Source organism: Leucoraja erinacea, chromosome 22 (genome assembly GCF_028641065.1).
Source record: "Leucoraja erinacea ecotype New England chromosome 22, Leri_hhj_1, whole genome shotgun sequence".
NCBI classification, from domain to species: Eukaryota; Metazoa; Chordata; class Chondrichthyes; order Rajiformes; family Rajidae; genus Leucoraja; species Leucoraja erinaceus.
In genome coordinates, this window is record NC_073398.1 from 18,935,880 (window position 1) to 19,080,058 (window position 144,179).

General features: G+C 41.6%; 3 protein-coding genes across 7 annotated transcripts; 1 reads left to right on the plus strand and 2 right to left on the minus strand.

Annotated features, from left to right (window-relative positions):
• Window positions 1-25,483: 25,483 nt before the first annotated feature.
• On the minus strand, window positions 25,484-66,247 carry brd1a (bromodomain containing 1a). Of its 5 annotated transcripts, none has more exons than XM_055653046.1 (13): window positions 65,860-66,247; window positions 56,761-58,142; window positions 53,771-53,927; window positions 51,783-51,914; window positions 51,536-51,664; window positions 50,959-51,271; window positions 43,662-43,907; window positions 39,889-40,392; window positions 35,639-35,771; window positions 34,161-34,291; window positions 31,849-31,979; window positions 28,431-28,585; window positions 25,484-27,238 (listed from the first exon to the last, which is right to left on the minus strand). In XM_055653046.1, exons 1-13 carry the CDS (start codon window positions 65,956-65,958, stop codon window positions 27,055-27,057), a joined length of 3,696 nt encoding a protein of 1,231 aa, XP_055509021.1. In that variant the 5' UTR covers window positions 65,959-66,247; the 3' UTR covers window positions 25,484-27,054. The 5 variants fall into 5 exon arrangements, with proteins under 5 accessions (XP_055509021.1, XP_055509025.1, XP_055509023.1 ...); XM_055653050.1 differs by having other exon boundaries at window positions 31,873-31,976; window positions 56,761-58,145; XM_055653048.1 differs by having other exon boundaries at window positions 31,849-31,976; window positions 56,761-58,145.
• A 3,867-nt stretch (window positions 66,248-70,114) lies between these two features.
• On the minus strand, window positions 70,115-84,702 carry alg12 (ALG12 alpha-1,6-mannosyltransferase). Its single transcript, XM_055653051.1, has 10 exons — window positions 84,592-84,702; window positions 83,543-83,899; window positions 83,284-83,416; window positions 81,838-82,011; window positions 80,048-80,242; window positions 79,840-79,943; window positions 78,344-78,567; window positions 75,286-75,455; window positions 73,552-73,627; window positions 70,115-71,019 (listed from the first exon to the last, which is right to left on the minus strand). Exons 2-10 carry the CDS (start codon window positions 83,696-83,698, stop codon window positions 70,752-70,754), a joined length of 1,500 nt encoding a protein of 499 aa, XP_055509026.1. The 5' UTR covers window positions 83,699-83,899; window positions 84,592-84,702; the 3' UTR covers window positions 70,115-70,751.
• Window positions 84,703-84,770: 68 nt separating this feature from the next.
• On the plus strand, window positions 84,771-111,611 carry creld2 (cysteine-rich with EGF-like domains 2). The gene is made up of 9 exons (XM_055653593.1): window positions 84,771-85,414; window positions 87,013-87,095; window positions 90,148-90,257; window positions 93,595-93,771; window positions 100,379-100,489; window positions 105,235-105,318; window positions 106,188-106,283; window positions 109,032-109,172; window positions 111,034-111,611. Exons 1-9 carry the CDS (start codon window positions 85,295-85,297, stop codon window positions 111,108-111,110), a joined length of 999 nt encoding a protein of 332 aa, XP_055509568.1. The 5' UTR covers window positions 84,771-85,294; the 3' UTR covers window positions 111,111-111,611.
• The last annotated feature ends 32,568 nt before the right edge of the window (window positions 111,612-144,179 follow it).

Below are 144,179 nucleotides of genomic sequence, written 5' to 3' on the forward strand. Positions count from 1 at the left end.
AAATTTTTGCCCATTCTTCTTTGCAAAATAGCTCAAGCTCAGTCAGATTGGATGGAGAGCGTCTGTGAACAGCAATTTTCAAATCTTGCCAGAGACTGTAAACGTTGTTTTTTGCTGCACTGAATACAATATTAGTTTTCTTAGGTCATGGCTGACCATGGGTGTCTCCAGGGTTGGAGGACACCAGTGCGTGACTTTGTTTAACGTGGGGAGACTGGTGCACAGACAGCCACTACACGGTCCTTGACAGATCTGGGTCAGGATCCAGTGGCATGGAGTCCAAGACAACCGGAGACCCTTTTCTGCTGCAGCCGTCATCCCCTTCCCAGCCGTTGTGACCCTCCACTAAGGTCAGCCATCAACCTCCGCCTGTTCCACCGTTGGGGTCTTGTTTGGATTGCTCTTTGTCAGAGTCCTCCCCTTGACCTTACCGCCATGGGTGGCCCTACCAGGAGCATCGCTTACAAAACCATTGGAACATTAGTTAAAAGGGCTAGTTCTGCAATATGTCTAAGTTGCTCTTTGCTGATGCTTCCAAAATATTCCTCCTCTTCTGCTCCTTTTGCAAAGCACTTCAGGGTACGAGTCTGGTTTTTCAGCCAGAGACCCTTGTCATTCAGTAGATCTCTGCACAATATTTCAATTTCTCCACAGGTCCACTTTAATTTCATGTTTCATGTATTTTGTATTTTTATGACTGTTGGCAGATCTATTTCCTTCCTAGAATAAATAAAGTTCTATCTTATTGTATTATATTGTACATCCATCAATGCCTAGCAATGAAGGACCATTTCATAGAAACATAGAAACATAGAAATTAGGTGCAGGAGTAGGCCATTCGGCCCTCCGAGCCTGCACCGCCATTCAATATGATCATGGTTGATCATCCAACTCAGTATCCCGTACCTGCCTTCTCTCCATACCCCCTGATCCCCTTAGCCACAAGGGCCACATCTAACTCCCTCTTAAATATAGCCAATGAACTGGCCTCAACTACCCTCTGTGGCAGAGAGTTCCAGAGATTCACCACTCTCTGTGTGAAAAAAGTTCTTCTCATCTCGGTTTTAAAGGATTTCCCCCTTATCCTTAAGCTGTGACCCCTTGTCCTGGACTTCCCTAACATCGGGAACAATCTTCCTGCATCTAGCCTGTCCAACCCCTTAAGAATTTTGTAAGTTTCTATAAGATCCCCTCTCAATCTCCTAAATTCTAGAGAGTATAAACCAAGTCTATCCAGTCTTTCTTCATAAGACAGTCCTGACATCCCAGGAATCAGTCTGGTGAACCGTCTCTGCACTCCCTCTATGGCAATAATGTCCTTCCTCAGATTTGGAGACCAAAACTGTACGCAATACTCCAGGTGTGGTCTCACCAAGACCCTGTACAACTGCAGTAGAACCTCCCTGCTCCTATACTCAAATCCTTTTGCAATGAAAGCTAACATACCATTCGCTTTCTTTACTGCCTGCTGCACCTGCCCTACCTTCAATGGATAACTTGACACCCAGGTTTCGCATTTTCCCATCGGCACACCATTTAGATAATAGTCTGCATCTGCCCAACATTTGGATAACCTCACTCACCCATTATACTGCATCTGCCATTCATTTTCCCACTCACCCAGCCTATCCAAGTCACCTTGCAGTCTTCTAGCATCCTCCTCACAGCTAACACTGCCCCCCAGCTTAGTGTCATCCTCAAACTTGGAGATATTGCCTTCAATTCCCTCATCCAGATCATTAATATATATTGTAAATAGCTGGGGTCCCAGTACTGAGCCTTGCGGTACCCCACTAGTCACTGCCTGCCATTGTGAAAAGGACCCGTTTACTCCTACTCTTTGCTTCCTGTTTGCCAGCCAGTTCTCTATCCACATCATTACTGAACCCCCAATGCCGTGTGCTTTAAGTTTGTATACTAATCTCTTATGTGGGACCTTGTCGAAAGCCTTCTGGAAGTCCAGATACACCACATCCACTGGTTCTCCCCCTATCCACGCTACTAGTCACATCCTCGAAAAATTCTATAAGATTCGTCAGACATGATTTACCTTTCGTAAATCCATGCTGACTGTCCAATGATTTCACCACTTTCCAAATGTGCTGCTATCCCATCTTTAATAACTGACTCCAGCAGTTTCCCCACTACCGATGTTAGACTAACTGGTCTGTAATTCCCCATTTTCTCTCTCCCTCCCTTCTTAAATAGTGGGGTTACGTTTGCTACCCGCCAATCTTCAGGAACTACTCCAGAATCTAAAGAGTTTTGAAAGATTATTACTAATGCATCCACTATTTCTGGAGCTACTTCCTTAAGTATTTTCACTCAACAAGGTATTTTCTTTTTGAAAATTGCCATCTGCAGCGACTGAGGAGGCCTCAATAGGCCCGACTTTGGGTGGACAAGGTGGTGGGGACTGGACTTTGTGCCTTCCCACACAGTGGGAACCATTGTGGGGGGATGTTTTTATGTTTTATGTTAAATTCTCCTTAATGTTGTGTTGTATTCTTATTAGTGTGCTGCATTGGCAACTTGAATTTCACTACACCAATTGGTGTATATGACAATAAATGAACCTTTGAACCTTTGAGCCTTTGAAAATTATTGTGAGTAACGTAGCCATGAAGTTCAGGAAAGCTTTGCCTGTCCACTGCTGTTGACCATTGAAGAGTAAATAATTTAGTCGTGGCACAGTGACACAGCTTGTAGAGCCGCTGCCTCAAAGCACCAGGGACCAGCGTTCAATCCTGACATCAGGTGCTGTCTGTATGATGTTTAAACGTTCTCTCTGTGACTGCGTGAGTTTCTTCGGGTGTTCTGGATTCCACCCACATCCCATAAAGTGTTGGCTTGTAAGTTAATGGGCTTCTGTAAAATTGCCCCAAGTGTGTAGGGAGTAGATGGGAAACTGTGGTAACAGAACTAGCGTGAATGGCTGATCGATGGTCAGCATGGGCACGGTGGGCTGAAGGGCACGTTTCCTTGCTGTATCTTTAAACTAAACTGAAGGAACGGCAAGGTGAAAATGAGCAGCAGCGACTTCTCAGCTAGACAGCGTTCTGATTGATGCCAGTGAGGTCTCCAAGCATCTTGTACTGGAGATCTTGTGTAATCATATATCAGATTTTTCATGAAGATTTTAATACTTTGTCATCGTATAATTGAAATGATTTACCGATGTTGCAATTAAATACTGATATGTAGAGTGTCAAATATAGTCATGCTCCAAGGAAAATATATGTGAGTTAGGAATGACCTGATGCAAACTTTTCTTTAACAATTATGAATTTAGTAATTATACAGTTGACATTGTCCAGTTCTTGGAAGGAGTTAAAAAAAAAACCCATCAATGTGTTGTTGGGACTTTGCTGCAGTACAGCATCTGCAGGTGGTGCTCCTCACAGGGGTCATGGACACTGTGCTGTACATGTAGCCTCTGCTGCATTGCATGCTCATACATCTCCAAAACTTCCTGGGCATAATCTCCCATTGTTTCTCCTCTGAAATGTCTAGCATGAGATTGATACTGTTGCCTGGCGCTTAAGCTTGCTGTTACCAGTAATTATAATTTATGTGTGGCTCACCAAACAAAATCTGTCTGTTCTCTCAGCCGCGATGTCCTAGTTAAAACAGGAGTGATTGCTACCTTGTGAGAAACCAACAACTCTGTTGGAAATTGGAACTTTCTCCTTACCTACTGTTAACATGCAAAACTAGGAATAAACTTTGGCTGCGGAACTCAGTTTTGAATAATTTTGAGAAAATAAGATAAAGTTAATGGCAGACACTTCAACAAGGAATTACATATGGATATCTGTACCTCTTCCAATCAATGCAAACACTCTCACTACTTCCTCGGATACATCACATCCTTTGTTTTTTGAAGAAACCATTAACATTTTTTTATGTTCAGATCCTTGAGCGTCTGAGTTATTGGAGCCCAGGACCAAATTGAAATTAGTTAAGATATTATCAGATGATCTTATAGAGGTGTATAAGGCAATGAAGGGAATACCGAGGGTAAATGCACCTAGTCTTTTACCCAGACTAAGGGAATCAAGAATCAGAGGACATAGGTTTAAGGTGAGAGGGGAAAGATTTAATAGGAAACTGAGGGGTCTGGTTTTTCACAGAAAGGATGATAAGTATATGGAACAAGCTGCCAGAGGAGGTAGTTGAGGTAGGTGTTATCACAACATTTGAAAGGCATTCAAACTGGCTCATGGATATGAAAGGTTTAGTTGGTTTATGGGACAAATGGGGGCAGATGGGACTAGTGTAGATGGGGCATTTGGTCGCCATGGGCAAGTGCGACCAAAGAGCCTGTTTCCCTACTGTATGACTATGACTCTATATTACCAGTTTTTACTGTATATATTTTTTAATTCCTGCTGCAATTTGATACTCTGCTATTGAAAGGACAAAGCAAATATCTCGTGATATATTTGATACTCTTTATCTAATTAATCAAGATATCTGGGAGCATCACAAATGCTTTAAAAATAGGAAATAGTATTTATGCAATTACACATATAATTTATTTCCTCTGGGAAACTGAGCCAGAGTCAGTGATTCTGTGTGGCGTTTCAAATAGTTAGTATGTCTTTTGGCAAAATGTGTACAAAGTTACATGGCTTACAAACATGTAGCAGAAATCAAGATCATGAAATGGAGTCTCTCCTATTGCAGATGGAAGCCAGCAGTCAGCAAGGACAGATTACAACTAAAGAGCCTATTGGAAAAGATAGAGATCATTTTAATGAGACCCAGTTTAAAATAGGCACATGGATCGGCAGTGAATGGGGAGTTATGGAGCATGCACAGGCAGATGAGATTAGTTTACCTTGGCATCATGTTTCACACAAACATTGTGGGCCAAAGGGTCTGTTCCTGTGCTATACTGTTCTAGGCTTTATGACCTCTCTTTCCAAACTCCTGTATATCATTGAAGTGCTGCCCAAGGTATGAAGGAGCATGCTGATAAAATGAGACAGAAGTCAAGAATGTTATCATCCATCTCACTGGCGTGCCTGAAATAAACCTGCTCCACATAGAGGTGCAACCAGCTCCGAAAAAAGTCGGCGATTGTTAATTGATGTGCAAAAATCCAACAAAGCATGCCTTGAACCACCATTTTTGTCATCTTCACATTGGACCAAAAATTAGGAAGGTCCTGATCTTCAGACCCATTGTTTTTGTTAACTGCAATGTTGGAATAATGACAAATATGAATTAATAAATGTTAAATTTATGTACAATTGCAAGTTGTTGCAGAAATATACGGAAAATCTCAGGAATTCACATGCAGATGCAGGCCATTTTAGTATCCTAATTCACAGATCTTAGTTGTAGCCCTGCAAGTTACGCAGGTCTCTTAGAATGTGACCCTGGTAAGCACCAAACGACAAAGCTTTTGCTTCCATCTTCCTTTCAGGCAATTAATTGATGACCCTCATTACCTTTTTGATAAACTTGCTAAAAATGGTTCCCAAAAAAGAAATCAAGATTCGTTTATGTGGGGGGTGGGGGGGAAAGGGGGAAACTTTTTTTCAGTCACTTACCTAGACGGAGTCGCAATTTTCTCTGTGTCGCATCTTTGCCCCACTCCCCTGTGGCCCAACAACGTGGAATGGTGCGGCCTTTCCTGGAGACCGGCCCAGAGATTGAAGCTGCGGGCACGGCACGGACTTAACATCGCGGAGCCGGGGATCATTTGCCGAAGATCGCCAGAAGAAGAGCTCCGACCTTGAGGCCTGTGGACTTTAACACCGTGAAGCCCGCGGTCTCCGGTAGGAAATGGCCGACTTGGGAGCTCATTGCCACGGAATGTTCCAATCCATCCTGATGTCGGTATGTCGATCATCTTGACGAGAGGGCTTGGACGTCGGACCGTCGGTAACGGCAAGTGCGGAGGGTTCAAAGTTCCGACCATGGGTGAACAAAGAGGAAGATGACTGAACTTTATTGCCTTCCATTACAGTGAGTAATGTTAATTCCACTGTGGTGGATGTTTATGCTAAATTTAGTTTATGTGTGTTTTGTGTTCTTTTCACTTAGTATGGCTGTATGGTAACTCAAATTTCACTGTACCTTCGTTGCTTAAGTGACAATAAATGCAAACTTGAACTTGAAGGCAGAGAATTCCACAGATTCACAACTGGCTGAAGAAGTTTTTCCTCATCTTGGTCCTAAATGGCCTACTCCTTATTCTTACACTGTGACCACTGGTTCTGGACTCACCCAAAATCGGGAACATTTTTCTTGCATCAAGCCTCTCCTATCCCTTAAGAATTTTCACAAACTTAATATTTTCTTCTTTCTCTCCATTATTAGTATTTTATTTCTAACCTGTTTAATGTACTTTTGACGCCATTCATGCTTAGTTACTGTGTCTAGTGTTTTTTTGTATATTTTCCAATATGGACAAAATCAAATTATGGTCGCCTGTATGGCCGCTAGTGGGGACCTCTCAGGAATCAAAAGGGTCACCTCTGTGTGAAGCCACAGGAGATGGGCAAGGTCCTAAATGAGTATTTCTCCTCTATATTTATCGAAGAGATAGTAGGACGGAGGGAATTGGAGCAAAGTGTCTTGAGAGCAGTCAGGGTTACTGTCGAAGAAGTACTGAAGGTACTGTCATATTTGAAGGTAGACAAATCTCCAGGGCCTGATATGATATATCCGAGGACATTGTGGGAAACTAGTTGGGAAATTGCGGGAGCCATGGGTGAAATTTACGAGTCGTCCTTAAATACTTGAGTGGTGCCGGAAGACTGGAGGATGACAAATGTTGTTCCTCTTTTCAAGAATGGCTGCAGAGAAAATGCTGGGAATCAGAAGTGCAACTTTGTTTGAGCTTTCACTGTGTTCACTTTGCTGCTTTTCCCATTGATTGCAATACCTGTCCCAAACACACCCGCTACGGTACACCAGCTTTGGTGTATGGGACACATGTTATTAGGGAGGGAAACATATTGTGTCTATTTAACCTCTGCACATCCTATTTTTTCAATCACAAGAGATTAACATCAGGTCTAAAGATTCAACTTTCACCACCTGGAGTCTGCACATACTCTCCATTAAAACATCTCAATTCAAAACACCTGAGTGAAAGATTTACACCAGGTTTTATTAGGTTTAAGTTCTCGAGGCAATGCTGTAAGTAACTCCAAATTGCTTAATTGGAATAAAATAATGCAAATTGAGTTAAGATTAACATAATTTCTGAGTTGTTGAATTACTGTCACTAAAAACAAAATATGAAACAAAATAGTTGATGGTGTCCATAGACTAATCTAAAATTTATGCAGCCTCATTTTGTTTTAACTTACCTATAAATAATGTAAGCAAACAGATGTTCTTTGGTTTTGGCTTTTAATGATCTTGCACAGATATCATTCCAGGTAACTGATTAGCTTCAGGTTCCCAATTGCAAAGACGATGAAGAGATGTGTGATGTGGACGGGCGGCGTTTCTTTGCTACTCAAACACCCTCAAGTAATTTGGACATTATCTTCTTGTACAATGGGAGCTAAATTTTCACAGCAGTTCTCCAAATAGTCTGCCATAACCTCCAAGGAAAATCCCAGACAGGCTGGTGAAGCAATATAATTGAAGTTTCACCACAGCGCCACAGGAATTTAACCCCAGTCTTTAGTCACATCACTTCATTAAAAAAAAAAAGAATTATAAACAAAGTATAGCAAATTCATTGCCCAATATGTGATCTGTTAGATGATCGCAACTTAAATGACAATTACTTCATAGAAGCTTCAGCACTCAAAGTCAAGAGAAAGGAACAATTAGCCACGATTCCACTTCCAATCATTATTCAGGAACACGTCCTGGAGTGGACCTGGCTCAGAATAGTTGCAGCCCATGGTAAACTGTCTGTTGTCATTCAAGCTTCTTCTCCCCCACCCACTTCTTGTTTTAATTCTTTTCTCCAAGATAATATGAACAATTTGAAGTGGAACATGAGCTTCCTCTCATATTGCTTTCTATAACCATATAAATTATAAGCATGAAGAAATCATTCAGGACTTCAAGTGCTCAGCTCTTACTTGACATAGGTTAGACAATTTAGGGGAAGTGAAGCTGAAATGACAACATGGATCTGAAGTTAGCCTCTAATTAATTAGGAATCTGAGGAAATTCAGCATGTCTCCAAAGAATCTTGGAAACTTCTACAGATGCCCAATGAAAGCATACTGCCATGCTGCACCACAGCTTAGCTTGGGAACTGCTCTGCCCAAGGCCGCAATAAACTGCAGAGTTGTGGACGCGGTGTAGTCCATCACACAGACCTGTCTCCCCACCATTGACTCCATCTACACTTCACAATCCTTCGGAATAGCAGCGAACATTCACAAAGACTTGTTCATTCTTCTCTCTGCTCCCATCTGGCAGAAGGCATGGAAGCTTAAAAGCGTGAACCACCAGACTCAGGAATAGCTGCTTCCCCTCTGTTGCCAAGCTTCTGAATAGTCCTTCAATGTTAGGGTATTTTTGGCACAAAATGTCATTCATTTTGACCCATTAAAATGATGCCAGTGTTCATGATCTCCTTCAATCTCCTCTCACTCCTTGTTATGATCTTGACATCATGTTTGACACAGACGTGGTGGTCGAAGGGCCTGTTCCTGTGCTGTACTGTTTTGTGTTCTATGTTCAATTTCTATTGTTACAGGGTTTTCCATCAATCGGCTCATCAATTGCACCGAGCAGCTGAATCTGCAGCTAACAGCAATGGATTGATAAAGCATCCTTGAAATAACATGCACTTGACCGAGCTTATCATCATCACACTATTTTATCATCCATTCACACTGACTCAGTCATGTACACTTATTAACATATACAGTTAAGGCCTACAGTACCAGAAGAGTCACATATCCCAGAAACAGTCCCATCAGCTCACTGAATCTGCACAAACCATCAAACATTAGATAGAGTGGATGTGGAGAGGATGCTTCCATTCGTGGGAGAGTCTAGGAAAGATATCATAGCCTTAGATTTAAAGGACATTCTTTTAGGAAGGAAATGAGGAGGAATTTCTTTTCAGTCTGAAAAAGGGTTTTGGCCCAAAACGTTGCCTATTTCCTTTGCTCCATAGATGCTGCTGCACCCGCTGAGTTTCTCCAGCACTTTTGTCTACTGAGGAATTTCTTTAGTCAGAGGGTGGTGAACCTGTGGAATTCTTTGCCACAGAAGGGTGTGAAGGCAAAGTTAGTGGACATATTTAAGGCAGTGATAGATAGATTCTTGATAAGTATGCGTGTCAGAGGTTATGGGGAGAAAGCAGGAGAACGGGGTTAGGAGGGGGAAGATAGGTCTGCCATGATTGAATGGCAGAATAGACTTGATGGGTTGAATGACCTAGTTCTACTCCTATCACATGACCATCAAACCATCAAGGGAGGCACGGTGGCACAGCAGTAGAGTTTCTGCCTTATAGCACCAGAGCCCCAGGTTCAATACTGACTATGGGTGCTGTCTGTACAGAGGTTGTCAGTTCTCCCCATGACCACGTGGGTTTTCCCCGGGTGCTTTGGTTTCCTCCCACACTTCAAAGACGTACAAGTTTGACGGTTAATTTAGCTTCCGTAAATTGTCTCACATGTGTAGGATTAGTGTATGGGTCGAGACCCTTCATCAGACTAAGAGTCAGGGAGGGAAACTCAGGAGTTATGGGAAGGTCCATTATTTTAATGCTTTATACACAACTTCCCATTACCTTTATCCGTCAAACCGAAACTATGAAAAATAGTAATCTACATTTTTTTGCACATCATCTAGGTACCCTCTCAGTGCCTCTAGAGGCAGAACTGTTCTGGATATACCAGAGATAGTCCATCACTGTTCAGCTCTGCAATAACCACAAAAAAGCTTAGAGAGATTCTTTGAAAAATGTCTGAAAGCTTACATCGTGAACACTGTCACCTAGTTAGAATAGATCAACAGAAAATATTCATACTGCAATTAAAATGAACAGGCAAACTTTTCTGCTTGAAAAGTTGCTAACACGATTGTAACTCTCTGGCGGATTTTTATGTTTGCGTTAGATGAGCACATCATCCATCAGCATGAATTATTCATGCACCGATCGAGCAGACTATTGTGCTAATTTAGTACTAACACTTGATTAATGCATATTCTCCATCTTAGAAAATGATCGTACATGAAAGGAGGAATCAATATTCCCCATGTTGTTGCACCAACCCTTTGAGAATTGTCATTGTATATATCTACCAATGCAATTGCTGCATTTAAAAAAAATGAGAACAGAATATGCTGGAGATACTCAGTAGCTCAGGTGACATCAATGGCAGCAGTTTCTTGATTAGAACGGGTGTCAAGGGTTATGGGGAGAAGGCAGGAAAATGGGATTAGGAGGCAGAGATCAGCCATGATTGAATGGCGGAGTAGACTCAATGGGCCGAATGGTTTAATTCTACTATATTTTGTGATAGAGCTTCAGCCTCACAATGCCCGAGCTCCAGGTCCTGACTTTGGGTGCTATTTGTGTGGAGTTTGTAGGTGCTTCCTGTGACTGCTTGGGTTTCCTCCAGGTGCTCCAGTTTCCTCCCACACCTCAAAGACATGTGGGTTTGGCCTCTGGGAAATTGTTTTAGTGTGTAGGGAGTGGGGAGAAAGTAGCATAGCATAGATCATTTGTGAAAGAATAATCAATGATTGACGTGGATTCGGTGGGCCTGTTTCATTGCTGTATCTCTGAAGTAAAACCTAAAAAGAGTTAGCATTTCAAGCCAATTAACTTTCCACAGAATCTGAAACATTAACTCTGATTCTCTCACCAGATATGCTGCTTGGCTTGAAAAATATCACCAGCACTTTCTGTTTTTATGTCACTGTTCTCAACACCAGCAGTTTTTTGGCATTGGCATCTATCTATACTATTACTAAAATTCTCATCTTGTCTTTTTTTTTTTAAATTTGTGCAAAAATGGTACCCTATATTGCTAGGACTTTTTCGCCACCTTACTCACTGTTCTCCTCTGCTCCAAGCGCACCAATTTTTGTTCCAATTGGTGGAATATTACAAAAGTTATGAAGGTTTAAAAATCGTGAGATCAGCAGATTGGTCTTCTTGCCTGTCAGTCACTATGAAGGTAACGCCCCTTCCGGCACCCGCTGTCAATCACCGGGGTGAGGAGAATAAATCCTCGGAGGCGGGGCTAAGTCCAGAGTCCGTGAGTGAGAGATTCCAGCCGCTCAGCCCGAGAGCTGACAACTCGAGGGCTGCCCAGCCCAAGAGCCGCCCAGCCCGAGAGCTGCTCAGCCTGAGAGCTGCCAGCATGAGAGCCCCCCCCCCCCCCCCCCCTCCCCCCAACCCCACATATAAAATCATGTGTATAAAATCATGAGGTGCATATATAGGGTGTATGCACAGTCTTTTTCCTAGCATTGAGAAATCAAGAACTAGAGGGTATAGGTTTTGTAGATAAAGTGAATACAGTATTTTACCTGGGGTTGGGAAATCGAGAACTGGAAGGCATAGGTTTAAGGTGAAAGATTTAAGAGGAAGCCGAGAAGCAACTTTTTCCACACAGAGTGGTGGGTACACCAAAAAAGTGTGTTGGTGTACCCACCACTCTGTGTGGAAAAAGTTGCAGACACAGACTGCACACACTGCACACACACACCAAAACACACACACACACACAGCAACACAAGCACCAACACTCTCACACACACACACAGGCGCACATATACCAACTCATTCACACACTGACACACACCAACGCGCACACTGACAGACACCCACACACAGATATATACACACACACACAGACTGTTACCTGATAACTGTTCAGAACAAACTGAACAGTTATCAGGAATGTTATCTTTTGTTCCCTATCAAGTAGCATTAGATACTTTCCCACAGCGCATCATAGATGATTAAATCTTACTGTTGATGTCAAACTGTTTCACCTTGATACTCACTGTGCTAACACAATAGCATTGTATTTTTGATAAATTTGGATGGCTAACACCTGCCATCTTTACTCTCATCCTATGACAAATAAGTAATGTTTGAAGAATATATTTTAAGGTAAAAATTCATAATGTGGTCACAAAGCTGTGATAGAAATTCTTAAAAGTTATATTTCTTTCCTACTAAATTTTACAAAGTCAGTTTGTTGTACTCGATAAATGGAAACTGCTAGAAATATACATTGTCAGCCTATGAATAAAACTTCTTTATATCGCTGTAATAAAGATGAGCTAAGTGTTCAGTGAATCTTTTTTTTACAACTTAAATTGAATTGACTATGTAATAGGACGGCAGTGAACCATTAGAATGAACATTAAAACAAAGCATACAATGAAATATAACATAAATTAATTGTTTTCCCCCATGCTAATTTTAGGATGACAGGTAATAAAGTAGTGGACTCATGTAGTTAATTAACTACACATGGGTCTCATGCAGACTCAATGTGTCATTGTCAGTTTCTATAACCTTGCAGGTAAAAGATTGGGTTGCAAAAAAGTGATTAATGAAAAGAATATGCCACACCAACAGTAAAAGATCACCAATGTTCCTTTGCAGCAGCATGCTCAGTTTCTAACTAGTCAAAATAATTAGTGATTATTTTATCATAAGGAACCTGCAACATTTGTAAAATACTTTTACTATTCAATTTGGCTTCATCTGTAAACGTATCTTTTAGCTGTTTAAAAAGCAATAAAGCCCATGGAATCCAATTGGATCAGTACTTGGAGTGGATGACACTCAATTCTCACTTGCTGGCCTGTGTGGCAATATCCCTGGTGGCTCACTTGAATATTGTGACCTCATTAATGAGTCCTCTGCTCTTTAGAAAACAGGATTGTGTTCCCAATATTAATTTGGGAAACTCAGAATTACTAAATTAATCTCAATCTCTTACATTTTTTCCTCTTTCCATCTCTCTCCCCATTATTATGGTTCCCATTGGTGCTTGGGCATAAATATGTTCTTTTTAAACATAGTGTAGCGGCAGATTTTTATTTCTTTCAGGTAATTAGCACCATGGCCACTATTTGGATGAGAATGGTTGAAGGGGGTGGCTTCTAAATGCATGCAAGCTCACTCACAGAGACCTTCAGAGCTTCTTCTCAGACATTCCTCTCTAATTTTACCATTAAGAATAACAGATTCATGTAAATTATTTAAATTCCTCCAGTACAATAGAATAGATGGTTAATTTGTTTGAAATCACTCCCTTCAAAATGTTGTGTTATTTTGTATTAGGTTTTTACAGCAACTAAAGTGGAATCTTAATTTAGTGAAAATGTGTTTAATGACAAGCCTTGCTAGCTATGCAACATGCATGAAGCTGTGCATAATCCCACCTACTTAGACAAATGTCTGAATAATTTACCACCTAAGAGAGACCAATTGTTGCTATGAGTCCATCCACAACTTTCCGTACCATTCAGAAAATGAAGATCAGAATGGAGACTCATGATAACCAGCCAATTGATTTTCACTTAATATTTGCTGATTTCTAGCTATTTGTATATATGATAAATCAGGACATTGAATGTTCTGATCCGTAATTATGTGCAATATACCACAGCTTTAACACATTATTTAAACGTGTTTTATTTGTTGAGAATCATAAATTATACCTTTCATTTAAAACAACTATAACAAAGCTTGGTCTGCACATTTTTATTGTAATTGTTGAATTTAATAATTCAATATTTTTCAATTAAAGAATTTCCATTGCTTGATAGTGTTCATATAGATATAGAAGGGCAGGTTATTATCTTCTAACGGATCCTCCATCTAACACTATATTCCTACTTTCATCCCATTCACCATGACAACTTTTGTGTTGAGAAATCTTAATCTCCTTCCTAAATATATGCACTAACTTGGCATCCACGGTTTTGAGTGCCAGTGATTTTGACAAGTTCACCATCCTCCAAGTGAAGATTTTTTTTTCCTAATCAGTGGTAAATCTCATACTCTGTGTCCTGAAACACAATACAGGATCCACTGCCAGGGAAAACAATCTTCCCAGATCCAATCTATCTCACCATGTCTGTAATCTGCATACTCCATTACACACCCCTTAAACTTTAGTAAATACATGCCTCAGCGATCCTTGCTCTTCTCATACAACGGCTGAAATAACAGCAGGACTGGCAACACAATGCTCCAGGGTTTAGATGTTTCAGATGTGATGAAACTGAGGAATGTAAAAAAGTAAAACTGTTGCAATACTGAATGCCACAGCTGCGCGAAGAGAGGACATCTTGGAGGTCTGAACCAGTGAGGCCATATAGTGCTCAACAATAAGAAAAGTGCAATCACTGTGGTGGGATTGCATTGCAGGCTTCCGAACAGCCATCAGAAGATAGCGGAACAGATATGTAGGCAGATCATGGAAAACCCTACAAAACAGGGTGTTGTCGTGCGCGATTTAAAATTCCTCAATATTGAGTGGGACTTCCTTAATTCCATAGTCTTAAATGGGACTAAGTTTGTTACATGCATCCAGGAGTATTTATTAAAACAACGTGTCAATATTTCGACTGGGGAAGAGTCCATACTAGACTTTATATTGGTGGATGAGCCCTGCATGAGGTTTCAAATTTCAGCATGAAAGCATTTTGAGACAGTGGTTACAATTTCATAAGTTTTAAATTAGTTTTGGATAAGGGTAAGAATAGTTCTCAGGTGAAAATGCAAAATTTGGAGAAAGCTAATTACAACAATATTAGGCAAGTTCTTAGAAAAGTAAATTGGGAGTGGCTGTGCAGGGGTAAATCCACAACTTACATGCGAGTCTTTTAATGGTCAGCTGGTTATGGGCCTGTCCCACTTAGGTTATTTTTAGACGACTGCTGGCGACCGTCATAGTCGTAGCTGGTCACCGAAAAACCTGCGACTGGACCCCCTTCGACATAAAATTTGAAATAAAATCATTTACTTTTAACAACAACAAAAAAACCCCGCTGTCAGCACCGGTGACAACGTACGTTAACCTGGTGACAACCTACGTTAACCTGGCGACAACTACGCCAGCACCTATATCAGAAGTCAAGCTACGCTCATTGACGTCAAACCCACTGTAGCCGACTCTGGAGTGGAGGGAGGGGGCGGGGGGAGGTGGAGGGAGGGGGGAGAGGGGAGGTGGATGGAGAGGAGATGGGGGATGGAAATGGCATTTAGACAGACACAAGAATGGCCATGGAATGAAAGAGTATGTACCATGTGCAGGCAGATAGGGTTAGATTGATCAGCATCATGTTTGGCACTGACATGGTGGGCCAAATGACCTGTCCCTGTACTGTTCTGTTCTATGTAACAGTTTTGCTATCACTGTTGCCCTCCCTTCAAGGGAAGAGTAAGGTTTCTGAGGGAAGGATAACTAAACTGCATTCAATACACTGGCCGCAGAACACCAAGACACCATAGAATTGTCCTGTAACATTGGAAGATTTGTTTCATTTGAACAATGCCAAGATAAACATGTCTTTAACGATTTCAGAATATCAATATTTTGAATATATAAAATGAATAAAAGCCCATCAAGTTAAAATCTCCCAGTTAAATGAAATTCTACTTATTCAGTGCCAAGCAGTGTCATTACCATGGCATGTCAAACATAATTGGATTCTGAAATGCTTATCAATTTGATTGATCTCCGCAAATTAAAGATTAACAGTTAATAAGAAATTCAACATGACATCTATTTTAACAATGTGAATTGAGTCAAAGGATTCCAGAAACAGCCTTATTATTAACCTCTCTCTTGTTTACAAAATCAGTAGTGCACTAATTGATAAATGTTTCAAATCTGAGATTACATTAACACAGTGGCGATCATGAATAGGTGATGTTCCAGGTCAAGACCGTTCCTCAGATTCTACCCCTTTGCTTAAAATTCCATGTTAGCTGTTCACCCAAAATTAACATATGAATGAGACTGGGGAAAATCCTGAGGTCCGTGGCAGTATCACTGATTTCAAAACAAATTGTATGTATGTCGGTAAGATGACTTGTGAGAAGCCACATTCATTTTGATGAAATATACAAAGATTAACAAAGGCATTTTTCGTTGCTAAACCTAGCCATGTGGACGAATAGCCTAGAAATACATTTCCCCCAATTTCCCTATCGACATTTGCACCAGGAGATCAGGAGAACGAGGCTCAGAAGCAAACGTGAAGTAAAATTCAGTGTGTTGCTGAAAAATAATTACTGGCTGATGTTGTAATCAAACTGTTGAAGGCAGTCTAAATATATGTAATGATAGCCAGTTATTCATGCCATGGGCTGGAGGTTGTAATTTATTTTTAAGAAGTTAGTCATTAAATCTTCAATTTCATAATTGCTAAGTGTAAGCCCCCCTTTTTGCATCTTTCTACTCAATTTCTCTTATTCATCAATTTATTTCCCATTAATTTATCTTTGAAGTGAAAACTGCTAACTAGATATTAGATTGTGAAGCACAATACTTTGTGTTAGATGACCCTGTTTAAGTGAAAAATAAAATGCTGTCAAATCATAATCTTACATTGTGAATCACCTGATAGTCATTTGTGTTCCTCCTTGCATCTGTGTTGTAACATAGAGACATTGACAAGTACTGTGGATCCCAAGAAATGCAATGTAACTTAGAGGGATCTCCTTGAACAAATTCCAGACTGGACAGACTCAATTGGCTCTTTGTCATTTACTATCCATTTGCACAATGAGACTATTGCCCCACATTTACCCCTATGCTTGACTATTTTGCAGTGCCAGTGGAGGACGTACACAATGAATCTCAAAAATCTGGGTTTGGTGTAGGGAAATTGAACAAATGGATCATTTGCTATAGGTTGCGTGGGTGGGTGGGAAGGTCAGCACTGGGGTACTGGGAGTGTGGGTGATGGTTCTGATTGAGTGATTGGCAGGTAGGTGCAAGAGCTTCGTGCTATAATGCGAAGGCTGATAACAGGTGATCAGATCAGACATATAAGCATGGTGGGGATCAATATTCTTGGGAGTGGTGAATGGAGATTGATTATTTAACACATGTGACATGTCACAGTGAAATTCTTTGTTTTGCATACCATGCACAAAGTAGGGTGCCGACAGTTACAAAGTATTCAATGGTCCCTCTTTCTTTTCCACGCCATTCTCTCGGCACCCAATGCAGGCCCATACGACCTCTGGCACCGACTGCAAGATCCTCTCATGGACGACTCCATTGGGTGAGTTGGGCCTACTGTTGAGCTTGGCCCCACTACTCGACGGGAACACAAGATGTAAAGGGGACTTACCTCCATCTCAAAATTAAACAGAATACAGTACTTTCTCATGAAAGAAGGTTCCCATAGGTCTGTGGTCAACATTGCAAAGAGTGTAAATGAGTGGGCTGCACATTCAATGGGAAGGCATCCAGGAGGTGGGCAACTGTGGCTGGTAAAATGGGATTTTGCAGATGGGAAGAATGGATTTTTTCACGTCCTACAAAAGAAAGGCTTGAGTGGACCGGTTGTGGGATTGGGGTGGATGTAATGGAGGACAGTGCTGTGCTTCAAGGAGAGACTGGAAGCAAATTTTAAAATGGATAGAAACAAATGCTTTCATGTACATTAATTAATAAGCCTTGCATTATGGAGCCTCAGATTTTCTGGAACAGATGCCTTTGAAATGCTATGAGAAAAATTGGGGGTCTTTTGTTTTTGATGGTATTATTTTTGAGAAATGTTTGTGATTAGAGCTAGGTGACTGAAGACATTAGTGGTAAGGAAGTACAATTACCATTTTCAAACCAATTTCAAGAACAATTAGGTCAGGGACATGTTTTGGGGAGCAATATGGTTAGTCTTTGAACAACTATAACTGTATCATTCAGGAACCCACCCCCCAGGATATTGTTTGAGATGTGTGTAGATGGATGTAGATGGTTTATGCATGCAACCTATAATGTAGCTACCTCAATACCACTAACCACACCCAGTCATCTCAGTATAACTGCGATATCTTCCCCTTGCTCCTCCCTTGGTTCCAGTACGCCTGAAGACAGATGCAGTCAGTACTGGGCCGTGTTAAACATGTGCCTTTATTAAAGACTCAGTAAAGTTACAGTGTGTCAGACTTAACTCCTTTACATGGTGTCAGTAAGTTAAACGCGCACCTCCTGTTTATCGGGTTTTATTTGCTCCTAGTTTTACTAGTGTTTAATTCCCCATTTAACATGGCATTCTCGTGCCGCAAGCCCTCTCCCCTTGTCTTTGACGCTGACATTGCGGAGCGATGGGCTACTTTCGTGATGGACTACAACCACTTCATCAGCATCGTGCACCGAAACGACCCTGATACGGTCATAGCCTCACTCCTGCTGAACCTTGCCGGTCCCGATGCTATGAAGCAGGCTCAGACTTTCACATACAATCCAGCGGTCCTGGATGACAACGACCAGGTCGTCGAGCCGGCGGAATCTGCCAACGACCCGGTATATCTCTTACGCAAGTTTGCGGAGATTTGTGACTTCCCCTCCAACCGTATATTGGAGTGGGTTAGATTCTTCACAAGGAAGCAGCAGCCTGATGAACCTGTTGAATGTTTTATCGCTGACCTGCGCTACCTTGCTCAGCGGTGCAGTTTCGAGAACATGCGTGATCAGCTCACCAGAGATATTCTGATCACCGGCATGCTAGACCAGAAGCTACGAGCAGAGCCGCTGGGAAGACCGGATCTCACCCTGACTGAGGCTATGCATGCATGCCGTATAGCTGAGGTGGTTGACCCGCCACGTAGGCAGAGGGGATCTGATAATCGGGCTATTAATCTGACTGGTGTTGCTATGCCCCGTCGCAAGCAAGACAACGTTCGCCCTGAATCGCGGCTGACTTATGCCGCTCGGGTCCCGTTTGTCAAGAAGTGCCCCAACTGCAACTATGTCCACTCTATGCAGTCGCAATGCCCAGCATTTGGGAACGCTTGTAATTTCTGTAAGAAGATGAACCATTTCTCAGCTGCCTGTCGCTCCCGTGGGAGCGTTCCTCCAGCTCCCAGATAAGTTTTAAACAACCTTCAACAAGTTGATAACGAATTTGCTTCAGTCTTCTGTCGACACTGCCCTCGACTCTGAACCCAGCATTTCCATGGAAGACGCCAGTGTTTATTCTCTCCTTCATAATCAATCTCGCCTCCCCAATCCTTCTGTGCTTGTCACTGTCAACAACAAGTCCTTCACTGCTAAGCTCGACACGGGGGCGAAGGTGAATGTTATGTCAACATCCCTGTTAAGGAAGATAAGGAATAATGAGCTGTTAACTGCCGATCGCACCATATTGCGTGCTTATGGGGGAGAGGAGCTAAAACCTGTGGGGAGGGCCACCTTCCACTGCGTGCTGAAGAAATCTTCGCGTGACCTGTCGTTTTTCATTCTTGACTGTGACTGTGTAACTCTGTTGTGCAATCAGGCGTGTCAGGATCTCGGGCTGGTGTCCTTTGACCGTACTGTCCACGAAGTGCGGGTGATGCTGGATCCACTCTCCGAGTACCCTGACCTATTCGATGATGAACTGGGTAAGCTGCCCCTTGTATACAAGATCGCAACTGACCCGTCGGTTGTACCAGTGGTCCGTGCTCCACACAGGGTGTCGTTTGCCATGAAGAGCAAGGTCGAAGCCATGCTGAAGAACATGGTTGACATGGGAGTGCTTGAAGCTGTCAGCGAACCCACCGAGTGGGTCTCCACCATGGTTGCCACCATGAAGAAGGGTAAGAGCGAGATACGGGTGTGCATCAACCACAAAGACTTAAATCTGGCAATAAGACGTCCTCACTACCCTATGAGGACTGTAGAAGATGTTGCTGCCCAGGTCGGTCAGGCCACGGTGTTCTCTGTCCTTGATGCCAGGAGCTCATTCTGGCAAATACCTCTAGACAAACACACCTCAGACTTAACCACTTTTGGCACCCCCTTCGGAAGATTCAGATTTTTGCGGATGCCGTTCAGCATCAACCCTGCCAGCGAAGTGTTTCAACGCTCCATGGAGCAACTGTTTGCTGACCTGCCGTGTGCCATTATCGTGGATGACATCCTGGTTTATGGGAAAGATGCTGCTGAGCACGACCACAACCTCCGACGGATTCTAGACCACGCTCGCCAAATCAACTTAAAACTTAACCCGTCAAAGTGCAAGTTCCGTGTAGCTGAAGTACCCTATGTTGGCCACATCTTCACAGCACACGGGCTGAAACCTGATCCGCAAAAGACCAACGCTATCTCCGAGCTGGCTGCCCCGACCGACGTGACCAGCCTGCAGCGTTTTCTGGGCATGGCCAACTACTTGGGAAAGTTCATACCCGATCTCAGCGAGCTGAGCGCACCCCGAGGCAACTGACGAAAAAAGACATTGCCTGGCCCTGGTTTCCCCAACACCAGCAGGCTTTCGACCGTCTCAAAACAAAGTTGATTAGCACACCGACTCTCAAGTTTTTCGATCTGCAACGCCCTATTGTAGTTACGTGTGATGCTTCCCGCTTCGGACTCGGCGCTGCCTGCCTGCAACTCCATGATGACGGCTCGCTGCAGCCCATTTCTTATGCCTCGCGTACCATGACAGACACTGAGCAGCGCTATGCACAAATCGAGAAGGAGCTTCTTGCGGTTGTGTTCGCCTGCTCCAAGTTCAAGGACTTCTTTTTCGGTACCAGGTTCACCGTCGAGATGGATCATCAACCCTTGGTGACCATCCTCAATAAGCCTTTCCATGTCGCTCCAGCTAGACTCCAGTGCATGATGTTACAGCTCCAGCGGTTCGACTTTCTGATCGTGTACAAGAGGGGCACCGAGATGCATGTGGTCGACGAGCTGTCCAGGGCCCCCCGGTCCTCCTGTGACAGGCACCCCTACGAGCAGGAGGATCTGCAGGTACTGAATGTCAACTTTGTTCCCTCTAAACAGCTGCAGTGCCTGGTTGAGCACACTGCCAACAACTCCGACCTGCAACAGCTCGCAGCTGTCATCCAGCGGGGGTGGCCCAACAGACGCACCTAGCTGCCTGCGGGCGCCCACCCTTTATTTCTGGTCCACGACGAGCTTGTGCTCCGGGACGGTATCATCATCAAGGGTCACGAGGTGGTCGTCCCTGCCTCCCTATATGACTTGTACTACAACGCTGCCCACATGGGGCATCCCGGAGCCGATGCCACCATCTCACATGCCCAAGAACAATACTATTGGCCTGGCATGGCCAAGTACATTAAAGCCCGAGTAGCCTCCTGTCCTGATTGCAACACTCTTACCCCACACCAGCAGCAGCCACTTCTGCAGCAGCCTGCGCCTGCCATGCCCTGGACCTCGCTGGTTGCTGACATATTCGAATGGCGAGGCAAGCACTACCTGGTGTTGATTGACATACTCCAACTGGTTCGAAGTAGACCGTCTCCCTGCTATCACCTCTGAAATGGTTATCAGTAAGCTGTGCAGACATTTTGCTACCTTTGGGTCCCCGGTCCGCTTGCAGACCGACAACGGCCGTCAGTTCACCAGTGCAGAATTCCAGGCTTTCGCTGTGAAGTGGAAGTTCACTCACTATACCAGCAGCCCCGATTACCCGCAGAGCAAAGGCCTGGCCGAGCGAGCTGTCCGCAGTGCTAAGAATTTGCTCGAGCAGTCTCGTCTCTCCAATGGTGACTTCTACCTGGGTCTTCTAAACATTCGCAACATCTCACGGGACCCTACCATGCAATCCCCTGCCCAGCGACTGATGTCCCGCATGCTTCGCCCACCGATGCCGATCGCCCAACAATCCCTGGTGCCCAAGGTCCTCCAGCCTGCCGCCGTCCAGCAACGGATTGCTCACAAGCATGAGATACAGCGCCGCTCCCACGACAAGTCCTGCCGCCCGCTCTCACCACTACTGCCTGGTCAGGCCGTCCGCATGCAGACCGCCATCGGATTCTCCCGACTCGCAACCGTTGTTGGTGTGGACGATTCCCCGAGATCTTACCTGGTGGACTTTGATGGGACTGTCTACCGCCGGAGCCGCCAGCACCTGTTAGCCTGTCATTACTAATTACCCCGCAGCTCCCTGCATGCCCCAGTCAGTTCGCTTGCCACGTTCTCCTCCCTCTGCGCTTCCTGATTCCGGGTGAATGATCTCATCCCCTGCACGCTCCCCCTCTCCTCCTCCTGGCTCACCTGTGCCGGTTGGGTCACCTCCCGCATTCCCAGTTGAGTCTCCGCCGACTTTCTCCTTCCCGGCTGCTACTGCTCCGCCTCCTCTTCTATCTGGTGGGGAGGGTGATGGTGCTATACGCACACACTCGGGTCGGATTGTCAAACCTCCTGTCCGTTACGGTGATTTCGTTTAAATTTGCATGTGTTGTATACTCACACTGCCACTGTTATAACTTCAATTTTAGATTTCTAAGGGAAAGGATGTAGATGGTTTATGCATGCAACCTATAATGTAGCTACCTCAATACCACTAACCACGCCCAGTCATCTCAGTATAACAGTGATATCTTCCCCTTGCTCCTCCCTTGGTTCCAGTACGCCTGAAGACTAGATGCAGTCAGTACTGGGACGTGTTAAACATGTGCCTTTATTAAAGACTCAGTAAAGTTACAGTGTTGTCAGACTTAACTCCTTTACAACGTGTAACTCTTCCTGTAAACAAAATGTGGTGAAAACAAAATTGCATTTACAATACCTTTTCAGAGGGATTGTAGCAAGGGGGAAGGAAAAGTGAAAAAAAAGGTTTTGGTGGAATAGAGTCTGGCAAGTGATAGTTGGATCTAGATGAGAGGAGTTTTGATTGGCAGATGGGTGGAATAAGTGACAGAGGCTAGAGGATGAAAACGAGAGGAGAGAAGTGTAAAGCCAGAGAGAGGGATAGAGATGGAAGGGAGAAGGGGTTGTAATGACAGAATGGGAGAAATGGGTCCAGGGCTGGATTTACGTCTAAGCTAGACAAGCTTGAGCTTAGGGCCTCGAGATCTAGGGGGGCCTACTCACTTCGCTGCCTCACTGGACCGTCGAACCTCGCCGACCATCTGCCCACCGGTACCTCCTACTCTTTGCCTGCTGACCCTCGCCACTCCACCGCCCTCCAGCAGCCCGCAGCCATTGCGTTACCTGCAGCCTGGACTCAGCACCGGGCCTGAAACATCCACGCTGCAGACTCCAATTCCCCCGGGTTTGACTGCGCTGGGTCCTAGTGCGTCCCAAAACCCTAGCAATCTCAGTGGCTGTTCCACTGGGTCTTCCCCATTCCCCTCAAACTATGTGACCCCAGCTCTTCCCCACCCCCCCCCCCCACACTAGTCCTCATACCCCCCCTACCCCCTGACCACCCACCACCCCCCCCATCAAACATCGCCTCGGCCTCAGTCCACTCACCTGCCTTCCTCCGGTCCCAACCACCATCCCTGCCGTGTGTTCACCTTCCCCCCTGACCTCCCCCTCTCTGATACCAAATGGTCTGTCCTCAGCAGAGGTCTCACCTTTGTCCCCGTCCGTCCCCACCTCAATGAGTTCCGCACCTGCCGCGATTTGGAGCTCTTCTTCCGTCGCCTCTGCCTCACACCGTTCTTCCATGGGAAGGAGTCCTCGCCCCCATTGATGATCCCGTTTCCCCGTCTCCAACGGACCCCCCCCTCTTGGACCCCCCCCCCCCCCCCCCCCTCATGGCCATTGGTAATGAAATTTGCGGGGTCACCATCCGACGTCGGAACGGGAGAACATTCTCAGCAGCTTAGACTTCCGAATCGGCCACTTCCTACCGGAGACCGCGGCTCCCGAAGTCCACAGGCTGAGCTGGGTGGAGATTCACGCTGGCGGCCCTCGGCAAAGGGTTCCCAGGGCTCCGCGATATTAAAATCAGCACGGCCCGAGGCTGGGAGCTCCGCAAACCACAGCTCCATGATGTTGAAGCAGCAGGCCCAACACTCCAGAGCTTCAAACTGCGATCCAGGTTAGGCATCACCTGCTCCGCGGTGAATCCAATATGTATTTTAAAACCAACTGTTTAATGACAACATACAGTAGGATCTAAAAGTGTCATACTGTCACTGTTGGGTAGTCATGGTCCTCTAGTCGGGGGGGGGGGGGGGGGGGGGGGCTCATAAGTAAGTGAAATATCTTAGGGCCTCTCTTCATCTAAATCTGGCCCTGAATGGGTGATTTCAATGTTCGAGCTTTCTAAGCCCTTCCAGCTTTCTTCACCCTCACCCAAATCAGCCAGAAGGGTCTCAACAAGAATGTTCTATACATGTTCTACTCAGATGCTGCCTGACCCTTTGTGTTGCTGCAGCACTGAGGAACAAGGAACTGCATATGCTGGGTTTACCAAAAAAAATGACAATGCATGCAATTGATTGTAAACTACCCAAGCTGGAGAACCTGCCGTTAGTGGAGAGGCCAGTGCGGCGATCAATGATGGCAATGACTGACGGACGAGGACAGACACGCAGAAGTGAGGACGCCGTTGCCAAGGGAAGGAACAAAGGAGGACCCGGCCGTGAGGGATGGGAAAAGCAATGGGGATCTGGCGTGGGGGGACCACTGCGAGGGAGGAGGAATGGAGGGCCCGGCATGAGGGGAGAGCCGTGAAGGAGGGGGAGAGGGGGAAGAACAAAGGGGGACCTGACACATAGTTTCAATTCAATTGAATTCCAAGCCAAATACAAGTTGCAGTTTCTCCAGTTTGTGTGTGGCCTCATGCTGGCAATGGAGACCATGGACAGAAAGGTTGGAATGGGAATTAAAATGGTTAGCAACCAGGGGGTCCAGTAGATCTCATCAGTTAGAGTGCATGTGAATGGTCAAACAGTCATCTATTATACTTTTGGTCTCGCTGATATAAAGGAGGTCACATCAGGAGTACTGAATCCAGTAGACAAGGTTTGAAGAGGTGCATGCGAACCTCCGACTCGCCTGAAAGAGCTGTTGAGGTCCCTAGATGCCCACTGTGAGGGAGTGCAAGGAAAGTACCAGGAGAAGGGGGTGGGGGAGCAGGAGGTTGGGTGGAAAGGAATGGCATCAAATATCTTTCCAATTTGTTTCTGTATCTGGTAAATAGTCAAGAGGTCTTCATAACCTAAGATAGGCCTAAAAAAAGTTTTAGAAATCATACTTCAAATGGGTTTTACAGTAAATAACACATTTTAGGTCAGAGAATTCTTAAGACTGTTAGTTAAAATAATTTCAGTTACTTAACATACTTCAGTAAATTTCCAAATAATTATACGTCATTTTACTTCGAAACACTGGGAATAATGTAACGGTTCACAGAATCAAAATTAATATGATTAAAACAGCACCCATGACCTATTCCATATCCAAAAGAAAATCCATGTACATCTCCAATCAACAGAAAATGTAAAAACTAGTTCAATTTACAAACACACTGTATAAAACACACCAAGATTCTGACTGCCATGGTAGGTATCTGCGGATGTAACTTCTGTTATAAACACCCAACAGCCCCCAAACACACACAATTATGCACTTTAAGGAATATGCAACAGATTGCATCACATTTATTCCTTCCCAAAGTAGGTTTAAACGGATGTGCCTGTGGTCAACCAAACATTTGTTCTATTGTTTTAACACTTTACAAATTTCAGTTTCAAACCAGTTCCGTTGCTTATAAAAGTTACTACAAAGCAAATCTGTACACTTTCTACAATAAATTAAGAAACAATGCAGGCACAAATTGTTTTAAAAAATTTGTGTACAGGTCCCATAGTAAATCACAGCAGGAAAGAAATGTAATATTAAATCACCCCTCCCAACAAAGTAAAAAAGTTACAAGTTTGAAGTGAATTCATATACAATTATACACAGGCTACAAAACCACTTAGTACAACAAGCACTCCTGCATTTCAGGGATTCAGGCAGTAAAGATGATCTTATGGGATTTTTTTAATGCTGCATTTCATAAATATGCAAAATCAAACTAACATCCCAGTTTCCCATAAAACATACCTTCACCAAATATTATTTCAAAAGATAATTAGGACTATGTTACATTTTGGTTAATCCTCTTTTTCAGCACCATGAGTTGAATCAACCTAAAGCAGCAAGACAGAAGCAAGGTGTTCATTTAATATTGTTCAAAGGTGAGATTTCCTCCAAATTGAAGACAGAAAAATGAAAATGTATTAAAAAAAAAGAGATAATCAGTACAGCAATAGAATGCAATCTTTAAAGTAATCCATGCACAGTGCAATATTAGTCCCTGGTTAGATTGCCTAAATTGATCAAACTGGATAGGGTTGTTGATTCTCTAATGTTTGTGGTTAAAATCCAGAGACCCAGATCTTTTCCATATACTTGAAAGGACTGCAAATTTTAATATAGCAGTTATTATATTTACAAATATTTAGCTAATGGATTTTTTGATTGAAATCTAGAGTGACAGATATACTGGGGAAACTGTATTCCAATGAACAAGCATACATGTGTTTGATTTTTTATATTATGAAACACAAACCAATCCAAGATATAGTTGAGAAACAAAGAGTCTTTTGGTAAGAGAAATATAAAAGCTCATTTTACTGCTCTATTGCACACCATTTTAAGTTATCTTGATTTTGTTCATGAACTTTTTCAGTATACGCTGCACCAAAATTATCTGTAGCATGGTACTTAGTTACATGAACAGCTTTCTTTATGTTCATTTAATAAGTTACAGAACATTTAGATTATATATAAAAACAACAAAGTACCAGGACAGATGGCGACCAATTTTGACTAACCGAATAATTTACGGTGTGTAGCAATATACAAGTATATACAGTTTTTTTTTCCATGAGTTATAAACACTATGAACAAGTTAATCCTGTTGAAAAAATTATAGCGGAAAGTTTGAATGTTTACACAAAAGGAAATTATGTATGAAAAACATTATTACAGCTGGCAGTGAATAAGTAGGTGCCATTATTTGTTAAGCACAACTACTGAACCAATGATTGAGACAACAGTGGAAAGTACATTCTCTCTGAGAAATTGTTTTGCAAAGTTTCTTGGTTTTAACTTCAACCAGAGGGGTTCATCTCCCAAGCCCGTCACATTTTCAATCAACGTCACTAAAGTCACTCGTTTGTTCACCTTGGACTCTACTTTGATGGAGCACTGCTCGATCAAAAGCAACGCGGACAGATTTCCGAATGGAAGAAGTTCGACCTTCCATCATTTTTATTTTATCTATGGTTTCATCAATACCAAGGGGGACTATTTTGGACTTTGAAAGCCATTGCCTGTGGAGAATGTGAAAGAATGTGGTTAAGAATATATTGCAAAAGGTCTTGTTTTATTTGCAAACAAATTTCAATGTCTCAAGGCTGCCATATAAATTAACTCTTTTTCCAATCAGATAAAATGCTATTATTATGATCAAACAAATATTTTGGGCTAATAACAATAAATAAAATAAAAATAGTAGCCAATATATTTAAATGCATCAAATTTCCTTTCCATCAAAAAAAAAAGGATTTTAGATCGTTGAGAGAAAAACATCTAAGGTAAATCTGGATATTAGACAATATCTCAAAATTACTCGTACAAATGTTATGGTTAAATCATATATGCCAACATTTTAATTGAGGTACTTATCTTAATTTTCTCTTTCCAAACAATTGGTGAATGTGTTATAATATTAAAATTTCAAAAAACCTCACCAAAGCAGAATATTACAAATGCTGGAAATGCTCAATAGATCAGGCAGCAATTGAGGATTCAATTATTTAAATGCATAATACAGTACTTTCTTCAGAACAGATGATAAAAAAAGTAATCAACGAATTTTGACTTTGTTATTCTCTACACAAACCTCCATGATATGCTGAATATCTCGAGCATTTTTTTATTACTTGTCCCATTATTGCTAACAATGCGGTTTTATTATCCACACTGTCCACCAGGATGGTTAATAACGTTTTTGGTACATTGGCCTTAATCAGTCAGGGTATTGAGTATAGAAGTTGGGATGTTATGTTACAGTTGTACAACACTTTTGTGAGGCCGCATTTAGAGATTGCGTTCACATTTGGTCACTCTGCGACAGAAAGGATGTTGTTAAGCTGGAAAGCGTGCTGAGAAGGTCTAAGAGGATGTTGCCAGCACTTGAGGGCCTAAACTATGTGGGCAGGCTAGAACATTATTTATTGGAGCGCAGGAAACTGAGGCATGATATTAGAGGCATGCAAGATCATGAGGGAAATAAATAGGGTGAATGCAGAGGGTCTTCTACCCAGAAAATCAAATACTGGAGGTATTCAACCTTAAATCTCGACTTTTTTTTTTAGCTCTCCATTTGCAGGAATTAGTGCAGGTGTTTTCTCACAGTAAAAGGACTTATCTGGAATTTCCCAAAATTATGAAAGTATGTGACAAATGAAGCTGTAGTTCAAATTGTTACAAAAGAAGATTCTCATTTGGCAAACTACTTACCAACTTCGTTTGTTATCAAAGAACAGAACAAGATAAAGTTTCTCTCCAGCTCTCCTATTCATTTGCTCACCCACTTTCAGTACACCTGGAGGGGGCACAGGAATAGGCACTCCATTGTGGCGAAAACCATTTCGAGGCATCTTGGGATCAATTACCTATTTAAAAAGGAAGGCAGTTTCCCCCCCCAAAAGGTTTTATATACTTAAAAAAACTAAGTTTCAATAATTTCATGAATTAATATTATTAAATCAAAACTTTATAAAAACAGAAATGAAACTTTTAATAGTCCTTTGAACTATTACACATTAATAAAGCTCATTAATTTGAAGAAATCTTTGCATAATTTTAATTTGTTCCCCAATAACCAATTATCCAGAAGAGATTAATTAAATTTATCAAAATTAATAATTATTGTTATATTTTAGTACATCACTAATACCCATGGTTGAATCTTTAAATTCATACTGTCACATCAATGTTTTATTTTATGTTAAAAAAATCTTTCATTTGCCCTCCTGCACAATTTGAAAAGGTGAAAAATTAAGGAATGCGGAGGCTAGACTAATGCCAAACCTCTAAATCCAACATTAGTTATATATATACACACACATACACACACACACATATATATATATATATACACACACACACACACACACACACACACATATACATACATACATATGTAAATTAACGATTGCCCGGTTGCCAATGGCTACCTAAAGTCCCACCGGGCAGCCTAAAAGCCGTGTCATTTTGCCAGGCTTGGCCCCCCCATTCCATCTCTCCCTGCCGGGTCTCCGCTCTCTAGCCGCTCCTCATCCGCCGGCATGGCCAGCCGCCTTGCACATGCGCACTGCCACCACATCCTCGGCTGCCCAGCACATACACACTGCCACGGCCTGCACATCCTCCTCCTGCACATGCGCACTGCCACAGCCAGCACATCCTCCCCCTGCACATAACCACAACCACGGCCAGCACATCATCAGCCACCCTGCACATGCACACTGGCACGGCCACTGGTCGGCGCCGGGCACGTTGTCCCTCCCTTTGCATTGTGGGAGATCTGGCCGCCATTGCTGTCCGGTCGCCGCCTCGCCTTGACCGCTGAAACCCAACGCAGAATCACTCCCTGGAGCTGGAGTAACTCTTGCTTCTTGATTTCCTGGTCCTCCAAAAATATTCCAAATGGAATTTAAACTGGAGGTGGAAGAGGGTAGACTTAAGCAAAAAAGGGTTCTTGGGGGAAAAAACAGCTACCTTCAATTTAGTTGCGTCTGGTTGGGTAACTATGGTAGGGTGAAGATTATTCCATGCTTTAATTGTGCGGGGGAACTCCGTGGAACAGCCAGCATCTCTGGATAGAAGAAATTGGGCGACGTTTTGGGTAGAGACCCTTCCTTAGACCCTCTGTTTTTAGTTTAGTTTAAAGATACAGTGCGGAAACAGGCCCTTCGGCCCACCGATCAACCGTACTCTAGTTCTATCCCACACATTAGTGAAGTAAGTCAAGAGTGTTATATTTTCTCACGATCTAGTTAGAACAATGAAACCCTTACTTGCAGCAGCACAACAGAATATGTAAACATAGTGCTCTGTAAACAATGTTATAAACAAGAAAACAAAACAGTGCATATTTATATATGAAGATATAACTATATAAATATATATATGTGTGTGTGTATGTAATATATATACCCACACATACACAATTTCCCTCGTGGCATTAATAACGTTCTATCGTATAGTATTGTGTGTGTGTAGGAAGGAATTGCAGATGCTGGTTTAAACCGAAGATAGAAACAAAAAGCTGGAGTAACTCAACAGGTCGGACAGAATCTCTGGACAGAAGGGAAATATTACGTTTTGGGTTGGGTCTGAAAAAGGCTCCTGCACACCTTTGTATTGTGGAAGGAAACAAGAGCACCCGGAGAAAACCCATGCGGTCAAAGGGAAAAGGAGCAAACTCCATGCAGACAGCATCCATATTCAGGATCAATTCTGGGTCTCTGGCACTTTTAGGCAGCAATTTTATGTCCAATGTACTGCCCCATAGTATTGAACTGAATTAAAACATACAGTAGCTGTAAAGAGGGACATAGCGTGACTTAAGACTGAAAATGGATTGTTTATTTTTTTTAGTAGCCAGTTATCAACGTATAATTTTTTGTGTGTTGGAAAACAAAATATAGTGGCACAGCTGGTAGACTTGCTGCTTCACATGCCAGAGATCTGTGTTCGATCCTGTCCTCGGGCACAGTCTGTGTTGAATTTGCACATTCTCCCTGTAAGCGTATGGGTTTCCTCCAACATTCCAAAACGCATTGGCTTTGTAGGTTAACTTGTCTCTGTAAAATTGCCCCTAATGTGTAGGGAGTGGGTGAAGAAAGTGAGATAACAGAACTTGTGTGAATGGGTGGTATACAAAAAAGCTGGAGAAAATCAGCGGGTGAGGCAGCATCTATGGAGTGAAGGAATAGGCTTTTTTCGGGTCGAGACCCTTTTTCAGACTGATGTCAAGGAGGGGGGCGGGAAAAAGAAAGGAAGAGGCAGAGACAGGAGGCTGTGGGAGAGCTGGGAATGGGAGGGGAAGGAGGGAGAAAGCAAGAACTACTTGAAATTGTAGAAGCCAATATTCATACCGCTGGGGTGTGAACTACCCAAGCGAAATACGAGGTGCTGCTCCTCTAATTTGGCCATGGAGGAGGCCCAGGACAGAAAGGTCGCATTCGGAATGGGAGGGGGACTTGAAGTGCTGAGCCACTGGGATGTCAGGTTGGTTATTGCAAACTGAGTGGAGGTGTTGTGCGAAGCAATCGCCAAGCCTGCGCTTGGTCTCACCGAGGTTGATCATACGCTGAATAATCCAACCACATTTTTGTTTGGAAGTGGAAAGAAATAATATAAATTGCATTCGTTGCAATGTAGAAAAAGAGTTGAGATACTGTATTGTAATTTTGCTGCATGTCATTGTGGTATATATCATGTCTTGATTGGTGAATATGTTTAGTTTGTGACTTTATTTGAAGCAGAAATAATATGTGAATGCTTCATTGAGCATAATTCGGACTGGTAACTATGCACATCGTCCGAGCACATTATCGCACGCATCATGCAAGCCGTCTTAAATGACCACCTAAACTGTCATTTGGCAACCTAAAAAGCTGCCTAGGTTGCCCGGCTAGCATCAGAGAAAAAAAGTTCAGTGAGAGCCCTGTTTGTACACAAGGAATATCAAACATTCACTTAATGATCTTGTGTTTGGACGATCAAGGCATTTTATGTTCAAGAAAAACATATGGCAAGCGTATTTCCCACTATCTGGGCATGCCGATTTAGAATCATTACAATGCAGACTATGACACCGTCAGCAAAACAAGCCAAAGCAATTTAGTGGATAATTCTATTTTTTCACCATAATCAATGCTGTTAAACCCACCAAGGCTGGATATGATGGATAACCACTGCACTTTGCCCAAATTAACTTTAAAGGCTCCAAAGCAGAACTGGAATCTGTAGAGGTCCACATACTATTTTGTCCAACTTCTAGAAGAAAGATATATTTGTAATAATTGTTTAAAAAAAATCCATTCATAGAAACAAACATGTTCTGCATATCTGTCACACAAAATTCAACAATTCAAGAAATTCAAATCAAATGTTAGTCACTGTGTGTGCATTCATGCAAAAAATCTTCTGGGTATGGCAGAGTAAAAACTTCAGAATATTTTTTTTATATCTTTAAAAAATTCAATGACCCTTTGCTCTTTGCTGTTTATATTAGGTTGTCAATGCACTTGAGACAGCAAGACCTGGTAGCCTATTCACCACGTTTAAGAAGAAACTGCAGATGCTGGAAAATCGAAGGTAGACAAAAGTGCTGGAGAAACTCAGTGGGTACGGCAGCATCTATGGAGCGAAGGAAATAGGCTTATGGTCATGGTTATCATGGAATATCATCATGGTTGGTAACTTCAATTAAGCAAACTTCAAGAATGTATTCTACCAACTACCATCTGCACGTCTCCTGCCCCACATGGAAGTGTTAACATGTTAGACCAAACATGCTATGCAACCAAGTATGCCTATTAGTCCACCCTCGTCCTCAACTGATCATCTGTTGGTGGCTTACAGACACAATCTTGAAGCACGAGACACCAACGAAGAATAATACTGCAGGGGTCTCAGAAGTCAGAGTCTACTTCAAGACTAACGAGTCAGTGGTCTTGAACATGTTTAAGACTACTTCATCCAAAAATGCGTTGATGTTGGGTTCTGTCAATGACAATTAGGGTCTATTCTAACCAGAAGCTTTGGACGAATTGGGAGATTTCCTCTCACCTTTAGTTTAGATCCGAACCTTTCCAATAAAGATGACCCCTTTCAAAAAGATTATGTATGATCTCCATTAGGCTATCAGGGATGTCAAGAGAGAATTCCAGAAGAAGCAAGAGGTTCAATTTAATCAACCAGTTGTCAGGTGAGCCTGAATACAATTACAGGTTACAAGATGAAATTTGGGACAATCTCTGGCAATGGTGCATCCCTACTGGGTCAGCTCAATGCTATTTATGCCCGCTTTGAACAGGCAAAGTTTACCAAGGTGCATCTGTCCCAACTCAGGTGTCTTTGTGGCAGATCTGCTTTAATGAGGGTAAATGCTCAGAAAGTTGTCGGCCTGGATGGAGTCCCTGGACAGGGCTCTGAACTTGTGCACGTCAATTGGCCACAGTCTTCATCAATATTTTCAACCTCTCATTTCAACAATTTATCATGTCCCCATCTGCTTCAAGGAAACCTCCATCATTCCAGTCCCATAGAAGTGACCCAATCACCTTTTTCACACCACTTCAGGGAGGTGCTGCATAATTTTTATTCTATCCTATTCAGTTGTTGCGTTATTGCACTTTCATTTTTTTGCACTACTTCAGATTACACTATAATCTTTGCACCAATCTGCTGTTTTGTTTTCAACATGGCAATTATAGATACAAAAATAAAAACAATGTGTACTATTTACATGCACCCTAAATTAACTATTCAATTAAATAATAGTTTACTTTTAAGAGGTTGAGGGTATTGCCAAATTGATTTTAAATTGTTAAAAACTCAATGGAGAGCAAGTACACATTTGTTATTACTGTAATCATTTAAGCTAAAATGATATTTGGAAAATGACTAGATTTAAAAACAAAATGATCAAAAATAGCTACTCTTACGACAAAATTTCAGTCTTCAAAATAGAACACTATAATTATTCAATGTGTATGCACCCATAAATATTAACCCTTTTATATTTCCAGATGAACGGAAAATAAAAGATGAAATTAACCAACAAATTGAAGACCAAATCGTTTTAAAATTGATTTGTTTAGTTTAGAGATACAGCGCAGAAACAGGCCCTTCGGCCCACAGATTCTGCACCGATCAACGACCCCCGCACACTAACACTATTCTACACACACTAGGGACAATTTACAATTTTACTGAAGCCAATTAACCTACAAACCTGTTAAGTCTTTGGAATGTGGGAGGAAACTGAAGCACCGGGAGAAAACCCACGCAGGTCACGGGGAGAACGTACAAACTCTGTTCAGACAGCACCCGTAGTTTGGATCAAACCCCAGTCTCTGGCTCTGTAAGGCAACAACTCTACTGTTGCGCCACCATGCCGCAAAATAATAACCAAATAGTGTTGATCTGCTGCAATACTAAACAATCACATACCTGCTACGATTCTAGCTGCTTTGGCAAAGTTGCCATTTTCAATACAAGCAATCAATTCATTTCTGTTCTCTAGAGGGTTTCTTCGAGCTAGTGCTGGTTTTCCTTTGCCACACTTAGGAAGACTTATTGTGCTGGCAAAGAAAAAAATAAATGGGATTTTCCTTGACCAAAAAGGTATAGCATAATGTAAAACTGTAAATAACAAATATGTAAAATACTAACATCCTCAAATTTAATACACATTTAAATATATACAGCCACATGCAGGGAACCCTCTCAACTATTAGTCAAACAAATCACTGCAGCATTGTACTACTGCAATAATTTTAGAGGAGATATTACACAAGGGTGTAAACACTTGACATCAACTATACACATTGCTAGTCTCTTACCGGCATTGAAAATGAAAGACATTTTATCCAACACAGTATCTAATACATGTCAACGTTTTGGTTGTTACAGACATGATTAAGATTAAAAGTGGTTGAACCCCTTTTTTTTTAAAGATGGAAACTGCAGTCCAATTCTAATGCACTGTAATCCACTATAATGTTTAATATAATAAATAAATGAAATCCAGAATGTTGGTTCTAGCAAGTGAAATTATACATTTAAGACATTTGTATAGCACACAATATGTGACATGCTCTCTTTCCATCCAAGTCATTAACATTTATTATAAATAACTGAAAATCCAAGTCCTTGCAGCCCTCCACTAAATCTGGATTTAAAAAATAATATTATTCCTGCTTGTCACAATCAGGTACATCCAAGTTCAAATCATTAATATTTAACCTAAATACTATGTCCTAATGGACCTTTGGAAATTACTACCATGTGCCTCTCTTCAGCCCAAATAAACAACTGTTTACAACTCTTTCTCAAAGCCCATTTCACATAATCTAATTTGCCTTAATACATTTGAGAGCATTCCTACACTAAAGTTTCTCAATTTTATGGTCCTAAAATTTTAAAGACTTGCTGGCATCTACTGGTTTTGCTTAATCAGTAGAGATGATAATTAAAATAAAAAATATTCCAAAGGTCATGTCCTTCCCCAATGTCCTATGAACTAAAACCAATTTTCCACACCACCACCATGTGTACATGTGTAACTCTTTATTTAAATCTTCAGGGTTCAATTCAGAAGTACCCACCATTAAGTGATGGGTTTCATTTTTTAATGCAAATAAATAAGGTGCGGTATTGCCTACCTTTTTATCCTGAAGTGAAGATACAATAATTAGTGTTCTTTAGATTTAGCATTGAATAACATAGAAACATAGAAATTAGGTGCAGGAGTAGGGCATTCGGCCCTTCAAGCCTGCACCGCCATTCAATATGATCATGGCTGATCATCCAACTCAGTATCCCGTACCTGCCTTCTCTCCATACCCTCTGATCCCCTTAGCCAGAATAAGTTAGCTATCGCTCCGAACAAATACATTAAATGTCTGGGTTCAGCGAATAATCGTTACCTTGCATGGTTGGAAACGGCACTGATACTAGTACATATACTTGATTCTGAAGCACAACGACGTCGCTGATGATCAGTTGCATTGGTCTGTGTGGTTTCCGGTTTTTCTTCATTACCAAATCCATTAGATAATACTGGAAAATTATATTGTTAATTATTATTACAAGCAATTAAGACTTTAATCTTTCATAACTTTCTGAATTTAGTCATCATTTCATCCAACAAAAAGGGATGCTATTAAATGAATTTGTTAAAATATGGCAGGTCTTGAACAATGACCGAAGAGTTGTTATCCAATTAGAGCATTACAAAATGGACAGTCTCATTTGGGATTCTTTATTCCTCCATTAGGTAGGACAGATCTCAACCCTGCTTGGAACCCCTAGTTTCCAAAAAATATTGAATGCATTAATCAAATTGAAGATAGATCTTACAACTGGAAAGCTTGTGAACATTACCAGAATCAGATAATTGCTAGTAAAGTGACAGCACCTACCAATGACCCCAAGAAAGCTCCACTTTAGATATCCGTAAAGATTCCCCTTTTGCTAAAAAGCTGCTCTTATAACTAAAAAGACGTCTAATATTAAAAACCTTACATTGCGAGATGACTCGGCAAATAATTTTGAAACAGCAATTCAGAAGCAAAAAGGATATTTTTAAATTAACATTTTATGCGCTTGACCGCTAAATAACAATTGGGAAATATGTAACAAAAGGTAGAAGCAAAAATATCATAAATATTACAAAATTTTAAATGTTAAATCTCTTAAACATTGAATTTTGAGGGAATTTAATACACGTATTAAAAAAAATGTGATTTTGTTCCAAGATAGTAATGATTAAGGTTTGGCATCATGAGGGGGGTGGGGGGGGTGGATGGGTGGATGGGAGGAGGGTGTTCAGGTTTTTGGGTTACGGCCCATGTGCCGTAGGTTGCCAAACCCTGTCCTAGATGTTTGGCCTCATTGTGGTCCTCCACATGTTTTACAAACGATTCACCTGGTTAGTTTTATCTCCGGCTGCTTCATGTTGTCGGCGGCTGCACATCCAACCAAGAAAGAAGAGAAGAGATGCGACGTCACTCACAGCCGCCAACTGACGCGCTTCCAAAGACCACACAGATCGTTGTGATATAGCGCAAAAAGACAAACTGTGCAGGGACTGAAGACAGTGCGAGAATTCTGTCATCAGTGTGAGAATTGGCTGAAATGCGTGACTCTCACGCTCAAAGCGTGAGAGTTGGCAGCCCTGTCTAAGGCCAGGATGTGACAACAGACGCACAGGGAGACACATACACAAAGGAAGACACACACACACACACAGGGAGACAGACACACACACACACACACACACAGATAGACAGACACACACACAGGGAGACAGACAGACACACACACACACAGGGAGACACACACAGACACACACACACAGGGAGACAGACACACACACACACACACAGGGAGACAGACAGACACACACACACACACACAGGGAGACAGACACACACAGGGACACACACACACACAGGGAGACACACACACACACACACAGGGAGACACACACACACACACACACACAGGGAGACACACACACACACAGGCCACACACACCCCCAGCCACACACACACAGGGAGCACACACACACAGGGAGCCACACGCACACAGGGAGCCACACACACACAGGGAGCCACACACACACAGGGAGACACACACACACAGGGACACACAGACACACACACACAGGGAGACACACACACAGGGAGACACACACACACAGGAAGACACACACAAACACACACACACAGAAAGACACACACACACACACACAAGGGGACACATACAGAGACACAGGGAGACACATACACAAAGGGAGACACACACACAGGGAAACACACACACAGGGAGACACACACACAGGGAGACACACACACAGGGAGACACACACAGGGAGACACGCACACACACACACAGGGACACACACAGCACACACACACACACACACACGGACACACACACACACGGAGACACACACACACAGAGAGACACACACACACACACACACACACACACAGGAGACACACACACAGGGAGACACACACAGGGAGACACACACAGGGAGACACACAGACATGCACACACACACAGGGAGACACAGGGAGACACACACAGGGAGACAGACACACACACACACACAGGGAGACACACACACAGGGACACACACACACACACACACAGGGAGACACACACACACACACAGGGAGAGACACACACACAGGGAGACACACACACACACACAGGGAGACACACACACACACAGGGAGACACACACACACACACACACACAGAGAGAGAGACACAGGGAGACACACACACACACACACACACACACAGAGACACACACAGGGTGACACACAGACACACACACACAGGGAGACACACACACACACACAGGGAGACACATACACAAAGGAAGACACACACAGACACGCACACAGGGAGACACACACACAGGGAGTCACACACACAGGGAGTCACACACACAGGGAGTCACACACACGCACACAGGGATTCACACACACACACACACACACCTTTCCTTCCCCCCCTCCCTTCTCTTTCCTCCCCCTCCCTCTTTTTCCTCACGCTTCCTCTTTCTCTCCTTTCTCCTTCCGTTCCTTCATCCCCTTTCTACATTCCCTCCCCCGGTCTCTCTTTGCCTCCATCCCTCTCTTTCCCTGGCCGCCCAATGGGGTCTGGTGGGCACGGTGTAGCGTGGATTGGCGGCGCTGGCGCTGCCGTGTAAGTTGAAGGGCAGGAGAGAGGGAGGGAGCGAGGTTGCCGCGGTAGCCAGAAGAGCAGTGCTCGCAGACGGCTCACAAAAGCGCTGGCACCCGCTGCCCGGGACCGACGCGCTTCCCCAATCCGTGCAGATCGCTGTCATGCGCCGCAAACTTGAGACAAACTGTGTAGGGACTGAAGATAGCCTGTCAGCGTGAGAATTCTGTCTTCAGCGTGAGGGCATGAGATTTGGCTGAAATGCGTGAGTGTTGGCAGCCCTGCAACCGCAATGTGCAATATAATGGCTAGCTCACTAAATGAAGAAAAAACGTTAAAACTGCTTTCACAATTAAAGTTTTAGGAATTAGTTTACAAAGCACTGGCCAAACTGGCATACACTTTACAGCTTATTGGCCTATTAAGTATTCCTTCAACCAGCTCCTCCCGTCTACTTTCATAGATTTATTTGTGGATTAAAATGCAGGAAAAATGTTAACCTGGGGAGATGTGGCTTATTTGCCCCCTTTATGTTCAGGCCCAAGTTCAAATTTAGGACACTCCAGTGCAGCACCACTCTATGCAGCAGATCTGATACCAGTTCTAAGACCATAATGAAAACAAGGGCCTACATCTCTACCAAACACATGCCAATAGTTTAACATTTAAAGTCCAGCTAATAAACATCAGGAAATCATAAAGTTCTACACTAGCTGAGTTTCAGTCACATTTTCAGAACCATTACATTTATCTGCATCACTGGGATCACCAAAGCACAACTATATCCTATTTTACTTCTACCTTATTAACCAAAAAGGCTTTCAAGCGTGGGTGCAGATGTGAACAGTATAAATGAGATTTCAAGATAACCAAATCAAAGTTTTGGAAAAATAAATCAAAGTACATAAAGTACGGAAAAACAAGTTTGCAGAGACTAAAGGTGGCCTATAATGATGCCATGAGAACACTGCTAAGGAAACCTAAATGGTGTAGTGCTAGTAACATGTTTGTGGCTGCAGGAGTCAGTACTTTAGAAGCTATCCGAAGAAATCATATGTATAAATTCATTTGCAGGATAAATGACTAAAAATGTAATTATTGTGGCCTTGTCAAACATAAGGTTTAGCATTACACACTACGAATCTCAGTCGTGGAGACACTGGTATCGCTGTCTCGTTGCAGGACATTGATCATTCTTTTTTATTCTGGATTTTAATTAATGTATTGTGTTTTTTTTAAAATATATATAATTTATGAATGATGCTTTTACTAGTGATATACTAAGATTTTGTATGTGTTTTATGATTTTATATGCAATGTATTTTTATGTACTGTTGTCCCTTGTCTGGACCTTGAGTCTGAAATAAAGTTTATTATTATTATTAATTAAAGGAAAACCACATAGAAATAGATATCAAGTCCCAAGGATCTTTCCTTGTATATGCATAAATATCATTAGCCATTGATCCTTACCCAGACCACTTTTTTTGAGAGGTAACTTTTCACAATCTCCTTCTGCATCCCCACATAAGCTCCGCGATCTCTTCCTTGGTTGTAATAATGTCTCCAGTCTGGGAATTACCACAGATAAGAAAGTTTTCGATCCCAGCTGCCCTTGATGTGGTTGAGTTTCTGAATTTTTTGCTTGGTTTTGTGAGTTCATGCTTTTGGGTTTTCGGAAGAGGGCAGAAGAATGTATTCCACCATCAGGTGGCAGATCAACTGTAATGGATTTTGAGCTACTGACGTCACCATTAATCAGGTCTTCTGGAGTGTGTCCATTCATTGTCACATTCTGCAAGGAAGTATTACTCGCTTCATCACCATCAAACTTAACTCTTTTATTTAATCTACTCTGGTCAGTGCTAGGTTCTATTGGTTTAAGGATTGGTGGTTCTGATGGAGTATCTGAAGTTGGCAGAAGAGGCAAAGTATCAGATGGTTCAAGAGTAGGCGGCACAGAAGACTTGGAATCTCCTGAAACAGTAATTTACAAATCTTAATAACAGTACAATTAATTCAAAAATAGTTGTTTATGTCTGCTACCATTTTACCACATAACACCCAGATCTATTATTTGGCTAACTAGTAAATATTTAAAAACAGTGCCCTCCATAATGTTTGGGAGAAAGATAGATTCATTATTTATTTATTTGCCTCTGTACCCCACAATTTGAGATTTGTAATAGAAAAAAAAATCATATGTGGTTAAAGTGCACATTGTCAGATTTTAACCAAGACCAATTTTATACATTTTAGTTTCACCATCTAGAAATTACAGTAATGTTTATACATAGTCCCCACATTTCAGAGGATACACAGCAATGTCATGTAAATGAAAGTAGTCATGTTTAGTATTTTGTTGCATATCCTTTGCATGCAATGACAGCTTGAAGTCTGCGATTCATGGACATGGAAACCCAGTTGTTGGGTGATTTCTCTGGTGATGCTCTGCCAGGCCTATATAGCAGCCATCTTTAGCTTTTGCTTGTTTTGGGGGCTAGTCCCCTTCAGTTTTCTCTTCAGCACTTCTCTTTTATAAGGCATGCTCAATTGGGTTCAGATCGGGTGATTGACTTGGCCACTTTTTACAATTTTTTAGCTTTGAAAAACTCATTTGGTGCTTTAGCAGCATGTTTGGGATCATTGTCTTGCTGTAGAGTGAACTGCCGGCCAATGAGGCTTTTGTTTGAACTTGAGCATGTAGGATATGTCTATACACTTCAGAATTGATTATGTAACTCCAATCAGCAGTTGTATCATCAATGAAGATATGTGAGCCAGTACCTTTAGCAGGCCACAACACCCCCACCACCGTGATTCACAGATGTGGTGGAATGCTTTGGATCTTGGTCAGTTCCTTCTCTCCTCCATACTTTGCTCTTGCCATCACTCGGATGCAAGTTAATCTTCATCTCATCTGTCCACAAGACCTTTTTCCAGAACTGTGGTTACTCTTTTAAGTACCGTATTTCCCGGCAATGAAGACGCACCTGCATCAAAGATGCACCCCCATTTTCAGTAGCTAAATTTTGGAAAAAGGCTGGCGGGACATAGAATTTCTCACGCTCAAAAATAAATAAATAAAAATGAAGAAAGTGACAATTCAATTGGCCCAAGGCTTCCAGATCTCCTACATTCTGAATGACTAAATGTGTGTGTGGGGGGGGGGGGGGGGGGGGGGGGGGGGGGGGGGGGGGGGGGGGGGGGGGGGGGGGGGGGGGGGGGGGGGGGGGGGGGGGTGGAGAGATGCTAGCAGGTGGAGAGGGAAAAAATCAGAGCACACCAGGACAAGTTGAATCAGTTGTGATCTTATTGAATGACAATACTAGTTCACGGGACCAATTGAGGTTACTCGCACTGACACAGGAGTAAGCTCCACCACCCGCTGTCCTGTTATCCATCGCCCAGTGACCCGCTCCGCACTATGATCTTTGCTCTTGAGCTGGTCCCCTCACTGTCCGGTCTCCGAGGCAGGTCAAAAATACGGATAACGAGAATTTCAAAACTAATACCAACTGCTTTTGTGCGCATCTGTTGACAAGGCAGCAGCATTCTTATTCTCTCTGTTATTCTCACTTGAACAACAACCTCCACACACCTCCAAAGCATGTCCCCATGCAAATTTACATTGAAAGACACGGACCGGGCAGTGAATGCCTTGCAGTGTCACCCAGCACAGCAAGTGAGGTCATGTCTTGCTCCCGGCAGCAGTCAGATTTTATGGATTTGCGGGAAGCGGCTGACATGAGCGAGGCCGGTGAGCCGCAGGGGAATGGTGTTCAGACGGAGAGCACTGCCAGAGCTGAGTGGGCCGGCAGAAGGCGCCGAGATGGCGGCCGGTTCTGCTGTCCGGACCCGGTGGCTGCACACAGCCACCCGAGCTACTTCCCTCCCCGGCCACAATGCAGTGGCTCCACGCCCAGAGCGCTGCGGCAACGGTGAGTGAGTGAGTTGCTGACATGATCCCTGACTCTCTACTTCCCAACGCTCCTGCCCGTGTTGACCCGGGCCAGATTTCCCACATGCTGTGAAAGGAACTCTCTCCCCCCAGTAGCGCTGCCCTTTTAGAGCCTCTTCCCACTTTATAGCCGCTTCCCATCAGCTGCCAGCAATGAGGGATAGCCAAGTCTATCTTTCTTGGCTAACAACCTAACCTTCTGCCTCCAAGAAGCAGGTTAATTTGTGTGTCTTATTTTTGGGTAAAAAATAGCATCTACATTGCCGGGAAATACAGAACTTCTTGGCAAACTGTAACCTGGCCATCCTATCTTTGCGGCTAACCAGTGCTTTGCATCTTGCAGTGTGGCCTCTGTGTTTCTGTTCATGAAGTCTTCTGCGGACAGTAGTCATTGACTAATCCACACACGACTCCTGAAGAGTGTTTCTGATCTGTCGGACAGGTGTTTGGGGATTTATCTTTATTATAGAGAGAATTCTTCTGTCATCAGCTGTGGAGGTCTTCCTTGGCCTGCCATTCCCTGGTTTATTCTGGTTTCTCAGTCTCATGATGGCATATTTGACTTTAATTTGCACAACTTTGGTCTTCATGTTGATAAATAGCAATAAACGTTTCCAAAGATGATGGAAAGACTGGAGGAAAGACTCGGTGCTGAACAATTACAAACACCTGTGAAGCCATGTCCCCCAAACATTATGGTGCCCTGGAATTGGGGGGTGGGGGTGGGGGGGAACTATGTATAAACACAGCTGTAATTTCTACATGGCGAAACCAAAATGTATAACAATACCATTTAATAAAATTTGGCAATGTGCACTTTAACCACGTGTTTTTTTCTTTTACAAATCTCAAATTGTGGAGTACTGAGGCTAATAAATAAATTATGGGTCTTTCTCCCAAATATTATAGAGGGCAATGTATAAGAATAGTTCAAGATAACCCTCACTAAAACTGAGATATTATTCTGTGTATATCTTTATTTAATTAACCCTCCATAATGCTTTAATATAACTGAAACTTGGGTTACAGAACAAAATGGGCTGAATATAAGTATCTTTCAATACTCTTAGGTTCTGACATTTGGGACTTACTGCTTTCAGTGAAGCTTTTACAAAAGATAAGAGAAGAACCTTTCTGACGCATTGCACCGTTTACTGATTCCAACTATTTGTCACATTTCGAGTTATTTTATTTTCCCCTGCATGAATATTTCACCTTCAGTATAAATGGGGTAATAACATTTACATAATTTACATTTTATAATTATATTCACTGTGTTTCTCACCATCTTGCTCCAACTTTGCTCCATCATCGATTATACTGTTTTCACCATGTGCATGTTCACTTTGAGCCTTCTGTTCACTTAATTTGAGCCGGATGTTATTAATTTCTTTTCGCAGTAACTTGACGCGTCTAGATTTAGCACTGCAGGCTTTCATTGCACATGTCATGTCCAGTTTCTCCAGCAGTTCTTTGAGCTGCACTTCCAAAGACATGTTCTCTCTATTTGCAGGCACCAATAATCTATCCACTACAAAGAAAGCAAAATAGATGTTTTAATGGAAATCAACAGCTCTCAATAGTTCCAACATTACCATAAAAATAATCACCAAATAAAAATCAAAAACTAACTGCAGATGCTGAAAATCTGAAATTAAAAAAAACAAAATGCTGGAATCACTGCATACTAGGCAAAGAGAAAGTTGTTCATGTTAACTTTCTTTCTACAGAAACTACTCGACCCATTTCCATGATTTTCTGCTTTTTAAACATAGTTCCTTTACAAATTTCGTAAACAATTTAGAATCCACATCCCAAACATAACTAACTGCACTAAAGGTTGAGATTGTAATCTTTAGGTTTTCCACAATCTTTCACATGTACTTACAATTCTATTGATTCTAATCAGTCATTACCCATAAAACAGTCCACCTTTTCCTAGTGGCTCAAAGTGAGCCTCTGCATTCCCAACCCAAAAAAGCCTCAACAAAGCAGAGGTCCTGCAGGTTCTGAGTAATTATTCTAGTGTGCTGATTTCTTTTGGGTCCATGACAGTAGCAATGTTTAAATATTTTAAAATAAAAACCCACGATTAACTATTTAACAGTACGCCAATTAGACTAAGGCATTGAAAGGGCTTTGACATTTTTAGGTTGAGTACTACATACCATCAAGAGGCTGACAATAGAAATTAGAGTTATAAATTGACAAGAATGGGAAAGGCAAAATTATATTTACCAGAAAGTACGAAAAATATGTAATGCTAAAAGGAACAAACTACAAACAGGCTCCATGCATGAATAGGGGTCTATGAAACTTGGAAGATAAAACACTTGGTGTCAATGGATGGCATTAAATTTTAAAATAATCTAGGGAAAAAATACAAGAGGCATGGCTGCGCATTGGAAATATGAGTAATGCGCAAGGATTGCCAGACATTTATATTTAAGAGGAACATTTAATGTCCAGGCCAAATGGACTGGTCAGTTTGAATCTATAGTAGGAAAAATAACAGGAACCTTTTCTAAAGTGAGAATAGAAGAACAATTTTAAACAAAGTATAGCACTAAATAGGTAACGTGTGTGCATTTCAAAATAGCAGTAACTGCTTGATCAATATTATCGCATATTTTTAAAGTTAGAGAGTAGATTTTAGATATGGAGAAGATTCAATGTATCCAGATTTTTCAATAGAGTTGCATTTCATAATGGATTAATAAATAAATGGACAGAAAACAGAGTGTGGGAGTAAATAGCTATTCACAACAGAACGTGGGTAATGCTGAATCAACAGATGGCCATAAATTAGATAAATGATTTAGCACAATTTGTACATTTGCAGATATAGATAATTTGGGTGGGATAGTCAATACTAACGAAGACTGCAGCAAAGAACATTAATATATATATTTTTTAAATTGACATATAATTGGCATGATTTTGATGAGAAGAATGAAAAGGTAATTTATTACTTGGATAGTTTGAATCTAGATGGTATGGTGTGGTGAAGCAAATAATTCAGAGCACAAATATACCAATTGTGAATAGGTTTGCTAAAGGTTATCAGGGCATGAATTAAAGCAATCAATGGTATTAGTTTTTATAAGGGAAAGAACTTAAAAATAGTGAATGTTATGCCAAACGTGTGAAAAAAATTGGATGGAACATAATTGAAGAATATTTTCAATTCTAGTTGCCATAGTATACAAGACAAGCTTGGTGATAATAAAGGAACCATTGAGATAGGGTGCAAAGAAGATTAATAAGGATGTTACCAGAAATGTGAGGGCATACAAATAATGTGAGGGGATTCAAATTGTAATCAGCAGAGCAGGTTTATCTTCTATATGACAGAGGAAGTGGTCATTTTGATTCTCAGAACACCAATCCCCAAACAAATTAGTTTTCCCTGCAACTCATTCCCATCAATTCTATCCCCGTTACTGCCAAATAAACACAAGGGGAAATTTACAATGGCCATTTAATTTACCAAACCCATATGTCTGAGGTATGGGAGAAAACAGAAATGTACACGTTTCCTCCTACTTCCCACAAGGTCGCAGGGTGAACTTGCAAACTCCACAACATCAAAGGAGTTGAGTATCGAAGCCATGCCATAGCAACTGTGTGGCAGCAGCTCTACCAGCTTGCCACTATGCCTGGTAAAAGGCAGCTGGCCTAACAGAACTCTAAAATTATGAAAGTTTTTAAATAGAATGTACAGTGCCCTCCATAATGTTTGGGACAAAGACCCATCATTTATTTATTTGCCTCTGTACTCCACAATTTGAGATTTGTAATAGAAAAAAAACATGTGGTTAAAGTGCACATTGTCAGATTTTAGTAAAGGGTATTTTTATACATTTTGGTTTCACCATGTAGAAATTACAGCTGTGTTTATACATAGTTCCCCCATTTCAGGGCACCATAATGTTTGGGACACATGGCTTGGTGGGTTTCAATGCTTTCTTAATGCAGGTATAAGAGAGCTCTCAGCATCTAGTATTTCCTCCAGTCTTTCCATCATCTTTGGAGACTTTTATTGCTATTTATCAACATGAGGACAAAAGTTGTGCCAATGAAAGTCAAATAAGCCATTATGAGACTGAGAAACAATAAAACTGTTTCCTTAGGCTTACCAAAATCAACTGTTTGGAACATCTTTAAGAAAGAGAGCACTGGTGAACTTACTAACCGCAAAGGGACTGGCAGGCCAAGGATGACCTCCACAGCTGATGACAGAATTCTCTCTATAATAAAGAAAAATCCCCAAACACCTGTCCGACAGATCAGAAACACTCTTCAGGAGTCAGGTGTGGATGTGTCAATGACCACTGTCCGCACAAGTCTCGTGCAGATGGGGCTCGTCAGCCTGGGAAGGCAGTCCATCCAGGAGAGGGAAAAATTTAAAAACTTCCACTGCCTTGCGGCCATATCCAGTCATGGAAAAGGCTCCAGGAGTAAACATCAAGAAAATACGGAGTTGGAGCCCCTAAGGCAGTTTGTCGTTGTCTACAACCTCGCTCTGGCAGCTCCTGCAACGGCGATGGTGCCAAATTTTAATGGCTCTGCTGTTCGTTTGGATCGATCAGTAACATATCCAACTCCTATCCAACTCCTGCTCTCCACGCCTGGAACATCTGGTGGTGAAGTGCCATCCCTTCTACCTCCCAAGGGAATTCCCCTCCATCATCCTGACCACGGTCTACATCCCACCCCAGGCAGACGTCCGTCTGGCACTGGAGGAGCTACATGCTGTTTGGAGTCTATAGACTGGGCAATGTTCAAGGACTCGACAATGGACTTGAACAAATACGCCACAGTCGTTACAGACTTCAAAAATAAATGTGTGGAGGATTGCATATTTACAACAACTTTCCGAGTGTTTCCCAATCCGAAACCTGGATGAACTTTGAGATCCGCACTCTTCCGAAGACCAGACACCGGGCATTCATGTCTGATGATACAGTGGTCTATAAGAAGTCCAGAAGCCCTTGGTAAGACCATCAAAAAGGCCAAAAGGGACCTGCTCCAAACTGGAGGATGAGAAAGATATTTGGCAGCTGTGGCGGGGCCTGAATGCAATCACCTCCTCCAAGGCGAAACCAGGAGCCAGGAGGCAGCTCGAATGTTGGCAAAACATCAGTCTCTGACGAGCTCACTGCGTTTTATGCACGCTTTGATTGGGAGAATACTGATGTGCCTTCCCGAGCCCCCATTCGCACTGATGGTATTTCAGTCTCAGTCACAGATTCCAACATCAGTAAATCCTTTAGAGCGGTGAACCCCCGAAAAGCGCCTGGACCTGATGGTATACCCGGTTGTGTTCTAAAAACCTGTGCGGACCAACTGGCTGGAGTTTTTAAGGACATTTTCAACCTCTCACTTCTGAGGTCTGAGGTCCCCACCTGCTTTAAAAGGGCATCAATTATACCAGTGCCCAAGAAGAGTAAGGTGACGTGCCTCAATGACTATTGACCAGCGGCACTAACGCCTGTGTTGATGAAGTGCTTTGAGAGGTTGATCATGGCGCAAATCAACTCCTACCTCGACAAAAACCTGAACCCACTGTAGTTCGCTTACCGCCACAACAGATCAACGGCGGATGCGATCTCGCTGGCCCTCCAATCTGCTCTGGACCACTTGGACAACAAAAACTCATATGGCAGGCTGTTATTCATTGATTACAGCTCGACATTTAACACAATCATCCCCTCCAAGCTGGTTACCAAACTAGCAGAACTGGATCTCTGCGCATCCCTCTGCAATTGGATCCTCATTCACAGACCACAGTCTGTTCGTACTGGTGGAAATGTGTCAGCCTCGATAACAATCAGCACAGGAGCACCTCAAGGCTGCGTGCTCAGATCCCTGCTGTACTCACTCTATACTCATGACCACAGAAGACTTCATGAACAGAAATACAGAAGCTACTAGACTAAGTGGGACCCGTTGGGTCCCAGCATTACACAAGAGGGCTGGTCCCCCAACGCAATATTCCACCTCTCCACTAATTCCAATATTGGTGGCCAGTAGGGAGGGGGGGGGGGGGGGGGGGGGGGCGCTTTCTGGAGCGCTAGTATGGGTGCTGTGGGCTGAAGGGGCTGGTTTCCAGAGGGCTAGTATGGACATTGTGCGCCGAATGAATTCTTGGGCTGGCGGCTCAGTCACTCAAGCCTGCTGTACTGGCAGCTCACTCACTCATGGCTGGTGGGCTGGCAGTTGACTCACGGCTATCCCTTGAAATTCCATTTCAAGCAGGGTGCAAGTCCACCAAATTGGACTGGCTCACTTATCTTCATTGATGATACATCTGCTGATGGCAGTAGCATAATAAATTCTGAAGTGTATAGATGCATCCTATCTGCTCAAGTTCAAACAAATGCCTCAAAGTTCATTGGCCGGCAGTTCATTCTACAGCAAGACAATGATTCCAAACATACTGCTAAAGCTAAAAAATGGTCAATTCTTGAGTGGCCAAGTCAATCACCTGATCTGATCCCAATTGACACACATTTTATATGCTGAAGAGAAAACTGAAGGGGACGAGCTCCCAAGACAAGCATAAGTTAAAGATGACTGCAATACAGGCCTGGCAGAGCATCACCAGAGAAGACACCCAGCAACTGGTGATGTTCGTGAATCGCAGACCTCAAGCAGCCATTGCATGCAAAGGATATGCAACAAAATACTAAATATGATTACTTTCATTTACATGACATTGCTGTGTCCCAAACATTGTGATGTCCTGAAATGGGGGGAGGGGGGAGGGGAAAGAAGGGGGGGGGGGGGGGGGGGGGGGAAACTGTGTAAAAATTGTTATAATTTCTAATGGTGAAAACAAAATGTGTAAAAATGGCCTTTATTAAAATTTGACAATGTGCACTTTAACTACATGTGACTTTTTCTACTACAAATCTCAAATTGTGGAGTGCAGAGGCAAATAAATAAATGACGGGACTTTGTCCCAAACATTATGGAGGGCACTGTATACTCAGACTGTGTCTGCTTATGGGGAAAAAGGTTTACAAGAGACCATAAATATAACTCAGTTACCATGTGATCCAAAAAGGAATTCAGAAGACGCGTCCTTACCCAGAGGGTGGTAAGAATGTGGAACCTGTTACCACAGGCGAGTGGTTGAAGTTAGTACAGATGCATTTAAGATGAGCCTGGATAAGCATGAGGGAAAAGGGAATAGAGGGTTATGCTGATAGATTTCGGTGACAAAAGACAGGAAGAGGCTTGGAGTGAATGGCGCAAATGACCTGTTTATGTGCTATATATTTTTTTGTCATCGTTATGAATGGATTATTTTTGGTGATTAAATCTATTTTTAAGTTTAATGCTATAACAGTACTGATTAAACATTATATCTCATTAAATAATATTTTGTATTTAAAGAAAGATTCTATTCCACTGACACATGGAAATTATGCAGATTATTTGCAGAAACTTGAACTAAAATTTGATTAATCAATTGACAATTTCAAGTGAACTCTGAGAATAGATTTCCCAACTGCAACAAAGGTGGAAACACCACCCGATGAAATCCAAGGCTTAAAGCAATACTAAACCGGGTTGTTTTAAGCTTTACTTTCACTTAACAAAACACCATTTTACAAGGAAAGTGAAGAATATTTTGTATTTTCTGACTGAAGTGAGGTTTTAGGTCTCATTTATATTAATTTGGATCAACAAAATAAAAATTAAAAAAAAGAATTTTATTTTGTCCATAAACATCTGTATTTGCATCTCAATTTTGCAAGTAAAATAATTCACAAAATGTACCTCCTGCATTCTGGTGAATCTACCAGTTGAAAAAAACCACTGAGAAAGTACAACTTAAAATGAAATACAGGATATAGAAAATATTGCAACCTAACTTGAAACTACTTGGACAGAACTTGATTGCATGTTTATTCTAAAAAACTCTAATCCCGGTATGAAAATTGCACATCAATTCAGATTCAACCTCCTCAAGACCAGTTTATGCCCCTTGGTTAGAGTTATTTAATGAATGCTGCATCCTTACTGTTTCCCCATGAAACTAAATATTTTGTTTTTTTATTACAAATTGAAAGGAGTACTATGCACATTGGGTGTATTCTTGCACCCATCGGAGCAATTCAACTTATCACATTGCTCCTCTCTCTATTAACCTGCAACTTACATGTTCATCAACACCACTACTAAGAAACCGTATTATCCAGCAAAAAACGATGTGGACTTAGGGAAATTGTGCCAACTACAGATAGACATCATCTGAGATATCAAACTGGGTCCCTGGAGCTCTGTGGCAGCACTCTGCCACATCATCCTTGACCCAAAAATTGTGTTTCTGTAACCATCACACCAGTCGTCATGCCAGACTCCAAACTTTTCTGTTTTTGTTTCAGATTTCCAGGATCTGCATTTTGCTCCAAGTATGTATCAAATGCCAAGTATGATTTTACCAGAGACGATACAAAATAACAATCACAATTCTATACAAAATATCCAACACACAGGTAAGTTATGTTTTCTTCATTTAGAGATAATTTATCCCGAAGGTCTGCTTAGGAAGAAAATTAAATAAATACCGTCTTCCCATGTCAGAGGCTTAGCTGCTTTGCTCTTTGGTGGTTCAGGCAAATGCATGGTGGTTTCATTGTCATAACCAATTCTGTCAGCTTCACGTCGAGCTTGTCTTAATACGACACCTCCCTGATCTCTTAACCGCACTGCTGCTCGGTAAAATATTGTGTCCTTTGCATTGTATTTCATACAGTTATCTATAATAAGGTTAACATCATCTTCAAATTCATCCAGATTATTATAACCATGATCTTCAATCTTTTTCCTCATTGTTGAGAAGTCCATAGGATGTGTTATATGATCCAAGTAATCTGGAACCTGAAAGATAATGTTTTAATAAATGAGAAGTTTTTTTTAAGTGCCTCAATTACAAACGTATTCAGAATTTCTATACAGAAATTCATTTGTCACATTTTTAACCGTTTGTTCTATATTTTGGAAACCTTTTAAAAAATATATTTAAAGCTGCCTAGTATGAATATAGCAACCACATTGAAAGCAATCTTGGGTGGCAAGGTGGTAATATTGAGATTCTGGGCAGAGCAAAGCATGGGTTTTTGTAACCAACACAAAGTTTTGTACCTCTTTTAAGCTCACTGGCTGAGCAAATATATGCGCTGTATCCTTTTCCTGAAGCTGGTCCAAAATTGAACGTAACATTACAGTCAAAGGTGTTAGCTGGAGTTCCATTGCAACCTGCTGAACTTTGACCTGCCAATATTTAATTGAAAAGTTTTAAAATCATTTACTGCTGCAGCATAAAAGAAACTAAAATTAAAATGCATCCCCTATATTGAAATTATTCTTGGAATTAAATAAGGGTAGATACCTGTTCACGTTTTAGTTTTTCACGTTTACGAATAAGTTCAACTAGTAAACGTGCTCTCTCAAGATCATGACGGAGCCTCTGCCAATATTTCAACTGTTCTTTCAAACCATTTTTCTGTTCGTCATTTGTTCTCTTTTACAATACAGAAGGAATGAAAAAGAAAGCAAATAAGTTTTAAGAACTGCAAAGCATTTTATTCTTTAAATTAATTTTCTAATGATAATAAATGCAATAGTATCTTTGATATAAAAGTAAACTGTTTCTTACAAATTTCCCTTTTTGTTTCAACAAAAATAAAATTTATTTAATAAAATGAAGCATATCATGGATAGATCGCCTTCTCAATAAAATCTACAAACCACTCGGAATTTTTTTTTTTCCATTTGGAATGTAAACATCTTATATTGTTATTGGCCTTAGATCTTACCGCAGAGTACTCTACAGTTTCAAAAGACAAAATAAATCACTAATATTAATAAGTAATTATGGGAGCAAACAATCTTGCAGTTGAGTTTCAAACCCATTTTAAAGCTTTAGTTGTAAATATTTTGAGGAATAACTAGTTGGCAGTCATTTTGGATAATAGTGCAGGTCCCATCCATTGTGTCCATCTACAACATGCTTTCTTTCATACCTTCTTGGTATAAATTATTTTCAAATATAAAGTTATTTTTAAAGTTAAACATGTATTTGTGTTAGTGCAAGCTAAAGGCTGTAACATTTTTTTAATAAGAGTATCATTGCACAAGTTTCAATTGAAACAATTGCTTGTCAATTTTAATGTCGTCCCACAATGTAAATAGCAGGCTGTGTTCTTAAAGAGGCACTGGTGTCCGAATACTGTGCGGAGAGCTCCATATACTATAACCATTAAAAAAAGGCCCATACCAACAAGGGCAGACTATACTACTCATTCTCCACCCTGTTCTTCAATCATACTTTCTTCCCAATTAACCTTATTTGTTTCCATTCCAGGAAGGATTTATTTTAATCCCTCCTAGTGGAAGGTAGTGAGATTACAGGTTTAAGACCATACTTGTTAATGGAGTTCATTCTAAAGCACAATATCTATTAAAAAAATCAATATTGGTATATGAAGGCAATATAGGTATCTCTGCCTAATGGAATGTTTGTGATACTAAAAAACGTTGCCATATAGAAAATGGCATTATAAAAACAATTGGGGTTTAGGGGCCCCAAGATTTTCAGAATCAGGATAACAAAGTTATTTATTCTTGGAGGATTTAAAAAAATAAGCAACGTTCATTTTTGTTACTGCATGCTAAAAATATTAATGGCTGTATGTTGCAATGTTTCATCCGGTATCATTGCACAAGTGTCAATAGAAGCGATTGGTTGTCAATTCCAATGGCCACCCGTATCAATGATGTTCAATTTCTGCGAGAGGTTACATGGAAAAAGTATTTTTTTTCTAGACTGTTTACAGAGACCAATTAACGTACAAACTGGCTGTGGGAGGAAACCATAACACCCAGAGGAAATCCACACGGTCACAGGAAGTACATGCAAACGTCATATAGATCCAAAGTCCGGATAAAAACCGGGACTCTAGTGCAGAAAGGCAATCAAAATTCCGCTATAACCAATTCGGCCTGCATAAGACAAATGGTGCTCCCTAATTGATTTATGTTTAATATTATTTATTGATCATTGTCATTTTATGTTCTATTAGCTTTGTGGAAACACATTACACCAGAACTACCTATAGAGAACTAATTTTTGCTGTATATTATATTGGATTTTTATACTGAAAAATGTAGACAAATAACGACCCCGGTATCTTTTTGGGCAAGGTAGATTGTAGATGTTAATTGACTCATTAAAATCATGAATGCCATGATCATTGATGATCTACACGTCTTGAAAACCAGACAAAAATAAATTAAATTTCCTTTGTCAGAATTCAGATGTTACTATCTTATACAAAATCTAAGCTATACAAGTTTCAAAGAAATCAGTAAAAATACCTGCTGTGAATTTCTCTGAGACTGCAAGTGTGACTGTAAACGACGAAGGAGAGGTACACCATTTCTTGATTGTCGTTTAAGTGTCCAGTAAACATATAACCTCTGTATAAACTGTTTTTTCCGTGGTATTGATACCTGACTCATTATTTTATTTAGCCTGTAGAGACAAGTCATTTTTAAAAGCACTTTCGGACAAGAATTGGAAAGTTAAGTACAAGAAGTAACATTGCATCATTAATTATGACCTAATTTTCACTGTTATATTACATTTTTCGAAAGGGCACAGTGCATAATATTTTGTGTGAGCAAAGCACATGGTAGATGTTTATACATTCATTACAAGGAAAGCAATGCCACAAATAATCATTTTGATAATTTAAAACCCCACAGAACCATGAATGGTTGAGATGCTTCATGAGACGTTGTACGCGTTTTACACAGTGGTTATGGGCTTGAAAACCAACCCATTAATCAAAAAGCACACTAGTCAAATATGCCACTCACTGCACATGACTATGCTGCCAATTGAAATAAATGAGGTAAAATCATACATTTTAAATTTATCTCTTCATTCTGTACAATACCTTACCTGAAATGCATGATGCCAACTGTGGGAGTATAAAACTGAAAAAAATACCCATGTAGGCCACGTAATTAAACAAATATATCCCAAAGGAAGATAAACTTAAACATATAACCTAAAACCTGTAGGCAAACATTTGAGTTTGTTTTCTTCGTGTTAAGCAAAGCTGAACTTATGACATAACTTTGAAAGCCGATGCGTAGGTTTGCCAGGCAAAAATTTGAGTGTGATATTCCAAAAATTGTAGATAAATTAAACTTTGGTAGTTATTAGTCATTTTTAAAACGCGTAAATCAAACATTTACATTTAAATTTAATGCAACGAGCAAATTGAATGTTCTCACATGCACTTTAAGTAGGACTACATTAAAGAAATCCAAATTTTTGCCAGCTAGCCAGTCAATTGACATAAAGATCGTTACACATTCATAGAATACAGCACCCTCAAAAGCAAAGCCACGTCAATTCACAATGGACAAACCAGCTTGACTGCAACTACAATGTGCTCTGCGCCGAGTTTCCAACTCCAAGTCCGCTTTCAATTTGAAATGTACAGCCTTCGCCTATTTTCATGTTATTTGCTGTTAAAACACTCATCCATGTCCTTATTTCATTCACATTTACTCTGCTGCTTACTCTCACACCCTCCACCCTCTTAAAAAGAGCGGTTTATCCAAAGCTCTGCAGTCCATATTACTACATCATGCTGGCTCAATCTAATTCATCATTAAGACTCTTTAACAAATTTCATTGATTAAACCGAGGTCAATGTGCAGACATTTCTTTCCATTAAGTCTCTGGGAAGTACTTTTTTTACTTTAAACATAGTATACAATTATGAATTATTATAGCAACATACATCCACAAAATTGTTAAGTGTGTGCCAAAAATAAGCAAATGGCAGTATTCAACTGATAATTATTCACATTTCATTAAGCTAATGGGCCAGCTTTATAAAACCAGTACATGTCCACCACCCATTTACCAGTACACTTGGTTCCAGAGCCACTTGACCCATTCGTGGATCTTGCAATTTCATGTTATGGAGAATCGTGAAAAAGTCAGTATTCTAGGAGTGCAAGCCCCCCCCCCCCCGCCCATAATGCAGGGATCATCTGCATTTTTCTGTTACATGAAACAGCCAAAAGACCTGAATGAAAAGTTATCTTCAAATTGAAGTTGCCACTTTTCCAAGAGGCGTTTTAATAATTTCTCAGGCAGAATTAGACTATTATAAACATTTGTATGCTAGGGAATCAAATAACAATACTGCATATGTTGGTGATGTTTGGTCTAAAAAGATTAATTGAGAAATTTGAAAGCTCCCTGGGATTCGTTATGCAAGGGTGCATTATTTGCCTTTCATTGTGATAATTCAAAGATATTATACCATCATTTTTCTCTTAGTCACCCCTAGTGTAATTTCTGTTTATATAACCTGTTCCCTTTTCAATCACTTTCCATTGTTTCGCTTTGTTTCAGGTACTTATTTTAATATTTCTCTTCAAGCTGCAGAATAGAAATGGAGAGTAGTCCAATAAGCACCCTAAGGCAATTCAAACTATAATGGTGCTCATGCCTTTTGTTTGCGTACTTCCTTTTAGTTGGTCAGAGTTTTGTTACACATGAGTGCGTGGGGACGTGATTAGCAACAGTGACCGAGCTGGTAGAGCTACTGCCTCATGATGTTAGAGACCCAGGTTCAATCCAGACCTCAGAAGCTGTTGTGACGGAGTGTGCACATTCTACCTGTGACAGAGTGGGTTCCTTCAGCCATTCTGGTTTCCTCCCACATCCCAAAGATGTGCAAGGTTGGTAGAAAATGGATTAGTTCAATACCCCTGATGTGTAGGTGAAAGGTAGAATCTGGGAGATGATGAAAATGTAGGATAAATACAACATTTATAAAAATGAGTGGTTGATGATTACCAGGGACTCAATCGGCCAAAAGGCCTATTTCCATGTTGCATTTATGACAAATAGTTACCAGAGGAAGATATGCACATTCAAGGATATTAATTCTGAGTGGAAAAGTAAAAACAACGGACAATAGCACAAGGCAATATAATTCTAGATTATCATTTAATTGTTAAAAATTGAAACGGTTTGCTGTCTCAGAGTTTTTGTTGTGTAAGATAACTGATTCAGTCTAGGCATGAAAGAGTTGGTTACAGAATCAGATTGACCCATGGTGGTATAGCTTCAAATAGCAAGGCAAATAAAAACTTTAAAGTGATCCCTCAGCTTTTCAACTGTTTGGCTGAAGGGATCCAGCAACAAAAACAGCAAAACGTAGAACCTTTTTTTTGGCAGATATTACATTTTCATTACATTTATTTCAACATCTACAGACCTCAAAATAAATATTTCAAATAAAATTCAGGTGAATATGTAACAAGTCACTCACCTATCTGGCTGAATGCATGGAACAGATACGACAGGCACTGTAGTACTTTTTTCAATTAACAGCTTCTGTGCCTTCTTTGTCTTTTGCCTTGTCTTACACTTACTTTTGGTTGCTTTGTTAGGCAAATCTATTCTACATATGCCATTTTTTAGTTCAGCTGGCTCATAAATGTTTAGTGGCCTTCTCACACATCCTGAAGGTGTATGCACAGCACAGAAAGCAGTCTTTTTCACATTAAATGTTGTTGTCCCATTGGATTCAGTTTCTTTAACAGGCTCCATTTTCATGTGCAGACCTGCTTGTTGAGCACAAGTTACATGGAATGCAGTATAACAATTTGCCTTATGACATTGGATGCAAGCACCAAGCCCTTTCTGTTTGCAGAGGTAACATGTCAGTTTCCACCTGGCCGCTGGAATGTTCTTGACACCATCAATAGGCTCTATGAATACCGTATTAGCAAATCCAACTTCAGGAACCCACAGAGCACATACAACATGTCCCCATTGACCATCATCAGTTTTCTTGAAAGCACCACCCTTATTTGGGCACAAGATACAATCAACAGATCGAGGTGATGATTGCAAGCAACGACGGCACAACCATTGTCCTTCAGGTATATATGGAACTCCATAGCATTCCTGGTGCACTGCTAAATTACACATGTCGCAAAACAATATTACATTACTGTTTTGACATTCCCCATCCATGCAAATACAACAAACAGCATCTTCATCAATTAAAGACTGAGGATCACCTTGATTAGAATTTTCAAAGTAAGATTCCTTTTCTAGTTTATCCATGAGAAACTCAAACACATTCTGTGAAACTACACTCAAACCTTCACTTTTGCGCCTTTCATTGATCATTTCCAACCATGCATAATCTTCTTCATCCATATCATACTCAACTTCGTTATTGAGCTCCTCCGCGGACTTCTCAATGAGCCTGTAATAAGATGAAGGTCGACGTGGAGCAGAAGGTGGCTCATAATCCACTATTCTAAATCTTGGTTCCGGCAAGGTGTTTACTTGGGTTTGAGCACCATGCGTACTCTGAATAACGACATCCTTCTTCTTAACTTTATTGGATTTGCACCTTTTACTCTTTACAAAAACAGGTGGACGTTCACTGTTTTCCTTATTGCTGTTACATTCAACAATTTCTTGAGCAGTTAAGTCATCTTCTGAAATGATTTCCAGTGGATCATAAATACTGATTCTGTGCAACCGCCCATCAATTTCCATTTCAACCATTCGCTGAGCTTGAGCATATGTCAGCATTTCACGGCTTGGTGAATGTTTCAGCTTGCAAGGTGATGTCGAGCGCCTTGCAGTCCCTCGTTGACACCTTCCTTTCCTTCTCATTGTTAAAGAAGAAGTCTGCTGAAAAATAATTTATCATAAAGTCAAAACCTCTACTTCGGTGTTAACAAGTGTTACAAAACATGACATGAACTCTGAAGATAGACACAAAACGCTGGAGCAACTCAGCGGGACAGGCAGCATCGCTGAAGAGAAGGAATGGGTGACATTTTCAAGTCAAGACCCTTCTTCAGAAGGTTGCAGCTGAGCTGCAAAATAATTCAGTCAAAAAGCTTTTCAAGAATTTGGTCCATTTTAACTTCAGAGTTCCTGTGTAAGAAGGAACTGGAGATGCTGGTTTAAACTGAAGATAGACCCAAAAGGCTCGAGTAATGAATAGGCGATGTTTTGGGTAGAGACCCTTCTTTGAAAATCTTTTTCACTGAATAGTTTTGCAGCTCAGCTGCAACCCAACCTCACCTTTCCAACCAGGTGTTACAAATGCACTTGGCAAGCAATGTTATTGGATCATGGTCATGGTCAACCCAAACTAATTTGACATCAAAACAAAGATTAAATGAAGTGCTATGATCCATAAAATCAAATTTTGCTAGGCTGAGCGGAAACCTAACAGGTTCTAACACAGAATAAGGCTGATCAAACTAATCTTGGTGCATTCTTTACTAAAGCTTTTCCAACCAGATCTCATTGCAATTCAGCAAGGAAAACATCTTTGCCCAAGGTAAGGCATTTTATGTACCAGCAGCTATTGTTCTTTTCCCCGAACCTTTTGGTGAGGATTTTGAATCAATTCGTCATTGGCTTGAGGTCTAAAATTCCCATAAGTTTACAAATATCTGAATCTTTTCTTTTTCTCTCCCCATACCATAAATATAAATCCTTATTATAATTTATTCTTATTATGATGGGTAAATTACATGCTGACATTTAATATGCTTGAACCAATCTAATCAAGTTTCCATAACGGTTAACTACTTAATTGTACTAATATCCCAATTAAGGCAGCAGGAAGTTGCATTTTGTTAATGTTTAGCAACAAGTAGTTCCCGAAAGTAAATTTTAAAGTAAAATTATAAATCAATTATTGTTTGCATCATAATCATTGAGGGATCTCGGCAACGACAGAAAGAGGCGAGGATGGGAAGATGTGTCTGCAGAATAAAGTGTACACCAACATCAAGGACGCATACAGAGCTCTCCCCTGCCCATCCCTGGGACAATCCGCTCACCTCTCACTGTTTCTACTGCCTGCATATAAACCCCTCATCCGCAAGACCAACCCTGCAATAAAGACGGTCAAAATATGGCCCGAGGACGCCACCCTACAACTCCAGGAATGCTTTGATCGCACCGACTGGGAACCAGTGGTACAGAGGTAGACTTGGAGGGGTACACATCCATTGTGCTCTCCTACATCAACTGCTGTGTGGAGACTGTTACAGTGGACAAGCAAATAAAGATGTTCCCAAACCGGAAACCGTGGATGAACAAGGAGGTTCAGAATCTGCTAAGGGCATGCAACAATGCCTTTAAATCCAGGGACACTTCTGCCTACAGTGCTGCCAAGTCAAACCTGAACAAAGATATAAAAAAGGCCAAAGACATCCACAGGCAAAGGGTGGAAGACCACTTCAATACCGCGGACACCAGAAGCATGTGGCAGGGTGTCAGGGACATCACTGACTACAGAGCAGCCCCGCATGCCCCCACAGTGATATCACACTGGCCAATGAGTTAAACACTTTCTTTACCCGCTTCGAAAACTGGCAACACCACCAGAAGTGGAATAACCCCGGCCATGGTGGAGGGACAGGCCTTATCACTGAGCACACAGGAGGTACAGTGCGCTCTGCGTAGGATCAATCCACGCAAGGCTGCAGGCCCGGATGGAGTCCAAGGAAGGGTATTAAAGGACTGTGCTGTACAGCTGGCGGAGGTATTCACAAGGATCTTTAACCTGTCTCTATGTCTGGCAACGGTCCCCAAGTGCCTGAAAACAGCTACCATAGGGCCAGTGCCGAAAAAGTCTAAAGTCACCAAGCTGAATGACTACCGCCCGGTTGCCCTAACTCCAATACCAATGAATTGCTTTGAAAGGCTGGTCCTCTCCCACATCAAATCCAGCATCCCGGCCTCACTGGACTCTCATTAGTTTGCATACAGGGCAAATACATCCACAGAGGATGCCATCTCTCTGGCTCTTCACACTGTCCTGACTAACCTGGAAAGACAGGGCACGTACGTAAGGATGCTCTTCATAGACTATAGCTCTGCCTTCAATACGGTCATCCTCACCAAGCTCACCACCAAACTCCACCTCAGCTCGCCGATATGCGATTGGATCCTGAATTTTCTGACGGAGCGACCGCAGGCAGTGAGACTGGGCCCGCACCTGTCCTCCACTATCACCCTGAGCACCGGCACACCACAGGGCTGTGTACTGAGCCCCATGCTCTACTCCCTCTTCACACACGACTGTGTTTCTGCATTCGACACCAACACCAGGTCAAGTTTGCAGACGACACAACGGTGATTGGGCTGATCCCCAACGGTGATCGGGCTGATCACCAACGGTGATGAAACAAAATACAGAGCGGAGGTGCAGAACCTGGCGGACTGGTACTCACGTAACAACTTGTCACTAAACACCTCCAAGACCAAGGAGCTAATTATCGACTTCAGGAGGTCACATAATGGAGAATACGCCCCAATCTGCATCTACGGGGACAGTGTGGAGAGAGTGTCTAGCTTTAAGTTTCTGGGCACTCACATCTCAGAGGACCTCACATGGTCCACCAACACCGCTGCGTGGTCAAGAAGGCACAGTTATTCCTGAGAACATTAAACTGTTATTCCTGAGAACATTAAAAAAGACTGGTCTGTCCCAACAGCTGCTGACAACCTTCTATCGCTGCACGACAGAGTATGGCATCTCTGTGTGGTATCTCAGCTGCATGGAGGCGGAGAGGAGAGCTCTTCAGCGCATCGTCCACAGAGTGCAGAAGATTATTGGGACACCGCTACTAGCCTTGAAGGGCATCTACCACACACGGTGCCTCAGGAAGGCCGTCAGCATCCATAAAGACTCCTCACACCCTTGTAATGGACTGTTCGAACTACTTCCCTCCGGCAGACGTTTCAAGGCCTTCTACGCCCGCTCCTCCAGACTCAGGAACAGCTTCATTCCCAGAGCTATAGCGGCTCTGAACCGGCCCTGCTGAGTGCCCCCCACCCCCATGGACTCTCCCTCGGATGGTCACGTTGCACAGACACATCTGCACTTTAGTCTGTTTTGACTGGTTTACTGTTTTAATGTTCTTTTTACAAACCATGTTCTTGGGGTATCTAAATCTCAGTTTTATTTGTTATTTAAGTTATGACATCGGATGGAAGCTGCATATCTAATCTCGTTGCACTTACGTGCAATGACAATAAAATATATTATTATTATTATTATTATTAGAAGGCAGAAAGGCATGGGGATTGAAAGACACCAGTTTCCAGGTTTTATCCTGTCCACTACTTCTCTTCCAGCTTTCTTTCCCCACAGGACAATCAGTCTGAAGAAATGTCTCGACCTAAAACATTACCTGTTCTTCAGATATACTGCCTGACCTGCTGAGTTACTGTAGCACTTTGTGGCTTTTTCTGTAACCAGCATCTGCAGTTTACAGCGTAATCATTAGTTTGCTGGAAGAGGAAAGATTGAATAGGCTTGAATATTTTCTCTAGTTTAGCACAATGAAGAGATTTTAACAACATAAAATTGTTAAAGAGCTTGACGAACTAGATGCATGGAACATATTTCTCCTGATTGAGGAACCTAGTCCTGGGGCACAGCTTATGAATAAAGCCATTTAGGATTGAAATGAAGAACATTTTCTTCAATTAACGGTGGTGTCCTTTTGTACTTTTCGATCCCGAAATGCCAAAGGTCTCAGTCAGAGAGTTCACTCAGGACAGACACAGATTTCAGGATATTAAGGAAATCAAGGGGTATAGTGATACTGAACAATTGTGCTATGGCTGGAGATTGGCTGTATTCTTAATACAGCAATATATGGCCTCTTCCTGATTCTAATACATGATTATGTAACTAATATATTTTATTGCTCAATTTCTACGTTAATAACAGAAAGTGATAACTAATATTTTTCAAATTACACTGCTTCTTATCAAACTGCTTAATAACGTGCTAGAATTTAGCTGCAGCAATTTTCCAAGTTGACAGGAGGATCAACTGAGAAAGTTATCACACTTGTGCATAATTCTATCTTCACCAAACATCAATATCCCATTTCCTAGATTAGATGAACACATCACAGTTCATCCTGTCCATTATAGTTGATGTCCACTATGAGTTGGACAGTGAAGATAGACACAAAATGCTGGAGTAACATCGACAGGTCACCCAATTTCAACCATAAGCAACTAGCAATACATACTAAGGGACTGTGGTACACTGTGAAAACGACAGAAGGATGGAGGGTTGGGTGTTTATGCGTGCTATTTTCGTGATATTTATTTTAGTTGTTTATCTTTTAATATTTTATCTTGTATGTATCGTTAGCTTTTAGAAATGTTTGAATGGTGCACTTCCCATTCTACTATTTCTCAGTATCTCTGCTGTTACACTTTAAATCACGAAAATTGGAGGAATCTCAACATTGTATGGAAAAACAACGAAGCTAAACTCTTTGGTTACCACTATAAATATTCTAAATTTACCAACTTAAATTTTTGCAGGGTAAATTAGAACAGGTAACCTTGGTTTTCAATACCAGCTTCCACACATTTGTCCAAAATCAAAAAATAATTCCAACATTATTTTTTTCTTGCATCTTGCAGTTTGGCTTATTTGTAGTGTAAAACAATAGATCAACACACATCATAGAATATAAATGCAAGCAAAAAAATGATAATTTGAAGTTTGGAGAGTGGGAGGCCAGCAAATAAAAGCAATGGAATAACAGCAAAAATCAAAACAAGACCAAAAAGAACCTGAGGATGTATGTGCAAAAGCCAAATGATTTGGTGCAGTCTGCTACATTACTGTAATCCATCAAAACCAGGTTTGAAATATGTGCAGTAGATTGAATCCAATAAAAGAATGATAAGTAGCAGCTTACAAATATTCCATAATATATTTTTATTCATTATCTCAATTTTTTAATTGCAATTTTTAAATTCCATCAGTCTGAAGAAGTGGCCCCACCCAAAATGTGTCCCCACAGATGCTGCCTGAACCACTGAGTTCTTCCAGCACTCTGTGTTTTGCTCAAGATTCCCGAATCGGGAGTTCCTTCTGCCTACATTATAACATTTAGGGTTAGGGTTCGGGACAGGAACCACAGAAGAACTGGACATCACACTTTAAGGAAAACAGATGTTTTAGAATTGGGGTAATGGATACTGCTAAAATGATTTCCTGACTGTATAGATATGGCAGTGGCTGAAGTAATTCTGCACGGAGTAGAGGACATAATAAAGGGATCTAATGGAGAGACTTATAAAAGTAGAATGAACCTACTTCCACTAGTGGAAGGATAAAGAATTTATGGACGTAGAATGGAAGTGATTGGCAAAGACAAAAATGATAAGAGTCGACAAGGTCTGCCATGGGTCAGGGTCTTGTGTCTGCCATTGGAGCTAGTAATGGACTGATTCAACTGCAGCATCTAAAGGGGAGCTGGACATGTAGCTGAAAATAAAGTACAGCAAACCCTCATTTGAAGACATGGATAGAGGAGAAACTGTGTCCATTATTGCCATTAAAATTGAGTAAGGTATTATCATTGTACTCTTTGTACTTTGTACTTTCTGCTGGACAGGAGCAGGACAAAGGAGGAATCATTGGGATTGGACAAGTAATTATGTTAGGTACACAAAAATGCTGGAGAAACTCAGCGGGTGCAGCAGCATCTATGGAGCGAAGGAAATAGGCTCCAATAGGCTTCAGACTGAAGAAGGGTTTTGGCCCGAAACGTTACCTATTTCCTTCACTCCATAGATGAGTGCACCCGCTGAGTTTTTCCAGCATTTTTGTGTACCTTCGATTTCCAGCATCTGCAGTTCCTTCTTGAACAAGTAATTATGTTAGCTGCTTTCGGGAGGCAGCTTGAAGTCTGTCTGTGTAATCAACTGGGTTACATCTCAAACTTTGCAATTTCTTGCAATCTTGGTCAGAGCTATTCCCAAACCAAGCTGTGATACAATTTGAGTGTATGTTTTGTATGGTGCATCTGTAGAAGTTTGTAACAGTCGCTAGATACATGCCAAATGTTCTCAGTCTTCTTAGGTGCATTGGTGTACATGCTTGGCTTTCACATCAGTGTACTGATCCACGGCAGATTATTGGTGATATTAACACCAAGGACCTTGAAGCTCTCAACCCATTTCCCTTTCTGCATCACAAATGCTGGTTGGGGCATGAACAACCCCACTCTGCACCCTTAAGTTGACAATTAGCTCCTTGGTCCTTGATACACCTAACAAATTCTGCCCTAACCAAATCATTTGCCCTCAGAAAATCCAAATCGATATAGGTGAATTTAAATATGCCTACAACAACAATAATTTCCATAATCTGTCTTTGTTGTTGTTCCTTTATCTCCAGCTAGCTATTGGGAGGGCTGTCCTATGACCCCATTAGAGGACTGCACCATTTTTATGTCTTTGATGTGCCAAACAATATACTTCTATGCTGTCAACAATTATGAGACAGGTTGCAGTTATATTGGAGTTCCAAGACAAACTGAAACAAGAGGGAGAACAATCATATTGCCTTCTAGAACATAAAGCCAAATAAAGGAATGTGACAACATTGTCCTTCAGAAATCAACATTTTGCATGGCAGAACCATCTTTTGAAGGCACTCTGGCTAACTTCAAACCCGAATAAGCCAACACATTGACGAATCTGAACAAGGAAACGTTTCAATTGAAAAAGTATTTGGTGCAAATAGTACATGATTGATGTGCAACTCGATGAGTTCACATTAGAAAGTAACTCACACCAGTGAATGATATCTTTTCCAAAATTACTTTTAAAGAAATAATAGGCCACGGTGGTAGATAGCAAACATTTCAGAAACGTATCTTTCTTACCAACGCGGCAAGTGCTCAGAAAAAATAATGGTAGTTCAATCTGCATTCAAGCTCCACTTATCAAAACACTCACTAAATCAGTTTAGATCAATGTACACTCGAGTTTGATGACTGGGAAACAGGAAGGCGTGTGGTGGGACAGTTGGAGAAGGAAGGTCTAACCTACCAATCAGCCACGCAGAGAGATTGCTTTTAATTTCACTCCCACTGGTGGAATCAGTTCGGTGGCGGGAGTGAGGAGGGGGCCGGTAAACCAGCCACTGAGCGGACCAGAGGGATCCGTCGGCCAACCCGGAAGTGGGTATCGGGGCCGGCAGCGGCGCCGTGACGTCAGTGGGGCCCGGGCCTATTTGAATGAGCGGCGGCAACACGCCCCGCCGAGACACGCCCGCCATCACCCACCCACCCTGACCGGCCGATAGGCACGGGCCCGGCCAGTCATTCTCTCTCCCTCCCCCACCCACCCCACGGTTACTTCCCCTTACTCGGGGCTGCCCGGCCTTGCAGTCACCGCGACCGCAAACATGGCGTCCGACAACACCAGGAACCAACCGCCTCATCCTTCCCTCCTCCCCCTCCTTCCTTCCACCACCGCCGAGTCAGGCAGCAGGTGAACCGCACTCCCCCCCCCCCCCCTCCCTCCCTCCCTCCCCAAAGGCCCAACTTACCGCCTGCCCGCAAGAAGTGAGGGATGGGGTTCGAAGCTGAAGAGCCCACTCCGCGGGAGCCTTGGAGGGAGCCTCATGAAACGGACGGCGCTCACTCATACACACTCTCCCTGGAGCTGCCTCACTCGTCTTCCCCGCGGCGGCTCAGTCGCTGCTCCAGCCCAGGGCTCGAGGCCCGCGGCCCGCCCGCTTGTTCACTCTCGCCGCCGCCGCCGCCGCGCGACCAACTGTCACCGAGCTCGCGACAGCCGCTCGCGCTGCCGCGGGTGGGTGGGTGAGTAGAATCGCTCGCTCGCCCGCCCGCCCGCCGGCCAGCCGCTACTTCTTTCTCGAAAGCTCTCTGGCGCTTCTCTCTCTCTTTCTCTCTTGTGAATTTGTATGTGTGTGGGTTTTTTTTTTTGCGCTTCTTCAACAATGGCACCGTTTCGGTTGCACAAGACGTCGTCGGCCGTGATGACTTCTCCGCTCCGTCGACGTCACTCCGTCGGCAGGGCCGAGCCGAGCCGAGCGTCCTCCACGAGACGGCAGCCGGCGCCGCCAATCAGCGAGGCAGGGGTCGTCGTCGAGCTCCGCCGCCGCAGCCGAATCTTTGGCCGCTCCTGCTCAGTCCGGGCTGGAGCCCCGGCGGAGGAGGTGTTGGTGCGCACACACATACGTCCGTGGAGAAAAGGTCCCTACGTTCACTGTGTTCTTTGTAGGAAGGATCCTACGCGGTGCCCGGAATTGTATACTGGGGATGGTTTGCGAAGGGCGATTCAGCGGACGCATTCAGTTTGTGAGAGCTGCGGGGGGATCCTGGCGCCCGCCACCCCGCATCCACATTCCTCGTCTTGACTTGTTTCTGTTCCCCTCCTAACTATCCGCAGGAGGGTTTAAAAGAAAGTGGGGCTTATCCGGCCCTTCTCTGCTTCCAACAAATGGACTCTGGCTTCTCAGCCGACACCAAGAACGACGCGGGTTCGGTGTGGATTACGTTGTGCTCTTCTATACATGATGGAGCTCAATGGAGTGTTTGTGTTCGGAGTCCCATGCCAAGATTGGACATCATTACCTGTTAATTCCTCGTCAGTATCCATTCAGACCCTTTTAATGGATGTCCTTGTACCACTTTTATTATCTTGGAGCAAAAAGGAAAAGTGAGGTTTCATGGCCAGATTTTGATGCACATCCTATATCTGGAGAGTTATCTCTCAACATGGCATGATGATGAAATTCACCATTACCCCCTGTGCAGCACAGCCTCTGGCTGCCTGAGGAAGTGATTGAAGATCTAAACTTCAAACTGCATGAAGGTCACTGCCTACCAAGCAGCAGTGACCCCTCCTCCTGAGTGCTGGCGAGGGACCAATAGGGGATACATACAGTATATTGGCAGGTTAAAAGCTTGGCCAGGGTTCCCATACCCTGCCAGGGAATTTGGAGGAGTTTGGTTCGACAATGTTGGTGGACCCTCGCGAGCAGTCAGGAGGAGGGATCACTGCTGCCTGGTAGGGAGTGGCCTTTTTGCAGTTTGAAATTTAGATCTTAAAACACTTCTTCAGACAGCCAGAGGCTGTACTGCACGGGGTGCGGGGAGGGAGGAGGGTATTGGTGAATTTCATCATCATCATCATGCTACGTTGAGAGGTAACTGCCGTTTCAAAACCTAATTTTGAAGTTGACTCGTGGATCAGTTTGGCTCCCTTTGGAACTAGCCATGGATTTTTCTTTAAGGCTGGAGTAGAAGTCTTCTTGGGCTTAACCATATATTTGAGTTAGTGTGTATATAGATGACTGTTGTGTGCTGGTTCTATGTTAGATTGATCAGATGGTTACAATGCTTTCATTTATCCCAAGATATCTCCTCAGGAGTCCTCAGGTACTTGGATGATCCAATGGATTATGACTGCCTGGAACTCCTGACTTGCATTCCCAACAACTGATCTAACATTGTGAGAAACAGCTGTTTTTAAAAAAAGGTGATTCATTGTTTAATGGCAATGGTGAAGAAGATAATGATCAAGCTCGCGAAGCAAAGTAAATCAGAAGTGCTCAATTACATTTTCTCCAGAAAGAATGTCAAGAAGCCGAAGCCAATGGAAGTCGTATTCAAACCCACAAGACATTTCGAAGATATTGAAGCGAAAAAGCATGTTGAAATGCCGAAGCACACTTGATGTGCAATCTTATGATTTTGAGATCTTACCTAATGACAAAGTATGTTTACATTTGTGAAATAAAGGTAAATTTGCTAAGAAATAATTTGTTTTAATTTGAACATCACAATTTAAAGTTTAGAAAATTAATAATTTTAGTCAGGGCAAGTCTTCAAAGTTAACCAGAAAGCAGCCCTAGTTCTAATTGCTTATGCTTTGAAATTGCTACATTTGTGTTCTAAGAGCAAGGTTAACACACTGTACAAAGGATCTAACATTAGGAGCCTTTTAATGGGAAGATTTTTATTCATTCACAGGATTGTTTGCTACCTCTTAAAGGTGGTGTTATTCATAGATGATATTGATGTGGCTCACTGTGTCGTGAATGTACGACAATATTACAATTCCTTGGCAGCAGTGACAGGGAAGTAACATACACACATATATATTTGCAAGTCAGGCATATGCATGCTGGAGGGAGTGTTGTTATCACGTGACTCCTGGACCTGTCCTGGTTGGTAGAGTTTGCAGGTTTGGGAGGTACTGAAGCTGTTTTTTGAAGCAATGTCTCTTTTACATGGTAAACCTTTCCACCAGTGGTGGCATGAATATTCAGACGCCAATTAACTGGTCTCCTTTACCCTAGATAATGTCAAGCTTTTTAGAATATTGTCTCATTTCCAAACTTTAATAAGTTATGGATCTTTAAATGTCTAGGAGGAAAGATACAATTTACAACTGTCCAATAAATGTATCAATGTTAATATGCAGTTATACTGGAAAAATCCACAGACATTGTAGCAAGTCCTTCTGGAAAAAAATAGTTTAAAATGTATTCCATTTGAGGTCAATTTAAGATCTAAGAGATTTGGTTTTTTGGAAAGACGTATCCCTTGCAACTTAATATGTGATAAAATTAGAATTCTCTTTTTATACCCAAATGCTCATAACATTTATACCCAGGTGATTGCACAAAAGGTTGCACTTAGTACAATGAACATATTCTATTCCCATACTATTGGACGGATCGCCAAATGTAATCACTCCAGTTGCAGTCATGCTTTCAGCTGCCAAAATCCTTAACTCTGAAATATATTCCCTTAGCCTCTGCTTTCTTCCTTTTGGAAAAGCTTTTGTTCATCTGCCAAATTTTGTTTGATAACACTCTTGTGAAACATTAAATATTGTTGAAACAGTTGCTTATTAATGTATGCACAGTAACAGATTTTTTACATGTAACCAGAAGCAGGTTACATGAAAATAATCAGGCTGTTAAGGTTCAAGGATTATGGGGAGAAGGCAGGAGAATATGATTAAGAGGAAAATAGATCAGCCATGAATGATGGGCCAGATGGCCTAATTCTGCTCCTATAACTTATGAACTCTTTCTAAACCATCATCTGTTAAAATGACGAAGGGTTGTAATATACCTCAAATAAAAATGCATGCTTTTGCACCTCATGGCCATGCTACATTCAGTCTAGTTTAAGCCTAAAATAGGACTAGCGTAATTAGTATACCAGAATCAATATAATTTGTGTTCCATTAAGAGTTCATATAACAAAGGACAACGGACATGATTTAATGGTTTCAATTTCATTCACTGGTACTAAGTTTGATTCGCAGCTTGTTTTCAGTCCATTAAATCATAAAACATGATTAAATAGCTACAAAAACCATCTTATTGGCATTACAATCAAATCAACAGGAATGCATAATTGTTGTAAGTACTGCTGTGCAGTAATTCTGCACTTTTTAAAGATGAACAATAATTGCAATTCCATTTCCTTAAATCATGCAGTTTTCTTTCATTCGCTTAGATGGTTGGAAATTTATGGCACTCACCCATATAAACTTCTTATCACAATTTCACATGATCCAAGTTTGAAATCGGGAAGAATTTGGAAGCATAGGGAACTGAAAATGCTGGAAATTTGAGCAAAATATGAGGTGCTGGAGCATCTCAGTGGACGAGAGAGCATTTCCATTCCCTCCACAGATGCTATGTTTCGGGTTGGGATTTTTCTTTAGATTAATGGAGTGGGGGGGGGGGGGGGGAAAGAAAGCTGGAAAAGGGGGGGGGGGGGGGGCAAAGACTGGCAGGTGATAGGTGGGGTGGGGTAGTTGGCAGACAAATTGAGTAAATTACAAAGGTTAGAAGTGACAAGGAAACATTGGTGTTAGATGAGAGAAGGTGTTAAATCTAAAGCTAGAGGAAGAGATATGAGGTGGAAGTGGATGGGGGGAGATAAAAGGGGAAATATGGGATTGGAAATGTGTGAAGGTGGGTGTGGGAAAGAGAATGGAGAGGATATTACTTGCAATTTGTGAATGCAATGCTCATGCCATTAGGTATAATCTACCCAAATGGAACAGGAGCTGCTGTTCAAGTTTGCATGTGTCCCCAGCACCCTTCCAGGTGAGACAGTTTCACATGCACCTCTTCAAACCTACGTTTGGGGCTCCTGATGTGGCTTCCTTTTCATTGGCGAGACCAAGCATAGACTAGGCGACCACTTTGCCAAATACTGCTGGATCATCAGGTTGCTAACTCCTGCCCCCATGGACCATGCTCCCTTCCCCTCCTCCAATACTCGCCTCCCATCCCAGTCACCTATTTTCCTTTTAACTTATGTTTGAAGGATCATCTGTGCATTTCCACCCCAGATGCTGCCCAATCTGCTGAGTTCCTCCAGCATTTTGTGTTTTGTTCCAGAAATGTAGAAGTGTAGAAACACCAAGTGGAACAAGTAGAGTTCAAACTGAAGAGTTGGTTATATTTTCTATCTTTTTTCTCGTCAATGTGTCTATTTTTTCTAATGCCACTAATTTTGTTTCGATTTTAATGTAAAGTGGAGGTATTTTAGAGAAATTAAATCCAATTCCACTAAAGCCAGAAATATTAAACATTATTCTATGAGTTTTTTGGTGCTGTGACACATAATTTGGATCCATTTCCATCAGTTTGTGTGTATATTCAAAGATGCCATCTTCTCCTGGTTTAAAGTCTTCTCTCTTGTCATATCTATTGAAAAATTAAAATGAGAATTATAACAGACGAATATTAATAGATTTATTTGATCAGTTTTGAAATTCCCTACAACACAAGCATTTCTCATGAATTTTTTCAGTTAATGCCAGCAAAGCCATTTATGTCCCGTTTATAGACAATAGAATCCTTGTAAAAATCGTGACTTTTTAAAAAAAAATTTGAGATCCCTAAACTTACACCAAAGTAATCAGTGCATGATTGTAATTTTAAACTATCCTACTTTTCAATGTGTACTGGGCAGCCACAGACTTAAAAATATAAAATAATACCCACCAGGCAGCTGGTCTCCAACCACCTGATTACAGGCTGTTTAACTGAAAATAGACTCAAGGAATCTTAAATCACAAGCAGAAGCCATTTAGCTACTGTAAACGTGCCAGTGCATATGTATGGGTTTTAATTCACAGGATCATTCCTGAAAAATCAGCTTTTACTTCCCCAGAATGAATTAAGCTAATGATCAACTTTTAGTGATTTGTCCATTTCCAGAAATTTGGCCAGACATTTCCGGGTGTGAGAAACCCTAACAGTGCACATTCCCTGTGTAATGTTAGAGCATTGTAAGGGAACCTGGACCATTTTGTCCCAGCAATTCTCATCTTTGATTATGTGGTCTTAAAAAAGACCAGTGTCAAATGAGGACATCTACCAGCAACGTGAATGATTTAATACATCATCCATTCTCTCTTCCCTACACTCCTGTACTGTACTAATAGCCTCCAGCCATCCTCTGTTTCGATGTTCTTAAGTATTCTCCTTTGACTTCACACTCAATTAAGGAGATTTATTCACTGTCACATAGGATTTGTACATCATTTCCTACTGAAAAGAACAATGTAAAATTTGATGTGTAGCATCACAAAATAAGATTTAGCAATTCTAGGCACACTAGAAGAATACTATATATCGCCCGAGTAGTCTACAACCCCAATAGCAATAGACAATAGGTGCAGGAGTAGGCCATTTGGCCCTTTGAGCCAGCACTGCCATTCAATGTGATCATGGCTGATCATCCCCAATCAGTACCCTGTTCCTGCCTTCTCCCCATATCCCCTGACTGCTATTTTTAAGAGCCCTATCTAGCTCTCTCTTGAAAGCATCCAGAGAACCTGCCTCCACTTCTCTGAGGCAGAGAATTCCCCAGACTCACAACTCTCTGTGAGAAAAAGTGTTTCCTAGTCTCGGTTCTAAATGGCTTACTCTTATTCTTAAACAGTGGCCCCTGGTTCTGGACTCCAACATCGGGAACATATTTCCTGTATCTAGCATGTCCAAGCCCTTAACAATCTTGTATGTTTCAATGAGATATCCTCTCATCCTTCTAAACTCCAGAGTGTACAAGCCCAGCTGCTCCATTCTCTCAGCATATGACAGTCTCGCCATCCCGGGAATTAACCTTGTAAACCTATGCTGCACTCCCTCAATAGCAAGAATGTCCTTCCTTAAATTAGGGGACCAAAACTGCACACGATACTACAGGTGTGGTCTCACTAGGACTGTACAACTGCAGAAGGACCTCTTTGCTACTATATTCGATTCCTCTTGTTATAAAGGCCAACATGCCATTCGCTTTCTTCACTGCCTGCTGTACCTGCATGCTTACTTTCATAGACTGATGTACAAGGACCCCCAGATCCTGTTGTACTTCCCCTTATAACTTGGCGCCATTTAGATAGTAATCTGCCTTCCTGTTTTTGCTACCAAAGTGGATAACCTCACATTTATCTACATTAAACTTCATCTGCCATGCATCTGCCCACTTCCCCAACCTGTCCAAGTCACCCTGCATTCTCATAGCATCCTCCTCACAGTTCACACTGCCACCCAGCTTTGTGTCAAATGCAAATTTGCTAAAGTTACTTTGAACCCCTTCATCCAAATCATTGATGTATATTGTGAATAGCTGTGGTCCCAGCACCGATCCTTGCGGTACCCCACTAGTCACTGCCTGCCATTCTGAAAAGGACCTGTTAATCCCTACTCTCGTTTCCTGTCTGCCAACCACTTCTCTATCCATGTCAGAACTCTACCCCCAATACCATGTGCCCTAATTTTGCCCAGTAATCTGCTATGTGGGATCTTATAAAATGCTTTCTGAAAGTCCAGGTACACTACATCCTCTGGCTCTCCCTTGTCCATTTTCCCAGTTGCATCTTCAAAAAATTCTTGAAGATTAGTCAAGCATGATTTCCCCTTCGTAAATCCATGCTGACTTGGACCAATCCTGTTACTGCTATCCACATGTTTGGCTATCTCATCTTTTATAATTGATTCCAGCATCTTCCCCACCACCGATGTCAGGCTAACTGGTCTATAATTCCCTGTTTTCTCTCTCCTGCCTTTCTTAAAAAATGGGAGAGCTCTCCCAGAGAGCTTTTTTTTTTAACCCATTCTAACGTGGGCAGAAACATTGGGCATTTGTTGGATAATAAGTCGAATTATATCTTTAAATGAAAGCATACATATATTAAAAGTGTTCCAAGCATTCACGTGGAAATAACGCACCTCCAATTTTGATTGAGTTCAAGAAATCGGGAAACACCAGTCTGAGCAGAAGCCACATCAATGTGCACTGAAACAGCTAGAGGGACAGACATTAGTTAAAACAATGCTTGGGAAATGTGTCTTTTATAAAATGGTTACTTGAAAATAATTTCAGCAGTCATTACATAACATTCTGCTTTTGATAAATAGTCATTTGATGGAATCAGAATGTTTAGGAGGAAGAAAAAAGTTTTAAGAAATCAAACAATGAACAAAAAAGTTTTTTTTTTTTAAAAAAGGAAAAGTTAATGAGATGGTCAATGAGGTTTAAGCTGAGAGGGGAAATATTTAATAGGAACCTGATGGGCAACTTTTTCACACAGATGTGTTTTTCATCTATCATAGCTGATGAGCTTTACAATAACAGTAATTTATTGCATTTTGATTTTATCTTAATTGATTATATATTCTGTCTCCTGCTTGATATAATTGAAGTGATAAGTCACTTGGTTGTTCTGTTATTTAAAACTTAAAAGAGAACTGAAATGTAATTCAACACTTGTTTTACTGACTACTATGATCTAATTCTTGGTGACAAGCAAACACATAATTTGTTTATGAAAAGGTAATGCTGAATGTTTGTTTTCTGATAATTCTCTCACAATACATGATAACTTTTAACACTGGCATCAGTTTAAGGACATGAAAGCTTTTTTTTTGTGTAAGCTAATGTTTGTTTTTCACTAGACTCCAATGTGAAACAAACCAGAACATTTCAATAACATTGTATTAACCCACAACTACTAAAATGCTTAGTAAAAACTCGTTTTTCCCCTTCCTGTATTTTTTCTCCCAGTATTAATTTAAAACAGTATTTCTAATGCATGTGTGCTATAGATATCAATTCTTTTGTACATTAATGCTAAAATATTCTACTAACCGAGTTCCAGCCATCCCTATTTTGAAGGACAAACATGAACGATACAATTCTAGCATTTTATTTGCTACAAATCAATGCTCAGGAAGTAGAGACATGATCATGCCCTCAATGTTGTTAGAGCCCTGTTTTAATATAACCAATATAAATGTGTGAATTGATAAGTGCTGTGAAATAAGATTAATTTTAAAAGAGATTCCACATCCTTGCGGGTTTACGGTTCTTGATTAAGTGAACACAGCAGTATTATAAATCACAACATCCTACAGAAAAATAATGTAAACCAGTGTTGATGGTGTCATGAAAGAGGGACATTGTTTTTTAAAATATATATTTTAATTCATAAACAGGACCATTGCTAGATATTTGGTCCTAAAGACAGCTACTTGGCAATTTACTCATCAGACTGGGGTGGGAGATTGCAGCCTTCACGTGGTCTACCCTTTTCGACAAATGCAATTAACCTGGCGTACACAAACAGAAGATCAAACAGAACAAGTTGTCTTACAACTTTAGGCTGTGCACGCCATACGCAAGAAGACGACTTATTATACCAATACTAGTATCAGCCCGTAATATCCTGAGTGCAGCCTGAACTAAAAATTATCTGATTCAGTTACTACTAATGAATTCAGCATTTACTTTTGTTCAATTTATAATTCCAATTAAACTGTAATCAGTCCAATACCTTATACAAATGCCATCAACATCAGGCATCCTTGAAAAGGCACCACTAATTGCATAAGGGCAACTGATTCAAATTTGAAGTCATCGTCCTTGGATTTTATTATGAAATGGAACTATCAAGTGTCACAGACCTGCTGTTGGAGGCACAACCTCATGTAGTTTTTGCATAGCGACTCCACCTGGATAGTTGTGGTGAGATACATATAGTAACAATCCTGTGTAGCAGATATTTATTACCAGGTGTGCAATCACTGCAAAGAATCCTAATTTATAAAAGAAGGATTTGTGGTACTTGATCGTTCTGTGCAACAAAATAAACAATAGTAATTAGTAATGTGTAGGAAGGAACTGCAAATGCTGGTTTACACTGAGACTCACATTTAGGAACAGGGTACAGGAGGCTATTCAGTCCTGCAGCCAGTCCCACACTTTGGTTAGGTCATTTGGACCTTAAACTCCTCTACCTGCCTTGTTCTACATTCATAGAGACACTGACCCAAACCTTGAAAAATTTAAGATTTGTAATAAAACAAAATCACATGTATTTAAAGTGCACATTGTCAGATTTTAATAAAGTCAATTTGTATAGATTTTGGTTTCACAGTGTAGAAATTACAGCAGTGTTTATACATAGTCCCCCACCATTTCAGGGCACCAACATGTTTGAGACACAGCAATGAAAATAGTCATGTTTAATATTTTGTTGCATGTCCTTTGTATGAAATGACTGCTTGAAGTCTGCGATTCATGGACATCAGTTGTTGGGTGTCTTCTTTGGTGATGCTCTGCCAGGCCTATATTGCAGCCATCTTTAGCTTATGTTTGTTTTGGGGGCTAGTCCCCTTCAGTTTTCTGTTCAGCATATAAAAGCCATGCTCAATTGGGTTCAGATTGGGTGATTGACTTGGCGACTCAAGAATTTACCTTTTTTAACTTCGAAAAACTCCTTTGTTGCTTTGGCAGCATGTTTGGGATCATTGTCTTGCTGTAGAATGAACTGCCGGCCAATGAGTTTTGAGGCATTTGTTGGAACTTGAGCACAGGGGATGTGTCTATAGACTTCAGAATTCATTAGCCTATTTTTGCAGCCAACCAGTAGTTTGAATCTTGCAGTGTAGCCTCTGTATTTCTGTTCATGAAGTCTTCTGCAGACAGTGGTCATTGAACCATATTATGTATGCAGATGATCTTGTGGTCTTTAGTCCATCTAGCGCTGGTCTCCAGTAGCTCCTTACTATATGTTCTGTGTATGGTGTGGAACATGACATTAAATATAATGCTAGTAAGAGTGCTGTTATGGTCTGTAGAACCAAAAAGGATAAATGCCTAAAATATCCTGTTTTTAAATTGTCTGACAACAATCTTAGTGTCTGTAATAAGATAAAATATCTAGGGCATATTATTAACAGAACAGAACAAATGACAGATGATGAGGATATTTATAGGCAACGACGCATGCTGTATGTACAGGCAAATATCCTCTTGTGTAAATTTGGTGTGTGTGCAGATGTGGTGAAGATGTCGCTATTTAGAGCATACTGCACACCCCTCTACACTGCGCACCTGTGGTCGAACTATTTAAAGACAAGTATGCAGAGACTAAAGGTGGCATATAACGATGCCATGAGAACACTGCTAAGGCAACCTAGATGGTGTAGTGCCAGTAATATGTTTGTGGCTGCAGGAGTCAGTACTTTAGAAGCTATCCTAAGAAACCACATGTATAAATTCATTTGCAGGATAAATGACTCTAAAAATGTGCTTATTGTGGCCTTGACAAACATAAGGGTTAGCACTACACGCTACGAATCAGTTGTGGAGACACTGGTATCGTTGTCTCGTTGTAGGACATTGATCATCTTTTAATCTGGATTTTTAACAAGTATTGTGGGTTTTTGTTAAATATAAATTATGATGTTTTTATGTGATATACCATAATGTTATATATATTTATTATATTTGATATGCATTGCATTTTTTTAATGTAATGTTGCCCCTTGTCTGGACCTTGAGTCTGTAATAAAGTTTATTATTATTATTATTATTGACAAATCCTCACCTGACTCCTGAAGAGTGTTTCTGATGTCAGACAGGTGTTTGGGGATTTTTCTTTATTATAGAGAATTCTTCTGTCATCAGCTGTGTAGGTCTTCCTTGGCCTGCCAGTTCCTTTGCGATTAGTAAGCTCACCAGTGCTCTCTTTCTTCTTAATGATGTTCCAAACAGCTGGTTTTGGTAAGCCTAAGGTTTGGCTGTTGTCTCTTAAGTTTTATTCTTGTTTCTCGGTATCACAATGGCTAATTTGACTTACAGTGGCACAACTTTGGTTCTCATGTTGATAAACAGCAATAAAAGTTTCCAAAGGTGATGGAAAGACTGGAGGAAAGACTAGGTGCTGAGAGCTCTCTTATACCTGCATTAAGGAGACAATTAAACAAACTTGAGCAATTACAAAGACCTGTGAAGCCATGTGTGCCAACATTATAGTGCCCTGGAATGTGGGGACTATGTATAAACATGGCTGTGATTTCTACATGGCAAAACCAAAATGTATAAAAATGGCCTTTAATAAAATCTGACAATGTGCACTTTAACTACATGATTTTTTTTTCTATTACAAATCTCAAATTTTGGAGTACAGAGGCAAGTAAATAAATGATGGGTCTTTGTCCCAATCATTATGGAGGGCACTATAGATGTTACCCTTGAAAACATCTTTTTTAAATGGCAGTTGTAAAGACTTTATCCTTTTTTGCAAACTGAAATGTAAGAGCACTCTGATAACTTGAAACAAATACTGCAATGAAATACAATTGACCATACAGTCAAGAGTATAAATACACCATTTCATCATTCCAGATTTAGTCCTTGCGTCATTTAATTCTTTGTTACTCATATTTATTTCCAGATTGTATTAAATGCTCACATTTGTGCTCCACTGGTTCTAAAAATACATTTGGAGGGTAATTACTATTGAAGATTCAATAATAACAAATAAAGATTCCTTTTTAGTTTGCGCAGTGGGATAATTATACTATAGTTGAACACTCTTATTAAGCATATATTGTGTGACACAAGACTAATTTATTTATACAATTAAGATCCAAAATAACCTGTATAACATTTTCTTTGTAAGTACATTCAATTAAAACTTGACTTTTTAGCAGGACATTGTCCTTGAATACTTACAGGTATGAACATCCCATTGCTGCAACAACGTTCAAGATGGGAAATGTGTAGATTATAAAGCGCAATTCTTTGTGAGGTAGAAATGAATATAAAAAGATGAAACCAATTGAGGGGAAGAGCATCCTCCAGCTCCTCCTGTCCTGTGCTCCAAGAGGCAGAAAAACAACGGTACAACCAAGAGCCCGAGGTAGTGCCGAGTAAAAGTACCATAAAAAGGGTGATGTCTGAATAGATTCTCAGTTAAGGAAACATGCAAATTCAAATCACCAAACTCACAAAAATATACATATAAGGAATTTGCAACTAGCTGCAACTGCAATTTTGCCCTGTAATGCCTTGAAAATTTACTCAAATTAGCTAAGGATACAAACAGAACTGTCCTATCTTTAAAATTAATAAGGGTCAGTTTTAAAACATCCTTCAAAACACAATTTCTAACCATCTTAGATTCAGCCCCGTTACTCCACAATTGACAGCTTGAAACTTTACTCAAACTAGATGTAGCTATGGCTCCTTAAAGTTGGAATGAAGTGAGTGACAAATTATTTGGTGCCATGTGCATTCATGCCAATTATCAATTCTCATAGCCAGATTTTATCAATTACATTTGTGACCGGGCTGGATTTCAAACCACACTCAGTAAAAAGCCTGTCTTAAACTCATAGCATCAACTGGTTTTACTTGTGCCACTAATGTAAATGTTTTCTGGGGAGAGGAATCTGAATTTGCCTACAATCCATTGGCCACTGAATGAATCTATCCTCCACAAATCAGGTGAAATACCAAAGTTTTCAAAAGAATAGCTACCATTACACACTCACTTACTAGAAAAATACTTCAGGAATCCTGCATTTACAGATTGTGATTTTCTGCCTGCTAATTTTACTGTATGTTAAATCATGGATTACTTACACCAAACATCCTGAAATAAGCTCCCAACATGAAACCCATGGCATATGTGTACGTTAGAACATTTACTCTCAATGAATTTTCCCACATGGTTCAACATTTACTGGTCATCCTCAAAATAATTTGGGAAGAACTTAATGAATTGAATGCAATTTAGATATAATGATTGTCAAAGAGTAATTATAAAAAAACTAACTAATCAATCCAAGATCTAATTCATCTTAAATCTAATTGAATGGTTGATCTAGTGTCATCCTAGCTCTTGTGGTTTACCTTTCAGTAGAATTTCCAATATTTTACTCTTAAAATAATTCCAATTCACATGGATTCTTTTTGCCTGTTGTTGTTGCTTTTTGCTGATAATCTTCCTGTCAATTTATAATGAATCATTGATGGATGAACAGTTAAGCCATTGCTGATTATTAACAATAACCAATGACTGCACAACAATAAAGTATATATTAGATTTTGTTCAATATGTAATTGGAATATATTTTTCAAATAATAGATTCTTGCAGAATCAATCACATTTTCTCTGAATCTGCTTTATGTTTTCCTAAAGTAACCCAAGGCTGTGCAAAGGATAGTCCCCATTCCGAACTCTTATTTAAAACTATATTGTACCAAAGTACTTCTCCCTCAGGCCAAATGAGTCGTCCCCAAAATATAGAATCCACAGATATGGTTAGAGCTGAAACGAAATTCACAGGAATGTTATTGAATGTGTTGATTTTGCTGAATGAACGTGTGTTTAAATTTAAGTTCCTTTCTCCAAAGAAACTACATGTTACTTACCCAACCATACCAATCCAGCTGACACTGCATGGCAAAGACTTCTGGAAATTGAAATTCGACGACTGACTACTGATGACAGCAGCATGAGACCGAGAAATATGGAAAGTTCAGATCGGAATATGATGATAGATAGAGCAGACAGCCAGATAAATGTGCCAAATTTCTGCTGCATCCAGGCTGTAAATGCCAAGAGAACTGTAGGGAAAGATGAAATGTGCAGTTTACAAATGAACCACCTCCTCACAATGCTAATTTAAATCTTTCAAGATTTTTGCCACTGGAAGTAGTAAATGCCTTGTGTATAATTAGTTCAAATTTTAATTAGTTCATCACAGTTTCAATATTTCATGCACTATATATTCTCAAATTGGCTCAACTTGTCTCTAACTCAAAAGGTTGTGAGTTAATGCACTGTGATTGCACCTGTGTGCATTAATCAGGGTGACACCAGAGTAGTATTGAACATTGCATCATCAGAGCTTCCAACATTCAGTTGAAATATTAGTCCAGGACTAATAACCACTATCTTCGAGACATAGAAAACATGATATCCTAGTTAAATTAGGTCTCCCGTTTTTTTTTGTGTGACTATTAATTCGCAAACCAATCTCACTAAAAATTGTAGACACAAAAAGCTGGAGTAACTCAGCGGAACAGGTAGCATCTTTGGAGAGGAGGAATGGGTCAAGTTTCGGGTCGAGACCCTTCTTCAGACCAGAAGCGTCACCCATTCCTTCTCTCCAGAGATGCTGGCTGTCCCACTGAGGTACTCCAGATTTTGTGTCTAACCTCAGTTTAAAGTAGCTTCTGTTCCTTCTTACACATTTCACTAAAAATAGGCTCTAATTCTTTTAATTCTTCCCCACAACCATCAGGCTATTAAACTCGCCAACAAGCAGACTGAACTGTAACAGCCTATTGCTCTTTATCTGCTTATTTACGTGTATATTGAACTGAACTGTTCTGTACTTTTGCTTACAATATTCTGTTGTGCTACAGCAAGCAGGAATTTCATTGACCTATCTGTGACGCATGACAATAAACCCTCCAAATAGGTACTGCACCTCCAAAAAGTAGTTGAATATTCAGTGAGCTTTGGGAAGTGGTGAAGGGTACTCACTACATATTATGTGAACAAGATAGCATGTGGGTTGAAATACACAGCTGACTGATTTTATAAAGTAATGTTTGCCTTTTGGCTGAAAGCTATGTGAAATTATTCTATTGTTGGGGGCGGGTGGGTGGATGAGTGAGGTTGAATCATGTTTGAAACAGATAAATGTACCTTTCTCTCCATCTAAATTAGGGAGTGATGGCAGCATTCACAGGATGCTTGGAAAGGTGGCTGTGATTAGTATGTGAATCGACTCACTTCTGGCTATAACATGGCTAATTTTACAAATAGTCTAATGACAGAGTGTACTTTATTTATTCTGAAACTTCAGAGCCACATGAAATACTGTTTCTGCTAAAGTTCCAATAAGACAAGCCACAAGATTAAAATACACTAATTTTTCATACGTTCCATTTTCCTGTCTTTCCTTAGTAATGAAATTACTATTAATAATGGTATTTCTGTCATAATGGTTATTGCGTATAAACAAAATTATAAAAACACTTATGGCTAACCGATAAATGGACTTGTAGTCACTGACTTTCAGAAAATCGTTAAATTTTCTGGATTTTACTAACCTCTGAATATATAATATAATTGTAAATGAGTGGTGCAATAATAAAGTCCACCTCCCTCAAAATAAACAAAGAATAAATTACAAAATTGTACTACTCACCAATGGGCAACGCAAATATATTTGGGAGTGTTCTCGTGCAGTAAAAGAGAAGATGAAACTGAGTTGCTGAAATCCAACAATAAAAAACAGCTACCGTTGTGCCAAATTGTTTCCGAACTTCTTTCTGAAACTTCCAGAATGCATAAATCACACAGAGACCTAGGCATCCTCGGACTTAAAACACAAAAGAAAGTGATCATAATTAAATATACTTTAAACAATGTTATTCTGTTGCCGATTTTAAAACATTACAAAATTAAAATAAAAGTACTTGTCATAGAAAATAAGTCATATTGCACATAAACAGGCCTTGCTGACCATTCTGCCCCGCTATATGAATAATTTTACAGCATTGTTCCTGTCCTTCTAAGCTTTACCTATTTGAGTGTCAGTCTCAATTTTTCTTAAACATTGTGTTTTGTTTGATTCTACACCTCTTCTGCCAGTGAGTTCCACATATCAGTCACTGTTATGAATGTTCCACTCAAATCCTCTTTAAAACCCCTACTTCTCACCCTAAAGCACTCTTGTTTTTTCATACCCGTACCATGGAGAAAAGAGTCAGACTATCAATTCTATCTATCCCTCTCATGATTTTATATGCCTCCATTAGGTCACCTCGCAGCTTCCTTCCCTCCAGGGAAAGCACACGCCCACCCCACCCAATCTCTCCCCATAATTAAAGTTCTTCAATCCAGGCAACATTCTGTGAATCTCCTCTGCACCGTCTCCAGCAAAATCACATCCTTTCAAAACCGATGACCAGAACCATACACAATGCTCCAAGTGCAGTCTAACAAACTTTTTTTTACAAAATTCGAAAATAATGCCCCGCCTTTTATATTTTACTAGACCAAGTGCAGCCCTATTGGGGTCTGCTCCCCCAACGCACCTGTCCCCTACCCGTAGTCCCCATGAATTCTGCATGAATATGCATGCCATATTCTTTCAAAGCAATTCCATCTAACTTCAAGGATCTATAGACCTATTTAACATCAAGGATCTATTATCGTTCATGTTAATGTCAATATACACAATAAGAGGACAATTTCATTTAAAAATGGGATGAACGAATTTATGGACAAGAAGTGTAATTACTTCAATGATTCAGAACGTTTAATAATAAACTGGGTTATGTATTGTAAGTGGTTTTTATTTGGGATGGAGGCCATAAAATCAACGTAACGCCATTCCCAGGTGTGTCAATCATACAGGAGTGAGACATCCTCCAATAATAGCAGAGAGATTTCAATTTACACCAGTTGCAAAACAAAACATTTTCTCAGCTGCAGTAATGTAGGACTATTACTTTTCCTGTGGCACCTTTTAAAAATATATATATATTCATCATGCTTTATGCAAATAAAGGCCACGAATCCTCTACTCCTTGGCTTCTTCTCAGTTTCGAAACTGCGGTACAATTTAAATTAAATAAACCAATCATACCTAGAAGCTGCGAGTAAAACTTGGACACGTCAAGAGCTGAGAGGAAAAAAGCTGCTGGTGCAGAGAGCAATGAAATAATAAGCGGTCCCACGAAGGTCCTTGGAACAACCCCGGGGAACTCGTGGTGATCATACTGCAATGCAAGGAGGAAAATGCAAGTCACATATCAACCACCAAAGCCAAATCAAAATGAACAACATGAAGTATTGTACTGCAACGAGAAAGGTTGCCTACAATTGTAGTTTACGAAATTTAATACCTTATCCAGGTGCAAGCGGTGGTATAGTATGTCGTGCGTCGCTTGCAGGTTGAAGCTTTCTTCCACTTTAGTAAAAGGACAGACCAACAAGTGGACACAAGCCACGAGTGTCAGCAACAGCAGTTCTCTTTGCATTGATCGACTCATCTCAGCCATGGTTACTCTCCAGTTGTGAGGCAAGACTCAAGAGACGAATAAGCCCGCTGCAGACTTCATGCAGCACAGCCACACTTGAAACCAAGGCGTGTTGCAGCCTTGAAATCGCTGACTGCATCCCTCCAATATTCAACACATTTTCACAACGTTTACTCAACGTGCTTATTGCAAAGCCACTTGCGGTCCTGCGATCCCACAATTCTAGTGGCAGAGATGAGTTCAATCAGAGTACAACATAAAACAAAGTGTGAGTATTGGAACGTACACCACATGCCAGCAGCCAATTCAGGCTGCCTCCATGACCAAAGATCGTAGAGGATCTTTGTCCATGACGGCCAACAACATCCAGTTCAAAGGACACTACACAGGATGTCACTGCCGAGGAAATGCAACATAGACTGAGCTCGAGATTTTAAACTTATAAATTCCACACCATTGCATGTCATGTTCAGTAAAAGATTGTATATTTATGCAATTACTTCTATCCACATCAGTTATGTATAGATTTGTTTGCTTATTGTTAATATATAGTTATGTCCCCAGCATTAATATTTGCCTGTGGTGACCCGTTTAGACATATGAATGGATGCATGCATTTTTGCTTATATTAAAGAACAATTTTTAGTGTACATTAATGGAAGATTTCGTTTCTGTATTAATGCTCAAATTGTGTGAATTAACGAATGGATTTGTGTTTACCTATCAATCTCCCTTCATTAATCTAGCTTTGTTTGTCAATGCATTTACGCGTTACGCTGATTAGATTGTATGCAGAGATGTATTCATGTATAGCTGTCATTTGCCTGCATTTATGCGCAGTTTTTAGGTTTTCGCATGAATGCACCGAGCTGTGTCTATGATTTATTTTCTGGCCGCATGCAACACACACTCACACATTTGTGATATCCATCTATCCATCGAGTGGAATTCGCCGGGCTGCCGGCAACACGTGGAAGAGCGACCGCTCTCGGCGTGTCGAGCCCCGGTTGGCGTCTGCATGGATTGACAGTGACGTGGACCAATGCGTGTGGAAGGTAGCAGGCGGGGCGTGGGGAATATCCGGGGTTGAGTTTGCGGCGGGCCGGTGGTACCTGTCCTGCGGCCGGCGACGTAGCGGGGATTGCCCTCACCTGGAGCCACGTCCCGGTCGCCTGTCAGTGGAGCTGTGCCCGGGGATCTACAGCTACTGTTCGTCCCGTCCCCGGGGTCTACAGCTCTGCCCAGGGGTTGCAGCCACCGCTCGTCCCGTCCCCGGGTCTGCAGCTGCCGCTCGTGCTGTGCCCGGGGATCTGCAGCTCTGCCCAGGGTCTGCAGCCACCGCTCGTCCCATGCCCGGGGATCTGCAGCCGTCGCTTGCACTCACTGCCAGTGCAAAAAGCGTGCACCATTACCCGGCTCGTGCTCAGCACACCAGCCTTTTGCATTGTACTAGAGTACTTGAAACTCTCTCCCACTGCACTAGCGTTTTATGTTAAAGTACTCTCCGAGTTTGCACTATAATTAAACGGCATCACTGAAACGGGAAGCCTTTTTTCATAGTTAACGGTTTCGTCTTTTCAACTAAATCTTTATTTAAATTTTCACTGTATACATAAAATGGATTGCAAAAGTTTCCCTGTCGTGTTTGTTGGATTGCTGCTGTTGTGTCGTTTTTCATCGGGCCAAGACAAATTGTCGTGTTCCATTTGTAGAAAAATAGCTGGCAACTGTTTAAAGGTAAGAACTAGTCCATTTTCTTTTAAATTTCCCAACCGTTCGTCGGTAGGCGATCGGGGCTTGCAAAGAGAATGTCTCCATTAGTGACAATTCTAAATTATTGCTGAAATAAGCAGAGTAAAGGGAAAATCATGCTGGTGTCAAAATGTACACACGACATGCTTATGCATATGAACAGTGCAGAAGGCACTTTTGCTGGAGACAAAGAAATTAGTGGTAGGATGAGCAGGGGCAATGAAAGAATCACTTTTAAATAGTAATAGGAATCTGGAACTCTTCAGAATGTTGTTGAGACCAGATCTTTTAAAGCCTTCAGTGAAGTTTGATGGCTATTTTGTTTTCGTGGAGGAGTAAGGTGGGTATATCAGGTTGAAATGAAGATTGGATGAATGTCAGAAAAGGTCTGAGCAGATTAAATGAATGTCAGAACAGGTCTGAGATTATCAGTGATGTATCACCTACTGTGCTGCTGCATTTTACATGAGCATCAAAACTCATTATACGTGTCTGCTTTACAAAGTGTTAATTAGTGTTGCGTTTTGTGTATGGTTAATGTGTAAATTCATCTTTGAAACTAATTTACTTAAATAGAATAGTTTGTGCTGGTTATACTCAATGCTGAGTATGTCTGGAATCGGATTTACATTTGTTGGAACTAATATTTGCCTACAAACATCTTTTCAGTCTAGTGGTAGAATTCAGTACAATAGCTATTGAAGAGGCAAAGTGTCAAAGAATCAGTATCACTTTAAATTGACACATGTACATGATTTCAGCTACCTGCATTTAGCATTCTTTTTTTAAGTATCTTTTCCCAATGCAAAATCTATAGATGTTTTTAATTGTAGGTTTGGAAGGTCTGCTGTTAGTCATGTGACTTTTTCTCGATTAAGTGCAGTAGTGATGGCAGGTCTAGTATCTTTGGGTAGAATGGTGCAATGTTCCTAATTCAGGATGTGTGAAGTCAAGGAAACTGCTGGAGTTCCTGACTGCAACCTGTGGGAATTGTGTCCAGGTGCAGCTCTTAACAGGCTGTAATGGGGAACTGGAGCTGCAGTTGGAGAACAGAGGTTCTCATCCGTGAAAATTAGAGTTTCTTGGATAAAACATAGTGAGGTGATTGTGCCTAAGAGAGTGACCACGAGGAAGGGGAGTAGGACAAGAAAGGTTTAGAAACCGCCGTGAGGGAGGAGGAAAAACAATGGACGATGGAGGACCCGGCATGGGATGGGGGGGAACTTTCTAAGTGCCCTTTACGGGCGACTATTTGCATACCTTGGAAGCAAAGAATTTCACTGACTTGTATACATTTAATTCGGAGAGATGTGGACCAAACACGGGCAAGCTGTACTGGTGTAGATGGGGCGGCGTAGGCAGATGCGCCTGTTTCGGTGTTGTATGACTCTATGGTTATTGGATTTCCTGAGACTCGTTTCGCTTTCAAAATTGTCTGAATGTGAAATTTGATCCAAATAATCTTGGTACACTGGAATACAGTATTTATCAATAGTTCTTCCACTATGTTCTATCCAATGCTGCAGGTTTAAATACCAATGGCAAAAACGTTAACCATTTTTTTAATGACTTTTCAAAACTAGGGTATTGAAAATACATCAAGAAAGAATTTTGGTGGTGGAAATACAGACTGGGAAGAAAGATATTTGTCAAAATATGAAATCAGGTATGTATGTAGTTTGTAATAACTCCATTGCAGGTCAATGTCCTTGTGCACTACTTATAGAGCAGAATGTTGATGGACAGGAAAAGAACAGTTACTGTAACAAGCCTGCAACAAGTCCCTGATGCTGGAGCAGAAGGCAGTTTCTACACACGGCATGCATCTGTCTTTTCAAATCTCCCACTGGCTTCCTTTCTTCATGCCACAATGACCCTAAACGTAAACCCAAGAGGAGGAAAATTATTCTTGCGGTTACCCTCACACAATCATGTGATCAAAAACTGCCTAGGAAATCATATGTATAGAATGCACAAAGTCATCTTCTTGCTATATGGTGTCGTGTGTCTTGTCAAAAAGTTACTGAGGTCCTTCTTTAAGACCACATGTATACATCGAAGATAATGTTTTGCCTAAGATATTTATGGTATGTGAGCAAGCACCACAACAACATATTTAGCAGTCTGAAAAGGGGTCCCGATCCAAAACGTCACCTTTTCATGTTCCCCAGGGATGCTGCCTGACCTGCTGAGTAGCTCCAGCATTTTGTGTCCTTTTGTGTAAACTAGTATCTGCAGTTTCTTGTTTCAACAACATATTTAGGTTCTACAAATAATGGAAGAATCTAACTTGTTACAGTGCCTCTTCTTTTCACTTATCAAAGGCTTCTTGAAAGCCTCTGTGTACCGTAACTTCTAGAATTGATTTGTGAACTATTCTTGTGACTTTATTAAAAAATGCTTAATTAAATGTGGACATCTTAACCTGTTTCTCATTAACCTACACCATGAAGAATACACTTGTACTAGAAAGAGCACATTGATTGTTTATTAGATTGACTTCCAGAATGCTGAGTAAAAAAGGCAAGACATTTTGAGAACTAATGTGCTGTTCCACATGGAGTTTATAGAGTGTGAAAGCTGAAGATGTCTCCAGCAACATGACAGTCCATCTAGCATTGTGTTACAGAAGTTCAGATTTGATTAGACACTTTCAAGGTTTATCGTTGTGAAAGAAGAAGATGACGCCTCAGTGATCAACTGCATTAGGACAAAAGCTGAACTTGGGGTTAGGGAAGATGCTAGTTCCTCTTCATATACCTGGGAGGCAGATATAATTCAGTCTGGGTTCAGGAAGATGTTTAATGGCCTAAGTGACAATTAGTGTAATAGATGCAGGGTTAAATTTATCAGCCCATGGCTGTCTGGACTGCAAAGCATTGGTAACATGCTCTCTGAATTGCTTCAGAAATGTCCACTCTGAAAACATTTCCCCTCCAAAGCGTGCTGGAAAATCGAAGGTATACTAAAATGCTGGAGAAATTCAGCGGGTGCAGCAGCATCTATGGAGTGAAGGAAATAGGCAACGTTTCGGCTCGAAACGTTACCTATTTCCTTCGCTCCATAGATGCTGCTGTACCCGCTGAATTTCTCCAGCATTTTTGTGTACCTAAGTGACTTTCTTATTTGCTCCACTTGGTTTTTTTCTTGGAAAATATGGGAATTAATGGGATTGCTATGTGTATTATACCAGATTCTACTCTCATTTGTTCCCCTTGTTTCCTCTCCTTTCTGCCTTGCCCTCTACTTTATAATTGTGCCTCTATGTTTTGCTCACTCTTCATCTCGATATCCAATTCGTCCTAATTATAAAATATCGAAAAATGCATTCTAGCATCTGTGAATCATGTACAAAATAAGCTTGCTCTCCAATATATTCCTTCAAGCTGCAATTGATTTGACCTGGTCTCTGCCTGCCTTCTTTCATAGCCATGTCTCAGCCAGAGTTGTTTACTATTATACAGGAGCAACACTTCTAGTTTGGATTCTGTTGTGATTCTTCTGTTTTAACCCTTGAGTGAAGGAATGATTGAAATCGTGAAGTTTAAGAGAAATGAACAATGTCATCTCCTGAGCTGATTGTCAGAGCATTGCAACATGCATGTGGTGCCAATCTTTATTGCCAGCTAATATTTGTCCTTTTATTATTGGTTACATTTTAATCCAATTTGCCTATGCCATCCTTTGTGGTTCTGAACTCTCCCACTTCTGAGTGTTCAAGACATTATTAAATCTTCAAATTCCTATGAGCAATGTTTAGATTTGTAGCATTTTATCCATGTTCAAACTCGGCCAGATCATATATATATCACCATATTAGATGTTGCATACCCAGTTCAAAAGCAAATTCATTCTGCCAGACCAATGTCACTAAATAAATAGAATTTTAAAAGTTGTATTAAATATAGCACAGTTATTTATTTAGTCATTTATTTGTCCAGATCTAGTTCAGAATACTGTTTTGATGGGATTCATGAGAGTTACAAACTTGTGTGTGAATGCTCGACCTGGTCACCCATCCTGTGCTATCCTTTCACTGCACTTCCCCTTTACAACACCATGAGTCCAATCTAGTTCAGAACCTCATGGTTGCAGCTGTTTCATGAAGCACAGCACTCATGGGCAGTGATGTGATCTAGGTCAGATTTTGAGGCTTCGCCCTAAACTTCCCCCCCAACTCCCCATGGTCACGCTGCAATCAAAAATGCCTTTTACTTTTTTTCCAAATGTTTCCAAGGATCAAAATTCATGAAACTTTCCAGTCCAGATCAGCTGCCCCATTCTAGAAGTGGAGCGAGACATTGAAAGTGCTGGCATCAAGCCTGAGGTCATTCCTAATTTCTGCATTGCCATACACAGGCACAGAAATCATGGATATGCTAACCTGCCCACTTGCAATTGCTGGCTAGCCATCAGCTCATTCTTGCTCATTTTTGTCCATGAAAGGCCAGTGATTATTGTAAGTATCTCTTTGCACTTGCTGTTGTGGGCAACAGAGGACGAGGGGAGGAGGGGACATGAAACAATTTTCACAAGGGAGTTGTGCTTGCTGTTGAAATGGAAACATTTGCAGCCCTTTTGGGAAAGAGCAGAATAGATGGAACACCTTTTGGAACAAATTTAATTGTCACTTTATGCCAAAGGATTCCTGCAGTCTGATGTTTGTCAATATGATTGGTTTATATTTCAGACAAATTTAGATCCACATACATTTAAAGCACTCTTTTTCATCGTAGGCAGAAAGATCATTCTGATTTCTTCCACTGGTTCTGTGTGGACACAATTACAGTTTGCTGCCCCGCTGGGAGCTTTGGTGTAGACTGTGTTGGTATGTAATGAAGGTGGTATCTATCACTGGCTACAGTTTAAACATTTTTTTTTAAAGTGCATGTTTTGCATATTGGCACAAGATTTATTTTGTGGTTTTTGATTTGCATGTTCCAATCTCTTGCTTGTATGTAGTTAAGAGGTCACCTGGTTTAATAACAGTGTTATTCGTGTTTATCAGTGTTAGTAGTGATCAATGTTTTGGTCCAGCTATTCACAATTTGTGTCAGTAGTTTGACTGAGGTGATCATTTCCACGTTGATGATACAAAACTGGGTGACACTGTAAATGGGGATGGAAACGATATAAAGAGGTTTCAAAAGGATGTAGACGGGTGATGTTATTGAAACCTAAAAGATTCTAGGAGAATAGACCAGGTGGTGCTGAGAGGATGTTTTCCCTAGTAAAAATAGTTCCTAGTGAACTTGCAAACATAATTTGACAATCCATGGATGATGAGGGCTATCTATTCTCAAAGTTGTGAAGTCACTTTCCTCTGGGATCTGTGGAAATGGGGTACCTGAATATATTTAAATCAGATCTTGTCAGATAACAGGGGAATCTAGAGTATGGAGAGAGAGCATGGGAAAGTGATATTGAAGCTAAGTTGGGATCAACCATAATCTTACTGAATAACGGAACAGGCTTGGGGGGCTGATTGGCCTACTCCTACACCTGGTTTTTTTTGTGTGTGAGTGAACAAGAACTTTGCTTATGGAGCAAAATGTGGACCATTGTGAGATAATCTAATAGGGTGCACAAAATAGAAAGGCTGAGTTTTTCTTTTAATGATGGCAGACTGAGTAAACGTTGATATTCAAAAGAACCTAGATATCCTTGTACACTGGTCACTGAAAGCTAACGGGGAGATGCAGCAGGAGTTAGGAAGGTAAAAGGTAGGTTGACCTATGTTCTGAGAGAGGATTTGAGGAGATGAGTCTCGTCCAACAAAAAATGTCATGCTCATTGCAGAAAGAATGTAACAACGATTCACCAGATTGGTCACTAGGATGGTGGGTTGGCTGTGTTTCCCTGGTCTGTCATTCACCTGAACTCGCAACAAGCATAAATGTAATTTTTTAGCCACGTGTGATAGGATATTCCTCTTGCCTCAGGAATTGGCCCGGTGATTTGCTTTTTGATTTGCCCCCATTGACACTAGGAAGGAATACTTTATTTTCACATGTGACTAGGCACAGTGAAATACTTTGCTTGCATACACACTGTAATACACAATAGGTGCAGGAGTAGGCCATTCGGCCCCTCAAGCAGCACTGCCATTTAATGTGATCATGGCTGATCATCCACAATCAATACCCTGTTCCTGCCTCTGACTCTGCTATCTTTAAGACCTCTATCTAACTCTTGAAAGCATCCACAGATTTACAACTCTCTGGTTGAAAAGGTTTTCCTTATCTCCGTTCTAAATGGCCTACCCATTATTCTTAAACTATGGGCCCTGGTTCTGGACTCCCCTAACATCGGGAACATTTTTCCTGCCTCTAGTGTGTTCAATTTCTTACTAATCTTATATGTTTCAATAAGATTCTCTCTCATCCTTCTAAATTCCAGAGTATACAAGCCCAGCTGCTCCATTCTATCAATATATGACAGTCCCGCCATTCCGGGAATTAACCTTGTGAACCTACGCTGCACTCCCTCAATAGCAAGAATGTTGGGAGACCAAAACTGCACAAAATACTCCAGGTGTGGTCTCACTGGGGCCCTGTACAACTGCAGAAGGCCCTGCACCTTCTGTATTATTCCCAGAAATACCTGCCATTGTTGTTCCACTGTCATTCCTGCTAGGGTATCTTTCCAGTCAACTTTGGCCAGCTCCTTCCTCATGGCTTAATAGTCCCCTTTGTTCAAATGTAATACTGACACTTCTGATTTTCCCTTCTCCCTCTCAAATTGTAGATTAAAAGATCATATTGTGGTCACTACCGCCTAATGGCTCCTTTACCTTAAGGTTCCCTTACAGAATCTGGTTCATTACATAACATTAAATCCAGAATTGCCTTCTCCCTGGTAGGCTCCAGTACGTTGTTCTAAGAACACATCTCTGAGGCACTCCACAAACTCCCTTTCTTGGGTTTTCCAAGTCTACCTGCATGATGAAATCTCCCATAACAGCCGGAGCATTAACTTTGCTGAAGTTTATCAGTCTGAAGATGGGTGCCAGCCCGAAACGTTGCCTATTTCCTTCGCACCCTAGATGCTGCTGCACCCGCTGAGTTTCTCCAGCATTTTTGTGTACCTGCCAATTTTAACTATGGATTCAACTTGCACCCTATATCCAGGCTAATGTATGGGGCCCTGTAGATAACTCCCAATAGCATCTTTTTACCCTTACAATTTCTCAGTTCTATCCATAATGACTGTACATCTCCTGATTCTATGTATACAAACAGGGCCACCCCCCCCCCCCCCCCCCCCCATTGTGCCAATGTTCTCCGCCCACCTTGCTCACTCACGCCAGGTCCTTCATTGTTCTTCCCCTCCTCCCCCCCCCTCCCCCCTCACGATGTCCTCCATGCACTCATCAACCATTGACCAGAGGTTGATATATCCTTCCTCTAATAAAACTCCAGAACTGTGCACTATACTGCAGATGTGGCTCCACCAATAACTGCACAATTGCAGCAATCCGTCTCTATTTCTAAACGCCAATCCTCTTGCAATTAAGGTCAACATGCCATTTGGCTTCCCAGCCACTTGTACACCTGAATGCTTTTTACTTTGTGATTAATGTACAAGAACACCTTGCATTTTGCTCCCTTTTGATTGTAGTACATTTCTGTATCCCCCTCGCCCAAGAGCACAACCTTGCACTCTCCAACTTAAATATTACCTGCCAAGATTTTACCCACTCGCTGGACGTTATCTATTGTAGTGTCCTAATATCCCCATTGTAACATGTCCTTCCAGCTATTTTCATGACACTGGCAAACTGGCCAGTCTTCAAGGTCATTAGTACAAATAATAAATCACAAGCATTCTCTTGTGCGTTGAAACAGAGTCCTGTTAGTTGGCTTTAGTGTGAATGCCGGGAACTGAGTAACTCCTTCAGGTTACTTAATATATGCTGCATCACATATGTGCATTTGGTGGCGATTAAAGTGTTGATTATCACATCTTCCACAATCGTATCCTTGACCACTTATCCTGTGTGAGCTCATGTAAATAATTGGCACCATGGTGGATTAATCAATCGTACACTTTTGGTGGATACCCCATCATGACTCTTTGGCGAAGGTTAAAATGTTGGACAGATATGTCCAGTGATTATATTGTCCAAGTGAGAGTTTGTGCCAAATGATGGTGTGTAATTTCAGACTGTCCTGGTGGAGTGGACAGGCCCTGCAGTGGGCATGGGACTTGCAACGGTGATGGTACACGGACAGGTGATGGGTCGTGCAGCTGCACGAAGGAATACAAGGGAGAAGAATGCCTGGACTGTGCTGATGGCTACTACAGTACATTCCAGAATGAAACTCATTCACTCTGCACAGGTAAAGTTCTTTGCTTAAATATATAATTCTCTTTCCTGCACTGCAAATGAATACGCCAATGACATAGCAAAAAATAGTTATCTGTTGATATGCAGGTAAACACAGAAAATGCATAGTATATAGGGATGTTTAATCGGAATCTGAGGGGTAACATTTTCACACAACGGGTGGCGGCTGTGTACAAGCTGCCAGATGAGGTGGTTGAGGCTGGGACTATCTCAACGTTTAAGAAACAGTTAGACAGGTACATGGATAGGACAGGTTTAGGGGGGATACGGACCATGCGCAGGCAGGTGGGACTAGTGTAGCTGGGACATTGTTGCCTGGTATGGGACAAAGGGGCTGTTTCCACACTGCATCACGATGAAGTAAGGTTAATGTAGAAATGGAATCAAGATCAATTAATTTATTGAGATGGTCTGGTTGATTCAAAATAGCCCAAAGTGGTTTAAACTGAATACCTTGTGGGAATATTAACCAATACTTATGCATTTAAAGCAAACAAAATGTATTGAGAATCCATGCTACTCTCAGAGGGGAAAACCATTAATATTATTTAAGAAGGAAATACTTCTATTGAAGCTCAATTTAAAGCTGCATTTAAAAAAAATGGTGCAGTGAAATGTAAAAAATAATTACAGGCGGCGGTACACAGTGGCGCAGCGGTAGAGTGCAGCACCGGAGACCTGGGTTCGATCCTGACTACGGGTGATTCTGAGAGCAGCTTGTACTGGAGCCTACCAGGGAGAAGGCAATTTTGGATTTAGTGTTGTGTAATGAACTGGATTTGATAAGGGAACGAGGTTAAGGAGCCATTAGGAGGAGTAACCATAATATAAATTTTAATCTACAATTTGAGAGGGAGAAGGGTAAATCGGAGATGTCAGTATTACAGTTGAGAAAAGGGGACTATGGAGCCGTGAGGGAGGAGCTGGCCAAAGTTGACTGGAAAGATGCCATAGCAGGGATGACAGTGGAACAACAATGGCAGGTATTTCTGGGAATAATACAGAAGGTACAGGACCAGTTCATTCCAAAGAGGAAGAAAGATTCCAAGGGGAGTAAGGGGTGACCGTGGCTGACAAGGGAAGTCAGGGACAGTATAAAAATAAAAGAGAAGTACAACGTAGCAAAGATGAGCGGGAAGCCAGAGGATTGGGGAACGTTTAAAGAGCAACAGAAGATAACTAAAAAGGCAATACGGGGAGAAAAGATGAGGTACGAAGGTAAGCCTGCCAAGAATATAAAGGAGGATAGTAAAAGCTTCTTTAGGTATGTGAAGAAGAAGAAAAATAGTTCAGACCAAAGTTGGACCCTTGAAGACTGAAAAGGGTAAATTTATTATGGGAACAAGGAAATGGCAGATGAGTTGAACAGGTATTTTGGATCCATCTTCACTAAGGAGGTAACAAACAATCTTCCTGATGTACTAGTGGCCAGAGGATCGGGGGTGACGGAGGAACTGAAGGAAATCCATAATAGGCAGGAAATGGTGTTGGGTAGACTGATGAGACTAAAGCCTAATAAATCCCCACGGCCTGATAGTCTGCATCCCAGGATACTTAAGGAAGTGGCTCTAGAAATTGTGGACGCATTGGTGATCATTTCTCAAATGTTCTTATAGATTCAGGATCACTTCTTGTGGATTGGAGGGTAGCTAATAGTTTCCCACTTTTTAATAAAGGCAGGAGATGGACCAGTTAGCCTGACATTGGTGGTGGGGAAGATGCTGGAGTCAATGATAAAAGATGAAATAGTGGCACATTTGGATAGCAGTAACAGGATCGGTCCGAGTCAGCATGGATTTACAAAGGGGAAATCATGCTAGATTAATCTTCTTGAATTTTTTGAGGATGTAACTAGGAAAATGGACAAAGGAGAGCCAGTGGATGTAATGTACCTGGACTTTCAAAAAGCATTTGATAAGGTCCCACATTGGAGATTAGTGGGCAAAATTAGGGTACATGGTATTGGGGGTAGAGTGCTGACATGGATAGAAAATTGGTTGGAAGACAGGGAACAAAGAGTAGGGATTAACGGGTCCCTTTCAGAATGGCAGGCAGTGACTAGTGGGGTATTGCAAGACGCGGTGCTGGGACGGCAGCTATTTACAATATACAGCAATGATTTGGATGAAGGGATTCAAAATAACTTTAGCAAATTTGCAGATGACACAAAGCTGGGTGGCAGTGGGAACTGTGAGGAGGATGCTATGAGAATGCAGGGTAACTTGGACAGATTGGGTTAGTGGGCAGATGAATGGCAGATGCAGTTTAGTGTGGATACATGTGAGGTTATTCACTTTGGTAGCAAAACCAGGAAGGCCGATTATTATCTAAATGGTGTCAAGTTAGGAAAAGGGGAAGTACAACAGGATCTGGGAGTCCTTGTTCATCAGCCAACGAAAGTAGGCATGCAGGAGCAGACATTGAAAGTAGGCATGCAGGTGCAGCAGGCAGTCAAGAAAGCGAATGGTATGTTAGCATTCATAGCAAAAGGATTTGAGTATAGGAGCAGGGAGGTTCTACTGCAGTTGTACAGGGTCTTGGTGAGACCACACCTGGAGTATTGCGTCCATTTTTGGTCTCCTAATCTGAGGAAGGACATTATTGCCATTGAGGGAGTACAGAGAAGGTTCACCAGACTGATTCCTGGGATGTCAGGACTTTCATATGAAGAAAGACTGGATAGACTCGGCTTGTACTCGCTAGAATTTAGAAGATTGAGGGGGGATCTTATAGAAACTTACAAAATTCGTAAGTGGTTGGACAGGCTAGATGCAGGAAGATTGTTCCTGATGTTGGGGAAGTCCAGAACAAGGGGTCATAGTTTAAGGATAAAGGGGAAATCTTTTAGGACTGAGATGAGAAAAACATTTTTTACACAGTCGTGAATCTCTGGAATTCTCTGCCACAGAATGTAGTTGAGGCCAGTTCATTGGCTATATTTAAGAGGGAGTTAGATGTGGCCCATGTGGCTAAAGGGATCAGGGGGTATGGAGAGAAAGCAGCTACAGTATACCGAGTTGAATGATCAGCCATGATCATATTGAATGGCGGTGCAGGCTAGAAGGGCAGAATGGCCTATTCCTGCATCTATTTTCGATGTTTCGATGTTTCTATGAGAGTAAGCATGCAGGTACAGCAGGCAATGAAGAAAGTGAATGACATGTTGGCCTTCATCACAAGAGTTGAGTTTGGGAGCAAAGAAGTCCTTCTGCAGTTGTACAGGGCCCTAGTGAGACCACACCTGGTATATTGTGTGCAGTTTTGGTCTCCAAATTTGAGGAAGGACATTCTTGCTATTGAGGGAGTGCAGCGTAGTTTCACAAGGTTAATTCCCAGGTGGCGGGGCTGTCGTATGCTGAGAGAATGGTGCAGCTGGGCTTGTATGTTCTGGAATTTAGAAGGATGAGGGGGGATCTTATTGAATCATATAAGATTATTAAAGGTTTGGGCACGCTAAAGGCAGGAAACATGTGCCCGATTTTGGGGGAGTCCAGAACCAGGGACCACAGATTAGGAATAATGGGTAAGTCATTTAGAACAGAGATGAGGAAACACTTTTTCACACTGTGAGTCTGTGGAATTCTCTGCCTCAGAGGGAGCGGTGGAGCCCGATTCTCTGGATACTTTCAAGACAGAGCTAGATAGGGCTCTTAAAGATGGTGGAGTCGGGGGATATGGGGAGAAGGCAGGAACGGGGTACTGATTGTTGATGATCAGCCATGATCACATTGAATGGCAGTGCTGGCTCGAATGGCCGACTCCTGCATCTATTGTCTACGGGTGCTGTCTGTACGGCATTTGTACGTTCTACCCGTGATCTGCATGGGTTTTCTCCAAGATCTTTGGTTTCCTCCCACATTCCAAAGGTGGACAGGTTTGTAGGTTAATTGGCTTGGTAAATATAAAAATTATCCCTAGTGGGTGTCGGATAGTGTTAGTGTGCGGGGATCGCTGTTTGGCGCGGACCCGGTGGGCCGAAGGGCCTGTTTCCGCGCTGTATCTCGATAGTAAAAAAAACAAAACTACATGTAACTAATGTTCTCGACACATTTGGGGTGATTTTAGTTTACAGATACAGTGCGGAAACAGACCGTTCGGCCTTCTGATTCCGCACTGACCAGCAATCCCTGCATATTAACACTATCCTACACACACTATGGACAATTTACACTTATACCATATAGTGTAGATGGGCATCATCATACTCGCTGGAGTTTAGAACGTTGAGGGGGGACCTCATTTGAAACTTAAAGATTAATGAAAGGCATAGATAAAGTGGATGTGGAAAGGATGTTTTCACTGGTGAGAGAGTCTAGGAATCTAGCCATAGCCTCAGAATTATTGGGCGCTCTTTTGAAAAGGTGAGGAGGAACTTCTTTAGTCATAGTTATTCTGTGGAACTCATTGCCATAGAGGGCTGCGGAGGCCAAGTCAGTGTATATTTTTACGGCAGAGAGAGACAAGTTCTTGATTAGAACGTATGTCAAGGGTTATAGGGAGAAGACAGGGAAATGGGATTAGGTGGCAGAGATCAGCCATAATTGAATGGCGGAGTAGACTCAATAGATAATACTCGATGGGCAGAATGGCCTAATTCTACTCCTATAACTTGCGAACTTGTGAATATTAAAATCTTACTGCTTGGAGATACATCCAACCTCATCCAAGCTGATGATGATGCCCATCTACACTAATCCCATTTGCTTGCACTAGGTCCATCTCCCAAAAACCTTTTCATTTGGGATCTGCCCAAATGCCTTTTTTTTAATTTATTGACATTTCTTTATGCAGTGTTGTAACTCTTGAGGATTTCCACTCCTGAAAATTGTCTTTGCAATCGTAGAATATCATCAAGCCTGAGATGAATAGAATTTGGAACACAAAGGAAACCAGATAATATGTGAATAAGCGAGTTCGGTATTCAGATGCGCATGCCCAGGTCATAGGTCACTAGCTATAAAACAGTCTTGGCAGCGGTTGTGCTGCTGCATTGTGTGCAGGCTTGCATTTCGTCCATAGTCAGGTCGGGGTCGGCTCTCCGTCGCTGGGAATGCTGTTGAATTGCTGTTGGGCCGCCCCCGTCCCCTCCCTGGTGTCCCATCCCTGTCCGTGGTGGCCCTGGGTTACCGGGGCAATCCCGGACTTGCAGCCGCTGGCTCCAGCTCGGCTCTGCCTATCCCGCCAGGTTGGCCAGCAGCCCTCCACTTCCACCCCCTCCCCTCAGTCCGACACCGAGATCCTGCTGAAGGTGGGCAACCGCCGGCCCTTCTCGAAGATGGGCGACTCGGAGCCGCTGCAGCTGGAGTGGTCCTGATTGAAGAGAGTCTGCGGATGGGCTTCTGCCGGGCATGGGAAAAAAAAGGCCCGCTGGAGCTGCTCATGCTGTTGGTGATGGTGGTGCTGGCGGCAGCAGCAAACTCCTCCCCCTACTTTGCCCAGCCCCAAGCTCAGAGTCCGGGTCAGCTCTAACTCCAGGTCGGGGCTGTTAGTAGCCCGTGGCGTGGCACATTCGAGCGCCGGGCCGGAAGAGGCCGAGCCCAGGCTGGCGCAGGTGAGGCCGTGGCCCTCACTCCTCGGGGTTGTGGATGAAGTGGCAGCGGGTACCATAGGGGCAGAAGCCGGTGGTGTGCAAGGTGCGGCTAGTACTTGGGGTAACGGCTGAGACGTGGGCGAACTGGCACTTGTCACTGTAGCAGCCCATCGGGTTCCTCTGGAGTTGGAGTGGGGTAGGGCTGGAGTTGGCAGTGGCTGGAGGCCGGTGTCCCGTCGGTCTGGACATCTCCTGCCGCCCCCCAGGCGGGGTCTGGACATCTCCTGGGGGGCTTGGTGTCCAGATGACGGATCGGCAGCGCTTGCAGATCCCGTCCCCCCCCCCCCCCCGGCCTCTCCTCTCCTCCCCCCCCCCCCCCCCCCCCCCCCCCCCCCCCCCCCCCCCCCTGATTAAAAAATTGACCCAAACGACACTCAATTGACTGAATCTACAGCACTGCATTCAGTTTTTATTTATAGCGTTCGACCTTTGACAAATCCCATGATTTCTTGCGTTTTTCGGAATACCGAACTCGCTTATTGGAAAGCAAAGTAACCTTGAGGCACTAGATTGACTCTGGTCCTATTGAATGAGGGAGCTGCCACAAGGGCCTTTTCTTTTGCTCGTATCATGCCAGGAATGAAACATTACATTTATAAACAACGCTTGAACAATGAGAGCTGTGTCACTGTGATAGTTGAGTAGATATGGAAGCTTTCAAAGTTCTGAAAATTGGTAAGAAGATAAATACAAAGTATTGTCAGGAAATCAGTTGTAAACTAAGGAGTGTAGCTAGAAGTGGAGGCTTGTTGTGATGCAAAAATATGCAATCTCATGTTGCCATAAATGTGATGTTGAGATCGCATGCAAGGGAAAGCCAAGGACAGAGATTAGAATAGAAAGCTTTGGATGAAGATATGGTACAAAAGTCTTTTAATGCGCTACAATTTTGCAGTTCCATACTAACAAGATAATTGAGAGAGAGGTGTCACAGTAGCAAGTTGTTCTTCCCCAAAGAGTGTATGGACTTGCAGTCAATTATGTATCATATTTATTTTGCCCTGCACAGCCTGTCACCCTGCCTGTAAGCTGTGCACTGGACCATCGAATCACAACTGCAGTGAATGTGCAAGTGGCTGGGTACAAACTATCACCAGTGAGGACAAGTTCATCTGTGTAGGTAAGCACTGTATTACTTTGTGGTGCACTTCTCTATCTATTCATATGTTTAAGTACAGTATTCGCGGATTACAGGCAGTTGAGATCCTTCAATGCTTTTGCTGCAGCTTATTTTGCTCTCGAGTGTATTTGTAAATTTAAAGAGTAGCAGGAATATTTAAACACACTACTTTCTTGCTACTGACTGGTTCCATAGGTTTCTGCAGTCTAAAAAATGTTTCACACTTCGACTTTCTGTGAAATTGTCTATAAAGTGTCTCTTCTTTTCACCCTTCAACTCCTGCTCCCAATAGTTTATAGAAGCCATTAACAAGGACCTGGAGTATTATGATTGATTTGTATCTGAATCGATGGCCCCCATTTACTTTGAAGTGCTGGAAATATACGTAACTGCCTGAAGGAGTGTCTGAAGGGTCACCTATCCATGTCCTCCAGAGATGCTGCCTGCCTTGTTGAGTTATTCCAGCACTCTGTCTTTTCCTATAGTTGTATGTGTAAACTTGTTGGAAATAGTTGCATTACCATTTTCTTGCCAGCAGATGGCTGTAGAACTGCATTAAATCCTGTCCCATTAGCTCAAAAACATGAATGCAGGTAATGATCATTGTTGTGATAAGATAAAGTACTTGCAATGCAGTTACCTTGAACTTTTGTATCACAATGTAGCAATCGCCAATTGCACAATGATTCAAAAGTTATTGAAGTATTTACATTGTGGCTATTGAAAAATCAAATAAAAACTGCAGATGCTGAAAATTTTAAAATAAAATTGGAGAATGATGGAGACAAGGAGTAGGCAAGGCAGCATCTGTGGAGAGTCAATGCAATAGTTTGAAGACCCTTTACATGAAAGGGAGAGGAGGTGAGTTGGTAGCCCGGAGGGAAAACTCAGACCAGCCCGCGAACGATTCGCACAACCTCTCGTCCGTGGAACCCTCTTCGTCACCGAAGCCCAGGACTGGTGTGATGAGTTTGAACACTCTGCCCAATTTTCCATCGGTAAATCGCTTCATCTGAATTGGAAAAGTGGAAGTAAAACAATATTGGTTTTAATTTGTTTTAAAGATGGAGGAGTGATGGGTAGAAAAATGGGTTAAAGAAGGAACTGCAGATGCTGGAAAAATCGAAGGTAGATAAAAATATTGGAGAAACTCAGCGGGTGAGGCAGCATCTATGGAGCTAAGGAATTAGGTGACGTTTAGGGTCGAGACCCTTTTTCATAGATGCTGCCTCACCCGCTGGGTTTATCCAGCATTATTATTTACGGTAGAACAAAGGGAATATCTCTGAAAGAGTAAAGCTAAGATTTGCATAGTGCCTGATTATTTACTGGACAATCTGGTTAATTAATGAAGCTAGTTAAAGAAGGGAGGGGAGGGAACAAGCAAAGGGACCTGTAAAGGTCTGAAAGATGGGTCAAATCTATTTCAAAAAAATAAAACCAATGGTTCACAACTTTTATATATATTTTATATATTATATTTTATAAAATATATTTATATATATATTTTAACCTTTCTCTAACATCCTAATGGATCTATTAACTGGACAGCTTTGTAAACATCCTATGATTGTGGTTTTAACATTGGAAATATTTCCTTTGTCCTTTCAATCCTTCCCAGTGCAACCAACTTTTTTTCACCTTTCCATTTTTGATAAAAAAGGTCTTTGAATGGAAGTGTTATTACACTGTGCTCTTTCTATGGTTGCTTCCAAATTGCTTTTTGTCCAGATTTTCCATTTATTTGATTGAGGCAAGCATTGTTTCCAAGACCTTCAAAGCTATCAGCTGAATGTTCAGTCATTGTAACCAACTTTTAAAGATTTTAATTTGGTACCTTGTGCATCACTTAACCTCCCCTGTGTATAAATATCTGAAACTTATCTAGCTCTCATCTTCTAATTGGTCTTTGATGGGAAACTGTCTGAATATTTATTCTTCAGGACCTTTAGGTCATAAGGAATAGGAGTAGAATTAGGCCATTCGACCCATCAAGACTACTCTGCCATTCCATCCTGGCTGATCTATCTCTCCTTCCTAACCCCATTCTCTCCATAACCTTTTGATACCTGTACTAATCAAGAATCTAATTAGTGAGAAATCAAAGCCATTGAGACCTTATTTGATGAGGATTGCTTACGATAAGGCAATCCCTTCAGCTTCAAGCAGTTAATTGACGGTCTCTGAACAGCCATGTTTATCACTTTCTGGAAGCAGTCTCCTACCTTCCATTTTGTTTTCTGTACCAGGAGGTGGCTTCTGACTATTGTCAGTTGACTATTAAAACTACAAAGAAATAAATATCTCCATTAATCATACTCGCCCCTTGTATCTGTTTAAATGTGTAGTTAGTGTAAATATCTTGCCACATTCCGTTTGTTTAGTGCTGCTTTTATTGAGCAGTTAGCTTGCAGCTGTTCTGTATATTCTGTATTTGGGTTACAAACATTAATTCAACAGCTGATCCTTTGCTGGGCATCAACCACTCAACATATACACTGCCTCCACATGCTCCATATGATGATTATATTCAGCAATGTGTTCATGGTTTTTGCCTGCTTTGCCAGTCCTACCTTTACATGCAACAGCCTTTTTGTTTGATTACAATTTTTTTTGTGCAATATTGGAGAATAACAATACTGAAACAATGGTAATAACCAGCATTGAAATCATATGACGTTTGAGATTTAGAAGGTCAATGGTGAAATACTGCTTACTGTTCACTGCTCCACACAGCCATAGAGAAAACTCTAAACTAAATTCTACTTGGTTTAATAATTAAATATTTTAATTCCATCCATGTTATTTAAAGTGAGATGCATTCATCCTTGAGCACACACAATTAGAGTTGAGTGCATTTAAGTAGGGAATAGTAGGTGTAAAATTGAAAGGTGAGCTTTTACCCAGTGTGGACTATTCTGTTAAGTTCAACATTTTCAATGTTTTCAACATTACTCTGGTCTATGATCTTTAAAAGATCATAGTGGAGAGAGAAACAAAGTTAATGATTAAATGCTTTCTTCAGAATGGAAAAGGTTTAGAAATGTTTGCATTTAAACTTGGAGAGAAGGGGAAAGAATGGGGAGAGCAATGTCTCATTGGATGAAGTAAAAAGACTACTAAAGGGCCTGTCACACTTGGGCGACTGAAGGAGACTATACAATCGCCACATGTTCGCGGGTGGTTGCCGGAGAGTCGCCTTCACGGTCGTGAGGAGTTCCCACATTCTGGGGACTAGTCGCAACCTCATTATGATTGTCGCAAATTTTTCAACATGTTGAAAAATCAACGGCGTCTAGAATGAAGCCGCCATGAAGAGTGGCGAGAATTCTCGTGCCGTAGGTGGGTCGCCTGGAGGTCCGAGTGGATTGCCAGGTGGTCGAAGGTTCTCTTGGGTTCTCGTAGGTTGTAGCCGTGCTGACCGTAGTTTTCAGAACCAAGGATAATCGGCCAGTAATGTTAATGTCCACTGAGCTTCACAGCCATGTATCTCTGGCATCTTAAAAGTTGCCTCCGTCTCTCGCCCTTCTACCCTCTCTTTCCCCCCCCCCCATCTTTTAAAGCACTTGCTATACACTGTGCTATATAACGGGCTGGTGAAGGAAGCGATGTGTGTGTGTGTTCCACTCTGACAGTCGCTGTTCCAGTTACTGGTTTTTCGGGAGACTGCCAGCAACTTGACGGTCCCCGGCAGTCGCCTGAAAAATCGCCTAAGTGTGACAATTACTCAGATTTGGTGATGTTTGTAGGAGACGTTGGATTTCATTGTAATATGGGAAAAACATAGTCGTTCTTCTCTTCTTGCGAATGGCGTGGGGCAGCTTGTTCTATTTGATCTTATTTGATTGTGCACGCCAGGTTGATTGCATTCGTCGAAACAGGGCGGACCGCGTGAAGGCTGCAATCTTCCACCCCACATAGTCGTTAAAGCCAAATGAAGAAAGTGAAAACTTGAAAAAAATGACAACTGGTGTTTTGCAACGGCATTTTTAAATGGCTTCACTACAAGTAGATCCACTACTAAGAATTGTATGCATAATGTTAATATTCTGGTATAATCTTCAGATGTTCTCATAAATACCAGCTGATCTAAATGGAAAAGGTTTGAATAAAGAGAAAAACAAAAGAGATTTAAACAAAGTCCTGAATCATGGGCTGTATTATGGAGTGTTTTACAAAGCAGCCACCCAGTCTGCTTCAGGGCTGTAATTTCAGGTTGGCTGGTCATAGATCTGGGTCATTGGCCCTGTTTCTCTTTCTGTGCATGGTCTACTGAAGGCTTCCAGCATAATCTGTTTTTATTTTAGTTATCCAGCCTTTGCAGTTTTTGAACTCAGGCCAGCTGTGATGTGACAGTTTGATAAACCTCTTTCCTTTTTCCAGTACCTGAGTTTTCTTCTCTATCCTCCCTTCTGTTTACTTCTCCATTTTGAAAAGTTTCAGTGTCTTCCCCAGTCAAAACCAATTTGTGAGGCCTTTCCTTGGTCACCATGCTATCACAGACATTCCCTCTATTCAATCAACCTCACCCTCCTCCACACGCATAAATCTGACCCTTTTTTAAATATTCTTAATTTTGAAGAAATGTCATTACCCTGAGATATTACTTGTTTCTCTCACAGCAGATGTTGCTTGATCCACCGACATCAGGTTTTTATTTCTGATTTCTAGCCTCTGCAGTTTTTTGTTGATGTTCAATTATTATTACATCTATCGTACATCTTAATGTTTCCTTTTGTGTGCAGATGTTGATGAATGTGCAGCAGATATCTTGCCATGTAAACAACATGAGTATTGTTCAAACACAGAAGGATCCTTTTCCTGTGAAGGTAAATCTATTTGTTTTGATACAACAAGCATAGAATATGTAAAGTTTGTGTTTACTTCTGCTGTAATAACTTTCACTACATTTTGGCTCCAGTGCTGAAAGCTGCTGGTACTTTATCTGCTTCATCCTGCACTCCCCCCAGTATTGAAACAGACTCCAATCATTCAGTCCCACAAATTAAAAGGATATGGTTAACCGCAGAATTCAATGATGAACAAATGTCTGAATTTAAGGATCAAAGGTTTCAAAGGTCTTTTATTGTCACGTGTACCAATTAAGGTATAGTGATATTCGTATTACCATTCAGCCATACTGGAAAAAAAAAAGCAACAAGACGCACAACTACATAAAAGTTAACATAAGCATCCAAAACAGCGGATTCCACATTCCTCACTATGATAAAAGGCAATAAAGTCTCATTTTTTCCTCCCGCTGTCGGGGGAGTCGAATGGCTAAGACTTGGGACCTCATATGACCCAAGAATAGCAGGTCCAATAAATCTGGTTCCAAAGCACAGGAATAGACTCTTGAAGGTCTGTAGTCTTCTGAATGATCATCACTCTCTTGGCGCACACATAGATAAATTGGTCAGCTGGGTTTCATTGTAATGTGGAAAGAAACAGTCATTAAAGCCAAATGCAGAAAGTTAAAACTTGCAAATAATGATCATTTGTGTTTTGCAAAGGCATTTTTAAATGGCTCCACTACAAGTAGATCCACTAGTAGGGATTGTATACATAATGTTTGAATTTGAATTTGATGTACTAGTAGGGATCAAATCCACTAGTAGGGATTGTATACATAATGTTGATATGGTATAATTTTTAGCTGGTTTAATTTTGAATCTGAATTTTGAATTGTACTCTTCAGCTTGCCATGATGCTTGTGATGCATGTAGTGGAGAAGGCCCAGAAAAATGTATTAACTGCACCACTGGATACACAATGAAAGAGCAGAAATGTGTAGGTATGTGATGTACTAAAGGCCAGTGAAATTTGTGATTTTACTAAAACAACATACTGTGCACTCCCAAGTTACACGAAAATGGACTTTGTATGTCTAATTTTCAATGACCACGGGACACTGATAATCACTACATTTTATTATACCCATATTCCAATGATTATTTTAAAAAGAGATTAAAGTACAAAGCATGAATGTTGAAATGGTGTGTTCAGCTCAGTAATCAGGTTGTAGTTAGTTAACTAGCAGTCCTGATATATGGTTGGTGGTTACACTATTGTGCAGCACTACGCTGACCTATAATATCTGACATTTTTACCTTTCTCGTGGGAATGAGTAACATTTTGAACGAACGAGTTTTGTCAAGATATAATCTTTGATATATCTGAGTGCACCTGTTTGGAGCTGGATGATTCACAGCAATGCTGCGTTGTGGTACGGGCTACAGAAAATAGCAGGTGGTGTGGACAGTGAGGGTGGGCACAGTGGGGCAGCGGTAGCGTTGCTGCCTTGCAGCGCTAGTGACCCAGGTTCGATCCCAACTAAAGGTGCTGTCTGTACGGAGTTTGTACGTTCTCCCTGTCACCGCGAGGGTTTTTCCCGAGATACTTGGTTTCCTCCCACACTGCAAAGACGTGCAGGTTTGTAGGTTAATTGTTCGACTTTGTATGTGTAAATTGTCCCTTGTGTGTGTGGGATAGTGTTGGTGTGTGGAGATCGCTGGTCGGTGCGGGCTTGTTTCCGCACTGTATCTCTAAACTAAATTAAACCTGACCAGGGCACGAAATTAGCGGTTGCCAGGGTGCCACTGACCATCCAAAGTGCCACTGGCAACCTAAACGGCGAGTCATTTTGCCCGGCTTGGCACGCAGATACTGGTTTATACCGAAGATAGACACAAAAAATCTGGAGTAACTCAGCGGGTCAGGCAGCATCTCTGGAGAAGAGGAACGTGACGTTTTGTGTCGGCGACGGCTGTAATGCGTGGGAAAGATGCAAAGTGTGGCGTGACGAAGGATTGGAGCGAATGACTGGCCACGCACAGGGCGGCGGCTCCATCTCCATCTCCTCCTCCCGCCACCCGCCCATCCTGATAGCGGCTGCTGCCTGTCACTCCGCCAACGGCGCTTTCAAAACAACCCTTCTCGCACGCCGAGGCCTGGAGGAGGGAGGGAGAGAGGCAGGGGGAGGCCGCTTTCTGCCATCTGAAGCATCTGCACCGCTCGGCCCCGCACCTTCCTGTTGGCTGGCGGAGATGGGGAGGCGGTGGTGAGGAGATCCCAACTGCCTCCCCCTTTGGCGGCGGCACTTGGCGATGGACTGGGACAGCCACGGCAGCGATGATGCCAGTGTTGTCCGAGGAGCGCTGACCTTCCTTCCCACATCCTCTGCCCCTTCCTCTCTCTCCCCTCTCCCTCCTATCTATTCATCTTGCACTGATTACCCTATCCACCTCGCATTGATTCTCCTGCCATCAATCCTACACTGGTCCTCCAATTCATCCTCTCCTGACCCCCCCCCCCCCCCCCCCCCCTTCCCAACCATCCTGCACTGCTGCAGCGTTCAATTGTCACTGCTGCCGTTGACACGTTATTACAGAATTAATTTTAATGGCAAATCAATGCTCTTAATATAGAGTATCAGTACTGTTATTTTGATGAGCTACATTCACAACTACACATTGGATTTATCCAGGTTTTATTTCTACAGTCGGTCATATACATCACAATATCTGAACAGATATTTCAGTTGAAATTTTAATGTTAATTCTGAAGTGGGAATGATGGAAAAAATGTTTATCAACAATTATTTTTAAATTTGGTGCTTACAAACTGGGTATCTTCATTGCTGTTCACAACACATACATCTATTCTGAATGTCCGGTAATGTGGTGTTTTGACACCTTTAAACATATTACCAAAAGAACATTTTCTGCATTTATGTCCTTTGGCTATCTCTTGTTAGTTAGTGTAATGTTTAACCTGTCAGATGGGTATAGTCAGTTTTAACAGCTATTCTCATAAAATGCCTTTAGAAAATTCTTTGCAACCTGTATATTTTGTTGTGGATAAATTATGTGGGAAGCGAGAGTGTTTCTGTACCAATAGCAATAATGACCCATGCTATGGCCATGTCATGATAATTTTCGGTCCTTCACCGAAAACATGCTTGCATCAATCTGTAGTGTGCATGGTTAAGCATATGTTATCATGGTCCAGGATTTATTGACACAAATTGATCATACGCTGAATAATCCAACCACATTTCTGTTTGGAAGTGGAAAGAGATAATAGAAATTGCATTAATTGCAATGTGTAAAAAGAGTTGAGATACTGTATTATAATTTTGCTGCATGTCATTGTGGTATATATCATGTCTTGATTGGTGAATATGTTTAGTTTGTGACTTTATTTGAAGCAGAAATAATATGTGAATGCTTCATTGAACATAATTCCGACTGGTAACTACGCACTTCGTCCGAGCACATTATCGCACGTGTCATGCAAGCCATCTTAAATGACCACCTAAACTGTCATTTAGCAACCTAAAAAGCTGCCAAGGTTGCCCGGCTGGCAACAGGGAAAAAAAGTTAAGCGAGAGCCCTGGACTGAGCAGGAAAGAGGATACCATGCTTGGCTTTGGGGCCCCAGTTAGTGCAGGGCTTTAAGTAAAGGGAAATAAACCAATGAAGTTTGAAGAAAAATAAAATGTTATGTCGTCGTTTTCACCTCCCCCATTCCTTCTGTTTAGATATAAATGAATGCAGCCAGTCTGAACAAGTGTGTACAAGTGAAAATGAAGACTGTGTTAATACTGACGGCAGCTTTACATGCGTCTGCGCAGTGGGCCATGAAAACCACAATGGAATCTGTGTAGAAATAAAAACACCAGGTATGTTGATAATTTTTATATTCCGCTTGCATCAGCTGGTGTCTTGTTCGTACCTTGGAAAGTAATGTGAGCTTGCTGTTCAATAGAATAAACAGAGCTAATGGACTTCATAGACAATACAATGCCAACACTATCCTTATCACACTTAAAAATATTGGCAATCTTAATGTGCTACAATATTACTGATTTCAAGTCTGAAATATACTTTAAGATGATTGGACATAATTGGCTGATTTAATTTATTTTTTAGCTATTCTGGTGTTGGCCACCGTTATATTTAGCATTCAGAACCCCATCAGTGTCAGATCCTGTTGATGTGTACTCCATTTATTTATAGTACACTTGGTCTGTATGTTTCAATAATGCACAGGCAGCTGAGTAAGATTAACACTCGCATCAAACTTTCACTGTCCATGGGGAGAGAGAATGCAACCAAGTTTTTTTTTTTTGCTGAGGGAATTTTGTACAATTTTTAATAGGAAAGTAATGTAAAATTCTTATTACAAATCAAAAGGGAATAAAGCAAAACTGATCCATGTGCTAAATGTTACAAAGAACTGTTATGCCTATTTGTCAGCATGTTTGGGATTTCTCTACCCACGTGCACAAACATGGATATCCAGGAATGCTCGGAGGCAGGGATTGTGTGATGTTGCTCTGCTGCTGAGCTCCCCATGAGTTCCCTCAGTGGAAGATTTCCTCGGCACTTGCACGAACAGCCAGTGTCAGCTCGGACAACTGGTGCAAAAACTGGTGCATCTTCATTCATTCCATTGCAGCCAAACTTGTTCAAGTATCTCAGGCATTTTGTAGTTTAAAAATAAGATCGTACCCCCGTGGATATAATTTTATTCGCATGTATTTCCACATACCTTTTTGTCATAGCTTGATTTGTCTTTCGATGGCCGTTTGAATGTTTCTGTTGAAGGCCAAGAGTCAAGAGTGTTTTATTGTCATATGTCCCAAAATGGAACAATGAAATTCATACTTGCAGCAGCACAACAGATATTTAAACGTAGTACTCAGTAAAGGCCATAATACACAACCAAAAAGTTCAGTATATAAAACACAAACACAGTAATAGTGCAAAGACCAAAATAATAAAACCGTGCCCCCCATGTCTATGTAGTTCCGAGTGAACGACAGTTCTGTTTGACTGCTGAGGTGTAGCTTAACTGGATGTCACCTTTCCTCCATGGTTTTGTGCATGGACTGTAGTGAATTTTGTGTGGATTCAGCTGCCTCACAAAGCCTTGCTGCTGTGGAGCTGAATGGGTTTTGTCCAGGAGGTTGCTGCTGGAAGGTCAATACAATGGCAGACCCGGGAATTACACCAGAACCAAAAAAATAAATAAATTGGTGAATTTGGGCAAGAGTGGTATTGAATTGGGAATATGCACTAACAAAGTTAATTCAACTGGCAGAGTGAAAACTGTTGTTGACACAAAATGTATGCTGGTTAATATTCCAAGGCCCTGCATGCTGCCAGAACAAAACAAGCAGATTGCACACAATTGTCCTGAAAGTGTAGAAGACTGTAACCTGATAGTCGTCACATCCGTGCCATCTTTATAACTACCTGATATAATGACCTTTTTCGTAGTTACTAGCCTTAAAAGGCAACCTCCCTTTGAGGAAAAATAAATGGAAATACTTCATATTTCTATTGACTTTAAAACTAAATCAAGACGAAGGTAAAGTAGTCTGCCGAGTTGGCATATGCTGTTCTGCACCATAGGAAAAAAAAAAGTCAAAATGTCCTTCAATTATTTTGCAGAAGTATCAGTTTCCAGCTAAGGTCATAAGATAGACTGATAAAGAGCAATGCTTTCGATAACTTTTAAATTTCTGTTTTCTGCAGTTGAAGAGGAGATGCCAGAAGAGACGCATGTTGAACCTAAAATGTTAGCAGATGATGCATTTCATGAAGACCTTTGACCCACAATTTAACATGTATTTTTCTCGTACAAGAAATCTGCATATATTTTGGAAAAAGGACCGCCTTTCAGATGCAGGAGTAATGTTTCCACAGTTACACGTTGCCAATGTGGTTTGTTTACATGAAACTCCATCAGTTCCTGGCCCCTTTCTATTTTAAACTTGGGTAAAAATGCGAACTACTCACTTCTACATGTCATGGATATTTACCTTCACTCTTTCTCTCTCTTTTATGGGAACAATTTGTAATGCCTCGGATGCTAGTAATTTCCCCTCTTTCCCCTGACTCTCAGGCTGATCAAAGGTCTTGACCTGTAATGTCACCTATTCCATATTCTCCAGAGATGCTGTCTGGCCCGCTGAGTTACTCCAGCACTTCGTGTCTATGCTCTGAAATGATGTCTGTTTTTACATTGCACAATCTTTATGTAGCGACACAGCCCTGTATCTGAAATATTTAAATTGCCATTTTTGTTATAAATTTCATTTCTTGGAGAGTAATTTTATTGATGACATAAGAAACAATGGTTTTGGTACTACATTACATTCCTGATTTAATTTAACCATCATTCCTGTATTTCTTGCCCTCAATAATTGTTACCAAGCTAGTTTCCTGCAATTAGAGTTTATTGATGTTAAAGAAAGAATTCCATCACATATAAGACAGCCTGTGTAATTTAATCATGAACGACGAGTAGAATTTCAAGCTCTGTACACAATATTTGGCCAAAGTATTAATGTATGCCTGCTCAAGTTGACATTCTCACATTCTTTCCATGAATCTCAGCTTCAGAAACGGGGTTGAAAGGCCATCGTATGCCTACTATATGCAACAGGGGAGGACTTTCTGCCTTACTGCCTGCATTTCAGCCATAGTTTGTAAACTGAAGTCTATTTTTAAAGGCTTATGGTCTAACACTTGCTTTTGATGAGGAAAATGGACCATTTGCAAATGTTAGTATTAATTGTCAGTTTTGTGATCTTGCTCCCTGGTGGAATCACTGAATACAACATATATGAATCTGCAGCACAAGTGTGTAGACAGGAGCCTTTTTGGTTCTTTTTTGAATGCCGAGATGCCAGAATACCAGCAACTAGAAATCTGTATGATGTACGATCACTCAAATAATTGTCATCTAAAGGCTGCTGGGGTCCCTGGATGGAGGTGAGTGCTGTCACTTTTGGCTCGCCAAAGGTCCATATGGTATTCCAGAAACAAATCTTTACAAAAAAATTAATAGGAGCTTCAGTCGTGAATCCATTACTTGATCATCCACAAATCTCTGAGAGCCGCCACCAAGATATAATTGTGATGACCTAAAAGAAATGAGCCAAATCCGATTCTGCTGCAGGGCAAATCATTGCTAGAGTCCGCTTTAACCGCCTCCTGCCAAAGTGCTGCTTCACAAATCACAGGTTCTGCTCATGTGGAGGCTGAGTGAGCATGGTTGTTGTGTGACAACAAGGTGCAGGAATAGTCCCAATCACTATATCTGACCCTTTCCAACCTTATAAAGTCTTTGTCGCCATCAAAGAAGAGGGACTGTGGAACGCTCTCCTCAATTTCAGTGGTTCATAAATATTCACCTCCATCTTGTGGTTGCTTTACGATGATATGCAGGTCCCGATCCATCTCAATCAATGACAGTGAAGACTAGTTTTACACTTGCTACTCACCTATCAGCATTCAGTTCCACTTAAGTGAAAGTTGAACATGACTTGGGACTGAAATACCTGTGTTCAGTGGCAGCCAACAAAGGCATATTTATCCTTGTGCATCAACTGGCTTGCAGGCACATTGCATTCTGCTCACTCCTAGTTTCTTGAGTTAGGGCAGTCATCATCTTCGACAAGCATTTTTCACTAATTTATTTACCCGATTTAATGATGAGGCATCTGAAGCAAAACTCGTTAACGCTGGTCATGACCGGGTAGAATATCCTTCAATTCATTCAGAAGTGGAGGAACTCTGTAGACTATTTTGATGCAAATATTCTATTTGAGGCTGGTTTAAAAAAACTGAATATTAATAGTAAAAGCAGAATGCTGAAATGTAATCTGGCAATAACAATGCAAGTCCTACTCTCTTGAGGCTCTTCGACAGATGGCACTATAACCAGCTAAGTAGTCTGGTGACGAGAGGTCAGGCAGAAGTAACTTCTCCACCCAGTTGTTGGTTATGGTTGTATGTTCTGTTAATATTGATTTTTGGTGGGAATATAAAAAAAAAACCCAGACAATGTGACTCCCAATAGGAACATAAAACCTTTGCATCCTATTGAATTTTGCAGAAGAAGTAATAGTTAGATCCAGTTCCTTATTTAACTTCTGTCCTCTGACTTTTAGATCTATATCTGTGTAGGTTCTTGGGTTACTGTAAATGTGCAGCTGATATCTCAAATTACATGTAAAATCAATTCAACCTTCACAGTCTCGAGTACAGTCAAAAATCCAGTTATATTTATGGTGAACCTCGTAATGGGGCCCCGTTGCCATGGCAAAGATCTTGCAGGATCCATCTGTAGGTAGGAAAAGAGGGGTTGCTATGACACATGGACACATCTCTGCTTCCAATTATATTGGATACAACCAATTATTTTAGCAGGATTTGCAATGTCCCACTGTTTTTTAATTGGATTTAATGTTTCCTGCAAAGCAACCCAAGCGACTAAAACAGAATCACTATATTGGTTCTATGGAATGGCTTTATCACCTTTTTTGAAACAATCAGTGTCACATCAACTTTTGGTAAAGTTAGTTAATTGTTTATCACAAAAACATTAAACATCTATCTGCCATTTTTGTAAGTTCATAGAAAATGACGGCTGACCAACCACCAAAACTTTTCTGAAGATAAGATATCCAAATTGGCCATGTAAATATCCCTTGATGCTGCACTCAGGGACTTTCCATGAAGCTTTTTGGGGAAAAACATCTGAAGTGGGTACTTTAGGTTTAAACTGGGAATTTGGGGGGGGACAACAAAATAAAACTGAAGAAAGCAATGGAATTGTTGATGGTGCAATAAGGGATAATGGACAGAACCCAGATATGTCTAACTTGCTCTTGGAAACTCATTGCAAAATGGAAAGCTAAACAGCTGAATAAGTTGGGTGGGTGGAGGACTTGCCATAGAGTTTAACGCAAACAAACTTTGGGAGGCATGGTGGCGCAGAGGTAGAGTTTCTGCCTTACAGTACGCAAGGCCCATGTTGGATCCTGACTACGGGTGCTGTCTATATGGCGTTTGTAAGTTTTCCCTGTGCCCACGTGGGTTTTCTTTGAGTGCTCTGGTTTCCTCCCACACTCCAAACATGTACATGTTTGTAGGTTAATTGGCTTTGACAAAAATTGTCCCTCGTGTGTAAGAGAGTACTAGTGTACAGGGATTGCTGGTAGGCACAGACCCGGTGGGCCACAGGGCATGTTTCAGTGCTGTGTCTCAACAGTAAACTAAAGTAGACATTGTTCCATATTAGAACAAAAGGGAACTTGAACAAAATGAGCTACTGTATCAAAAAACTGAACTGTAATTTGAAATAGAATTACTAGGTTGACTGAGCAAGAAACAAAGGATTAATTGGTGAAACCAAATGATATTTAGAATTTTAAGCTTTTCTAAATGGCGTCGGGTCTGTATGCTTATATTAGTAGACACCAAAATTAGGACTTATTAAAAAAAACATTTACTTCGCATGAGTAATAATGGAACAGAAATAAAAAGATGCAAAGTGATAAAGTTGGGGAAAACCACTGCATAATGATTAAGCTGCAAAAAGCCAGTGTTGGCTATGAACAGATCAAGATGGAAATGACAAGAAAACAGAAAACCAAAGGAGAAACTGACCTATACATATGAAAACAAAATGTTGAGTTCAGGAACAAAGACTTGGATATGTTGCTTAATTCAGTGAGGCATCAAGCACTGAGCAACCTAAGCAGCTCGGAGCTCTAGTTATAATAGCAGATGTCATCTAGTTTGGACAAATGCTATCTGGTGAGGTTAGGAAGACATTTGTTAAATGTTTCTGCCATATGAAACATTACAGCAAAACACTCATGATATACTGGAGATCAACTCGAATAAACTCATTTGGCCGAACTGCAACAGTTGGAAAAACTGAATGGATGTTGGAAAGTAGAACTCTACTGCAAATAGTAACATGTTGTGGGATCATTGCAGAACTGCTAAAGGCCATTTAGCCAATTGAGCCACTGCCACTATGTACAAAATCATGAGAGGAATAGATTGAGTAAACAGTCTTTTGCCCAGAGCAGAGGAATCAAGAGGTAGGTTTAAGGGGAGGGGAGGATTTAATAGAAACCTGAGCGTAAACCTTTTTACACAGAGGGTGGTGGGTGTATGGAACAAGCTGCTGGAGGATGTAGTTGAGGCAGGTAGTATTGTAACATAGTTTTGTGTGCCTTCGGACAGTGCAACTGTTTCCCTCAGACTTCCTTTCATACTCCTTGAGACTTGGCATCAATGGCCACGATTTTTAGATTCACATGGCCATCCTCGTTTGGTTATTTGCTTTGTGCTTGTTCATGTTTAAGTAAATCGGGTAAAGTTTGTCAGGATTTACAGATGATGTTAAATTCCCTTTCACTTATTAACTCTGGCATGAACTCATGGGAGGCCCCCTGAAAAAATAGTTTAGAATTTCCACTATGTTCTTACTGGTGGGACATTGCAAGAATACCCGCCAAACTGGGGTTCCCCAATATTTATACAACCAGTTGTTTAACTAAAAACATAGGAGGTTTTCACACGTGACCGCACTGAGCAGAAAAGGAAGAGTTATAAATCATTATGGTGAGACTGCCATTTATAAATCATCTTCCTTGACCTCAGGATGTCCCAAGTGACTTGTTTAAAGTGAAGTCTCTTTTCTAAGTTGGAAGCACAGTGGCTATATGTACACCAATTCCAGACATCTGACGGCATCTATTAGGCCAGACCGCCAAGATCAAGTCTGATCTTCTGTGCATAGTATCATGGAATCTTTGCAGTCATTAGAGAAGGCAGAGAGTCTTCTTCCAAACGTCAGTACAATGATATCCTCACAGTAGTGTACTTGAGTGTCAGTTCAAATCTTGAATTCAGCCATGCAGAATTCACAAGAGTTGCTATTTCACCAACCTCCATTTCCTGAACAGAATCTCCATACAAACTCCCAGAATGTATGTATGTGCCTATATTGTATTACAGAATGTTAAATGTACCTATATTGTCCTAAAATATTTAATTATCTGAACACCTGACTTCATTGAAAGTGCCCAATTATTATTTTCCAAGGATGCTAGTGGCATTAGTTATGCCACTATGTATTAGTCAAGAGTGTTTTATTGTCTAATGTTCCAGATACAACATTACAATTCTTACTAGCAACAGCACAACATAATATGTAAACATAGTACACTGTAAACAATATAATAAACAAGAAAAAAGTTATGTGTGTACGTACACATAAAAAATAAATACAAATAGTGCAATAAAAAGTGAGGGCAGTGGAGGCCAAGTCACTGGGTGGATTTAAGAGAGTTAGATAGACCTCTTGGGGCTAGTGGAGTCAAGGGATATGGGGAGAAGGCAGGCACGGGTTTATTGGTAGGAGACAATCAGCCATGATCACAATGAATGGCTCGAAGGGCTGAATGGACTCCTGCACCTGTTTTCTATGTTACAAACAATAATAGTCTATAGTTTAGAGCTTATTGGAGGTTGTAGTGTTTAATAGCCTAATGGCTATATGGAAGAAACTGTTCCTGAATCTGGACATCACAGTTTTCCAACTCTTACCTTCTTGTCGATGGCATGGATGAAATGAGTGTGTGGCCAGGATGGTGTAGGTCTCTGATGATGCTGGCTGCCTTTTTGTGGCGGTGACCTTTGATGGTGAGGCGGTCAGAAGCCGTCATCGACTGGACAACGTACACAACTTTTACCCACCCTAGATGGACAATTGTGAATCTGCCATATTGCTCTGGGTCTGGGATTACATCAGGCAGTGCAGTTAAAGGACATGTATGGTAATTTGTACTTGGCTCACCTGGATATCCTGATAGTACAAAATGTCCTTATAAATGCAAATCTTTCATTCCTTGGTTCAATCCAATACAATTCTCAGTTTCTTTTTACATAATGGGGTCGTGTACAAAACCAACACAAAATCTTTGAGGTTTGTCGAAACACGCACATAATGGAATTGGCTCCAGTAGCTTTTAAGCTCCACATTCATTTAGTTTGAATTCCCTTCTGGTACAATGGGACATGAGCTTGTGACTCCAGGTCAACACTCTGGTTATCAATCCGTTAACAAATACTTTGCTGCCATATCTCAAAATGTAATGCACTCCGTCAAGATGTAACGAGCTCCCTCAGTTCCGTTAAAACACTTGCATTCATTAGTCGTATGTAGTCTCATTACCTTGGGATAGTAAAGGTGTGTTACAATCAATAAAATGTTTTTCAGCGTAGTCATCAATGTAACATAGGTTACACATGTTCATTCAAAAATGTTGCAAAACTGCACTGAGATAGTCGCCAAGAACTTTGCATCTCAAGGTGGTGCAGCAGTTAAAACTTAATTCAGCTGCCTTACAGACATGGTTAGAGCTGAAAAGAAATTCACAGGAATGTTAAGGGCCTGTCCCACTTGGCCGTTATTTGCGCCTCTGGTCTGCAAGGTATTGTGGAATTCTAATGGCCATCTAGATGGGCGGATAGGACCTAATGTTAACGAGTTCCATCAGCAGCAACAGTCAAGATGCCACTCTATACATCCATGGTGAAAACTCTGCAGTGTACCTTAACTTCTCAATCTTCTGACAGGCAAATATTTTCACCAGCTGTGCCACATCCGACATACACATATATGTTCTCTTAACTTATTATTTGAGCAATTTACAAACATGACTATCCCTATTCCCAGATTACACTCACGGGCTTTTGATTTTAAACATTTAATCATAGCCATTAATAATGTTTGCTGAATAATAAAACTTTTGCAGCAAAGAAAAAAATCTGAGACGTTATTAGTGCAAAAGAAAGATGATTGCAGGTGAAATAAAACTGCTGTGAAGATATTGAAATAGAGTAGGATCACAAAAAGTCCAGTATACATTGGAGAACAGGTAAAACTTAATTCAACTGCATTACCACCAAATTAACACATGGTGGCAGAGTTGTCCTGACTTTGGGAGCAGAGCTGCATGCCCATTGCCTTTTCTGAAAGATAAATTCTCCAATTAATTCAGACAAGATGCAGGTTCAGAGAGTTGAAACGCAGATAAAACAATAACCACAGAGAGCACCATGAGCCTAGCTACAGGATATGCTCCATTTCCAGCGAAATGGAGCCACCAAACAACAAAAGAAAACAGGAAGATAGAGAAAAGATGCTGGATTAACTCTGCAGGTCAGGCTACCTCTGTAGAAAAAGGATAGATAGATAGATATAATTTATTGCCACACAACCAGGGTCGGTGGAAATTTGGGTTGTCAGCAGCAGTACAATAATAAAGAACACAACCACAATAAAACTGTAACACAAACATCCACCACAGCATTCATCACTATGGTGGAAGGCGCAAAATTTGGCCAGTCCTCCTCCATTCCCCCCCCCCCGTGGACAGGACCAGAGTCCAGAGTCAGTCCAGGATCGGCTCTTCCTCACCGGAGACCGCGGCTTTAGGTTGTTGTAGGCCGCAGGCCGGCTGTAGACGCCGCACCAGCTGGAGCTCTGCAGACCGCGGTTTCAGTCTGCCGGCAGCCCCGGGCCAACGAAACGGAGCGCTCCCCTCCAGCGAGCCCCAGCGAGGGCTCACCGGCTCCACGCTGAGAGTCCACGCTGCGCCCGCCGCTAAAGCCCCGGGCGCGTCTCCGGGAAAGCCCGCGCCGATCCTTGAGGTTAGGCCATGGGGGTGGCGACCTGAACAAACTCACCTCTCCAAGGAGGAGGCGACCGAAGCGGTTTCCCCCTTACCCCCCACACCGCCCCCGACACAAAACACACGAAGGAACATTAAATACATACTTTACATACATACTTTAAAACATACTAAAAAATAAAAAAAGGTTGAAAATTTGATGGGTGAAGTTTTGTGTCAAAATCCTTCTTCAGTGCAGAAAGAAAATAGGAGTCAGCGGTAAGGAGTCAGGAAAAAGCAGCAAGAAGGATGCATAAGATTAGAGTTTTACAGAAACAGGTGGTTATATAAACTGAGTCCCTCGGGTCAATAAAGAACCTTTGCAAAGATGCAGTGTGGTTACCTTGAATTCTCAACCCCACCATGAAAGACATGGGTAGCAGGTGGATTTGCCTCTTGTATGCAAGTTAAGTTCAATCGATTACAGGAAGCACGTGTAAGCTTTAGAGAGCGGCAGAAGTTGTTTATCACAAAGCTACCCGGATTGAAGGGCATTAGCTCTAAGGCCAAACATGAATTGTTTTCCCTGGAGACCTGATAGAAGTATTTAAAATTATGAGGCATAGAAATGCTTAGAATCTTTTTCCCCAAGGTGTAAATGTCAAAGACCAGACGGCATAACTTTGTTCAGAAGTGGTGAGTTTGAATGTGTGGGGAAAGATTTTTACGCAGACAGTGGTTGGCATTTAAGAAGCTTTTTAGATGGGCATGTGGATATGCAAGGAATGGAGGGATATGGGTCAATTGCAAGCAGAGGAGATTAGTTTAATATGACATCATGTTTGACAAAAATTGTTGGCTGAAGGGTCTGTTCCAGTGCTGGGCTGTTCTATGGTAGACAAAATTGCTGGAGAAACTCAGTGGGTGCAGCAGCATCTATGGAGCGAAGGAAATAGGCAAAGTTTCGGGCCGAAACCCTTCTTCTTCTGAAGGGTTTCGGCCCGAAACGTTGCCTATTTCCTTCACGCCATAGATGCTGCTCCACCCGCCGAGTTTCTCCAGCACTTTTGTCTACCTTCGATTTTCCAGCATCTGCAGTTCCTTCTTAAACACTGGACTGTTCTATGTTTTATGCAACTATTGATACAACTAGATTTGGGAGTGGCACATAAATCAATTTACCCTTCATCTGGCCTGAAACATTGACTCAGTTTGGCTCACAAATGAGCTTCTGTTTTTTTTTTTTACATTTTCAAGCGTCTGTAATTTATTTGCTTTTCAATCCTTCTTTTGCTTATGTCCAGCCACTTTCCACTGACAGGCACCAATGTGCCAGTTTATTGGGGGAATGATGATATTGGTCAGAGTGGCACCCTTGATGTGCTGTCTGTGATCCTGACAGCTCAACTATGTGAGGTAGCTTAGGCAGGAAGTACACATGAGGGAAAACACTTGTCTTCCCAAATCTTGACATCCCAAACCAAAGCACTTCGCCTGGTTTTAACAAATTTTAGCAAGATATGAGCAGCAAGGTGGCACAGTGGTGGAGTTGCTGCCTTACAGAGCCAGAGAACCAGGTTTGATCCCGGTCAGTACGGAGTTTGTACGTTTTCCATGTGAGCTGCGTGTGTATTGTCCAATTTCCTCTCACGCTCCAAAGACGTACAGGTCTGTACACTAATTGGCTTTGTAAATTAGAAATTGTCTCTCGTGTGTGTCGGATAGTGTTAGTGTGCAGGGATCATTGATCGGTGGGGGCTTGGTAGGCTGGAGGGCCTGTTTCCGCATTGCATCTCTTAAACTAAAACTAAGCTAAAACTTCTGGACTTGACAAGTTAACAGAAAGCTCACTCAGTATCTGATAGGCATGGCTCATATCATTGTGGGCCAGAACCACTGAACCTGTGTACCTTGCACATAAGATACGTATTCTTCTCATTATATATTATGCTGGGGCAAAGCTCCAAATCTTCTGACCCGACTCCATTTACAAGTTTGCAGATGATACCACCGTAGTGGGCCGGATCTCTATCAATGATTACAGGAAGCGGACGGAGAACTTACTGGCATGGCGTCAAGACAACAACCTCTCCCTAGTTGTCAGCAAAACAAAACTGCAGGTCACCAACTCCAAGAACTGAAGTGGAGTGCACGCCCCAGTCTGCATCTATAGGGATGCAGTGGAGAAGGTTAACTCCCTTATTGACCAAAACTCTTTCTCAGAATGGGATAGACAATGTCCATAGGTCTCTAGTGCAGAGACTTCCAAAGATTCATAACCCTCTGAGAGAAAAAAATCCTCCTCATCTCTGTTTTAAAGGAGCAAATCATTATCCTGAAACTATGCAATCTCGATTCCTTAACAAAACAAAAATATCCTCTCAGCAGCTACACTGCAAAACTCCCTCAGATTCATACGTCCTGATAAGATTGCCTCTCATCCTTCTACATTCCAATGAATGTAGTACTGAACTATTCAGTCGCTCCTCGCAAGGCAACTACTTCACTTCCAGAATCAACAAATGAAATTCAAAACTTCCCCTCCGTGTGTAAGCTGCTCTTTAAACTGGACGCGGTCCAGTTGACAAGGAAAGGGAACATCTTTAACGGCAGTAAACAGCTTAACAGTTAGTCTGCCCTATGACCTTATCTCTGACCTGTATCATCTGATGCAGACATTGGGAATGCAGTCAAGCTATTTTCATTGGTATTAAGATGCAAGGTAATATGAAAGCCCCATGTGCAAACAGTGGGCCCAGCACTCTGTGAAGAGCACACTGCCCATCTCACAATTGTTATGTAATGTGGCAGTGTCAGCCATGCAGCAAGATCCTATTCATAGTAAATTAGATGAGTAACAGTTAATACGTTTTTGTTGGCCTGGTTAGCAAACATGTCTCAGCCAGGATTCAGAACTGCCTGTTCTCTTCACAATGTCTCAAAGGGTCTTGTGAACAAGCACACAAGGTCTTGATTTACTGTATCATTTCATTTAAAAATCAGCACCTCTGGCTATCTAAAGGTGTTTCAGTACAGTACTGAAATAAAGGCATAGATTATGAATGTACAATGTTCTGACTCGGGTAAAAATGCTGCCAAATGAATCAATCTGAGTCTCCAATCTGCTTCAACCTTATGAAACTCGGCAAATTGAGTTGGTTTATCACAGGTTTTTTTTCAATGAGGTTTATATTAATTTAATGTGAATATTGGAAATTATTAACACCCACCGTGCTTCAGTAGGAATTATGTTAATGAAGCTCATCAATGTTACATCGGAAACTATCATGTTCATTTACGTTAGAGAGTCAGAGCTTGGAGCTCCCGAAATTGGTCTCTAACCAGAGACAGTCAGCTCCATGATGTTAAAGTCCGCAGGCTCCCAAATCGATCTCCAGCAAGAGGTCATCAACTCCTCGGTGGTAGGCCGCAGTGCGAACGGAGATACGATACGGAAAAAAAGTTGCATCCCTGTCAAGGTAAGAGATTAAAAACGTTTCCCCCCACTCCCCACATAAAACAAGCTAAAGAACTTTAAAACATACATTTAACATATACTATTAAAACAACAAAGAAGGAAGGGACAGAAGGCTGATGGAAGAAGTGTTCTTAAACCTGGACCTCACTGTAATCAGGCTCCTGTGCATTCTTCCAGAAATTAACAACAAGATGAGAGCATGACCAAGATGGTGTGTGTCTTTGATGATATGAGCAGCCTTCTTATTTTAGTTTAGTTTAGTTTAGAGATGCAGCTTGGAAACAAGCCCTTCAGCCCACGGAGTCCACACTAACCAGCAATCCCCACAAACTTACACCACCCTACACACACCCTACCTACAGATGCTGGTTAATACACAAAAGGGCACAAAGTGCTGGCGTAACTCAGTGGGTCAGGCAGCCCCCCCATTCCCATTCGATGTTGCAAGGCACAACCACACATCTTAATTCCTTGGTCATAGATTATCAATATGATAGACTGTTTTAAATTGAAGGCAGCAACTGAAGGTTTCAACTTCTAAGCAACCAAGTGCTCACGTATCATTTGCCTCTACAGATCGTAAATGAGGTAGACCCTTAAAAATATAATATTTTCTTTTTGATGCAGGTAGTGGAAAACAGTAATGAATCATATCCAGGTCCATGAAATGACACATTGGACCTGAGGTAGACAAAAATGCTGGTGAAACTCAGCGGGTGAAAAGAGTTTCTCCAGCATTTTTGTCTACCTTCGATTTTTCCAGCATCTGCAGTTCTTTCTTAAACATTGGATCTGTGGAGAGTTTCTGTCCTGTTCAATCACTATGGTTTGCCACCTGTTCATGGGCTGCAGTAAGAAAGAGAATAAACTGATTTATTCTAACAAACATTAATTCACAAGTAGCCCAGGGCTAATTTTAGAGATACCTATCATGGTAACTCAGAATGATCACACAACACAATAGTTGAGGTCTATGTGGCGTTCATAACCATTGGCAATGCTATTCCATCCTTGCAGGTGGACCGGAAGGGCAATGGTGTGGCCACATGCGTCATAACTCATCGATTTCTCCCTTTGCATTACAGAAACTATGCAGGCAGAGTCAACTGGAAACAAATGTGATAGGCATTTGTACTCTCTGGAGGAAGATATTGCAATTATCTGAATTGTGAAATACATCCTCCCCCCCTCCCCCGTCCTTCCTTCAAAATATAAACTAGGTTAATCCTCATGATCATTTCTGAAAAGTTACTTTTCCTTCAATAAAACAGTGACTATGTTGCATGGAATCTTTCATGTCCATTCCACACCCACGCATCAAGCCCAGCACTGAGCTGTGAGGAGCAACAGAGCTTTAAAATTCCTGGTCAGGCTGGTGGAATCACATCATCAAATGTGCAGGTCATGAGTAGATAGGAATGGGAGGATGGATAGCCCAGGTTTGGAAGCATATAGACCAAATGCGGGCAGGTAGGACGAGTGTAGCTGGGACATGTTGGCCGCTGTGGGAAAGTTGGGCCGAAGGGGGCTGTTTCCACACTGTAGCACTCCATGACTCTATGAGTCTATGATTCTCTGAGTGCAAGAGAAGTCAGGGCATTTTTTATATTGAGTCATATCCCAACAGAAATGTCTTCTTTATTTTATTCCTCATGATTCAGTCCATTAAACATTTATTTTTTAATCCATTCCTGGTGCAGTTTCACAGTTTTCACAGAGCTCGTACCAGATAATTTCAATTAAGACGCTTTGATGAGTGCAGTAGGTGTTCCTAATTAATCCAAAAGACCATCATTTAATTATTATAACACCAGCCACAGTCTTTATGATCTTTCTGCCATCCATTATCCCAGTGAAATATTCAGTGAGCAGTGATGAAGTATTAACCAGGCGTAGAATGATGCCCTTCCCTAATATTGTTGGCTGGAAAATGGGATAACAAGGTAGGGGTTTACCGTCAATGATGATTGAATACTAAGTTACTGGCTTTGTAAACGCCATAAAGTAAATGAAAAGGTTTTTGACGCTTACAGTATTTCTCATACAAAATCTCCTCAACGAAAGGATGAGTGCAATTTGTAAAGATAGTGAATGGTTTAATAAAATGTATTGTTAACTTTGATTATATAGAAAAGGGTCCTTTCCAACTACACAATCAATCTTCAATTTCCTTCTGTTAAATCCAGCTCAGTTAAGCTAATGTTCAAGAAACTGGCAATCAATATCCATGTATCTCCCTTGATTCTACCTTGCCTCTGGTGGCCAGTCAATGAGCAGTCAGCATAATGCTGGCTAAAAATCAGTACATTATAGCTCCAACATTACAAAGTTTGGATTTTCATAGTCCCTACCACAAATTACATTTGGTGAAAAAGTTGTTTACAAGTTATCAAATGAGATATCTAATCACGTGAACACAGCAAATGGCAATTACGCCCCACAGTCAATTTCCCATGAGACACAAAAAGCTGGAGTAACTCAGTGGGCCTGGCAGCATCTCTGGAGAAAAGCAATAGGTATAGGCTGGAGCTGTAAATTTAGTTAATACCAAATATTCCAATTTCAAATAGTCCCCTAAAATAAAAAAAACAACTGCCCAGTTTTTACAGGAGGTTTTACAGAAGGTTAAATTGTCATATTTGACTACGAGTGAGTTTCTTATTTTGAGGTAAATGAGGTTGAGGTGGAAAAATCCATCAGCCACGATCGAATGGCAGAACAAACTTGATGGGCCAAATGGCCTAATCCTGCTCCTATGTCTGATGATCTTATGATTTTTTAATATGATTTTATACAATTTTCTTTTAAATTGTGATTATTGTTGTTCATGGATTCTTCATCCTCAATTTGTTTCCTCCAGCTCTTAAATTGTTAAGTGATGCACAGCTAGAATATTCCCAATTTAACCCTTTGTTTATGCTGAACATTCCGTTCTCATCTAGGGAATTGGTATTGAACCATAATCTGCTTGATTCCCGCTGGAATAGGGAAAGAGAGTTGATAAAAATATGGGGTCAGAAATAACTGCAGATGATACAATCTTGAGTAAAATGCAAAGTGCTGGATAACTCAGCAAGTCGGGCAGTATCTGCGGAGGGAATGATTAGGTGACGCTTCGGGCTGGTACCCTTCAGAATGGTAAAATAGGGACGCTTGTCTAATGTCTGATGGAAGAGTGCTTGGTGGGCCACAGAACGAGGGATTTGTTAACACCCACTGTTTGATATGAATAACAAGTTGCAAGGGAACATATCCCTGCCAGGTATCAGTCTTCAGGATGAGAAGCCATCAAATGAGAAAATAAATGAATGCAAATAACAATATTTTTTAAAGCAATGTATTGAGCCCTCCCATATTTTAAAGAACCTTTTATAGATCGGAGTCTGCACACAATTGTGAATATTGTAGGGGACTGGAGTGTGTGGAGTCATTACTCTGTGTTGTCAGGGTTGCCATGGTGGATCACACGTGTATAAATGAAGACAGTAAAATTATCTTTGAGGGAAATCTGCTGCTGGCCGTGCTCCTATTCACCCGAAACTTGTCCTTGGTGCTGGAAGTTGTAGGTTTTAAAACTGATGTGACAGTGGTCCGAATAGGTACTGTAACAGCAAAGCATTTTGTAGATGGCATACTCAGTAGCCACTGTGCACTAGTGGTGGAAAGTGTACAGGGATGGATGGGGGAACCATCAAGTGGAAGCTTCATCCTCGTTTGTACCTTGGGAGTTGTGGGAGCTGGAAAGGGTACAGAGATAATTTACGAGGACGTTGCCAGGACTAGAGGGTCTGAGCTATAGGCAGGGTTTGAGTAAGCTGGGACTCTATTCCTTGGAGCGCAGGATGATGATGGGTGATCTTGTAGATATGTATAAAATCATGAGGAATAGATTGGGCAGATGCACAGAGTTTCTTGCCCAGAGCATGTTAATCGAGGACCAGAGGACATAGGTTTAAGGTGAAGGGGAAAAGATTTAATAAGAATCTGAGGGGTACCGTTTTCACACAAAGGGTGATGGGTGTATGGAACAAGCTGCCAGAGGCGGTAGTGAGGCAAGGACTATCCTAACATATAAGAAACAGTTAGACAGGTGCATGGATGGGACAGGTTTGGAAGGATATGGGCCAAATGCAGGCAGGTGGGACTAGTGTAGCTGAGACATGTTGGCTGGTGTGGGAAAGTTGGGCCAAAGGGCCTGTTTCCATGCAGTATCACTCTATGACTCTATGACGCCAGATGCACTCATACAGACAAGTGAAAAGCATTCCATCACATTTGCGTCTTGTGAAAATCACAGAGACCTTTTGGTGTTTAAAGATGAATTACATGCTGCAGGATGCCCTGCCTCTGACCTGCTCTTGCGTGGTCATGCTATTTACTCATTGCCTAGTTATAACTACTCACCATACACCATGCGTGGTCACACAAGGGCCTATATGCAGTAGTTGTCGCAAGGAGTTTTCGTTCCAGAATTCAAAGTGCAGCTATTACTTGCTTCTTAACTTCTTGCTGTGTTTGCATGTTTCCTTCAGTGACAGGTGTACAGAGACATGTTGGTCCCTTGTGTACGTCAACACTTCCTTATCGATCAATATTTAAATACATTTTGCCTTTCTGCTTCTCTTGTCGAAGTGGATAACATCACATTTTTCCACATTATTATGCACCTGCCAAGTATTTGCTCACTCATTCAACTTATCCAAATTGGCTTGAAGTTTTTTTTTGCATCCTGTTCACAACTTGCAATCCCACCCAGTTATCTTTGATTTGACAAACTTAGCAAAATGGAATCCATTTCTCTTGGCCAGACCCTTGATGTATATTGTGAACAGCTGATGCACAAGCACCATCCCTGCACTACCCCCCATTTCATGTACTTTAATTTTGCACACAAAGTCCATTTGTGAGTTTATCAAATGCCTTCTGAAAGTCTGATGCAACTACTATTGCCTTGGCTCCATTAGTACCCTGGGTTGCAGTTCATCAAGTTTAGAGAGCTATTGACTTACAATGACACCAATTTCATTAAAATTATATATATTTTTTAGTGATACCATTTTCCGATAAGGTTACTTAATAGCACAAATATGAGGCATAGAGGATATACTTGTTTCCAGTTTCACCTGTCTTAGTGTTTCCTGAAGCTCAATTTAACTGAATACTGTTTTCTTTACCCCAACTATTGGCTTTCTGATCCTTGAACACTGTTAATCTCTAATGAGCTTGTGGAGATGGATGATTGGGTGCATAAAATTAAAAAAAAAAATACTGGCTACTAAAAGAAATGTCATGAAAATTATATATATCCACGAGAACATGACTGTGGACTCAAGTGGCTGAGGAGCTCTTTATAGATTTACATCCGTCAAAACTAACAAGGCAAATGTAAATGGCCTTCAAAAGAATTCTACAAATTTGATCTTCAAATCATTCCATTTGGAAATTTAATAAAATATAATTGTATGGCTGAATCCTACAATGAACAGGAAATCCATTGCTGAAGTAAATGACAACACGAACTGTGAACGATTCTCTAAATAGTATTACAGACAAGGCAAAAAAAACAAAAGAAATGAAGTGAGGAGAAAAAAAAGAGGCAAAGAGACAGATAGAACCATAGAGTGGTAGTGATACAGTGTGGAAACAGGCCTGTCGGCCCAACTTGCCCACACCGGCCAACATGTCCCAGTTACACTAGTCCCACCTACCCGCGTTTTCGTCCATATCCCTCCAAAGCTGTCCCAACAATGTACCTGTCTAACTGTTTCTTAAACATTAGGATAGTCCCTGCCTCAACTACCTCCTCTGGCAGCTTGTTCTATACACCCACTGCCCTTTGTGTGAAAAAGGTACCCTTCAGATTCCTATTAAATCTTTTCCCCTTCACCTTAAACTTATGTCCTCTAATGCTCGATTCACCAACTCTGGGCAAGAGACTGTAAATCTACCCGATCTATTCCTCTCATGATGGGAAAATAAGATTAAAAATAATTGATAATTAGAATGGAAATAAGGTGTGGGCAGTTTTGCTTTAGTTTTGCCTGTAGTACTTTTTTCTTTCTCCAACAAGATTATAAAACACCTTCAGCAAACATTGATAGACGGTATGAGAAAAATCAGTTTCGGAAGCTCTTGTGATAAAATGGAAAAAATGGTGTTTGTTTCTCTTCCTTAAAAGTTTTGGAGAACTTAAAGAGGTTGTTTTTTTCGATTTGCAGCAAATTCTACTCGGAGTTTGTTTATTAGTTTCCAGTGAAACAATAGATCACAGAGTGTAAATGTGCCCGTGAAATGACAAAGCAAGCTTTCTTTCTTTTATTTCCTGGTGCGGGGGGAAAACATATGACTAACAAAATCCTCGGCAGTAAATGGATGTATGGTGCTTTGAATTTGTAATGAAAAATTAAAAGCATATGCCGGTTGATAAAGCCAAAAAAATAACAAACACATTGCCGGCTGTAGGGAAGCCTGACAAATCTGGCAAATTAAGCATTGTGACACCATGTTATAATAGACCCCCTGGGTTTGGACTCCTTTCTCCTACACATTGCAAACAAGATAAAGGAGAAAATTAAACTAGGATCCAGTGTTACCTGATATTGGATAATACCATTTGCAAAGGCCATGCATGGCATAGTATTTAAAAATGTGCTTTTATCAGTGACTGCAAGAACTCAATTGATGATAACTAACAGTTCAGTAATCCAAGTTTATGCTGTTAAATATAGATCCTAAAAAGACTAATTTACAAAATCTATCCAGTGGTTTACTTAAAATGGAGAGCCCAAAATTGAATTAAATTAGGTTTTTTTCAGATATTGATTTCTATTATATAAAGAATACTTATTCTTCATAAAAACATTACGTTTTCCCACTTAATTGTCAGCACAAGTTATGTGCACCTATGACTGTTTAAGTCGTGGGGTGTATTTAATGTGCCCTACAAGTCATTGCTTAAACTTAATTTTACATCCTTTTATTTGTACTCCTGGAGGACTACTTACGTAGAAGAAGATAAGAACAAAAAATACCATTTTGTCGATTTATCCAATATCTTATTTCCTCCATCCAAACATAGAAAATAGGTGCAGGAGTAGGCCATTCGGCCCTTCAAGCCAGCCATGACCAGCCATTCAATATGATTATGGCTGATCATCCAGAATCAGTACCCCGTTCTTGCTTTCTTCCCATATCCCTTGATTTCGTTAGCCCTAAGAGCCACATCAAACTCTCTCTTGACTATAAGAGGATACATAGGATACAAAATAAATTTGTCTCATATTAAACTATTTGGAAGGTCATGAGAAGTTATGCCTGATAATTGTTGTCAAATGATTTTTAACGAACATGCATTTCTTGCAAGTTGCAACATAAATTGCACCTGACTTGTGATCGTAACTGCCTATCAAGGTTGCCTTCTCTGAAGAGAATCGGATAGCAGAACTCAAACTAAAAAAGCCATTGGATCCCGAAAGAATGCAAACTTGAGTACCAAAGGAAATGAAGGTGGAATTTGTAGAGAATTTATGACTTCCAACTCATCTTGACATGGGTGATCCTTAACAACTTGCTTAAAATGGGGGAGAGAAAGAAACCCAGGGATTGTACAATAGTTCAATGATAGATTATTGGCACATGTCCTTGGGTGCAGTGACATTCCTTTTTTGCATTCAGTTCAGTAAAAATCTAACTATACATAAACACAATCGTACTTTAGTTTCAGTATAACATTAGTGGCTGAGGAAGGGTCTCGACCCGAAACGTCACCCATTCCATCTATCCAGAGATGCTGCCTGCCCCGCTGAGTTACTCCAGCACTCTGTGAAACGTCACCTATCCATGTTCTCCACAGATGCTGCCTGACCCGCTGAGTTACTCCAGCACTCTGTCTTTATTAGTCCGGTGGGCGGCGCGACTCTGGCCAGCAGCGGCCTCTGCAGTCTGTCCGCGTTTTTATTATTTTCTGTCTGTGTTTTAATGTAGTTTTTGTTATTTTTTTGTTGGGGTGTGTGTGTGTGTGGGGGGGGTGGGGGTGGGGTGGGAGGAAACTTTTTAAATCTCTCCCTGCACTGGAGACCCGACCTTTTTCTCGTCGGGTTTCCGTTGTCGTTGAGGCCGCAACGAGGAGCGGCCTCCAACAGGAAGAAGCCGGGGACTCAGGTGCTACTCACCGTCGCCGTCGCGGGGCTGGCCGAGTCCGGAGCGGTTGGAGCGGTGGAGGAGCGCTGCTGCTGCTGCTGCCGCTGCTGCTGCTGCTGCTGCTGCTGCTGCTGCTGCTGCTGCTGCTGAGTCGGAGGCTGCTGCTGCGGAGGCTGCTGCTGCGACAGCGGCGCCGGGAGCCCGCGGATCCCTGGAGAGAGACCGCTTTTCGGGGCTCCTGCAACGGCGAATTCTCCCGCCCGAGTTGCGGGGTCGAAGAGCTCCTGGAGCGGGGCCTAACACCATTGCCCCGCGCGGCTGGAACGGCCGCGGGACTTTACGAGCGCACACCGGGGGCTCCAACACCAAGACCCGGTGTGCGACCTCGCACCACCCGGCGTGGCTTCAATGGCCGCGGGACAATCGCCATCGCCAGCCGGGGGCTTTGACTTTGACTCTGACATCGGGGGGGGGAGAGAGTGCAGTGGAGAGATAAGTTTTTTTTTGGCCTTCCATCACAGCTATGTGATGGATGTTTATGTAAAATGTAATTATGTTGTGTCTGGGTCTATTTGTGTGTAATGTATGGCTGCAGAAACGGCATTTCGTTTGGACCTCTAGGGGTCCAAATGACAATTAAATTGACTCTTGACTCTTGACTCTTGTCTTGAGTGCAAGAAAAGTAGATTATAATGAGGCAGTACACAAGAGTTGCCATATTTCCTGTGCCATATTGTACAGTAGGCCAATATGTCCAAAATTGTTTGAAATCCTTTGGAGGCAGTAATTTAGAACAAAATTAGTCAACATTTGAAAGACAACATTGATTTATTTATTGTTTCAATAATTTGTTTGATTTCTATGATTAAATTATCTGGAGGGTTGGTGGATGTAATGCAGCTGATGTGAGTTCATGGACGCTCAAATTATTAAAGGGACGGTACAGATCCTAAGCTGACCAAAAGTGAGAGAGCTGTGACTTTATTTATTTCCAGATTGGAGGAGGGTATACAGTAACGTACAAATTTTTATTTGGACTTGAGTATACAGGGCATACGTTTAAAGTTTGCAGGTGATACAAAGAAAGGAGTAAAAAATGAAGACTGTGATAGACTTCAGGAATTCAGGTAAAAATAGAATCGGAGAGTGGAACTCTGATATAATCATGTCAGAAATAAACAGAAGTACAAAAATGTCTAATGTTACACTGAAACTACAGTGAACACAGTAAATTTTTCCCCCTGAATTAGTCCTGAATTTGTAACGTCCATAATCGTTAGAGAGCTTGAAGCCTTAACTGGAAATAAACAGACAGCATATTCCCTGTTTCTCTATTAAAATAAAAATTGTTAGCAATTAAACATGCAGCCACAATAGGAATCAGGGCAACACTTTCTGTGATTCTCAAATAGTGAAGAGCAGGCTGAAACTTTGAAAGAGTTGTGTACAATCTAATAGCCCCATTAAAGAGGTTCAAAACAAAATTTGTGATATCTCAGAACACGTACGTGCTACTTTGCATGAAGAGACTTAATTTAAGTAGACTCAAGCATGGCTTTACTAGGAAAATTCTGTTGAACAAAGTGAAATAACCTTAATTATTCCCCAATAAAAATTAGCTCCTGAACATTTATCTGAATAGCATGCTGATAATTTTTCAACATACATTTTCCATTAAAATGAATAATTTATCTACGCGTTTTATATAAAAATTGGTCATATAAGTAACTTTTTCTGGGTTAATTGCGTTGGCAATCATTTCTAGGTCAAATAGTGCAACGGCGAATTCTCCCGCCTGTGTTGCGGGGTTGAAGAGCTCCTGGAGCGGGGCCTGACACCACTGCCCCGCGCGGCTGGAATGGCCGCGGGACTCTGCGAGCGCACACCGGGGGCTCTAACACCAAGACCCGGTGTGCGACCTCGCACCACCCGGCGTGGCTTCAATGGCCGCGGGACAATCGCCATCGCCAGCCGGGGGCTTTGACTTTGACTCTGACATCGGGGGGGGGGGAGAGTGCAGTGGAGAGATAAGTTTTTTTTGGCCTTCCATCACAGCTATGTGATGGATGTTTATGTAAAATGTAATTATGTTGTGTCTGGGGTCTATTTGTGTGTAATGTATGGCTGCAGAAACGGCATTTCGTTTGGACCTCCAGGGGTCCAAATGACAATTAAATTGACTCTTGACTCTTGACTCTTGACTCTTGACTCTTGACTAGTACCCGATGGGAAATTGGCTCTGCTGCTTTGGCATGGCTGAGATTTGTCTGGCATCTTTTATAGCTTCATTATATGTGCAGTGACCATTTCCTAGATTACCTGCATAAATCGGCGATGAAAAATGCAACCACAATCTGCATTAATCAGTCATCAACAAAAAAGGTGAAAACTCTACAGAAGATTCACAAAGAGGAATAAGCTAAAAGAACAAAATGCTATAGGAAAGGACTGCTGATGCTGGTATAAACTGAAGATAGACACAGTGCTGGAGTAACTCAGCTCGTTTTCACACCTTACATTTCCTTATCTCTGTATCTCCCTCTCGCCTGATTCAGTCTGACGAAGGGTCTCGACCCGAAACGTCACCCATTCCTTCAATGCAGAGATGCTGCCTGACCTGCTGAGTTACTCCAGCTGGCTTGCCAAAAAAAGAAACACACAAAGTGCTGGAGTAACTCAATGGGTTAGGCAGTGCCACTGAAGAACACGGATGGGTGACATTTTGGTTCGGGACCCTTCTTGACACTGGGAGCCAAGTATGAGGAAAGTTCCCCACCCAAAACGTCGCTTATTCATGTACTTCAGAGGTGCTGCTCGATCCGATGGATTACTCCAGCACTTTGTGGAAAATGGATGGATCCAGTGTTGGTGTGTATAGGGCAGCATAGTGTTACTTTTAACTTATTCCTGAGGATATCTGAATGGACATTAGCACCGCACACAATGAATGCATCAAAAGAGGGTGAAATCTAATCACTTGGTAGGATTCAAGCAGTGAGGGTTTCACTTGGCATCTCCTTCACAACTCTGTGCAAACTTCATCCACTGAGTAACTACTGGAATCTACCTGGCTTTGCGGTCAGGCTGGTTTTAGTCATCGGCTTTATTTGTTTGAATAAACTGAATCCAGACAGTGTGAGGTAACTATAAACATCTGTGCTGAGTTTGTTTGTCTCCAATTCACATCTGGTGCTTTGAGGATGATTAAGTCTTTACAGCAAATGGAGCCAGTTTTATGAAGAATTTGGTGCCATATTCTACCTGGACTAGACTTGGTATGAGTGCGAGATGCAGGGCTAAACAACGATTGATTGTTCTTTTAGACATTTTTCATCTGAGCATTTTATTAGCTTGTTTTTAAAATCATCTTTCCGTGGAAATGTGACCATTTAAGGTACACACGTTTTTTACTGTAAATACAAATGAGCTTTTTTTAGGCTCTCAACTGGGCTTATTCCGATATTATTGGTCTTTTATTTGTAGCAAAACTGTCAATTTGAACTTGCAATTAATGGTACTACCTGGTGCAAACACTACATTCAGCTTCATATCTCAACACCCTTCTGTGTAGGGAACTTCCATGAACAAATTGCAAGAATGGCTTGTCTACACTCACTCATATAACCAGGGAGGCATTCACAATATTTCTTTCCACAGACTTCACCTTTCTTACATAGAAACATAGAAAATGGGTGCAGGAGGAGGCCATTCTGCCCTTCAAGCTAGCACCGCCATTCATTGTGATCATGGCTGATCTTCCCCTATCAATAACACGTGCCAGCCTTCTCCCCATATTCCTTGACTCCACTAGCCCCTAGAGCTCTATCTAACTCTCTCTTAAATCCATCCAGTGACTTGGCCTCTGCTTCCCTCTGTGGCAGGGAATTCCATAGTCACAACTCTCTGGGTGAAAAAGCTTTTTTCTCACCTCCTCTTTATTCTAAGACTGTGGCCCCTGGTTCTGGACTCGTCCAACATTGGGAACTCCCTCAATAGCAAGAGAGAGAGGGGGTGAGAGGAGAGAGAGAGTAGAGACAGAGGGGGAGAGAATGGGGAGAGAGGAGATGGAGGCGGAGAAGGGAGGATAGAAAGAGAGAGAGGAGAGGGAGAGAAGGGGGGAGAGAGAGAGAGGAGGGAGAAGGGGAGAGAGAGGAGAGAGAGGGAGCGTAGAGAGGGAGAGGGGAGAGGGGGGAGGGGAGAGAGAGAGAGGGGGAGAGAGGGGGGAGGGGGGGGGGAGCGGCGAGAGGGGAGAGAGAGGAGGGAGAGAGGGGGGGGGAGAGAGGGGGGAGAGGAGGAGAAGAGGAGAGAGAGGGAAGAGTGGGGGAAAGAGGAGGTGGGGGGGGGGGGGGAGAGGGAACAAGAGGGGTAGGAGAGAATGGGGGGAGAGAGGAGGGGGAGAGAGAGAGGGGGAAAAGTAAAGAGAGAGAGGGGTAACAGTGAGAGAGAGGAGAGAGAGGGAGCCAGTGGGGAAAGAGAGAAAGGAGGAGGAGGGGGAAAGAGAGAGAGAGAGGGGGCAAAGAGAAAGAGGAGATAAAGAGGGGGAGAGGGAGGAGGAAGAGCGGGAGAGAGAGAGAGGGGAGGGAGAGAGGGGGGGGGGGGGGGAGAGAGAGAGGGGAGAGAGAGGGGGGGAGAGGAATAGAGAGATAAAGGGAGAGAGGAGAGAGAGAGAAGGAGGAGAGAGAGGGAAGGAGAAAAAGGGAGAGAGGAGGAGAGGAGAGAGAGAGGGAAGGAGAAATAAGGGAGAGAGAGAGGGGGAGAAGAGAGAGGAGAGAGAGAGGGAGAGAGAGGGAGGAGAGTGAGGTGGGAGAGAGAGAGAAGGAATAGAAATAGAGGTGGAGAGGGGGGAAGAAAGAGGAGAGAGAGAGAGAAAGGGGGGAGAGGGGGGGAGAGAGGGGGATAGAGAGGCAGTGCTGCCAACTCCCATGCATTGAGCTTGAGAATCACGCATTTTGCAAAATTCGCACGCTGATCATAAATTTCTCTCGCTCTGTCATGAAAAATTCTGTGATCACCGAAAATTTCAAAACTCATATCAACTGCATGGGCCGCGGGTGCTGGAAGCAGAAGCGGACGGGGAGCAGGGCTGGCGAGTATTTGCCAGGCTGGCGAGTCGCTCACTGCAGCTCCAGCCATGGAGCAGCCTCAGTGCAAGAATCCCGGGCCGTCGGAGGCATCGGAAACATTGCGCCGCTGCCGTGAGAGTCTCTGTGCCGAATTCGCCCAGGTGACCGGCATGGATCAGGCTGTGGCTCGTTGCATCCTGGAGGACAACCAGTGGCTGCTGGAAGTAAGTACCATTGGGTAGATACGGTGGAAGAGTAGACTTCAAATGGGCGGTTGGAGAAAGCATCCTGCTTGCCTGCTAGATTAGTTGGATCCCCATTTACAGGTGCCCTCCCCTTAATTCCACCATTTACAGGTGCCCTCCCCTAAACCCCCACATTTACAGGTGCCCTCTTCTAAATCCACCATTTACAGGTGCCCTCCTCTAAATCCACCATTTACAAGTGCCCTTCTCTAAATCCCATTTATAGGTGCCCTCCTCTAAATCCCATTTATAGGTGCCCTTCCTAAATCCCATTTATAGGTGCCCTTCCCTAATTCACCATTTAATAGATAGTCACAATATAAATTAGATATTATTTTAATAATATTATGTTCTGGTAATAATAATCTGATTAGTAAAGGTTCGGTTCAAGACCTTCAGACTGAAAGTCACGGGAGAGATATGGGTGATGATGTAAAGAACAGTGAATAAAAGATATGCAAAAAAGTAACAACGATAAAGGAAACTGGGTAAGAACAAGCTGGTGCGAGAGAGAGAGAGAGAGAGAGAGAGAGGGGGGGAATGCCGGGGCTACCTGAAGTGAGCAATCCCCGCAAACTAACACTATCCTGAAATTCCTACTTGCAGTAGTACTGAGTAAACACAGCCCTGTCCATAATATAATAAACAAGAAAAAAATGTTCTGTGTGTGTGTGTGTATATATGAAGTAACTGCAGGGGCTGGTTTAAACTGAGGAATAGAAAGAGAGGAAATGGGCTCTGAAGTTAGTTCAGACAACCAATAAATCCCAACTAACCAAATTTGGGAATTCCCTTGCCTTAGTGATATTTCTTGCTTCCTATTGAGCACAACAAAGAATATTTGACAATGCAAGGAACATTAAAAATGGATGGGAAAACTTTATAGAAACATTTCTTATCATTGCTTCTCTAGTCATGGTTGTCCTGCACAATTCCTTGATGTATGATCTAAAGTAACCCGTTGCACATTTTATGGGGAGTGCAATGAAGCAGCTACTCGAATTGCCGCTTCACAACTCCAGGAGCCCAAGTTCAATCCTGACTTTTGATGCTGTCTGCAAGGAGCTTGTACATTTTCCCTGCGACAGTGGTACTCTGGTTTATTAAAAAAGGGAGAATAGATAAGGAAAGGAGGAAAATGTGCAGCCTGTTGGAGAGATATAAGGAGAAGCAGGAAGGGGAAAGGGAGACTGGAAAGTGGGAGAAATAGGTACGCAGCAGGGTGGGGCACAGCCAAGTCTTTGGCAAATGATCGCATAGTCTCCATTGACTCGCAAGCAAAGGAAGGAATTACAGGCCACTCTTCAGAAAGCAGGCAGCATGGGTCAAATGTAATCTAGGTGGGGTTAGAGGACGTTCTCCCTGTGCATGTGAACCTTTGTCCCACACCCGATTTGTAGGTTAAGGGCTGGTTAATGTAAATTGTCCCTAGTGTGTCTGATTGTGTTAGTGTGGACTGAGCTGAAGGGCCTGTTTCCTCACTGTACCTCTAAAGTCTAAAGTCTTGTCTCTGGCTGCTGAGCAAGATGGGAATTAGGGTGAAGAATAGGTGAAGTAAGAAGGGGAAGAGGTGGAGGAAGAGAAAAGGGAAGGCATGTTTCAAACCACTTTCTATGTGCGGTCACAGAAGAAAACTTGACCACACTACAGATTCAAGAGCAGTTTCTTCCCACTGTTGAATAAATGCCTAAATGGACATCTCATATGCTAATGTACCTGTCCCACACGTGACTTTTTCGGCAAATGCATATTGGTGGCTAGCTGCATTTGCCCAAGATTTAATTAAAACATACAAAAAGGGATTGTAAAAGTATCCAAAGTAAGAAACATAAAAGAAAACACCAGGAGAAAGAGCAAATGTGGGTCCTTTACAGGCAACGATGTGATAATTAGCAATGAAGAATGAGGAAATGGTAGAGGAAATAAACAAATAACTAATGCTTGTCTTTAGAAAAGAGCACAAGAACTCCCAGAAATAATGTTGAACCTATGTAAATTATGATTTGCGTTTAGGCACCAATTGTAATATTTCCAAGTTTAAAGATAAGTAACTGAGTGGAAAATAGTGAAAAAGACACAAAGAAGCTTCAGGATGATTTAGGTTAGTGAAATGAATGGTCAACAAATGGCAGATTATGTACTTCATGTAATGGTGAAATAGACTTCTGAATAGTAAAGCATCAAGGCATATATGGATAGGGCAGGGAAATGGTGCTTAGAAAATGTGGATGGAGACAAAGGGGCCAAAACTTACTTTGATTTCATAGTATCATATTCTATTGCTACATTATCTCCTGATGTTGTACGTGAACTCAGTTGTAATGAGTCGAGGTGGGAAGAATGGGAGAGCACAATATAGGGAGATACTGTAGACAGCAGCATTCTGTTTCGTGAATGGAGCCTCTTAAATAGATAGCTCCAGGTGAAAAAGCCAATAATGTGTAGTTTAGTTTGGAGATAAGACGTGGAACCTGGCCCTTTGGCCCACTGAGTCCGTGCTAACCAGCGATCACCCATACACTAGTTCTATCCTAGACATTAGGGAGAATTTACAGAAGCCAATTACTCCAAACCTGCATGTCTTTGTAATGTGGAATGAAACCATAGCACCCAGAGAAAGCTCAAACTTAGTGTGACAGGATAATGCAGAGGTGTTGCTGACTAACATGGCGTATAGTGACTGTGCCAGAGACCCAGGTACAATCCTGGCTATGGGTGCTTGTCTGTACAGATTTTGTACGTTCGCCCCGTGACCTGTGGGGGTTTTCTCTGAGAACTTTGGTTTCTTCCCACACTCCCAAGACTTACAGATTTGTAGGTTAATTAGCTTGATGTAAATGAAACAATTGTCCCTAGTGTCCCTAAAATGCATGCGGAGATCGCTGGCCAGTGCGGATTCGATGGGCCAAAGGGCCTGTTTCAGCACTGTATCCCTAAACCAAACTAAATTAAAATGAACGTGGCAGCAGGGAGAACGTACAGCACAAACTCTGTACAGACAAAACCCGTAGCTAGGATCGAACCCGGGTCTCTGGTGCTGCGAGCCAGCAAATCTACCGCTGCACCACAGTGCTTCCCAAATAGATACTGTTGATGAGAAAACAGTGATAGTTTGGACGAAGATACTGATTGCTTGTAGGATGTTTTTAGATGACGTGTAAAGTCCTAATATTCTACAATTTATGGAAACATTCAAATTGTTTCATTATAAATTAAAATATGGTATATTTCATTTTATGACATTATGAATATTATTTCAACAAATCACTTTAAAGTTGGACTTACATTTAAAACCTTCCAAATTTATTAAGTGTTCTGTCAACTGAGTAATCTTGGTGAAAGATTGCTTACCCTGGTCATGATGTTTTGATGTTTGCTTTTGATGTTTTCCTGATAAATTGAAGGAACTCATCATGACATGACATGGAAATGGGAGCTGAAACATCAGAGCCTGCAAATTCTGCAGGGATTCTCCTGATCTCCCATATTAAAGTCATCGACAGATTAATAGTCTCTGGAGAAACAACCTGAACAGGCGACTAATTGCCACATCACATTGACATTTGTGAGACCCTCTGCTTCCACGGTGCTTTATTGTCACAAGTGCAAAGGCGCAGTGAGATTATTTTCTTACATACAAGTCAGTGCAGTATCATCGTACCTAAGAATCCCCGATTAGCAAAGTGTGTTGAAATGTGGGTGGCATTGTGGCGCAGCGGTAGAGTTGCTGCCTTACAGACCCAGAGATCTGGGTTAGATGGTGTACGTGTAGGGGGCACTGCCCTGGCAGCAGCCATGTCAGCAGCGCGTTAGTTTTTTTAAACTTTTTTTATTTTTTAGTATGTTTTAAAGTATGTGTTTGGTGTTTCTCGGTGTGTTTTGTGTGAGGGGTGGTGTAGGGGGGGGTAAGGGGGAAACCGCTTCGGTCGCCTCATCCATGGAGAGGCACCTTTTTCCAGGTCGCCTCCCTCGTGGCCTAACATCAAGGATCGGCGCGGCCTTTCCAGGAGACGCGCTTGGGACTTCAGCGGCGGGCGCAGCGTGGACTCTCGTTGTGGAGCGGTGAGCCCTCGCTGGGGCTCGCTGGAGGGGAGCGCTCCGTTTCGCTGGCCCGGGGCAGCCGGCAGCCTGAAGTCGCAGTCTGCAGAACTCCAGCTGGTGCGGCGTCTACAGCCCGGAATCCCTCGTGGGGGACCCGGGGGGGGAAGAAGAAGCCACCACTGCCGGCCCGCGGCCAACTTCTACCGTGGGTCCGGCATGGACTTACCATCACCCCTGGAGGGGAGCTTCGACCGCCGGCCCTGCAGTCTACGGTGCTTCTGGTTGCGGCGGAAACTTTAAATCTCGACCGCCGGCCTGCGGCCTACACCAACCTAAAGCCGCGATCTCCGGTGAGGAAGAGCCGATCCTGGACTGACTCTGGACTCTGGTCCTGTCCACGGGGGGGGGGGGGGGGAATGGAGGAGGACTGGCCAAATGTTGTGCCTTCCACCACAGTGATGAATGCTGTGGTGGATGTTTGTGTTACATTTTTATTGTGGTTGAGTGTTCTTTATTATTGTACCGCTGCAGACAACCCAAATTCCACAGACCCTGGTTGTGTGGCAAATAAATTCTATCTAAATTCTATCTAAGTTAGATCCTGATTATGACAAACCGTGGCTCCCACTTCTAGATTGTTCCACACGAACAAACATCCTCTTCACATCCAACCTCCCATAATCTCTCAGTTTCATATGTTTCAATCAAGTTCACTCACTATTCCAAATTCCAGCAAAATGAAGACTAGACTGTCCAAAACTTCCCCTTAAGATAATCACCCCATTCCAAATCTCAGTGGAGCAAACCTTTTCTGTATTGCATCCATCACATTAATATTTTTCCTTGAATATAGCAGCTAATGCTGAAACAGTTTACAGGTGTGGTCTGTATCAATGAAACATAAGCTCTCGATTTTTGGATTTAATTCCCTCAGCATTAAATTACAGCATTCTGTTAGCTTTCCTAATTGTTTGCTGTATTTGCCTGCTAACCTTTTGCAAATCATGCACCAGGGACACCCAGACCCCTTTGCATCTTAAAGCTCACCATATGGATTATAGGATTCGTCATTATTTTTCCCATCAAAATGAACAATTCCATATTTTCCCACCTTATGCTTCATTTTCCAAACCTTTACTCATTTGCTTACATATTTATCCCCTTGTAGCCTCCGTATGTTCTCTTCAAGATTTATTTTGCAGCCTTTTATTGTGTCATTAGCAAATTAAGGATCCATGCCTTTTGTATTTTCGTTCAAGTAATTTACATAATGGTAAGATTTGCTTCTCATGGGGTTCCATTTTTTTTTTTAAATTCTCTGATTTTCAATCTATCCTCTTCCCAGCCAATCTTCCATGTTCTTTATAACATCCCACTGTTCATTCTCTTCCACAATCCACATTTAAAGCTGCCCCAGGTAAGGTACACAGGTAAGATACCCTAGGTAATGTGACCCAGGATATCCTTACCTGCTGATTCTACTGTTGAACACAGGATTTTCTATTGTTGTGAAAAAGGGTCTCGACCCGAAACATATGAAGAAGGGTCTCGACCCGATACGTCACCCACTCCTTCTCTCCAGAGATGCTGTCTATCCCACTGTTGCTCCTGCATTTTGTGTCTACCTTTGATTTAAACCAGCAGTTCTTTCCGACACGTTTTCTATTGCTCTGCCTTTGCTTCTTAAAGCTATAATTTCTCACCATATGGATTACAGGATTTGTCATTATACGCACCATACACTCAGAAACTCCAGCTTAGATCTTAGAGTTTATTTGGGCTTTTTGAGGATTACAGGGAACTGCAGATGCTGGTTTACAAAACTAAAACAAAGGGAAAAGAAGAAAAAAGAAAGGTTTTCTTGGAACGATCTAAGAATAAATGTTCTTTTAAGTGACTTCCCATAACTGAAATTACCATTTTACATCTTGTTAATATTACATTCTTGAGTAAACAAAAATAGCAAATGACTTACAGTGATGGTGACAAAGTAGGAGCCTGCTTTAGTTCCAGTTCTGGAAATGCAGGAGGCTCAGTCAAAATATTGAAACAGGAGATGGTGACGCACTTGAGGTCCCTATGTGGTTTTCAGATTAATTAGACTGCCGTTGCTTCTGTCTCATCCCACCCACAAATACGGGTGGGATGAGACAGAAGCTTGTCCTCTCAATAAACCTGGTTCTGCAACTTGTCTCTCCACATAACACAGCTTGTTTTGTCTCCAAATTATAATCTTGTGTCTTATTATTTTCAGAAATTATTTTCTGATTCAGTCTAACCTTGCAGAGCCTTTTTGTGTACTAAAAACAATATTTTTTGTGTCTTCTCAGCTATCTTCATTGCAGGAACCAAAAAATTATTATTTACTATTCTCAATGCAAATATGTTAATTCCATCCCCTCCACATGAATTTTCAAATAATAATTTTGACGATACGTCTTCAGTAGCATTTTGTTTTGAATGTTTGCACTCGATTATGTCCTCAAATTCCTAATTAAGTCATTGTTTGAAGTGTTAACTTTAGATTGGGAATTGCACAATAAGTTTATGGTATGTATCTAATGTAATGTCTGCCAAATAGGAACTGATGATTCCTTTTATCATTCCAAAGATGACCCTAGATTAGTTTTAGTTCAGTTTAGTTTATACTACATTCTTAATTTGTGCATAGATACTATCATAATCCATCAATGTTTTTGAGGCAAAATGAAAGGTTTTTCTTGGCGTTGTCTATTACACAACTCCTATTTCTTAACTTGAAGCATCAAAACTCAAGTATCAACATACTGTATGTTCTGTGTCATGGCCAATGTACAAATGCCTATTTCATAATCCTTGGTTAAGTCATGTTTTTAGAAAAATAGAAAATAGGTGCAGGTGTATGCCATTCGGCCCTTCGAGCCAGCACAACCATTCAATATGATCATCAGTATCTTGTTCCTGCTTTCTCCCCCATATCCCTTGATTCCGTTAGCCCCAAGAGCTATATCTAACTCTTTTTTGAAAATATCTAGTAAAGTGGCCTCCACTGCATTCTGTGGAGTAGAATTCCACAGATTCACAACTCTCTGGGTGAAAATGTTTTTTCCTTATCACAGTCCTAAATGGCCTACCCCTTATTCTTAAACTGTGATACCTGGTTCTGGACTCCCTCAACATTGAGAACATTTTTCCTGCATCCAGCCCGTCCAATCCCTTAAGAATTATATATAAGATATCCTCTCATCCTTCTAAATTCCAGTGAATTTATCTCCAATGCATGTTTTTTTGTATCTTTCTTCACCATTTAACATATTGTGGCAAGCCACAAGGAATCTAATATGCTACTGTAGCATGCCTAAGGATGAGCTAAGTCTGGCAAAGTTCTCGGATTACCTTGCTTGCACCCTTTCATTGATTGGGTTGAAATCCTTTTACATCTGCTTTCAGCTCTAAGTGAAATATTTTTTCACACTCTTGGTTTTATTCAGCTTTATCCTCTGTTTATCTAGCTGACTGGATACTTTTGATTTTTTCTTCTTGTGGCTCTCAGTATATCAGCTTGATTGTACTGACAAGGAGTTTCTGTATGTCTTGTAATGCTTTGCTCATTACAGCTCAAAGGATTTTCAGAAACAATGTCACATTCTAAGGCAGTTTTGTCCAGGAGTATATGTGCTGAAAAAATCAGCACATATGTTTTGAAAAAACATTCCTTATCCATACCAAGTTAAGCACATGCATTGAGCACACCTAATTTGGCAAAACCGTTTGCTCCTGCCAATTGTGCACAGGGATCTTGTGAAGTAGGCAAAGGGGACTGCTCATTTAACAACTCTTTGGTTCAATGACAAATTGTACTTATTACAGCCATTATGATATTTTGTATATTGGAAGGAACTGCAGATGCTGGTTTACACCATAGTAAGACACAAAATCCTGGAGTAACTCAGTGGATCAGGCAACATCTCTGGAGAAAAGGAATAGGGATGTTTCGGGTTGAAACCTTTCTTCAGACTCATCTGGGTTACTCCAGCATTTTGTGTGTATTTTTTTGTTGTTGTTCCATCTTAAATTTGCGTTTATTCGGCGATGTCACTGTTATGTTGTGATGTTTTATGTAAGTTCTCAAAAAATAGAATACTTCCACAAAACTTTCAATGCTTCTCATAGGTTATTTTACCAAATTATATATTTTCACATTTACTGTAACTCGAATATCCTTATATTTCTATTTTTAATAGTTTGGTCC

Excerpts from the sequence above, each read along its gene's own strand:
- brd1a (XM_055653045.1), bottom strand. The coding sequence starts at position 65,958 with ATGAGTGAGCGCCGTCCGTTTCATGAGGCTCCCTCCAAGGCTCCCGCG. Across the intron at positions 53,928-56,760 it reads CCATGCATTCAGCCAGATAG|GCTAAATAAAATAATGAGTC; the intron begins GTGAGTGACTTG and ends TTGTCTCTACAG. Across the intron at positions 51,272-51,535 it reads AGCCAGTGAGCTTAAAAGAG|GTTCCAGATTACTTGGATCA; the intron begins GTACAAAACTTT and ends ATTATCTTTCAG.
- alg12 (XM_055653051.1), bottom strand. The coding sequence starts at position 83,698 with ATGGCTGAGATGAGTCGATCAATGCAAAGAGAACTGCTGTTGCTGACA. Across the intron at positions 79,944-80,047 it reads AGCTGGATTGGTATGGTTGG|CTCTAACCATATCTGTGGAT; the intron begins GTAAGTAACATG and ends ATTTCGTTTCAG. Across the intron at positions 71,020-73,551 it reads GAACTCAATCAAAATTGGAG|ATATGACAAGAGAGAAGACT; the intron begins GTGCGTTATTTC and ends ATTTTTCAATAG.
- creld2 (XM_055653593.1), top strand. The coding sequence starts at position 85,295 with ATGGATTGCAAAAGTTTCCCTGTCGTGTTTGTTGGATTGCTGCTGTTG. Across the intron at positions 85,415-87,012 it reads TAGCTGGCAACTGTTTAAAG|GGTATTGAAAATACATCAAG; the intron begins GTAAGAACTAGT and ends TTTCAAAACTAG. Across the intron at positions 100,490-105,234 it reads GGACAAGTTCATCTGTGTAG|ATGTTGATGAATGTGCAGCA; the intron begins GTAAGCACTGTA and ends TTTTGTGTGCAG.